The sequence below is a fragment of the Blastomyces gilchristii genome, assembly GCF_000003855.2.
Source record: "Blastomyces gilchristii SLH14081 genomic scaffold supercont1.10, whole genome shotgun sequence".
Lineage (NCBI taxonomy): Eukaryota > Fungi > Ascomycota > Eurotiomycetes > Onygenales > Ajellomycetaceae > Blastomyces > Blastomyces gilchristii.
In genome coordinates, this window is record NW_003101673.1 from 48997 (window position 1) to 188201 (window position 139205).

The 139205-nt window shown below is 36.2% G+C and overlaps 22 protein-coding genes and 1 pseudogene across 29 annotated transcripts in view; 13 read left to right on the forward strand and 10 right to left on the reverse strand.

The window, feature by feature from the left end:
• Window positions 1-28691: 28691 nt before the first annotated feature.
• On the reverse strand, window positions 28692-31649 carry BDBG_05059 (2-oxoglutarate dehydrogenase E2 component (dihydrolipoamide succinyltransferase)). The gene is made up of 11 exons (XM_002624244.2): window positions 31230-31649; window positions 31088-31146; window positions 30948-31019; window positions 30803-30858; window positions 30404-30721; window positions 29940-30332; window positions 29809-29868; window positions 29698-29752; window positions 29560-29627; window positions 29425-29496; window positions 28692-29374 (listed from the first exon to the last, which is right to left on the reverse strand). The coding sequence occupies exons 1-11, from the start codon at window positions 31409-31411 to the stop codon at window positions 29330-29332; spliced, it is 1380 nt and encodes a 459-aa protein (XP_002624290.1). The 5' UTR covers window positions 31412-31649; the 3' UTR covers window positions 28692-29329.
• BDBG_05060 (NADH dehydrogenase (ubiquinone) 1 beta subcomplex 9) lies at window positions 31640-33141 on the forward strand. Its single transcript, XM_031721965.1, has 5 exons — window positions 31640-31931; window positions 32023-32155; window positions 32250-32328; window positions 32466-32507; window positions 32600-33141. Exons 1-5 carry the CDS (start codon window positions 31909-31911, stop codon window positions 32740-32742), a joined length of 420 nt encoding a protein of 139 aa, XP_031578726.1. The 5' UTR covers window positions 31640-31908; the 3' UTR covers window positions 32743-33141.
• Window positions 32361-34686, reverse strand: BDBG_05061 (histone H2A). The gene is made up of 3 exons (XM_002624246.2): window positions 34173-34686; window positions 33972-34060; window positions 32361-33919 (listed from the first exon to the last, which is right to left on the reverse strand). The coding sequence occupies exons 1-3, from the start codon at window positions 34223-34225 to the stop codon at window positions 33654-33656; spliced, it is 408 nt and encodes a 135-aa protein (XP_002624292.1). The 5' UTR covers window positions 34226-34686; the 3' UTR covers window positions 32361-33653.
• On the forward strand, window positions 34194-38089 carry BDBG_05063 (histone H2B). The gene is made up of 4 exons (XM_002624247.2): window positions 34194-35093; window positions 35194-35265; window positions 35334-35421; window positions 35490-38089. The coding sequence occupies exons 1-4, from the start codon at window positions 34919-34921 to the stop codon at window positions 35578-35580; spliced, it is 426 nt and encodes a 141-aa protein (XP_002624293.1). The 5' UTR covers window positions 34194-34918; the 3' UTR covers window positions 35581-38089.
• BDBG_05064 (autophagy-like protein 4) lies at window positions 35032-38550 on the reverse strand. Its single transcript, XM_002624249.2, has 4 exons — window positions 37403-38550; window positions 37147-37315; window positions 36842-37081; window positions 35032-36725 (listed from the first exon to the last, which is right to left on the reverse strand). The coding sequence occupies exons 1-4, from the start codon at window positions 37983-37985 to the stop codon at window positions 36233-36235; spliced, it is 1485 nt and encodes a 494-aa protein (XP_002624295.1). The 5' UTR covers window positions 37986-38550; the 3' UTR covers window positions 35032-36232.
• A 42-nt stretch (window positions 38551-38592) lies between these two features.
• On the forward strand, window positions 38593-41647 carry BDBG_05065 (R3H and G-patch domain-containing protein). The gene is made up of 3 exons (XM_002624250.2): window positions 38593-38908; window positions 38986-40753; window positions 40827-41647. The coding sequence occupies exons 1-3, from the start codon at window positions 38752-38754 to the stop codon at window positions 41281-41283; spliced, it is 2382 nt and encodes a 793-aa protein (XP_002624296.2). The 5' UTR covers window positions 38593-38751; the 3' UTR covers window positions 41284-41647.
• Window positions 41648-41794: 147 nt separating this feature from the next.
• BDBG_05067 (RING-14 protein) lies at window positions 41795-46748 on the forward strand. Of its 3 annotated transcripts, none has more exons than XM_031721968.1 (4): window positions 41795-42521; window positions 42637-44931; window positions 45005-46036; window positions 46117-46748. In XM_031721968.1, the coding sequence occupies exons 2-4, from the start codon at window positions 44682-44684 to the stop codon at window positions 46251-46253; spliced, it is 1419 nt and encodes a 472-aa protein (XP_031578730.1). In that variant the 5' UTR covers window positions 41795-42521; window positions 42637-44681; the 3' UTR covers window positions 46254-46748. The 3 variants fall into 3 exon arrangements, with proteins under 3 accessions (XP_031578730.1, XP_031578729.1, XP_031578728.1); XM_031721969.1 differs by lacking the exon at window positions 41795-42521 and having other exon boundaries at window positions 44263-44931; window positions 46117-46221; window positions 46302-46748; XM_031721967.1 differs by having other exon boundaries at window positions 41795-44931.
• On the reverse strand, window positions 41927-43888 carry BDBG_05066 (DnaJ like subfamily A member 5; the record flags this gene model as incomplete). Its single annotated transcript, XM_031721966.1, has 2 exons — window positions 41927-43616; window positions 43773-43888. The coding sequence occupies 2 exons, from the start codon at window positions 43886-43888 to the stop codon at window positions 41975-41977; spliced, it is 1758 nt and encodes a 585-aa protein (XP_031578727.1). The 3' UTR covers window positions 41927-41974.
• Window positions 46748-50883, forward strand: BDBG_05068 (F-box domain-containing protein). The gene is made up of 5 exons (XM_031721970.1): window positions 46748-47446; window positions 47540-47693; window positions 47789-48837; window positions 48936-50255; window positions 50338-50883. The coding sequence occupies exons 1-4, from the start codon at window positions 47022-47024 to the stop codon at window positions 49108-49110; spliced, it is 1803 nt and encodes a 600-aa protein (XP_031578731.1). The 5' UTR covers window positions 46748-47021; the 3' UTR covers window positions 49111-50255; window positions 50338-50883.
• On the reverse strand, window positions 47973-50746 carry BDBG_05069 (uncharacterized protein). Its single transcript, XM_002624254.2, has 2 exons — window positions 50319-50746; window positions 47973-50215 (listed from the first exon to the last, which is right to left on the reverse strand). The coding sequence occupies exons 1-2, from the start codon at window positions 50497-50499 to the stop codon at window positions 49308-49310; spliced, it is 1089 nt and encodes a 362-aa protein (XP_002624300.1). The 5' UTR covers window positions 50500-50746; the 3' UTR covers window positions 47973-49307.
• BDBG_05070 (ubiquitin carboxyl-terminal hydrolase) lies at window positions 50818-52893 on the reverse strand. The gene is made up of 6 exons (XM_002624255.2): window positions 52447-52893; window positions 52280-52374; window positions 52084-52183; window positions 51821-52002; window positions 51569-51756; window positions 50818-51475 (listed from the first exon to the last, which is right to left on the reverse strand). The coding sequence occupies exons 1-6, from the start codon at window positions 52570-52572 to the stop codon at window positions 50919-50921; spliced, it is 1248 nt and encodes a 415-aa protein (XP_002624301.1). The 5' UTR covers window positions 52573-52893; the 3' UTR covers window positions 50818-50918.
• On the forward strand, window positions 52701-57843 carry BDBG_05071. 2 transcript variants are annotated; one of them, XM_031721971.1, is made up of 5 exons: window positions 52705-53170; window positions 53246-53781; window positions 53853-54001; window positions 54062-57049; window positions 57183-57763. In XM_031721971.1, exons 2-5 carry the CDS (start codon window positions 53332-53334, stop codon window positions 57376-57378), a joined length of 3783 nt encoding a protein of 1260 aa, XP_031578732.1. In that variant the 5' UTR covers window positions 52705-53170; window positions 53246-53331; the 3' UTR covers window positions 57379-57763. The 2 variants fall into 2 exon arrangements, with proteins under 2 accessions (XP_002624302.1, XP_031578732.1); XM_002624256.2 differs by having other exon boundaries at window positions 52701-53781; window positions 57183-57843.
• BDBG_05072 (pre-rRNA processing protein Utp22) lies at window positions 57468-61425 on the reverse strand. Its single transcript, XM_002624257.2, has one exon. The coding sequence runs from the start codon at window positions 61030-61032 to the stop codon at window positions 57700-57702; it is 3333 nt and encodes a 1110-aa protein (XP_002624303.1). The 5' UTR covers window positions 61033-61425; the 3' UTR covers window positions 57468-57699.
• Window positions 61426-61508: 83 nt separating this feature from the next.
• Window positions 61509-64948, forward strand: BDBG_05073 (cystathionine gamma-synthase). Its single transcript, XM_002624258.2, has 5 exons — window positions 61509-61844; window positions 62120-63557; window positions 63648-63831; window positions 63894-63936; window positions 64035-64948. The coding sequence occupies exons 1-5, from the start codon at window positions 61794-61796 to the stop codon at window positions 64158-64160; spliced, it is 1842 nt and encodes a 613-aa protein (XP_002624304.1). The 5' UTR covers window positions 61509-61793; the 3' UTR covers window positions 64161-64948.
• A 92-nt stretch (window positions 64949-65040) lies between these two features.
• Window positions 65041-67826, forward strand: BDBG_05074 (uncharacterized protein). Its single transcript, XM_031721972.1, has 4 exons — window positions 65041-65356; window positions 65423-65772; window positions 65864-66282; window positions 66366-67826. The coding sequence occupies exons 1-3, from the start codon at window positions 65116-65118 to the stop codon at window positions 65972-65974; spliced, it is 702 nt and encodes a 233-aa protein (XP_031578733.1). The 5' UTR covers window positions 65041-65115; the 3' UTR covers window positions 65975-66282; window positions 66366-67826.
• On the reverse strand, window positions 67791-70430 carry BDBG_05076 (uncharacterized protein). Its single transcript, XM_002624261.2, has one exon. The coding sequence runs from the start codon at window positions 69637-69639 to the stop codon at window positions 68434-68436; it is 1206 nt and encodes a 401-aa protein (XP_002624307.1). The 5' UTR covers window positions 69640-70430; the 3' UTR covers window positions 67791-68433.
• Window positions 70431-106461: 36031 nt separating this feature from the next.
• On the reverse strand, window positions 106462-106707 carry BDBG_05078 (uncharacterized protein; the record flags this gene model as incomplete). Its single annotated transcript, XM_031721973.1, has 1 exon — window positions 106462-106707. The coding sequence occupies one exon, from the start codon at window positions 106705-106707 to the stop codon at window positions 106462-106464; it is 246 nt and encodes an 81-aa protein (XP_031578734.1).
• Window positions 106708-107397: 690 nt separating this feature from the next.
• BDBG_17188 lies at window positions 107398-107486 on the forward strand (annotated as a pseudogene). Its single transcript has one exon. The product of its transcript is annotated as a tRNA-OTHER (tRNA).
• Window positions 107487-126805: 19319 nt separating this feature from the next.
• BDBG_05079 (mitochondrial 54S ribosomal protein YmL20) lies at window positions 126806-127435 on the forward strand (the record flags this gene model as incomplete). The annotated part of the gene is made up of 1 exon (XM_002624264.1): window positions 126806-127435. The coding sequence occupies one exon, from the start codon at window positions 126806-126808 to the stop codon at window positions 127433-127435; it is 630 nt and encodes a 209-aa protein (XP_002624310.1).
• A 576-nt stretch (window positions 127436-128011) lies between these two features.
• Window positions 128012-130465, forward strand: BDBG_05080 (cytosolic nonspecific dipeptidase). The gene is made up of 5 exons (XM_002624265.2): window positions 128012-128442; window positions 128558-128589; window positions 128682-128749; window positions 128833-129950; window positions 130032-130465. The coding sequence occupies exons 1-5, from the start codon at window positions 128144-128146 to the stop codon at window positions 130213-130215; spliced, it is 1701 nt and encodes a 566-aa protein (XP_002624311.2). The 5' UTR covers window positions 128012-128143; the 3' UTR covers window positions 130216-130465.
• Window positions 130466-130809: 344 nt separating this feature from the next.
• Window positions 130810-135254, forward strand: BDBG_05081 (DNA repair protein Rad18; the record flags this gene model as incomplete). Its single annotated transcript, XM_002624266.1, has 13 exons — window positions 130810-130890; window positions 130997-131508; window positions 131657-132176; window positions 132242-132469; window positions 132525-133087; window positions 133155-133251; window positions 133322-133587; window positions 133655-134311; window positions 134377-134476; window positions 134539-134840; window positions 134924-134972; window positions 135030-135127; window positions 135209-135254. The coding sequence occupies 13 exons, from the start codon at window positions 130810-130812 to the stop codon at window positions 135252-135254; spliced, it is 3519 nt and encodes a 1172-aa protein (XP_002624312.1).
• An 82-nt stretch (window positions 135255-135336) lies between these two features.
• BDBG_05083 overlaps window positions 135337-139205 on the reverse strand; it is a 6309-nt gene continuing 2440 nt past the window's right edge. The window contains exons 3-6 of one of the 4 annotated variants that reach the window (XM_031721975.1): window positions 138849-139205; window positions 138231-138703; window positions 137350-138148; window positions 135337-137252 (exon numbers count right to left, since the gene is read on the reverse strand). The exon at window positions 138849-139205 is cut by the window's right edge and continues 244 nt beyond it. In XM_031721975.1, coding sequence (XP_031578736.1) covers window positions 138564-138703; window positions 138849-139205 — 497 coding nt within the window. In that variant the 3' untranslated portion in view covers window positions 135337-137252; window positions 137350-138148; window positions 138231-138563. Of the gene's footprint in view, window positions 138704-138848 lie in introns of all 4 variants that reach the window. The other 3 variants (XM_031721977.1, XM_031721976.1, XM_002624268.2) reach the window with 3 other exon arrangements.
• BDBG_05082 (uncharacterized protein) lies at window positions 135941-137256 on the forward strand (the record flags this gene model as incomplete). Its single annotated transcript, XM_031721974.1, has 4 exons — window positions 135941-136119; window positions 136264-136393; window positions 136451-136640; window positions 136772-137256. The coding sequence occupies 4 exons, from the start codon at window positions 135941-135943 to the stop codon at window positions 137254-137256; spliced, it is 984 nt and encodes a 327-aa protein (XP_031578735.1).

Sequence of the window (139205 nt, forward strand, 5' to 3'; positions counted from 1 at the left end):
AATAAGTATCTGTTATATTGAAAGGCATATCTTACTCTTGTTATAAGAGAGCATCTATCATTGAGTTCTGACTGCTGAGACAGTAGTGTATTATAAAATGAAAGTAGTTTAAGAACTCAGATTATTGCATCTATCATTCAGTGAGTTTACAGATAGTTGTAAAGTACTTGAGATTCTTATAATCTGTGATTATCTCAAATTTAAAGACACTTCAGAGTTCAGAGTCTCATTCTTCTAGACAGTGTACAATTGTAAGAAGTTTCTTGTCATAGATCTTATAGTTACATTCAGTGAGACTAGACTGGCCGCCGGGACTATGAATTTCACATTTAGTCCCACTTGGTCTGGTCTCATACATTTCTTGGCGTGAATCCCGCTGGGACTGGCTATCAAAAAAACATGTAAAGTGACTATATATCAGATCTTAAAATGAAACCATGACTTGAAAAAAATAAGAAAGTGATTCTATTTGATTCCATTTAGTCCCATTCTTGGCATAAAGTTACTATTTTTAGACATTTTAAGGTTTTTTTAGACTATTTTTAATTTTTTAAAAAGTAACACTTTTTGGTAACACTCAAATGAGATTTAAAGTCATTTAAAGCAATAAAAATAATTTAAATTGAGAAGTGAAAATCATGGTCTCATTTGAAAAATGTGATAAGAGTAGACAGTAAGTCTCACTGAGACAGTATGAGACTACTATCTAATGTTAAAACCATGTAATGGGATCAGTTGAATTGGTAATGAAACTATCAAAAAATCTGGTCCTGGTCTCAGACACGGTCACACGGTCAGTTTAAGTAAGACTCAGTTTCTTAGATATGAAGGTGCATGATTGTAAGATATCTTTATCATTATATTACAATATAGCTTTCTCTATAACATAGTCAGAGAAGTCAGCTTCAACAACTGTTTTATAATCAGAGTTAAATATTATTAGTAGAGAGATATTAATGAATATCTTCTTTATCTGTGTAAATACAGCTTCAGTATCTGCTGATTACTGAAATACTGAGTTCTTTCTGATGAGTTCTATAAGTGATCTCATAATATCTGAGAAGTTTTATATAAATTGCTAATAGAAGTTAGCAAATTTGATGAAGCTTTATATATCTTTCACAGTATGTGAAGCTTCTCATTCAAGAATAGTAAAGACTTTCTCAGAATTTATTCAAATTCTCTTGTCAGCTTCTATAATAAAATCTAGATATTTAATACTCTTGACTTTGAAGTTATACTTGTCAATATCTATTGATAGTTCTGCTTCTTGTAATTATTATAATACTTTTCATATGTATTCTTGATATTCTTTTCTGAACTCATCAGTGAAGATGAGAATGTCATTGAGATATATAGATACAAATTCATCAAGAAAATTCTGAAGTGCTCAGTTGATATACTTCTGAAATATACTAGAAGTATTGATCAGTTTAAAGAGTGTAACTATTCATTCAAAGAGACTATAATATGTTTGAAATGCTGTGAGCTATTCATCTTCTTCAGTGATATGAATTTTATAAAATGCAGTGATAATATCTAGTTTTATAAATTATTGAGCTTGTTCAATATGAGCTAGAGTTTTATTGATAAGAGATAAAGAATAGTAGTTCTTCTTGATTAATCTGTTCAATTCTTGATAGTTTACACAGAATCAGAGTTCTTTATCTGATTTCTTTGCAAAGAGAATAGAAGCTGCAGTGAAAGAGTTACTAATATATATGAATTTCTTATTCAACAGATCATTGAGTGTCTTCTGAAGAAGAAGAAGTTCATCTTGAGACATGTTATAAAAAAGGCCTTATAATGACTTAGAATTCTTATCATTCTTCTTTTCTAACTTGATACTGTGATCTACTCCTGAGCCTTGTAAGAGGGGTATATTTATAGTGTTATCTTATTAAAAGATATCTAGATATTTGTGATATTATTGAGAGAGTTTTATATAAGAATCTGTTGTTGTAATGCAGAATAACTTTTCTAGAGCCTTTTTAATATCAGTCAGACTAGTGAAATAGATTGATATATGATTCTACTATTAATGATTGTTTTAATGACTTCTTTTTCTGAGTATTTTATAGGTGTTGACAGAGATCTGTGTCAGATTCATAGTCTTATGAATATTATTCTTATGAACTTCATTATTATTAGAGAATATTAAACTCCTGTTTTAAGTGTTCAATAAGATGTCTTATTCACATAGTCAGACAAGTTCTAATATAAGATTATAATCAAGATTATTAACTTTATATATATAGATGTCTTCATACTGATGTTCTCTGATATCTATGTTTAGTTTCATCATGTAACAGATGCAAATATCTTTTAGATCATTGAATTCTGCAAGAAGTCAGAATTTTAATAAGAGAATACACTGAAGATTATAATATCTTACAACTGAAGATTTAATCATTGTATAATAATATAGACTGCTGTCTATCATGACTTTCATATTATATATGTTATTAATCACAGTAGATACAAGAATTGCATTCATTGTTGTCTGATCTCTTCAAGCTTCTGTTTATGAATTTGAACAGAAGTTAATCTTTTCTCTGTTTCACTGAGACATTCTTATAGTTATCTTTTAAATCTTTCTTCACTGTAATGTGATTGATGTAAACAGATGCTGATTCATTCTTCAAATAAGAAGACACTGATCTTTCTCTTAATTGAGAAGACACATAGGTCAATTGACAGTTAAAAGTGATGTGTTCTGATCAGTTACAGTTGATGCATACTTCACATTGACATCAATCAGTGACTTCTTCAAGAGTGATCTTGGAAACTTGAAAGCCTGTTCAAATGATGGAAACTCTTGCTTATGTGTAGACATTTGAGTCTACTCAATTCATGGCATCTGCATCATTGTTATTCTTCAGCACAGATATGTGAGTGACTGAATTATTTCTCAGCATAGATATATGAGTGTAATGTCTTCTATCACTGTTCTGTATACTCTTGAGCTTGATAAGATGATTATTCAATGTCTGAAACTGTGTGCAGAAACTTTTATAAGTCTGATCTTTGTCTATGCTTATAAGAGTCTGTAAAAGTTTGAAAGTTAATGTCTTCTTGAGCATGCTAATCTTCATTTAATTCTCTTAAGATTAATTATCTACTTCTAGAATCTTGATGTTAAAGTCAGAGATTAATATTGTAAGAGAAGTATTTCTCTGTTAAATACTCTGTAATTAATCTAACACTTTTTATTATATAGCAGTGTCTTGAAACAGAATATCAAGATATTTGATGATGTTATCAGATGTTTATAATACTGATTCACATGCTTTTATTCATGAATAAAACTTCTGTTTCATGTGATCTTTCAATTGTTCATTGATATATCAATCTTGATTGATTAATGAACTGATGATATCTTCATCTATACTCAGTTTTGTAAGCATTTTCATTCTTCATGATGAATAGAGAGTGAGATCAGAAGTATTGAAATATGCAGAAGTATCTAAGCATTCTTTCAGTACTTTTATATTTGATTCTGTAGATGTTGAAATTGTATGAGTTCTTTGTTAAGTTAATTGTTAAATCTCTTTATATTGAAGTTATTGAGTTACATGTATATCAGCTATCTATTACTGTTATAATTTCAACATTACTTAAAGTTGCTGTGATATTACTTCTATGCTTGTGTTTGAGAGTTCTTTCATATTATTGTTAGACATGTCATTTATTGAGTGTATAATATCTGTGAAATCTTGAAGAAGTGTAATTGTATAAATATCTCATATATCTGAGTGTCAGAACTCTCAGATCTTTCACTAATATTCTCTTATAAGATCTTATTATAAGGCTAGAATGACTGATGAGCAAGCTTCTATCTGAGAACTTAATATTCACTTAACTGTGTTTCTCTTTCTTATACATTGTTATGTGTTTAAATATCTCTCAATGAATAATTGTTTCTAATGAGAAGATGATGTGTGAATAATCATTTCTAATAAGAAGATAATGAATGTTTTTCTAGTATAAGAGGCCTATGCTGAATAGATCGGTATAATATATAGATCTTATATAATAAAGAGAAAAATGTTAGAGAAGAAAAGAAAGAGAAAGTGTGAGAATTAATAATCAGAGTGAATATTTATATGTGTATATAATAATGTATATAGTGAAGCTTCAGAGCGGAAGAATCTATATATGTTTATAGTGACTGAGAATTGATGATTGAGAATGGCTGAGAATTGAAGTGTATATGTTTGAGAATGAAGTGATTGAAATCTGTGAAGTGTAACAGAATAGTCTATATCATTGATCAGGCGCAGCCCATCACACTGAGTCTGTGAGATTCATCCTTTTATCAGTTATTTATAATGACTTTGCTTTTTCACATAGAAACACAGCAGATTTTAAAACTTGTTGAAATTTCATTAACTGTCTATCTATAAGTTTATATTTAATCTGATAATATAATTATATCTGACTTAGTCAGCTGATTACAGCATCATTTTTTTAATCATTATTAAAGCTTAATAATTTCAGTAGATCTCTCAGCTTGATATATTTCATATTCAGATTCTCATTCTGTGCAGTGATCTCAGATAATATATACACTTCTGAAGAGATTGTAAATAATTATAATAAGATCTTCAGATTCAGTATAATTGTCTATCTGTGTAAATGTTCAATCTCTCACTGCAGATCTATGAGCTGATTTTTCCTATTCTAATTAATGATGATAATTATATTAATAAAGCTCTTTATAGTAAATGCTTGATTATTATTATTATTATTATTCTTCAATTATAGATGTATGCAGTCAGAGACTATGACATCTACCTGAGAATCTTTAGTTCTCAGGGTTTTTCCTATATCTATAGAGTCAACTATTATACATTTATCAATTTCAAATATGCAAAATCAGAAAATTCCAGCTCAGAATATAAAAACTGTTTACAAATTGCAGTATTTCAACACCTTCTGATAGTTTGAAACCATTTGAAAATATTATGACAAAAGAAAAGAGAACATAGTCTTAAAGATAGACACATTAAATAGATAGAGAAAAGAACAGAAGGAAACAAGTACAGTAAAGAGAGACTATAACAAAACAAAATTATTAAAAGATGATGTATAGCTGTTTTAACAGACTATATCTAGTCAATTTCCACTTCTTCATATTCAGATACTTCTGAATTCAGCCATTTTCTTGTAGCTGCTCTAGTTTCTGATAGAAAGTCTATTAAGTATTTAGTTCCTGTCTCAGTTGAGAATAAGAATCTCATATTTAATTGATTTAAATCATACTTTTTCTTTAATCTGACTCTGAGACTATTGTATAATGCACAATGCATTACAATATGCTCAGGATTTTCATTCACATTGCAGAATAAGCACTCTGTTGAATCAAATCTATCATCAAATCTTTGTATATAAGATTTGAAATAACCATGTCCTAGTTTCAGCTGAATTATAGATGAGAATATTTTCTTTTTACATTTAATTGAACAAGATTTCCACTTTGGTTTTGTCTCAAATCTTGAATAATGTATACTCTTCTTTTGTTTCTGCCAGCTTTCATTTCACTTATTTAAACAAGATTCTTTTATCTTTCTCTTTATGAAAGACCAGGACACTGTTTTTTGAATAGATCTGCTTAATTCTGAACTCTTTTTTGCAGCTGAATCAGCCAATTCATTGTCATGAATATTCATATGAGCAGGAACTCAATGCAGATGAATTATCAGTTTTAATGTTCTTCTCTTTTGAATTTTCAAAACAGAGTTTAAGATCAGTTCAAGATTCATTTGATCATTATGAATCTGACTATTTCTAAGTCTTTTTAAAGCAGCTTGACTATCAGAGAATATTCATGCCTCTTTCAAATCATTTCCTCTTTTATGAGATTTTATTTCAATGAGTTTGAAAGCTTTCACTATTGCAAATAGTTCAGCATCAAAGACTTCAGATTCACAGCCTAAATTCCAGAAATCTGAGATAAAATTAATATTATCTTCAGTATAAGCAATGCCTGCGCCTAATCTATTCAAATTCTCATTTTTTGAGCCATCTGAGTAGATCAGAATAGAGTCTTTTATATTAATTGTAGAGATCTTCTTCAAATGCTGTTCATATTCTCTCTCTTTAGATAGTTCACTTATTTGTAAGTCTATGAGAGATTTCAGCTTTTCTCTTCAGAGAGATATCTTCTCATGATCAATTTTCTCAACATTTAATGAAGAAAATTGATTCTTAATAAGTGAACATAGTCTATACAGTTGAGAGGGCATTTTCTTTAAAGTATTATTCTCATTTCAATCAAGAAATCTATTTCAATCCAGTTCATTTCCTGAGTTAACTGATGGAAATGAAGAAGAGACTCTTTCTCTGATTATATGATTTGAGCTCATCTTTATAACTCTCAGAGCATAGTTCATACAGGCCTTTTCAAATCAAATAGCAGGAGGTGGAATTGAAGCTTCAATTTTCATTGCTTTAATAGGAGATGACTTGAATGCTCCCAGGATTCTTCTCAAAGCTCTGTTTTATAGACTTTGAAAGAGTTCAGTGAAGTTTTCTTGATTATTCCATCAAACTTGAACTTCATAATCAGCTACTGAGATAATACAGGCTATGTATAACTGTCTCATAGCCTGAAAGAATAGACCTCCCTCAGTATTTGATAGTCTGATTATACTATTCAGTAGTCTCTCTGCCTTGATGATTCTTTGTTGAATATGATATTTAAAATTCAACTTGAAGTTTAATCATACTCCTAGCCATTTGACATTTAAACCGGGTTTAATCTCTTTATTCAAAAGAGTTAGACTTAGTTCTTTCTCATTAAATCTGGGAAAAAAGTGAATTAGCTCAGTTTTATTCATATCAAATTGAATTAGATTGATATCTGCTCTAACAAAGATTTCCTTTACTGCTTTCTCAATCACTTCTAAATTCTCTTTGATTGTCTTTGAACTGTAGAGTAGATCAATATTATCTACATAACTTGAAGATCTCACTATTTTCATCTCTCTATTCTTGAATAGATATGCAGTGTATATTGCAAAGAAAACAGGTGAAGTAAATGCTTGATCTGCAGTGAATATTAATTGTTATTTGACTTCTGTCTCAGTCTGTTACTGCATATACAAGGCCTTGATCTTATTTAGAATTCTTGTATATATACAGAGTTTCACTTTCAATTCAGTAGTCTCAGTTACTTTTCTTACTATTTTAAGTAAATTCTCTGAGAGATTCTGCATATCTTTCAGTTCAGATAGCAGAGAAGAGTGTTATTTATATTAATTAGAGAAGATATTTATTTCAGTGATTTCTCATTGATTGTACAATGTCTATTGTTATATCATTATATTATTATATGATTTTCAATTTCTGTTATTATTATATAATTTCAGTGATGATTATCTCTCTTTTATTCTTTTAAGTAGAGAGCAGTCTTCTTTGAATCTGATTCACTGCTCTTATCCTGCTTCTCACATCTAGACTGACCGTGTGACTGTGTCTGAAACCAGGATCAGAATTTTTAATAGTTTCATTATCAATTTAACTAATCTCATTACATGATTTTAACATTAGATAGTAGTTTTATACTGTCTCAGTGAGACTTACTGTCTACTCTTATTATATTTTTCAAATAAGATCATGATTTTCACTTCTCAATTTAAATTATTTTTATTGCTTTAAATGACTTTAAATCTCATTTAAGTGTTATCAAAAAGTGTTACTTTTTAAAAAATTAAAAATAGTCTAAAAAAAACCTTAAAATGTCTAAAAATAGTAACTTTATGCTAAGAATGAAACTAAATAGAATTAAATGAAATCACTTTTTTATTTTTTTCAAGTCATGATTTCATTTTAAGATCTGATATATAGTCACTTTACATGTTTTTTAAATGATTAGTCTCAGCAGGATTTATGTTAAGAAATGTATAAGATCAGATTAAATGAGATCAAATGTGAAATTCATAGTCTCAGCAGTCAGTCTACTCACACCTTATTTATTTACATATGTGACATTTATCTGAGTGTAAAGTTTTTCTTTAACAAGCAGAGTAGTATCAATCAGATACTCTTTCACTTATCACTTCTTTATACACTATCTTTTGAGACATTTTAGAATCACTCTGATATAATAACTATGAATCACTTCATAGACAGAATTATCACACTCTGAAGAAGTCTGCACTTCTTATCAGTTTTTAAACATGCTATCAGATGTGATTCAAAGGTTTCTTGAGTCAGTGTATGATTACAGGTGTACACCGGCTTCTTATATACATTATATTAAATTAATTAGTGGCCGCTATGACCTCTTTACATTTGTAAGCATGTGTGGTTCGGAAGAACGTACGACCGTCGGATAATAACGCGGCCGCTTCCAAACTTGCTTACAAGTGTAAAAGGGGGCCATAGCGGCCACTAATTAATTTAGTGTATGATATTACAATATATAAGAAGCCAGTGTATGTCTGTAATCATACACTAGCAAGCAACCTTTGAATCACAGCTGATAGCATGTCTAAAAACTGGTGAGAAGTGCAGGCTTCTTCAGAGTGTGATAATTTCATCTACAAAGCAATTCATAGTTATCATGTCAGTGTGGTCCTAGAATGTCTCAAAAGATAGTATACAAAGAGTGGTGAGTGAAAGAGTATTCAATTGATGCTGCTTTGCTTGTTGAGAGAAAACTTCACACTCAGATGAATGTCACATATGTGAACAGATGAGATGTGAGAAAGAAGATGAGAGTGATGAATGAGATTCAAAGAAGTCTGCTCTCTACTCAAAAGAAGAATAAAAGAGAGAATAATCACTACTGAAGTTGTATAATGATAACAGAAATCACATAATAATATAGTGATATAACAATAGACATTATACAATTAATGAGAAATCACTGAAATGAATATCTCTTCTAATTAATATGAATAACACTCTTCTCTGCTATCTGAACTGAAAGATATGCAGAATCTCTCAGAGAGTTTACTCAAAGTAGTAAGAAAAGCAGCTGAAACTGCTGAACTGAAATCAAAGCTCTGTACATATACAAGAATTCTAAATGAGATTGAGACCTTGTGTACACAGTGACAGACTGAGATGAAAGTCAAACAATAATTAGTATTCACTGCAGATCAAGTATTCACTATGAAGAGCTTTATCAATGTAATCACTATTATTAATAAGAATAGAGAAAACCAGATCTTAGATCTGCAGTAGAAGATTGAATATTTACACAGACAGATAACTATACTGAATCTGAAGATCTTATCACAATTGTTCACAATCTCTTCAGAAGTATATATATTATCAGAGACTGCTGTGCAGAATGAGAATCTGAGTATAAAATATATCAAGCTAGAAGATCTGCTGAAGTTATCAAGCTTTAATGACAACTGAAAAAATGATGCTGCAATCAGCTGACTAAGTCAGATGTAATTATATTATCAGATTGAATATAAACTCACAGACAGACAGTTAATAGAATTTTAACAAGTTTTAAGATCTGTCACATTTCTACACAGAAAAGCAAAGTCATTATAAATAACTAATGAAAAGATAAATCTCACAGACTCAGAGTGATATTTATTCTTATAAACATGAAATGAGTTTTTCAAATGAATCTTACACAACTTTAAGAAAGTGAATATATAAGATAAGTATTATAAATACTTCACTAAGTGTAGATAAGTGAGTAATCTTATATTATACTTTATATACTTCAGCTTACACTATCTTATATTGAATGAAGAGCTTTTAACATCTTTCTATTTATAGATCTTCATTCATGATCTTATATCTGAGTTAAGAGTGAAATGAAAATGCTTAATCTCACAGTCAGACACAGTGAAGAAAGCATATAATATTCTCATTATACAGAAATAAGTAAGTTAATTATGATAGAAAATACTGCAATCAAGTATATCTCAGTGAAGAACAGATAATCAGACTTCTACAACACAAGTTATATACTCAGATGTGATAAATCTAGATCTGAATACTATTGCTAAAGTACTGAATTCTCTGAAAAAGAAATTCTCTGAATGAAAATCTTAATATTGTAAGTATTAAGCTTACTTTAACTATGAATGCTAAAATCATGATACAAAAGATTGCACTCAGTATACACAGTCAAGAGAAGCAAGAGAGTTAAAAAACTAGCAGAATCAGTGAGCTTGAAGACACTCACTGATATTCTATGAAAAGTCTTCAAAGTGAAAGAGATGTCTGTGTTAGATGATTCTCTAAATTCTGTGAATATTAAGAGAAAGCAGGCTTCTGACTGAGATGCAGATGAGAATAAAGTGAATACTTATCTCAATATCTTGAGACCTGAAATGTTAATATATAAGAGACACTTGAATAAGAATTAAGAGATGACTGTAAAAGTATTAGCAGATATAGAAGCTTCTATACAATATATTGATAATTATATGATTTGAAGACTGAAAGAGGTTTATTAAGTGAAGAATCTCTGATACATAAGATTATCTGATAACTGATATTTGATATTATCTGTAAGAGTAAGAGTTCTCTTGCACTTTGAAGAATAATCTTACTATATTTGAGTGTAAGAGCTGCAGAACATGAAATATAATCTTATTCTCAGACTCAATTGATTTCAAAGATTCAATCTGCAGATTCAATGATGTATATATTATATACAGTTGACTGATAGAAAGAAAATAGTTCATACAATTCTATCAACTGATATGAGAAGAACATTTCATGTCCCTGATATAGAAGAGTTAAATCTGCTTATATATTAATAAGTAAAGAGAACAATTTGTAAGATCTCATCTAAAAGCATTCTGTATATCATACAGAACCTGAAAATGAAGAAAACCAAGATAAAGAATATACAGAAGAACAAGTGTATGAAGAAGCTTCTGAAGAAGTATGAAAAGATCTTCTGAACAGATCTTTCACTGAAATTATTATCAGAATAAGGATTTGTACATGAGATTGACACAGAGAATGCAAAATCAGTCAATCAGAATGTATATTCTCTGTTACAAATGCATCTTAAAGAACAGAAGTATCAGATCACTGACCTTCTAGAATATAATCTTATACAACTCTCATTAAGTATGTGAGACTTTTCAGTTCTATTCATGAAAAAGACAGATGAGAAGTGACAGATGTGTATTAATTATCAAGTACTTAATAAGCTTATAATCAAGAATGAATATTCACTGTTATAGATTCAATAACAGTTGAATACAGTTAAAAACATCTGATATCTATCAAAGATTGATCTTCTCTCAGAATACTGACAGATTCATGTAGATGAACTATCAGTTCTGTGAATCATGTTTAATATATAATAAGATAAGTTTGAATTTCTGATAATATCATTCAGTCTGATAAATATATCTATTATCTTTCAAATGATGATGAATACAATTCTTTATAAATAAAATGAAATCTTATATCTCATATATCTTAATAATATTCTAGTCTTTTCAAACTTATACAATAAATATCTGAAGTATCTCAAGAAAGTGCTTATAACTCTGACAGAGTATAAGCTCTATATTAAATTAACAAAGTGTGTATTTGAAACAGAAGAGTTGAAGTTTATAGAATATATAGTAAGTGATGACTGTATATACCTCATTTCAGAGAAATTGAATATCATAGTGAATTAATCACAGCTGAGAAATGTATATCATGTATAACAGTTTCTTGAATTAGTCTCATATTACTGCAGATTCATCAAGGATTTTATATAAATATCTGCATCACTCTCAGATCTCTTAAGAGAAATGAATACAAATCTGTAAAAGAAGAAGTTTTATTCAATCATCTGAAATACTGTGTATGAAGAGGCTTTTCTCACACTGAGAGAATATGTAATAACATTCTCAGTGCTTATTTAATCAGATTGTGATAAATCTTTCTACATTGAGATAGATGTATCTGAATGAGCTATCAGAGATGCTCTTCTGCAGATGAGTAAGAATGACAAGCTGCACTCAGTGATATATAATAGTAGAAAACTATCAGACACTGAGCTCAATTACTCAGTGTATGAAAAGAAATTGCTAGTGATTAAGCATATACTGATGTTATGAAATAGATATATTAACAATGAGTATACAACAATAATAATCATGAATCATGAAAGTCTTATCTATCTACAATCAATGATAAAATCTTTCAAACACTTAGTACATTGAATCTCAGAGTTTCAAGTGTATAATCTTTATATAAAATACTGAAAGAGATCAGACACTGTGATACCTGATATAATCAGTCACAGATCTGATTTTATGAGTGAGAGTTCTGTAAATCAGATATAAGAGAAGTTCACATTAAACATACTGAGAGAGTGCAAGGAATCAGAATGAGTAAATATCATAATCTCTTGCTTAAAGAATGACAAGATGTTGAATAATAAGTATCTTACAAGAGTAGTAGAAGAGATGCTTTTGAACTTCAAGCTGAGAAAATTGAAAAATAACATTGTACTTTATCATGATCTAGAATACATAGAAGCTCTCTATCTAGAATCTTTATTTAGATGCAACTTGATGACTCACATGCACAAGAAATTCAGTCACTTAGAAAGTCTCAGACTTATAAGTGTACTCAAATCAAGAGTATACTGATCAAGCATGACTGAGAATATTCAGATATATACTCACAAGTGCCTGAATTATCAGGTTGTGAAAGAATCTAAGAAAGAATTAGAATATAAGAAAGCATAATATCAGATGAAGTGTATAATACAACTGTTTAAATAATGAGAGATGAATCTCATAGACATATTACTATGAATATTAAATGAAAATCAATGAATAATCACTGCTATTGATTATACTACTGACTGATCAGTTGTAAAAGCAGTTTCAGAGATGATAGAGAAGATAATGATGAAGTTTCTATATAATGAGATTTATATTAACTATGAAATGTCACATGAGATTCTAACTGATAATGATACAAATCTTGTAGAAGAAGCAGTGAGGCATTTCATGAGTCAGTTATAAACAAGATATTGTAGAACAATGTCATATCATCTGTGAATAAATGAGAAGATGAAACACTTGAATGAAATCTTGAACAACATGCTGATGAAATATCTAGTGAGTAAGTCTATGAGATTATAAGATGAATATCTTAGTCAGATGCTATTAGTCACATGAATTCAGCAGTATGCAGTCTTCAAGTGTTTATCATTCTATCTGTTATATGAATTGCATCTGCACATCTCAGAGAATGCTTTGAAAAAGATGAAAGAGAAAACAGCAGTTGTGAACACAGCAGTTGCAGATATGAAACCAAGATTGAAAGAGATCAGCCACACACATGCAAAAGCTAATGAGTTACTTCTGAACTGAGTAATTCAATTGAAAAGAATATAAGACTCACTAGTTAAGAAATTGAGTCTTAAGATAAGAATATAAGTTCTTGTATACAATGAGAGTTCTGAGAAGTTTTAATCTAGATAATTTAAATTCTATAAAATACTCAAATCACATTCTCTGAGAACTTATGCATTGAAGAAATCAGAGAGATGAATCTTATATAACTTAATTAATGATTTATAACTTATGAAAGTAAAGATATAAGATCTGAGTGAATTATGATTATCTGCAGCACTATTATCAGTGTTGAAAAAGAAGAAGCTTATAATTAAAAAGTCTCATAAAGTAAGAGAAATCATAGACACTTATGAATCAGATGATCTCACTTATTTCAATCTTTTCACAATTATAAGAAAAGAATGAGAAGAAATGAAGAAATCAGATGAATATCACACTTTAATAAGTGATGAGACTGTAGCTGATTATATAATAATATGTCACAGACAGCAGATATAATACAGTAAAGAGTGATCTTAAAGCAGCAGACTTGCACATGAGTCAGATCACAGAAGAAAAAGAAATTCAGAGTTGAATTTAACTATTTACATCAGTTCAATCACAGAGATCACAGAGAATGAACTATCTGAAACATCTATAAACACATGAGATCAAGTCATCTCAATTCCTGAGAACACTCAGAGATTAAGTGAGATTAGTTTCAATGAGCTGTTTACTGTAGTGATCTGAGTAAGTGAAGAGAGACAGTATAATATGTAAGACAGAATTATAAAAGATGAAAGCTGCTGAATCTAGTCACTGAATGCTGTACTATATAGAGATCATGTAAGAGTAGTGACTAGCAGATAAAGAAAAAGTGTAAGAAAAGAAAAGAGATAATGAATTAATCATCAACTGTAAGAGTCAGCTGTAAAAGACAAATGTTATTATATATACTTCATTCATTTTCATATATCACATGTTTAATCTATTTCCAACATCATATTATCTGAAAAACATTAAAAACAAAAGAAATCTCAAAACTTGAGATTTATAAGAGATTTGAGAGTCACAAGCTGCTCTCACAATAACACTGCACATGTCTTTAATTTCTCTATCACTCTATATACAATATTAATGTCATTTATCACAAGATTGACTGAAATGTCAATATAGAAATGTGTACATGTATACATAGAAAAATTGAAGAAGAGCACAGAATCTGCAGAATCAGAAGTCAGAGTAGAGAGAACAGAGATGAAAGAAACAGAAGAGAGAGAAGATGCAGAACTGAATAAATAACAGCAGAAGTCACTCAGAGCTGAACACTTATAACTCAGTATATATACAACCTTCTTCACAGAAGAGAGAGAGAAAGTGATGAGAGAAGCTTGAGAGTAGAAGAGAGTAGTCTCAGCAGTATTATCATCTTTGATTAAAATGATCTCTGACACTGAAGTAACTAAGAACTATTATTAGTATATGAAACTACAAAAGCAGGGATAATAATTACTGAATGAACACTCACTGATCTTAGAATTGTATATACAATTACAACATGCACAAGACTTCTCAGAAAGAGAGAGAGAGACATGAGAAAATACAGAAAGTAGAACACAGTATATAAACAGCTCATTCTCACAATGATATCTCAGACAAGATGTATAAGCCTCACATCTGTGAGTGTAAAAGAGCATGATATCTGTGTTCTCATTTCTGAAAACATGAATATTCTTCATCTGCACCATGAAGTCAGATAACAAATATCAGAGAATAGACTGATATGAGTCAATTATACTGAAAATATTCATCAGAGCAGATGTATCTGCAATATTGAATTTAATAATCATAAAAAGTTTCTTAATATCTGTGAATATCATGACTTTGTGTATAATAAAACTCATAACAATTTCCTCTAAGAATAGAAAAATCAGTATTAGAAAGAAAAGATAAAAAGAAAAAGACTTACAATCTTAACACTGTTAAGAGAGAGAGTAATTCTTCAGAATAAATAAACAATTATCTTATCATAAATATTTAAAATAAATGTAATAATCAGTATCTGTAACTGAGCTTCAGATAGTTATATTATATATCATCTTTATATAATAAATTATTCTAGAGATTAGTAAGAAGAGTGAGAGTGTATACACTGAGAAATGTAGTTCACTGAGTTTATACAATATCTTCTTGAAATGAGAAGAGCTAGTAATAAAGGCAGCAGTGAGAGCAGAAGTAGCAGAAGTGAGAGTCATAAGAACAGAGATAGCAGAAGCAGAAGAATCAGACACAGAAACAAGTGTAGAAGATTGAGAGAAAGCAGCAGAGAAAGAAGTAGTTAAAGAGGCAGAAAGAGACATAGAAGACTCAGTTACATATAATATAAACAATTTCTTCATTATCACATTCTTCAAGTTCTTAATCAATAATTCAATATTGAGTTCACTATTATCAGTGAATGTGAATCTGTTAATATATGAAGATTCTATATAAATAAAAACAACATATCAGCATCTGTGTTTATACAAAATTATATCAGAAAACATAATCAGAAACTCACTGAGAAGAAAACAGTTGAAAATGTATAAGAAGATAAAGAAGATATATCATTTATAATAGTACATTCTGATGATTATTAGAAGATAAACAAGTTCTGGTCATATTTCACAACATATTATACTTACTGCTAATGAACTGCTCAGTATAAGCACTATAATAACACTTGTTATGAGAACAGAGAGTCATTGCCAGAAATATGTATAATGTGATAGATGAACAGATAGAAAGAGTTAAACAGAAGAGAAGAGTAGAAGAAATCTTAAATAAAGATGACATTTCATGATAATAATAATGAAGAAGATGATTGAAGAATGAGAAAAATTAGTGAATGAGAGATGTAATATAGTGAAAGTTTCTTTGTGAGAGTGTATATAAGATACTAGTCAAATCAGAGATAGGTCACAAGATTGTGAACACTAGTGATGCGCTAATCCGCATGAAGCTAGAACAAATGTCATGATCACATGAGTGTGATCAAATCTGATGAGAGAGAATGTGATTCGGAAGAATGTATGACTGTCAGATAATAACACAGCCACTTCTGAACTTGCTTATGAGTGTAAAATAAGGTCATAGCAGCCACTAATTAATTTAGTGTACGATATTACAATATATAAGAAGCCGGCGTACGCCTGTAATCGTACGCTGGCAAGCAACCTTTGAATCACACATGTTCAGAAGCGGCTGTGTTATTATTCAGTGATTATACATTCTTCTGAATTATATAGTTTCTCTTTACTTTTTCTTTTCTATTCTTTTCTATTTATTTATTTAATATATCTATCTTTAAGACTTTATTCTCTTTTTCTTTGTCATAATATTTTCAAATGATTTCAAAGTATTAGAAGATGTTAAAATACTGCAATTTGTAAAGAGTTTTTATATTCTGAGCTGGAATTTTCTGATTTTATATATCTAAAATTGATAAATGTATAATAATTAACTCTATAGATATTAGAAAACCTCTGAGAACTTTTAGTTCTCAGGTAGATATTATAGTCTATAACTGTATACATCTATAATTGAAGAATAATAATAATAATAATAATTATCACTTAGTAACTTATTCTCATTTCTCTTCTCTTCAAGAATTTGTGAAAGGTGTAAAGCTTGTGTGATTGAAAGGTTGCTAGCTTGTGAAAAGTTATATAGTGAAAGGATTAGTAAGCCAGATCATGTGACCTGACACTCTCACTCATCAGAGTAACTATACATGATGCTATATATAAAATTCACCTTCAAATCAAGTACAGGTATAAAAAATGACTGGAAAATGTAAAGTAATGAAAAACCAGTCATGATTAGACTGACCGTGTGACCGTGTCTGAGACCAGGATCAAACTTTACAGTTGTCATATTGTCTAAAAGCATTACTTCTGATCATGGTTTATATTCATCACATTAATCTCAAATCATGTTATTTTAAATATTAAAGATCTCAGATTTACTTTTCAAATAAAAATCTAGTCTCAGATAAAGAATATGTTTGAATTCTTAGTTACATTTTCATTCTGATCTCATTATGAGATAGTATTAAATGAGGACTATGAAATCACTTCTCACTTACATAATATCATAACCATAGTGCTCATTTGTTAAAAATTTAATAGAGAGTATTATCAAATATTATTACTTTTCTGAACATAGATCATAATTTATATAATTTTAATTTAAAAAAAATATAAAATATAAAAAAAAAACAAAAAACAAAAAATAAAAAAAAACAAGAAAAAATCAGAATGAACAAAAAAAAAAAAAAAAAAAAAAAAAAGAGAAAAAAAAAAAAAAAAAGAAAAGAAAAAGAAAAAAATAAAAAATAAAAATAAAAAAAATTAAGGTCATAGAGCTGCAGTATTCTCAAAATACTCACTTCTCAGAGTCTTTGCAATATTTATCACTAATTATATATCTCTTACAGTGAGAATAATATGACTGTAATGAGTTATTATCTTAATATTATTTAATAAATAATCAGTATATATCTGTATAAATGTGAATATTTAGAAAATATACACTTAAAAAGTGTGATCAGAGTGAACTCTACTATCACTTAAATAACATTAAGAGCAGAATACTGAAATTGATAATTTCTCTCATTGATTTCACAGACAAGGCAGGTGAAGATGATCTTGAAAAATATAAGATTCTCTGACTTCTGATAAAAACAAATCTCACAGAGAGACTCTATTTTCATGATATCAGAGACTAAGTGTTATTAAAAAGTATTACTTTCATGCAATATATATACACTTACTGTGATGATTCATTCTCTGTATATATGACTGAGAGTTACAGCTTTTTCACACTGCACAGCTCTCTCTGAAATGCTGATACTGGTTTACAACTCATACAGTCTCTCAGTTCAGCATGCACTGCATGTATACAGCTCTGTGTGCTGAGACTGTGTTGATCATTATGACCTGATATAATACTCACTTTTCACAGGCCATGTTTTGTTTAAGAAGGGGGAGAGAAAGACACAACTATGGTTTTATTAAGAGAGAATGAATAATTAGTAATATTGAATATAATTTAATTCTTCTGCATTTAAAATTTGATTAGTCTATACTCTTCAATTTGAGAGTTTCTAGAAGTGTTTTAATAGTTTTTATATCAGCTTGAATTTAGTGATGAGTTGAAGAAGAAGAGAAAAGAGAGAAGAAAGAAATGAGAATAACTTATCTTTATAATATGAAAATAGAGAATTACTGTAATCATTCTTTCTAGTAATAAAAATCTGTTTTCTGTATATATTTCTGATATAGATTATATGATAACTGTATACAAAGAATATTAACACTGCATGTATTAAATGAAGATAATATTGCTATGCAACACTGTAGCTGTTTTCATATATCTCTGAAAGCTGTTAATATTTTCTTTGTCTCTTTATATTTGATAAGTCAGTAATATATTTCAATACACTTCTTCTTTTATCATTATTATCATCATTATCATTATTATTATTATCATCATCATCACTATTATTATCATTATTAACATCATTACTATTATCATCACTATTATCATTATCATTATCATTATTATTATCATTATCATATTATTTCTGACTGTCTCTTCTGTCTTCATCTCTTTTCAATACTTACTGAAATTAATCATGTTATTCTTCTTCAAATATTCTGCAGTTCTGTGAATCACCAAGGTGCATGAGCACTGTCACAGATTGAAGAAAGAGAAGAAGAAGATGTTCAAGTGAGAGAAGACTGATTATAAGACATATTATAATATCTTGAAGAGACTTCATAAGAGAGCAGAATAATAATGATTTTAAGTAACACTTCTGATAGATTTAGACTGAACTAAGTATAGAAATAATGCAGATAGCACTGTCTGTGAGAGATTGAAGAAGAAGATAGTGAAGAGTCTCATACAGCAGCAGTGAGATCAGAAAAAGTTCTGAGAATAATTTGAGTTTAAGATAAAGAGAGAGAGAGAGAAGAAGAGTGTTACTGTAAATAAATAATAACAGAAGAAGATTGAGAGAGTGTTAAAGTAAGAGATAAAGAAGTTAAAACTGATAAGTTTTTTATTTATTAAGAGATAATGATTTTTAATAATACTTCTATTCTCTAATTAATTAGCAGGAGCTGATAGAGAAGAAGAGGATTGAGACCTTGTTCAGATCTTGAATACACTTCATAATTCAGAACATTGAGAAGATAGCTCTGCTCTCTGAGCATGTCAATCTGCTTACTACTGAAGTGAAACCCGAGACAGCAGATCAGGAAATGCGGGATTTTAAAGTACAGATTGACCTGGCTGAGAGAGAGCAGTGAGAACTCTTCTCTGAGAAGGCAGTAAAGAGAGATTTTGAGATGATTATTATCTCAGATGAGAAGAAGAAGAAGAAGAAGAAGAAGAAGAAGAAGAAGAAGAATAAGAAGTGAATTGTAAAGAATGATAAGAAGAATGAGAAAGAGAAGAAATAGATTTTTTTCTTTTTATATTAGTTAGTTATAAGTTTAAGTTTTTAATTATTAATAATTAAAATTGATTTTGAGTTTTCAAAAATTATTGTACAAGTTGTAATCAAGTCAGGAATGATATATATATATATATATATTTAACTATCATGATTCACAAATCACTATAATGTATAAGTATCAACATTTTTTCAACATTGATATTCATAATATTAATATATTTTTAATAATATTATCTGATAATGCAATTTGATAACACTCTCTTTCATAATATTAATATATTTCAAGAAATATAACAGAGATTAATCAAGATTATTTATTTACTTTTATATATCAATGATATTCAATCTGAGTTAGTACTAAAATTATAACTAAACTAAGAAACAAGATTATTTTCTCTTATATTAATTCTTCTTACACACATCAGTAATCAGTTATTAAAAATAAATTGTTATCTTTCTTAAATTATTATCATATCTTCTGAATTCACTTCTTTCACTTCTTTTACTTCTATTGAAGATTCATAAACTCTTTAAGAAATCACTATGAATCACAAAGTCTATATTATTTATAATTCAATACAGAATGCTCTCTTTCAATTATAATAAATAATCACTTCATTCTTCACATCTGATTTCAGGTCATGAAATTTATGAAAAACTTAACATAAACACTGAGATAATCTATGAAATAATTATCAACAGATTATATTACAGATTACTAAAGAGTCATCTCTCTGCTATAATTACTGTAACTTTATTCAGAAATATTTATTATAAACTGATCATAGCTCTGAAGAAATTTCCTGACATCTGAAGTCATCAGAATGCAGACAATAAAAGAAAAATAATTAGAAAATTACTACTGAGCTGATAAGTTACTCTATCAGATAATGATTTTTAATAATACTAACTTTCTAATTTGAAGAAAATCATGCAAAAATAATCATGTATTAGTACTCTGATTTCACAACTCTTATCTAATAACTTCTGTGAATAATTACTTTATATATGTATATCTCTGAATCTTTCTCTTTAATTAATTGAAAACCCTGAATTCTGAACACTTCTTCAAATGCTTAATTTAAATCTTCATATTTCACATTGATTCTGTCTTCAGTTCAATCTCAAGATATACTACAAAGTTAATATATAATATCTAGAATCAGAGTTGAAGAATCATTGAAGAGTGTCTCTCACAGTGAATGCATGAACTAGTACAAACAATCTTGCATTTATGAGAGTTACATGTTATTACATTGATGAGAACTGAACTTATTAAGAGACATTAATTGAATTTGAATTATTGATCAGTAGTCATACTGAGGATTATATAACAGAGATATTAATAACTGTGATTAAAAATGATTATTAAGATATTAGTCTCAGTCTTCTTACAATTATAACTGATAATGCTGTGAATAACTACACTATAATGAAGAGCTTGAAGTAAAAATTAACTTTGTATTTCTGAAATGATAAACAAGGTCATATTCTCTGCATTGCTTATATGATTCAACTTGTGATACAAACACTGATAAAGAATCTTAATATTGAGATGAAGAATAATGAGATGACTGATTCTTGAGATAAGAATGAGATAAAAGTGATTACTCAAGTAACTTTTGTATCTACTTTATAAAAGATAATATTTTTTAATAACACTTTTTAATATTGCTTTTTGATAATGCTTTTTAATAATACTACTATTAATTTTGAATAGATTGACTAATAATTTAAATATCACAGATTTGAAACATTGCTAATGTGATTTGTACCTCCTCTAAACAATAATAACAATTTCATGATATTTAACAAATAAACAAATCAGTCATATCACTGAATATGATACAGAATATTAGAATATAATGAAGTTCAATATATAAGATAACTGTTCAGACTCTTTGATTGTGTCAGATAATTGATTATTAAGTGCAACACTCTGATTAAGAAAAGATTCAGATATTAAAACTTTCTGATATGAAGTGAACTCAGTTGAAATATATAATTGATTTACTGTTTCAGTTTTATAAGATAATAAAGACAGTCTCAATCACTTGTACATCAATGCTGCAGTCAGTCTGATAAGTGTATAACAGTTTATTTACTTATCTTGAGAAGCAGTTGAATCACTTAAAAAGAAATTCAGTCTGAGATGATGCTATAACACAGACTATTATTACTGTAAGGAATAAACTGGCATATTATTACAGCAAAACTGAACAATCTTTTGCAGAGTACTATGCTGTAGCAGCTCTACTAGATTTCTTCTATTGAGTTAATATCTACACTTCTCAAGATTGAACAGAGAAGAAATGAGACTTATATATTAAATTAGTCTGAGACTACTATAATATCAACTATCAGAGATTTGAATAAGCAGATATTCAAGATATGAAGATAGTGGAATATAATTCCCTAGTAAGTAATGATCTTTGATAATACTTCATATCTCATAGAACTATAATACTAACTTTGAAACAGAACTTGTATACATTGATTATAACTGAAAATCAGGCAAAACTACATACTTGTAAAACTGAATTTAATCACTATCTTCAAGATAATCTGACAAATTTACATGCTAAATCAATTCTAGAGTTATGAAAAATTATTAAGAGTACATATTTAACTGTTATACTGATAATATATGATATTCTGATAATTTCATTGACAGGGGTGAGAATGAAGTGAAAGTTTAACTCAAGTTGAGATATTTATTACTATCATCAGAGACAATTACAAGGAGAAATAATCAAGAAACTCATGATTATAAAACATGGAATTATCAGACAGTTTAATACCTCTGATCACAGTATATCAGAGAAGTGTAGTTTTCATGAGAAAGTGAAGAATAAACTTACACAAGAATGTATTTAGTTGTTTCATGAGTGTTATCAATAATTGTTATCAAATTCTGATTATATAAGCAATCACTGAATGAACTGAATGAGACTGATTTTAATCTTCAGTCTCAGTCTCATTCTGATTTTAGAAGAATGATTATCTTTCACAGTTTATTCTGAGAAATTACTCTCATTTCACTGTTCTTGAATTAAATCTGGTCATTTTTCACATCATTTCTCTCAGAAATGGTTCATTTTCAGATTTTTTCAAGGCTTGATTCTGGTGAGACTCACGCCAAGAAATGTATGAGACCAGATCAAATGAGATCAAATGTGAAATTCATGATCCCGCCGGCCAGTCTAGTCATAATATACATTATTTTTTATTCCTCTATCTCTCTATCTTCTTTATATTCTCTTTTCAATGTGTATATTTCAATGTTTTAAGTGATTTAGTAAGCTCATTCACTGCATTCTTAACAGATGAAATATATCAGATAGATATCTTGTTCTTGCAGATAAGATTCTGAAGAATGTGAAAACAGATCTCTATATACTTTGAGCAGTGTGAAATTGCTTCGGAAGAGAATAGCTCTATGATGAACTTATTATCAGCATGGATTGTATAAGCCAGATCATTGACTGTGGTGGAAATGAGATGATCATTGGCATTCAGATTGTTAAGATGGAATGAGATGAATTCAGTGTCTTCTAGAAGCTCTCAGAGACAGACAAGCTCATATGCAGCCTTAGAGAATGCAATATATTCAGCCTCTGTTGATGACTTGAAGACCTCTGTTTGCCGGCAGCTCCGTCATGCAACGGGGCCACCTGTCATGTAGATGATATAACTGGTGGTTGAACAGAATCCTGGATCTCTACCGGCTCAATCAGTATCTGTGTATGCTACAGGTTCAATTTTAGCACCTCTGTGATAGATTATATTCTCATTGATTGAACTCTGTAGATATCTGAGTATACACTTGTATACAGCTCAGTTCTTTGATATAGGCTGAGAGCTGAATCATTCAAGGAATTCTGCAGTGAAGCTCATATCAGAACATGTATTGAATGCCAGATATTGCAGAGATTCAATACCAGATTGATAGAACTGTGGGATAAATTCTGCTGTGTATGCAATCAGTTTCTCATCATCATTCATGAAATTAACATTCTTCTTCATAGAAGTGAATGTAGAATGATAGTCATTTATTAAGAACTTCTTCAGAAGATTTCTTACAAAGAGAGATTAAGACAATATCAATGAAGTTGAATCTCTATCAATCTTTATTTCTAGATAGTGATTGAAATTCTCTACATTCTTAATCTCATAATTAGCAGTGATTTTAGCTTTGGCCCAGTTCAGATCTTTGATTTTTGAGCTGTAAAGATGAACATTATTCATATAGATGATTATATAGATCTGTCTTTCATCATGAATAAATAGTCTAGTATTATAGAGACTGATATGAAAGTCTGAGTGTAATAGCATCTTTCACAGCTTCTCATATTATAAGAGTGCTGCTTACTTAAGACTGTAGAGTCTCTGCATCAACTCACACACAAGATCATCACAGTCTTCACAGAATTCTGTGAGTTGATTTATATATATTCATTCATCAGCAGACAGTTGAGTATTTAAAAAAGCAGTTATTATATCAATCTGCAGAACATATCATCCCTGGGATGCTGAGATTGTCATGAGAGCTTGTGAGATAAATGCAGAGACAATGAGTGCAAAGATTCTTGAGTAATTGACTTTCTTCTATTGAAGATTTCTGCAGACAATTCAGTGAGTCTTATCACAGATAACATCACTCATATTATTGAACTTTTTATCAAATACTCATTGACTGTGAAGAACACTCATTTGTGATGTTCTCTTAATCAGTTATCAGGTCTCTATCTGTTTCAAACAGTTGATCTCTTTAATGCAGGCCTTGTAATAATACTTTCATTTCATGGAAGCTTTGATGCGTGTGAGGTTTTTTGAGATCAGAAGTACAGTGATCTCAGAATCAGTGAGTAGGTCTTTAAGACTGTTCCTCACTGAAGATTCCCTCACTGTTAATTCCTTCTCTATAGTGATATTCCTTGTAGATGTTGAAGAATTATCAGATTCAACTGTGAGTTCTGAGGAGTTCAGTGTATTCTGCACTAAAAGAGTAGGTATTCTCACGGAGATTTCATAGTCAATCCATCAATTATTAGTGGATATAAGAAATAATGAACACTCAGGTTGAATTTTCTCATCAATGAACAGATCAGGAATCACTGCAGTCTCTTGACAGGTCACAGTGAGTAGGTCTGATGTTGTCAAAGAAATCATCACAGCTGCTTTGCAGGCTGCATTGAGTAGAACCTTCGGGTTGTGCATTGTAGTTGATATTGATGAATCAGCAAGATGAAGGTCCTTCTGAAAGATGATGTCTTTTGATATGTATAAACACCTGTTGAAGGGGTTCATCAATCTATAATTGATAAAATCATCATATCTCACAAAAATCAACTCTTTGAAACAGGAAGCCATCTTATTGATGAGCTTGAAGACTATCTTCAAGAATGCTTTGCAACCTTATCAGTGAATGCCGCGTGCAGAGAGTAGAGCTTCAAGCCAGGCCTTATACAGTGTAATTGGCTTTGTATTTTCAGAGTTCTCATACAATATTGTTGAGATTGGCATAAGGTTAAGCAGCTCTGTGACTGTAATAACTGTCTCATCTCACATCTTTTCCAGAGTTGAAGAGTCTATTAAAAGTGATCAGAACTTCTCAATAATCAAACTGATTGATTATTTGAATACTTCATCTTACTGTGAAGTATGAGAAGAAGTCAGCTCTCATTTTATATCTTCACTGAGCATGTATGTCATGACTGCATTTGAATTCAATTCTTCACAATCTGAGTGAATGATTGTAATGTCACATCTCAGCAGATTCTTAATGAATTGATTGAAAATCTGTAGATATCTCAACATCTCATCCTTGTGTTTCAATAGAAATATTTATCTCATATAAGTGGCATTATCTGTTATCATCATTGCAAGCTTCTTATCAGTGTAAGATAATATATCATTCTCAGTTTCAAGAGTCTCATCATCACTGAATATATTCACTCAAATCTTCAAGATCTTGTGAGTGATATGATGTGGTGTGAAATTCTTATAGAAAGCATGTTTCTGTTTAAACTTAATATATGTAGCACAGAATGATAATTTCTTCAGACTGATAATAATAATATTAAATTGCAGATCTCTGATCATTTTTAATATACTATTTTCACTGATATAATCAAGTCAGTGATGTCACTCATCTATCAGAAGCTGTTTCAGAAGAACTGCAGATAATCAAGATAAAGATGAGATAATAAAGAAATCAGTATCTGAATTTCTAGAGTTGATTAACTATTTAACCTTCTCACAGCTGAAAGACCTTAAAGACTCAGTACTTGAATTGTAATCTGTTGAGATTGTCTTTGATTTCAGAACAGTCACATATATCACTACTTTATACATTGAGTTGTTCATTATCTTATGAAATGTCAGTGAGCTGTCAGATAGAATGTAAATATTATTGTAAGATAGATTAATATAGAAGATATCACTGTTAATAGATAATAGAAACTCAAAGTAGTTCTTAGTATTAATTTATATATTATAGTAAATATAGCTCTGATGTTTCATAAGCTCAGCAGAGATCAGATTTGTGAATAGTTCTGATACATAGTATATATAATTGAATTCTATCAATCTTTTATTCACTGAGATAAATACAGTGCTGATACTCTGAATCTTTATAATAATCTTATTGATCACTTGAACTGTTGAATCATTGATTACTATAAGTTCTGAAAATCATAATCTATCACTCACTATGTGACATTCAGTGTCACTATTTCATATAGTGAGAAAATCCTTGAGAGATTTCATAAAACAGACTGATATATTGATAATCTCTGTGAGATTTGTTATCTGATAGATCTCTAATTTATCTGTAATAAATAGTTAGATTCTACTCTTACTATTATTCTTTTTCTTCTTTTCTTTGAATTTCTTTATTCTCACAGTATTGTTTATTCTTCAATTATTCAGAGTACTATCTGAATTGACTTATTAACAGGTATTAAAGTGAGATCTCTCATATTCAGAATATGTAGATGAATTTTCTAATCTCTGATAGTTTCAGAAGCTCTTTTGTATACTATTATAATCACATTCAGTACAGTCTTCACAGGCTGAATTTAATGTATTATTGCTGATAGTCAGTGTGACTGTTATAGCTGTTATAGCTGTTATAGCTGTTATAGCTGAGTTAGCTGCAGAATCTATATTCTGCAGATTCTTTTTATCTTTTGAAGAATTAAGTCATGAACAGATTTTCTTCATGAGAAGATTAACATTCAATATCACAGCTGTGAATTTGAAATCCTGTATCTTTTCTATCTTCTTCTGAATATAATTTCTTCAATTATTGAGTAAAACTGAGTAGAAGATATTAAATATTTATATATCTGAGAGAGAAGCATTCAACATCTTCAATTTCATAATGACAGACTGAAACTTATTAAAGAATGTATGTAGATTGATGACCTGTGTGTCACTAAGAGACATGAATTTCAGAACTGTCTCACAGTATAACTATGTTTTGAGAACAGAGTATTTCTGTTTAATTGTATTTCATAGAGTATAAGTGATCTGACTTTCATTATATTTGAAGAAATATGATCTGACACCTGCATTCAAGAAGTTCAAGATGAATGTATAGAGTCACTGATTTCTGACATCTCAGAATAATACTTATTCATTATCTTTTTATAGAGAGTTCTGAGTCTGTTGTTTCTCTATTATATATTAACACTGTGTATCAATCAGTTTCAATTTCATGAAGATGCTTTATATAATGTAATTGAATGTATCAGTTAGACTGTTTAATCTCACAGTATTCTTAACATCTTTCTTAAATTAAGAGATTGTCTTGTTAACACAGCTATTCAGTTTATAAAGATTGAATTTCAATCTTTCACTGAGATTAGAATTTCATATGACTGTACAGACTGTTGATATAATAATAGAATAATTATTAACATTCTGTGATTAATCTGTAGAGAATCTCTATTGACAGAGTTTTTTCAGTTATAGTTTAAGTTCTAGAACTCTTTACTTCTTCTTATTCATCTTAAGTATTATCTTGAGATACTTTATCTGTTAATCTGATATTATCTTATCTGAATAGTAAATATCTGAGTGTTCATTATTCTCATCAAGAGAATCAGCTTTATCAAGCTGTTAAGTAGATTGAAGAGCTGACCTGACTGTGTCAGAAGCTATATTCAAACCAGCTTTGAATTAAGAGAGTGTTTTGAGACATTTATCAATGAAGCTTTCAAAGACTTCAGAAGAATATTCACTGACAGAGTATAAGTGTAAAGAATTATTATCATCAACTGTAACTGATTCAGTGAAAAGAATGCAAGATTACAAATGTGTATATAAGTAGAATCATGTTGAATTCATTATCTTAATATACATTTATTGAATTCTTGTCAATATCATTCTCTTTTCTTGCTTTTTTTCAAATGTGATGCATTTTCTGCAAGCCTCTTTTTTTTTTTTTAAGCAAGCAGTAGTATTATTGATCATCAAGATCTCAAATACATTAATACTGATAGAATAAGATAATTTTAACTTCTGATGAGTGTATCAAATGAAGCAGTAGTTTAAATAATGATTATATTAACAAGAAATCCTGAATTGACAGTGATTTTGTATAAAACAGGTCTCATAACCTGTGAAAGATGTAAAGCTTGTGTGATTGAAAGGTTGCTAGCTTGTGAAAAGTTATATAGTGGAAGGATTAGTAAGCCAGATCACGTGACCTGACAGAATTAGTATAGAAATTAACAAGACTTATACATTTCAAAATTAGCTTCACTCTGAAATTCTCATTCTGCTATTAATATAATACAACCTTCAACTATTCTACAGAATAAGACAGAATTTAACTTTCAATCTCAGTTTTATCTTGATTTTTGAAGAATGATTATCTTTCACTGTTTATTCTGAGAAATTACTTTCATTTCACTATTCTTAAATTAAATCTGGTCATTTTTCACACTATTTCTGAAAAAAATGATTCATTTTCACATTTTTTTGATGCTAGGTGGACTCACACCAAGAAATGTATGAGACCAGACCAAATGAGACCAAATGTGAAATTCATGGTCCCGCCGGCCAGTCTAAACTGGACACAACTTCCACAAGTGGGTAAATTCATCACATCCTGGCAGAAACGCGATATGTATTATATTCTGGAAGCATACAACAGATGCGGCCTATTGGAGTTTAAAAAAGGCGCAAAATTGAGTGCTACACAACATCGCAAAATCCCGGGAATCAATCCGGAAGCAAAAATAGAGGATATATGATGATTTTCATCAGCCAAACTGCCCGATGATTGTCTGTAGTACACAGCTTTATCTATATACAAATTATCGCCAGCACCAAAAAGATCACGAAACAACAAGTTTTAGTTAATCCCCCAAAAGTGGGGAAATAGAAAAAAATAAAATGACTAATCAAGCTATCCACGATCACCCCTTAATATGGCGCTAAAAAAGAGAAAGGGCCCTGATATACATGTTTGCCGGCTGCGGGTAGGGCTGCCATGGCAGGGGTCGAGAGGTGGCGGGTAGTGAATTTATGCCAACAGCATCCGTCTTGGATCTTCGATATACTCCTTAATCTACAGAAGGGGTCAGTAAACGAAGACAATTTCCAAGGGGGGAAACTGACCTTAACTAGGAAAGTAACGGCTTCCCGACCATCCAAGAGGCGGTGATCGTAGGTCAATGCAAGGTACATCATCTAAACGGTACTTTAGTCATATCCATATAGAGGAATACGAGTTAACACAGGGGGAAAACTTACAGGTCTGATCTCGATCTTTCCGTTAACGACGACTGGCTTGTCCTTGATAGCATGCAGGCCGAGCACAGCTATAAAAGCCCCGTAAGTATGATATGACCATATTATGTGTATTCTAACCGGATGAAAGAGGCTCCTTACCTGTTTGCGGAAGATTGATGATGGGTGTACCCATCAGAGATCCGAAAACGCCTCCCTGGAAATGGTGTTAGTGAAACGCAGCCGCTACAGGGTGGTTTGAGAGCAACTTACGTTGCTAATGGTGAAGGTGCCACCGGCCATATCCTCGATGGTCAATTTGTTATCACGCGCCTTTCAAAATGTCAATTAGCATGTCCGTCGCTCAAGCGGGGGTAGTATGGAACTACGTCACGCAAACACACCTTTTTACCCAAGTCTGCGATCGCCTTCTCAATACCAATTAGCTCCATGGACTCAGCGTTTCGAACAACAGGGGTGACCAATCCCTTTTCCGTCGCTACCGCAACGCTGATATCGACGTAGTCTCTATAGACAATTGTATCACCGCCATTAGGACCTTCAATAGACGCATTGACAGTTGGAATATCCCTCATAGCCAAGACACAGGCACGGGAGAACGCGCTCATGAAGCCCAATTTTACACCGGTTTTCTTCAAAATATCGTCCTTGTAGAGTTTACGGAATTCCATGAGAGATGACATGTCCACTTCGTTGAAGGTAGTGAGTGATGCCGCGGTATTTTGAGACTGCTTTAGGCGCTCCGCGATCCGTAGCCGCATGCGGTTCATTTTTACCTATATGATTGTCAGCTAAGATAGACCTTTGATAGCGATCTTGCGGGTGAAAGGACTAGGGGGAACTTTACTCTGCGCTCTTCTCGGTTTCCAGGGGCTGGCTGGGATGCCTGGGCGGGCTCCGGTTTGGACGTGGATGGCTTCTGGGCGGTGGGCTCTGGCTTTGGTGGAGGAGGAGGAGCTGCCTTTTCTTCTTGCTTCGGTGGTGATTGTGGTGGGGAGGGAGCAGCCTCTGATTTTGCTTCTGGCTTTTCTTCTTTGGGTTTCCCAGGAGCGGCTCCGCCGGTCTCCAGCTTCACGAGATCTTGACCAACAGTAACGGTGTCCTCCTCGCTGGCAAGGAACTCTTTGATCGTGCCAGCCTCTGGAGCGTTGACGGTGATATCGATCTGGAACAGGCGTGCGTGTGAGTAAGGAGTAAGTTCTATGTAAAAAGAATAAAACATGGATAAAATGGTAGCAATATTCACCTTGTCTGTTTCTATAGTTGCAAGTTCCTCGTCTCGTTCAACATACTCGCCGATCTCTACACTTATGTGTCAGCATGATTCCATCAATTGGCAAGACATACAGCGGAGAAAGCACCGACTAAGGTAATAATAATAGAGATCTCACTTTTTGAAAACTGTTTTAATGTTCCTTCCGATATCGACTCGGCCATCTGTGGTACCTTGACAATCGAATCCGCTGCTAGGCTCGTTAGAAACGTCGCGACGCAAAATAAAAATTTGACAGTGGGGGTCGGGTATAACAACCGTAAGTTCGTCGCTGAGTGCCCATAAACAGCGGCGTTTTCGAAAGCGCAATAGTTTGTCTACGCAAATAAATGGTTTATTTGAGTCATGAACTTGCGACACGGAATTGGAGTACAGAGCGCAGTAAAGTTGGGATATATACCTCAATGGAACGTGCGAGCTCATGACGGTGGTCTGTGTAGTTGTTCTCAGACAGCCATTGGATTGCGATACTCGGCTGAGAGAGGACGCAGCCCTGCAAGAGATTGAGCCGGGAAAAGCATTTCGAGAACCGAGTAGCATATTTCTCGACATCTGTCGCGGGAGTTGTAGTCGTGGAGCCATGGTGATTGCGCGCTATATAAGTGTAAATAAACTAGACTCAAGGCTGGGAATCAGAATAGAGAGGGTTACGATACAAAAACAGGGGGGAAATGACAGGACGATAAAACCGAAGAATAATATCAGCAACGAGTGCGTGGATGCACACGGGGAGAGATGTTAAGTATTCCCGAGGAGCGCGGGAATGAAGCTGGCTTCTTGTTCTTGTTTGTGGTAAGTTAAATATAATAGCTGAAACCGGAATCGAGGTGGATGGATGCGGAACAGGAACATCTTCTCTCCCGCCGTTGCCGGGCCCAGCCCAGCATCACAACCACCGCCTCGAACGCTGTCTACAGGCAAATATCGCCCAGTTTTCCACCACTTTACCCGGCTCCCAATTGGCGCAGCTCAAACAGGTATCCATACTGACGCTGTCTTGCCACTTAGCTGCGGATATTTTAAATACTCAATTAATTGTCGCCTGGGTTGGGGCCACACACAATTCTTCATCCGCCATCATGACGCCCAACCCAACAGCACTGTAAGCTGCTCGCAGAATTACCCCAGACTACAATTGCACTTCATGTTGATCCCGCATATACTAATCGCATTTATCTCCTCTTTCTGAACAGGTCTCTCTACCGACGATCCCTCAAGCTCGCCCTCGATTGGGCCGTCCATCGCCACCTATGGCGTGGCCAGGCTGTGTATATCCGTTCGCTCTTCGATGCAAATAGGGATGTGCGGGAACCTCGACAACAGAAGGTATGAGCTATACTGTTTAGCCAGAATTGATATATATAAGTATCTATCTATGTATACTATGTGGACTAAGAGCTATGGTTGACATATTCGTTAGATTTTATTCCGGGAGACCGAGAAGTTGCTCGATGAGTGGAAACACCCTGATCCCTACAGAGCCCCGAGTGCCCCAGGCGGTATGTTCCCCCCTCCCCCCCTCCCCCCATGTTTTTCTTTTCTTTTCTTTTTCTTTTCTTTTGATGAATGGATCAACCGCATTGCATGGTTCTATTTTTTTTATTTTCCAATGACTCGCTAACAATTTGGTGGGCAGGGAGCAAATACGAGCGAAATATGGAAACGCCTATCCTAGAGTGTACGTTGGAAAATTCTATAACTCCTCCCACCTTACACACGTGTCATATCTGGTATAGAGTTGAGCCATACTAACTAGTATCCGATATCTAGTGGGCAAAGCACAACACGAGGTAATGGAGGAAGAGGAACAGAGAAACCGCGAGACCGCAAGGATCAACCAGGCGAGAGCGCAAAGGCAGAAAGAGGACGAGCAAGAAGCGATCAGATTCGAGAATGCGCAGAACGGTCGGTGATTTCGTATGTGTGTTGCGTGTACGTGTGCAGCCCAGGGCTGCTGAGAGCTCTGCTATGTTCTATTATTTTATAGAGAGAAAGAAAGAAAAAGAAGAGACGTCTCAAAAAATAAGCCCTTTTTATGTATATAACTAAATATTTCCTTTGGGTTTGTCTTATTTAATCGCAAGTATTTCTCGGTTACTGGTTGTTTTCGTTTGAAATAGGCACATACCAATGAGTGCCAATTCAGAATGTGCCCTGTCGAATACCAAGAAAAAAAAACCATGCGCAGATCAGATCCTCCTTATTAATAGCATGTCCTTTCTCGCTCGTAGAGTTGCAACTTATCAATGGCTCTCTTTGTTCAATTCAAAATGTGAAACAGCATCACGGATCCCCCTTTAGTCAATGCTAGTAAGTTGGTAAAAACCGACTCGGTATTTTCCAGATATCGTGATTAGTTTCGTAGATCAACGAAAGGCTAGATTGGCTTCTCGACGCGCCTCAGCGGAAATTGAGGAGGCCAGAGCAGCGCGACTTTCCAAATCGTAATTGCAATAGAACATCAGGGTAAGGTTTTCCCCCATTATAGAGAGAAAAATTGAAAGAAAAGAATTAAAAAGAATTAAAAAGAATAATAGGCCTTCAATTTCGATGAATCAAGCTATAAAAAGCGCAAGATCACCAGCACACGTCGAAATATGCTTTCACGGGCGATACACCGATTTAAAGATCGCCCACCCGCACCGATTTGCCATCCGGGACGTAATGTACACCATTAAAGAAAAAGCAAAGCAAACAAAAACCATAAAAAAGAAACTTTGCCCAACCAGAATCCCATGATCACGTCAGAAAACCCAGACTGCGCCGAAGAATAAGAGCAAACAGAAAATTCGAGAGGCATAAGAAAACAAAAACAAAAAGCAGCTTAAAGTTCAACGCTGGAGGTGGGGTTCTTTGCGCCCTTGCCGGACTTCTTGGGGAGGAGGTTCAGGTGGATGTTGGGCAGGACACCACCCTGGGCGATGGTGACGTGACCGAGAAGCTTGTTCAATTCTTCATCGTTGCGGATGGCGAGCTGGAGGTGACGAGGGATGATACGGGTCTTTTTGTTGTCACGGGCAGCATTGCCAGCCAACTCTAGGATTTCAGCAGCCAGGTACTCAAGGACGGCAGCGAGATATACGGGAGCACCTATTAAACGCGTTAATATCGAAACCTCACATCAAAATAGGAGATGACTAACCAGCACCAACTCGCTGAGCATAGTTTCCTTTGCGCAACAGACGGTGGACACGACCGACTGGGAAAGCGAGACCGGCCTTGGAAGAGCGACTATTGAGAGAAAAAACGACAAGTTAGACGGAATTCAATCGAGGGATGTATATATAGTGTGTACATGTCGTGTCACATCACACACGATTAAAAGGGCTGGAATATCACGTACGATTGCGAGGTCTTGCCGCCGCTGGCCTTTCCTCCAGATTTGCCTCCAGTCATTTTGAATAAGGTTGTTTTGGTTTGGTTTGGAAGATAGAGATATAGTGGTTGATGGAGAGGGCAAGCGGTAGCAGTGGATATATAAGCACGAAGTAGAATGGAAGCTGGATGATGGAGCAAAACAAGAACAGAGGAGAGAGAGAACAGAAGCAGCGCAGAGAGGGACGGGACGCTGGTTTATAAGAAAACGCGGCAGCGGTTCTTGTTGGGCGGCGTCGCAGCCCAGATCACGCAGCGGGTCACGGGATCCTCGCTTAGCTGAGCTGGATCAGGCAGATCAGGCCAATCACAGGCTGCCGTTTGCTGTGTCAGCTTATTGTGGCCTGCTGCCCGATCCGGTAAGTCTGGTAAACCACGCTGTTACCGAACCGTACAGTCCAGTATTAGCCTATTCCCATACAAACACCACCCACCGCGCCCTCTAATCATACGGATCATACGGGTCTGTTACCGTATCGAAATTCTGCTTCCTTCACCCACCTCAGATCACGCTGCGTCGGCTGGCGCTGCTGGCTGCTGCTATAAGTACTCGCCCCCCCGCCTGCTCCTCGTCGCGACTCTTGTCTCTTCTCCATCTTCCACTGCTTCACGTCCGCATACCTTGCTCACACCACACCCGCCGCCACACGTCTATTACACACGACATCTACTTCTTTACCCTTTTTTAATTTTTAAAAAACTCTCAAATTCATAATGGCACCAAAGGCCGCCGAGAAGAAGCCCTCTACTGGAGGCAAGGCCCCCGCCGGAGGCAAAGCTCCTGTTGAGAAGAAGGAAGCTGGCAAGAAGACTGCCGCCACCGCTGGTGGTGAGAAGAAGAAGCGATCCAAGACCAGAAAAGAAACCTACTCCTCCTACATCTACAAAGGTATGTTGTTATTCTCTCCCTCTTCACTTTCCCCGTATATCCGTATATCCATCGAAAAATCGCTATGACAACACATTACTAACGCGTCTTTGTTTCTTAGTCCTCAAGCAAGTCCACCCTGATACTGGTATCTCGAACCGTGCCATGTCCATCCTTAACTCCTTCGTCAATGGTAAGTCGCGATAAATACCCCCGTTGATTATTCGCAGAGCATCCACTAATCAAATTCCTCAATGGTAGACATCTTCGAGCGCGTTGCCACCGAAGCCTCCAAGCTTGCTGCCTATAACAAGAAATCCACTATCTCTTCTCGAGAAATCCAGACTTCGTAAGCTTTGCCTGTTCCATCAATATGTCATCCAGTCGCGTCGCGTCACTAACATCTCGTTTTTAAAGCGTGAGACTCATCCTCCCAGGTGAACTTGCCAAGCACGCCGTCTCCGAAGGCACAAAGGCTGTCACCAAGTACTCTTCGTCTGCCAAATAAACGACTTTGTTTTTTTGTTTTCTTGCTTTCTCTTCTATTATATGGTTTTTCTTTTTTTTAATTCCTCATGGTCGAATGTCTTTTTTCTCTCTGCGGCTCAGTGAGGTGGCTACGGGTGTTAAGTGGGTTTTCTTGTTTCTCTAACGCTTCATGGGACGGTTTTGAATTTGTTATTTCCTTGTTTTCAATTATTTTTTATTTTTTATTCCACTTTGCAACATTCCACATGTCTATGGGTTGCAATTCGTATCGTTTTGATGGAATGTACAATAAATTACTGGAATATGGAAGGCAGTCCGGCATGGGTTCACTGGCCACTGGCCGCCTCCTTGATTAAGGCAAGAAAATTCAATTTGCTTTTATTGTGCAAAGTCTCTCCTGGTATTTGTCTCTTGCAATCAAGATCTCCGATGTGGAATGCGTGGAGCTTTTGCATCTTCATTTTCACGTGGGGAAGACGGTCGATGATTTTTGATGTCAAATAGATACGTGTTTCTATCCATAAGCCAAGAACAAAATCGATACTATATACAGCCCAGGCTTGTCATGTCATGAAAATGACTAGAAATCAGAAGAAATCCAGGACGACGAGAAAACTTGATTAAACCATGTAACCAACCAACCAGCCGAAACAAAAGAATTGACTTGCGCGTCATTTTGATATATGTAAAACACTGGGGCTATCCCCAACATCGTCGTCGCGGATGCTCCTCTCATCGCCGTCAACGCGTTCGTCGCAATCGTCACATTCATCATCATCGTCATCATATTCATCCAACGCCTCAACCTCATCAACAGCCCCTTCCCTCTCCGACCCATGCCCACCAAACGGTGACGTCTCCTTATCAAAAACATGAATGATCGCTTTCCCATTCCCAGTTACCGCACCACCGCGCAAGTTCCGCTTCCAGTTATCCCAGTCATCCTCGTCGCGGATCAGGAAGCCAATTAGCATACTAGGATCCATGTCCTTGATGTGCAGCCGCCGCAGCCGGCGCGTGTGGTAGGTGTTCAGCTCCTCGTCGGTGTACTGTTGGTCGACGGGGACGTGGTAGGGGAGGGCAGGGCGGGTGTGGTGCGGGTCCAGGTAGAAGAAGTGGGAGCCTTGCGCGCCGATGAAGTAGTGGGAGGAAGAGGGGCGGCCGCTATTGGTTTTTGTTAACAACGCCGCCGTGGCTTTTTTTGTTTTCAAAAAAAAAAAAAAAAAAAAAAAAAAAAAATATATTCCTTGGACAAGCTGGATAGACGTTTACAAACTTACCCTGCTATCCCTACGGCCTGTGGGTATTTCAACACGGCCTTGAGCGCTTCCCAGTATACGGGCGTGACGCGGTCGATGCCCAGTCTGATTCCGAGGAGGATTAAGGTGGGGCGGATATCTGTGCTTGTGCCTGTGCCGCCTCCGCTGGCTATTGCCCGGAATCGATCTTCGTAGACGTCTGAGCCATCACTTGTGACGTAGACGTTTAGACCGGCGTGTTTGCATTCGCTCGATAGTGCTCTGCGGGATATACTTTAATGAGTAGAATGACAAGGGAAGCGCTGGGAGGGGCGGGTGAAACCCACTGTATGCATCTTGCTGTGGCAGACGGGCCAAACCATTCCCCAGGATATTTTCCGCACGCAGAAGCTCCATGCTCCACGAATCTGTGAATTGAGAAGGGGGCCCTCGGATCATCGGCAAATAGCGAGAGTAAATTGCTTTCTTCCTTTACTTTGGTGCCCCGTCTCCACTCTACAGGATTTTGTTTCCCTTTAGCTTTTCGTTCATGTAGTAAACGGGGAATAAAGCGTAGTAAGGCTCTTTCCCGGTGTAACATACCTCGACCTAAAAATAATATCGCCAGCGCATTTGCAAGCAAGCTCTGTCCCGATCGAATCATACAACCCCATCCTGTATCTGTTGTAAATCCCTGCGGATCAACCAGTTGGCTTCTGAGGCGAACGCCCAGCGTCATGGCCGACGCAGCGTTGGGGTCGCTAGACTTTGGAATCAGCGGGAAGCTAGACCGATACGTGAGCCATATCTTCGACTCGAAGTCATCTAGGAAGGCCGCTGGCCAGTCCTGCTGCCCTTGTTGTCCTGATGGGTTTGCTGTGGTGGATCCATGGTGGTTTGCGAAAAGCGGCACCTGGCTATTTAGGCGGGGACCATTATCTGGTGGCCTCGTAGCTACTGCATTTGTTGTCTGATCTGAATCATTTCTATGTTCATCCCGCGTCTTGTTATCATCCTCCTGGGTCTGTGGTGATTGTGGTTGCGGTTGTGGTTGCGGGGGAGTCAGTGGCTGGTAAACTCGCCCCAGACACCAGATGGGGGAGCCGGGTTCATCGTCATTCTTAGGCTCAGGATCCCAGAAGTATTGCACGATTCTCTTGTACTTTCCGATATCAACGTTATTCATGACGGCTGACGGTTTAGACTATATTAATACCCCATGGATGTTGGCGGTAACCGACGGGGTAGGGTCGGTCAATATCAGTGGCGGTGTTTATGGAGGGTTGTACGTAGAACACCTGACGAGATATACATATATATATATATATATATATATCTGTACTCCGTAGTTATAGCTGGACTTGATGCGACAAAGACGTAATTTATGACCAAGACCTATAATTGCAAACAACGAAAGGCAACGGGAAAGTACAAACTTAATGTAAAATACAACTCATGCAAAACAAAAAGTAACTAACAATGATCCTTCGCATGGAGCCGGTGCAAGCAGAAATCGTTGATTTTTCGGACTCTTGCAGCCTGGCGGCAGAGTCATCCTCCATATACACATAACTAGCTGCAAGAAACCATATGCAGGGAACAACGAAGAGAAACAACACAATCATGACGATGAATGGAATTTAATCTATCTAAGCACCTATTCAGAATAAAGACATCCGTATCATATACATATGCTCTCTATAAAGTAGTTAATTAATTACATGCTGGCAAACAAAAAAATATATAACGTTAACTGTTTCGGGAGTGCTTATCTAAGAGACCTGTTTGCAGTGTTTGCTTGTTAGTGATGCCTGAGTCATTTATTTCGATCATCCCGCAGCAGTTGAGTATTTTGAGAGGGGGAAGCCAGGAACAACGGCTGCAGCGTCAACAACTCAGACAAGGACACTACCACCACTCCTTACCGTGGCCGTGCAGTACCCTCGTTTCCTATGACCCCCATGGCCAGGTCAAAAAAGACAAAGGGCAGAGGCGGAGGAGGCTACAGACCTGGCTCCCCGGCCTTTGTTATGGCAACACGCCGATCCCTCCCCGCGCATCAATGCGGATTCAATCGTGCCAACAATACCGTCCCCTACATTGGCTTCAGTAAGCTCTTTACTCCGTGTTACAACTGCCCGGCTACCTAACTATCCCGCTGACTGTTTTTGTTTCCCCATCGAAAGAACAGAATGAAGTACAGTTTACTATGGCCCAGGAGGCCCGCGATACTGAGCGCTACACTGCCCACAGAAGCAATCTCAAACTACGATACAATGAAATAAGATTTGTCAGTGCTGGCGATTTGGTGCAGGAGAGCCTCGAGGTCCCGAACGATGGGAATGCGAATAATGCCCCGAACGGCACTCCAGCCAATCCAGATCCATCGACCCTGGTGGACAAGAAGGATGTGGAGGAGAAGAAAGAAGAAGCAGAAGAAGAAGATGAAGAAGGAGGGGAAAAAGTTGAATCAATGCTGGACGATCAGGACATATTTTTCATAGATCGCAAGGGAGAGGATCCTCCAGAGAATATGCAAACTGAAAACCACACCATAGAGCTTAACCTGCACCTATCCTCCCAACCAGATTCCAGTGAAGACGAGGTAGTTTTCACAGGGAGGGGAAGACGATTACAACAGTCTCCAGCCCACCGGAACCAGAATCTTGGTCCCAACCGTAAGCTTGGGCCTTCGATCCGGGATGATTCATCCATACCGGCGGATTGTGGTGGTGATAGTGATGGCGCTCATGATAAGGACAGCATTATTCCACGTCCGGCGTCTGTGTCCGATAGCGAATCGGAGCCGGCAATAATCTATACGTCCGAGCCAGTCCTGGATGACCTAGCGAACCCCCCCGAATTTATTAGCCTCAAGGGGAAGGAGAAACGTCCTCGCACACGAAAACCCAGAAAGCCAAGATTGGGCTGGGATTCTGATGATTCGGAGATCCTGGCTGATTATATCGCAAATATGATGGACGATAGCACGAGTGACGAAGAAGAAGAGGAGGATGAAGATGCTGGGGTAGGTCGGGCTCAAATTCAGAATCGAAAACAAGTAGGCCATTCAAGCACAAAGTCATGGAGCTCTGCGGACATTGAAGACCTGAATGACCTTAGCTCATCCGATGAACTTCCCGAGGAGATAGGGCGCATCTTTTCCATGAGAGAAAGAGGCGAAAGTATTCAGTATTTGCTTACCGGCAAGGGTCAGAGCACCGACGAAGCCCGTTGGGTTCGAAAGGAGCGTCTTACAATGTCTAGTGCGTCCGAATTGATTCAACGGTTCGAGGAAAATGTCGCATTGATTGCATCACAGCGGGAGGCAGCATCTAAACTCTCTTCTTCAGACCTTGACGAGGAGGATGAAAATGAAGAGGATGAGATTGACCAAGATTTAGACGACGGCATGAAACAAGATTTGACGGATGAGCAGATGGCTCGGTTACTTCAAACTCAGGACTCTCTTGGGTTAGGCACCGATGACCTCCTACCTTTCAACGGAGATGGCGGATTTGATGGCCTCGAAAGCTTCTCCAGATCAAAGTTTCCATACAAGTCAACCCAGCCGAAAAAGCGACGAAACCGAAACGGGAATTTCCCTTCCGCCTCAGCTTTCGCAGATGCCTTAGATCAAGATCCATATGGTGGCTTCGATGTTATGGACTTCGACCGTCCAAGTCTAAGGAAGAAACCAAAAGGCCGCCGCCATGCACATCAGAATGACTTCGACTTGTCTGATAGTGATATGGCGTATGAGCTGCAGGTGTCCTGGGAGAACGACCGAAACAAGAAGAAAGCCAGGAAGCAGGAGCGCGAGGAATTAAGGGCACAGGGACTATTGGACACCAAGCCCGGAAAGGTAAATATGAAGGCGAAGTATACGGAAGGCATGAGTATTGATGATGTTAAACTGGAAATCCGGGCCTTCCTGGCATCGTCTTCCCAAAGGTACGATACGATACCCCTCTAGTTTCCAGTCGTTTTTCTAACTGAAAATTACTAACGGCTGAAAACCAAACAGCCTCTCGCTGCCCCCAATGGACAAGCGAAACCGCAAACTCGTGCACGAGATAGCAAACATCCTCTCTCTCAAATCACTGTCGCGCGGTAGCGGCACCTCGCGCTTCCCAATCCTCACCAAGACATCCCGCACACCCAGCTTGGAGGGCCAAGCAGCCGTCCACCAGGTCGATAGAGTCTTCTCCAGCAGCCGCTTTATGCGGAGGATGGATAAATCCCAACGAGGTGGGCCTAAGCCCGTTGCCAAGTCCCGGGGTGGCGGTGTGAAAGGCACCTCGTATATGGATGGCGATGTTGTCGGGGCGTCTGCGCCGGAGATTGGGGCGGAGAATAAAGGCCGTGCGATGCTGGAGAAGATGGGGTGGAGTAGTGGGACGGCGCTGGGGGCTGCTAATAACAAGGGGATTTTACACCCTGTTGTGCATGTGGTTAAGAATTCAAAGGCTGGGTTGGGCTGAAGGGGGCTGAAGGGGTCGTGATTTTTCATGTGGTCTTCCTTATTGGGCTTTCTTTGTTTTCTTTTTTCTTTTTCTTGTTTATGTTCGTATGTTTTGAGTACGGTGTTTAGGAGCCTATAGCATATTTATAGACGAGCTCTGCGATTATGACATTGGGCGAACTGGTGTATCGGAGCGAGAGCAAAACCGGTATGACTCGAGTAAATCGTTTATTTTCTAAGATGCCTATATACTTATTCATAGACTCAAAAAACCGAATAAAAAAACCCGCGTCAAGACGCGTCAAGACGCGTTTCTTGACGTGCTGATTTTGAAAATAACTTGTGTTACAACCATCCCAAGTCCTAGCACGAGAAGCCAAGAACAGTGGCAGTAATCGCTCAGTAGGAACGCTGTGAGGAAAAAGGTACAGTACGCAGGCGTTCCCCGCTGCCAGATGGCGAAGTATAAAACTATATATATGTACATGAAATATTCTATCTTGAAAAATGAAAACAGAACAGTCGTCTCTGTACTCCGTACATGAATCATAATGCTTTTTTGCAAAATAAAACGAAACGCCCCACGCTATGCACCGAATAAAACCGCAGTGAAACAATATAACCCACTACCAAATCAGTCAAAGGTCCTATAGAAAGCCGAAAATCTTAAAACAAACCAAAAAAAAGGCAGCCTCGGCTCCCCCAACAAATCAGCGCTTCGCGCCTTTCTTCTTCGCCTGTTTATTATTAGATTTAGTAGCAGGCACAGGCTGCGCGTGATTTAGCTCCTTGATATGGTTAAATAGTTTGGTTTTGGAAGTGAACGAGCTGTGACATTTTGCGCATGTAAACGTCTTGCCCTGCCTCCCTTCTTCTTCAGCTGCAGCCGCCGCCGCAGCGGCGCGTTTGGCGCGCTTTAACTTTGCTTTGCCTACTTTTGCTTGCTTCGGCTCGTCGTCGTTGTCATCATCATTATTACTAGTACCCATGGGCGTGGCTGAGATGGAGGTTTTCGATATGTCTTCTGTTAGCATGGTTAGGCTGGCGTTCTCACTAGTTGTATCTGTGGCGAAGCGGTTTTCGAGAACGGCTCGCGGCGCGTAATCTTCGTTTGTATCGCTGGTGTCGTTATCGTCATCTGCTTCCTCTGGTCCTTGAATTTGCGTTTCGGCTTCGGCTTGGTTTATGTTTGATTCTGATAAATCGCTGTGGTGGTCCGATATGGAATCTGGATCGTCTTCGTGAGTTGGTTTAGTAGTATGTTCTAGCTCATCTTCCGCGTCTGAGGGAATGGGCTCGTCATTTTCCTGGGTGGTAGTGGCGCCGGACGAGGATCTTTGGGTGGAATCCTGAACTGAACCAGAACTGCTAGTGCCCGTTCTCGTTTCCGTGCTTAGTTGCTGAATGTGTTTATCCTCCGCTCTCATCTCCCAACGAAGCTGCTTGACAGCTTTGATGTGCTTCTTACTCCGCTCATGCGCGTCGAACTGTTTCTCACTCTTAAAGTTTTTTCGACAGACGACACACTCGAAATAGTCTTGTTCAATCACAGATTCACTACTGCTGCTGAACATTTCTTCCTCTGTCTCTTCACTCCGTGCCCATTCTGGGATCTGTTGGTTGTGCAACTTCGCTTCATTTGCTGCTCGCGAGCGCGCCGCCTGCGCCGCCGCAGCATCCCGGAGAGATTTCTGCCGCTCCGCCTCATTCTGCACGGTGGCTTTGAAACGGGGATCTCGCTTCTTCACGAAGGCAACGAGAGACCGGACAGCGTCGTTGAATTCTCTAATACCCTCGTCTCTCAGTCGTTTGTTCTCTTTCTCCATCAGCCTCCGGACCCTTCTATCGGGTGCTTCCGAGTAGCGATAGACATCCTTCCACGAGAACGATTTCTTTGTCGCAAACCCGCTCCATATCGAGTAAAACGGGCGGATGCTGTCATAATCGTCATCTTTGTGGCCGAATGAGGGGTAGTCGACGGGTTCCAAGTCACCCCATTGGCACGCCAGTGCCTCTTCTTCCGCCAGTTGCTCAAAAGTTTCCCGCAGCCCGCCAAAGAAGCCAGACGGCGCATCTGAGAAATCCATACGGGGGTTGAATTTCATGATGAGCTGCGTTATATCGTCTGCGGTTGTCATTTTGATATTATGGGAATACTGCGCAGCCGCGGGGCCATTGTGGCCCGCCAAAATGGCGTCCCGATGGGAGTCATACCAGGCACGCTCCTGGGGGTCCGATAGGACTTCGTAGGCGGCCTGGATCTCAGCGAAGATGGCGGTGGAAGCCTCTACATTACCATAGTTTCTGTCTGGGTGGTGTTCTAGTGCCTTTTTCTTATAAGCCTTTTTGATCCTGTGCGGGGAGAAGGGGATAAAATCAAATTAGTCTCAGGTTTCACCACCGCATTTCCTAATACTCTCGTGCTACGCTGGGATCGGCTACCAGCATAGCACATAAGATAGGGCATTTAAAAATCAAATCAAAACCAAACTGGGGGATGAGGCGCACTCCTCTTCTGTAGCGGTTCTTCCCAAACCCAGCAGCTCGTAGTAATCCGTCTTCCTTTCCTCATTAGCTGGGGCGCCACTGTTCCCCCCCGCAGTGGAGGACTGGCTCTGGCCCATGGACTCCTCTTTGTCGATAGCAGCACAGACAATGTGCTGGAGAGAAGGAAAATGATTGGCGCGGTGATTTTGTGAAATCCCTTGGAGGTCCTGAGCTTAACAACGAGGACCGCCAAACGATCAAAATATTAAGCTTTTGTCCACAATGCGACGGCTTAGTCATCGATTGAATGCGGAGCGGGCCAAGACCCGACGTCATTGCGTACGGAGGGGTGGTATGGTATGGTATGGAACTGGTTCGAGATGGTAAGAAAAGCGCTTGTTAGTGGTATTTTTCGGTGTCATTCGGGTATTACGGTCGGAAGACAGCACGTGGCGCCCTCTGGGTTTGAATGCTTGGCAGGCTTGGCATCTGGCCACGGGGGATCCAAAAAAAACCCTGGAAGTTGCTGTCAAAAGTCATTCATCTGTCTGTGTACTGTGTATACATGCATGTATATATAACTTCCATCTATTTCGTCGATTTGCCCGCCATCTGCCCCTGGGACCCTCTACAAACCACCCTCCGAGGCTGCTATAAACGAAATATCCTCAAGCTACTGCAATGTATATTTGCTCTCGACCGGTTCTCTCCTACATCTCCAAGATATCGGGCCGCGCTCCTGTTCTCCACGCCTCTGAAATGCGACATCCTTGATGGTGGTGGTTATCCCTATACAAATAGGTTATTGCGAAAAAGATAAATACTTCTCTCTTTGCTTCATCATCATCATCATCTTCTTTTGCTGCGCATAGGAATACCCTGTTGGAGTTGGTTAAATAGTACCTACTATCCGTTTAAACGACTCCAGTAATGAAGTTTGCGCGTGACTACACACAGATCCTCAACGCTGAGGATTACCCTGCCCAGTGGGTTCAGTCTGCAATCTCCTATAAGCGCCTCAAGAAATGCATCAAAAAGGTGTGTACGGAGCTGCTATCCCTGGGATTACGCCCGGAAATCCTGAACCTGCTCTGGCATCAAAGCCAAGCGGCCAAGGCGCGAGGGTATGATGGTGCTGGCGATGATAGCCGGCCTTTTGGCTTCCAGTATTCCCTGAGCAGTAAGTTTTGGCCGGTTCGAGCTATGAATGATACCCCTTGTTTTTGGATAGGAGGCCTAACTATTTTTTGCAGAAAACCCTTTCACCTCGTTTTGGCTGCCGAAATTGACCTTCGTAATCGACCCCATGGATGGCTCCCCGATTGATGCTTTCGTCTCTCCTCGAACCCTCGAGTTTCTTCAGCAACTGAACAAAATTCCCCTTCCGATACCTGCGGCTACTTTGGCTAGACTGGACTCTGAGTTGGGATCTTTCACTGACGACGGCTGCCTGGAAGTGGTTGCCGATGGGGAATTAAGTCTTGCCAAACGGAGGATATCCCTCGAGAGCGTAGATGAAAACGCCGAAACAGCGCATTCCGTCGAGATACCGCTCTCCGCCGACTCCGAATTTTTCCAAATCCTGAACAAAGAGTTATCAGGCCTGGACAAGCTCCAAGAACGAGAACAGATCGTACTGAATGAACGGGCCAAAAACTTGCGCCAGCAAATTGTTAAGATAACGAAACCTCAATTCAGAAGATCGCAGTCCGCTCTATATACTTGGAGAGAGATATTTCGACTGTATATAGATATGCAAGTGTTTTTCTGTACCGATGAGCAAGGTTCGGGCCAGAGAGACTCCAAAGCCGCCAGCCAGCAGCTGGAAAAATTTCAAGCTACCTTGACGAAGGACCGGCGGATAAAAAAGCTTGGAAAGGAGGGTCGTGCTGCGCTTGAGACGTTCCTGTGCATCAACAACGCACTGCTGCAAAACCTGAAGTTCCAAGAGATCAATCGCACCGCGCTCTACAAGATCTTGAAAAAGTTTGACAAGCGCACCGCTCTCCCTGCCGGGACAATTTTTCCAGAACTCATGGTGGTTGAGGCGTTTTTGGCCGAAACAATGGCCAAAGCCGTCTGTTACACGATTTCCGAAGAAGTCCTTACTGTCATACCTCAGTTGGACGACTATCTGTGTCCTATCTGTTTTAATATTTCGTTTAAACCCGTGCGACTGCGGTGTAACCATGTTTTCTGCATCCGTTGCTTGGTTGTTATGCAAAGGGCTAAACAGGACAAATGTGCCCTTTGTCGAGAGGAGGTTGTATTGTCAGCTACAGGCGGTATGTTAACGTCTTGGTTTCACTCCTTTTGCCACGTGTGGGTAAGTCTGTGTGACATCGTAAGCTGACATGATGTATAGCAAATCTGGACATGGAACTTCTTGCATTCCTTGCGGCCAGTTTCCCAAAGGAGACGAAGGCCAAGCAAAAGGAAAACGAGAGAGCCGCGATGGTTGATCTTTATGGTAATTCTTACGATTCTTGCTCTGTGATGTAGCGTGCTATGTATTTCGATCTGCCTAGTTTTGTTAATTTTTTATTTTAGCGACGGTCTTTAATCACAATTAATACGACCTGACATGATAGCACGAGGAACGAGTTGTCCACTAACTTCCAGGATTATCTCCCTGTTCCCGGGGAAAAGGCAAGACCCCGTCGTGTCCATGAACTTGGGGGAGTCAAGCCTAGGGAACTTTTTCGCTTCGTTGCTTGCTGGGTATGACTTCTGTTGTGCTACCAGGACGAAGCCAGCTAGGAGGGCTGGCGGCTGTGATCACATTGCTCTGAACAGCGTTTACAACTTTGCTACAAGGGCAGTTGAACCCAAGTATATTCCTCTTCATCCGCAGATGATTTTTAAGTGGAATGGTGGATGGGATGGGAACTGTGAATGACGATATCATGTATATAATACCCCGATTGATGTCTATATTGTTTATAGCTGTATGTAACTTGCATAATTAATCATTTAAAAGCCAAACTTCAGCCTCAATTTGCAGCCATTTCTAAGGCCCCAGCTCCAGCATCACATTCCGGTACCTTGGTATGATGCAATTGTAACTCTATTGCCGCTCGGCTCAGCGTGCGGAGTTGGCCTGCTAATCCAAACACCAAAATCCATACCAAGCTTATCTCCGCGCACAACAATGTTTCCTCCATTCAATCCCCAGTTTCATTCCTTCTGCCGTTTTCTCTTGCTATGAAATTATTTCCATCACATTGTTATCGCTCTGCGAACCGCCTCCACTCCAACAATCCATAAAAAATGGCATGGGCAGTCCGCCCCACCCTCGACAGCCTCCCAGACGAAGTCTTGCACACCATTCTCTGCTACTCTCCCGCAAGCACAGCACTAACCCTAGAACGCACATCCCGCCGTTTCCAAAGCGCGACAAACGTTCCTCTCCTCTGGCGCCTGTACTGCCAGAAAGATTTCAAATTCTGGGACCACCGCCATGAGTTCCAACGACGATTGGCTGGGCCTGTCAGCGCGGTGGACTGGAAGGCGCTCTATGCGCTTCGGCGCCGCATTGATGTCACCACCACGCAGATGTTAGATAGTATTCTTATGAACCAGACGGGGAGGATTGAGAAAACGCATCGCATTGTGCAGTTTGGGTATGATGCGAAGGATACGTTGCTGCGCCATGCGACGGTTGGGGAGGAGTGGGAGGATCATTTGGCGAGACGGTGGGTTATTTATTTGTTTTTGATTGATTTAACCCTCTTTGAACCTGGTCATTTATGGCGACCGATACTAATCTAATTTGAATAAAAAAATAGGTATCATAGCATCGCCATCCTCGGCTGCCTTCATCGGACAATGGCTATACCTGTATGGAATAGATTGAAAAACAAGGAGGATATCCCGTTGGAACGCGCGCTGGGGGCATTTGACATGTTCGTTTTGGAAGCTGGGCCCGGGGATTTTAACGATGTAGGTGGGGATGATATCGTTACCATCTTAATGCCCCCATCTCATTTTCTTTTTTTCAACCCGGGTCAGGGATTCTAATTGACAATGCTCTGTAGATCTCAAATTACCTTGAGAGTATCGTAACACGATTGTCCAAAGATTGCGCAGTGATCATGGAGCTAAGCCCACGAAACAGAGCGAGAAGGATAGCTAGGTATCTACGGGAACATGATCTAACCGGTATCGACCCAAAAAGGGAGTATTACAATATTGAGCACAATTTTATAGGTCTCGCATTAAGGAATCACGGCCATAATTCACTTCCTCTCATTTCTTCATCTATATACTGTTATGTTGCACGGAGACTTGGCCTTGATGCCCATCCCTGCGGATTCCCCTTCCATGTTCATGTCATCATACACCCTGCCGAAGGCCGCGATATGGACGGAAACCCGCTCGAGGACCTCAGCAAACCCGGCGATCCCATGTACATGGACCCGTTCCGCTCAACAGAGGAAACGCGGGTAACTGAGCTGCAGGAACAGCTGAACTTTTTGGGAGCCCTGACGATGTCCCGGTCGACCTTTTTGCGCGAATCGCTCGTGCAGGAGATAGTTCTTCGCTGCAGCAAGAACATTCTGAACTCGGTCTTTCAGACCCCGCGCATCCGGGACACCTGCCTTGATCCCGTTAACGTGAAGTATGCCGCGCTTTGGTCTTCCATGCTCCTTGCGGAATATGCCAACCAGGACGGCCAGGTGCCGGGCGTCTTCCCACCACGGGACGTTGGTCATGGTCATGCTTCCCTGCGACGCCATCTGCCGGCGTTGATGGATAATCTTGCTTCCGATTTCCAATCGGATGTCTACCTCATCGAGGAGTACTTGATACCGCTATTTGAGAATCTGCCGGAATATGCCCCGCTACTGGAGAGTGTTCGCGTCCTGCGTGCGGGTGATGAGATCCCGAAACAGGTGCGGAGCCGCACGCCGGAACATAAGCATGTAAAATATAAGATCGGACAGGTGTTCCGACATCGTCGGTACGACTATGTTGCTGTCATTACTGGCTGGGACGCCGAGTGCGGAGCTGGGGAGCAGTGGATGCAGCGGATGGGGATTGATAGGTTACGGGGTGGCAGACATCAAAGTTTCTACCATGTTTTGTACGTGATTCCTTGTTTCCATATCACCCTCCTGTACCGATCTTTTATGCGGGTCGGGACCAGTTGCTAACATGTTGGGTTCTTCTTCTTTTTTTCAGGGTATCCGACAAAAGCGTACGATACGTGGCAGAGGAAAATATTGATCCAGTGTCGCCAGAAATTTCTCAGTTACCACCAGCATTTGTGAAGCTGGCTGGTAAGCATTTTAAGAGGTGGGACCCGGAGTCGCGGGTGTTCGTTAGCAATATTCGAGACGAGTATCCGGATGACTGACCTTGGTGATTGATCGTGGTTGACAAGCGGGGGTTGGGTCTCCTTTTGGGAAACCAATGGTTGGCGTTAGGATGGATCCCCCATATATCGAAATAGAGGCAATAATGCTTTGGCTTGGATATTTCTCTCGTTCCCCCGTCCCTTCCCACTTCTTTAAATATGAAAATAAAAAACCTTCTTGGGCTGCGCAAATAGCCTTATTGGATACCAACTCTATCCATCAATGCAGCGGTCTCTTGTAATGTCAGCCCTTCCAACTTCCCATCCTCTAGCTGCACAAGAATAGGCATATTTTGGAACTTGAGCAATGCAGCCAACCATTCCATGACATATTCCTCAAATCTTATGAAGGGACATTTCTCTAATATTTCCCCTATACGTGACTCCCACCCTTTGTCTCCATCAGCGCCAAGAAGGGATGCTTTCACTGATTCCCTCACAGACTCCCATTGGGCAACCTGAGCTTTATAATCTTGTGCAAAATTTTCATCATCATCATCACCCTCGAATTTGTAAGGATAATCCCACGCAAACGCCTCATTTGCTGCTTCCGTTATAGATTTGCCCTGTAACAGAATCTCCTCAATAGCAGCAAACAACATAAACCGAACCGGCAATTCCATCCAGCTGACGTCTGGTATGTCGTGGTGGTAGATCATCCCGCAGAGAGATATACACTCTGGTAAAATATCTAGGAGGGTGACGATGGGTGTATTGTCATCACCATCTTCGCAAGGGATGCCCATGTGCAAGTACATGTCCCGTCGATTCCGCTCTAGAAACGACCTGTCATCCATAACCCGCGTACTTCCATCCCCGCAGCTGATTTTGTGATCTTCATTTTGAAGTAGCCAGCGCTCTGCACGCTCCTTGTTCTGCTTTCTTTGGGCTTGGAGCGCGTCTTCTGACGGGAGAAAAGTGCGGGAGCTCCGAGTATACCGTCGGCACAAGAGATTTGTAACAGTGAGAATCTGAAGTTTGATTTTCACGTGTATGGGGAAGTTTGCATTATTATTATTAAGATCAGTGTTATTTCTATCATTCCTATCCTTGCTGTCGCTGCTGGTATTGTTGAGATGATTGTATCGAAATATTTGCATGAATCCTGCCCGCGAGTAATAATTAGTTTTATAGTTAAATACCAGGTACCTCAACCACCGCATTGATTTGAAATACAGCTAAACAAATTCAATTAAAAGAAAACTAACCGTCAAATATCCCCAGAAGATTATCTCCATTTTTAGTTCTATGCCTCGACTGTGCCTGCTCGCCATTCCGTTGAGCCACTCGGTCCTCAACCACCGCGATTATTGTCTTGTAAAGCAGGTAGTCGAGCGTCATTAGGTCCACTTCCAACTTCAGCTCTGTATCTTCTGGATCGGAGGTCATTCTTTTTTCTCTTTCGGATTGTGTAGACTATGTTTGAATCCTGACAATTCTCGAAAAAACCCGCCGTTGTTCCTGGGTGAAGGTTCTATCTATATTTAGAGAAAAGTCGCGTGTGCGGGGCTCGTGTTTGGCGGTTTTTATTGTGGCGCGAGACACAACCCACTCCTTTTCTTTCGTTGAAGATGAATGAATGAATAGTTATATATGTCAGTGTTGATTGAGGGCATTCACGGTCAATGAAGGCTTGTCCGTTTTTGGTTTGTACGCTCTACGGAAATTTTAAACAACCCCTTGAAACGAAGAGATACACGATGCTTCATCATGTGCTTCATAAAACGGTAAAATACTGGGTGCACAAATATCATTCCTTATATATAATACAAAATTAATATTTCAACGAACTGCCATACCCCAATAATTCAATACGCCAGTATTTCCTCAACTAACCCTTCAATGACCTTCTTGCGTGCAAGAAGACTCACCCAGGTGTGCACAGCAGGGCCGTAATCATGTCTTCTGGCCGCCGCGTAGTCCTCATCGGCTCGATGAGATTGTTCCTCTTCACTGATCATTATTCGTGTATCCTTTTGAGCAATGACGAGCTCCTCTCGATACGTTGCCAACTCATCTGGGGTTGCGGATATGTATTTGGCTCTGAGATCTTCCGGCACGTCAGCTCGCTCCACCTCTTCCCGCGCGATATTGAGGAACGGATCATGCCCAATACCGTTAACGTTTCCATCGACGGTCGTTGCTGGGTCATCCAGTTCCAATGGGGAAGCGCCAAGAGTAGATAGCTGCTCGTCTATAGTGGCGATGCACTTGATGTTTGTAGCAAGCCGTGCTTTCAAATCGATCAGAGGGTCTTTAACCAGTCCCAGGATCGAAAACTCAATCTGACCCTCCTCATATTCTGCCATCCTTGAAAGAATTTCAGGCTTCGCTAGATCCAACCACTTATCACCCGAGCAGTCGCCTTGAATGAAAGGGGGTTAGTTAAAGGAAACTGAAAGGGAAGGGAAAATTAAAGAAACTTGGCTTTGAGGCAGGGAATGAAGTGATAGCCTACCTAAATTTTGAGGCTGGCGCTCCAGCCCATCAAACTTCCATAGCTTCCCTTTTGCTGGGACGAAGCCGATGAAATGAAAGCCAGCTTCGCTATCATCATAATCCTGATTTTTCAATTTCTTCGCCTTGGACTTTCGGTTCATAGCTTCAGTCTTTAGCTGGAGGTCGGTGTTGAGGACGTCCATTTTTCTGTGGTTTGAGCTTGGAATAAGTTATCTGTTTTTCTATTGTGATTAGGCGATATTAGACCTACCTCGCAAACGAGTTGTGGACGCGTTTAACAAATTCGAAATTGCCGATTGCGTCCCCACGCAATGCTGGGGTAAACGACATCGTGAAGTCTTTGAAATGCTGCAGTTCTTCCCCTAGTTCAATCTCATCGACATTGTTGATAATGTTCAGCAGCGCAACACTTGCGCAAGCGTAGCTTGATGTCTAACAAGAAAAAAAAGGTGAATCTTTAGTAGATGTATTTTGCTTTGCATGCCCTCATTGTTGGGAGATACGGAAGCGAACCTGATTCGCAAACCAAATGCCCTCTGGGCAACTTGACTCCTGTTTATCTGGGTCATCTTCCTTCCACCGAAAGAGAAATATGAGCCCATAGACCGGTTTGCTGTTTCGATAAATTGGAATTAGTCAAAAATATCATAAATTATTATTGAATTATTGAATTGAGGGTGCTATCAAGAGATATAAGGATGTGGCATACTGGAGGAACTCTAGCATCTCATCATCTAGCGACACAACCTCCTGCACTTTAACCCCCTTAACACCAAAGTCCCGTAGCATAACATTAAAAAGAGCCTTTTCAATGTCATATTAGCTTTGAAGGAAGATATATTAACTATCAACGCGTAGGGCCTCCCGTAGACATACTGGCTCCGATTCGATCTCGCAGAAGCCGTTCCAGTGAGCTTTATCAGCTTTTGTTAACGGCTGCAGTGGCAAAGCCTCAAAGGTTTTTGGCGGATTGAGCCGTCGTCGTTTTGCCCGATCTGTCATCTTGTACTAATCTAGCGGGTGAACTTGAGTATCTGAAAGTTGAAGTGATGATCGTGGTGGTTTTTTTATATAAGGTATTTCTTCGAACAACAAGAAGGATGAAACACAGATAACGGACAAATAAAGAATAGAGATTCCTTCACTCCTCTACTGCATAGATATTCAATCTTCAAACGTTTCCACATCTCGCACTGGAGCTTCTGACGCTGATCGGTGGTTGTTGGGTTGGAGTATTTAAATAGTTATTAAATATTTGGCGATGTCTTGGCACCAACCTCACGCGTCGACAAGCATTTTTTTTTCTCGCGCAGAGCATACAACTACATACTTATCAACTTGATATCCGCAGCCACAGGTCGACAAACAGGCCCTATCAGCTAGGGAGAGGAAGATCCAGCATACGTCCACTCTTTTCTCTTTTGCTTATTTGCCTTTCTCTCCTTTGTATGTGGATTTCACCGGCTAGTTGCAGCTTGGGTTGAAGTAAATCCTTTGCGAGAGCGAGCTTTCGCCTTTGATTTGCCTGCTCTCCTAACATATCTGGAGAACAACCTCATTACGACGGGAATCGCAAGCTGGAGTGCATGGTACTGACAGGGTCAGTTAACCATCTTTTCGCGACTCGTTTAAATCTAACAACTCTGTCCATCCTGAACTTTCTCTTTTCCCGTAGGCTTGGATGGGACCTGGAATGAAAAGCCGGCTATCGTGTGTACCTTTACAACTCCCTTGCCGTAACCAAGCCCCCCCAAGCATGTCATGAACGGCACTCCTCGACTCCGATCTTCCTTCCCCCAAACCCCCCGCCATTCCCCACGTTACAGAACCCTCAGCGATGGACCGAGAGGGACTCCACTCGAAGCCCGGATGCGGAGCCTTCGAAACGAGAAACCCGCACCAGTGAGGCTGGAACAGGACGATACAAGCGCGCCGCTTATTCCCTTCAGTGTTATCGATGCCCCGTCTCAGAGACTATATGTGGTGGCTTTCTACATGGCCCTGAATGCGTGGCGCATGTACGAATTCTGGACCTCGTCAGATGATTTTGATTCAACCTGGCTCTTCTTAAAATGGGTCTCAATTGACGGCATCTTCTTGTTCGGTCTCCCTGCTCTGCGGATACCGTGGTTAGAATGGGCGTTTTCGACTACGTTGGCGGTATTCATGGTGCATGCTGTTGCCAATGCCTTTTTGATGTTCCGCATTCCTGTAAGTTTACGATGAATGAAGTCCCCTCCAATGCCAAAATACACCAAAGATGTATAATAATCTTAAAGCAGATACCTATAGAGTCGTGGATGGCTGCCCTGGTCAAGTTGGCTTATGACAGGGAGCTTTCCATATCAGAAAGAAGGGTTAGGCCGGCTGATATCCTCCGTAATTCGTCTTTGATTCTTGGCAAGCAAATTATTCATATCCTCCCTGAAGGGTGAGTTGTTTGTCCCCCAAATATTCCCGCTTAATATTGATGACTGACAAAAAGTTTTAGGTCCGCGGTACTGAACCCAGAGCAAACCTCGTTTTGTATCGATGGCCAGACAACCCAGGCGATGTTACCAATCCGTGTGAATCAGACTACGCCGATAATCATTGATCTATTACGAGTTGACCTCGAGTCTGGCCAGAATGAGACTATTTCAATTCTATCCAAACAACTGAAGCAGATGATGAAGTTAGCGAATAAGGGTCATCCGAGTTCGGATAAGTATAGCCCAAGAGATTTGCTATTTCCAGTTAGAAAAACAGGAATTTACCAGCTACAAAGAGTCGTGGACGATTCGAAGCTTGAAGTTAGGCGCAGCCCACTTGACACCCTGGTTGCTGCGTGCCCGAAAGCGGTTATTCGGACTTCGGCGGACAACCGATGCAAGGGCGAGCTGTCAGACTTGACGCTGGTAGTCGAGGGGACACCCCCTTTGAAGATCAAATACAGTCGTAAGGTTAATTGCATCGATCACGGCGTCTCGTTCCAGAGTATTCAGCCAGAAAATTTTAGATCACCTCTCACCAATCAGGTTCGAGTTGGCTCCCTGATAGATCCAAAGGACACAGAAATTAGCTGGGCGCAGTCTCAGAGAATTGAGGTCCCGCTTAACGAATCGCTGAGCATTGGGGGTGAATGGATCTATTCTATTGAAGAGGTCCACGATGCCTGTGGAAATGTCGCCAACTATTCTCTTATTCTTGACGATGGTGACCAACAGCCTGTAAAGACTTCGCCCCAAACTCAGAAATTCTTAGTTCATGAGCGACCTCGTGTTTCATTGACTGGATGCAACGCCCAATCCTACCTCCAAGTCGCGAAAGACTCTTCCATCGATCTCCCCGTTCATTTCCATTCCGTTGGACGCGACGAGCCAGCTGACGCTCCCTATACGTTGACGTACTCCTTCAGGAGCGAGGCTACTCAGGATGATACTTCCATTCCTCCCTCCGTGCAACAAGTCAACCTTCAAAGTGTCAACCACAAACCTCGAATCAAAGAGCCAGGATGGTATAGCCTTACTGCTATCTCCAGCCAATTTTGTTCAGGGGAGATCTTCGAACCTGCGTCTTGCTTCCTTCATAACCCTCCTGAGCCAAGTATTAACTTGCGCTACGAAAAGCTATATGACAAGTGTGCAAATAATTCGGTTGGCCTTCTTGTAGATCTCGACCTGATTGGTACACCTCCGTTTCAAATTCGGTATAATATCGAAACGACTACCGGAGTTCAGACGCGTCTCATATCCATCGACTCTCTGAGGAGCCAAATCGATTTTACTCCAGCAGAAGCAGGACATTATAAGTACGAATTCCTTGACATATCAGATCGCGTTTATCAGCCCCAATCATTGAAGGGCAAGGTTCCGACGCTGGAGCAAGATGTGAAGCCTCCTGCTTCCGCACAATTCTTGGGTCATGTGACCAGTCGCAAAGCCTGCTTTGGTGAACCTGTTTCGGTTGATGTCTTCTTCGTTGGAGAGGCTCCATGGGAACTACAGTACGAGCTCGTTCATAACGGGAAACGGATGAAACATACGCTTCGGAGCGAGCATGAAATAGCGACTGTTGTTACTGATGATCTTGTTGACGGCGGTGGATATACTCTAGGTTTGACAAGTGTGAAAGATAAGTCAAATTGCAAGAGGCTGTTAAAGGAGGAAATCAAGATTGATGTCCGACCTAAGAGACCTCAGGTTGCCTTCGGTCTACTCGACAAGAAACGCAGCATCCTTGCTCTGGAGGACAAGAAAGTGGAGGTACCACTACGGTTGGAAGGAGTGGCGCCGTGGACCGTCAGATTTCAAAACCTTGATGACCCTTCGATGCCTCTCATCGAAAGGACACTATATAATGAGAACAGTGTTGTCCAACTCACCCAACGTGGACGATATGAAATCATCGAAGTCAACGATTCTACGTGTCCCGGTTCTGTTGACAAAAAAGCAAGCATGTTCGAAATTGCTTGGATCCCTGGACCAAGAATTACAACTATCGATGGCATTTCCGTTGAAGATAAGGATGTTCTAGAAAAACGAGAGGTTTGCGAGGGTGATGAGGATCTCATGGAGGTGAAATTCGATGGCACACCTCCTTACACGGTTAGGTACGAGCAACAGCGTCGGCTAGTTACTGGCGGGATCTCTATGAGCCTCAAGACAATGACAGCGGCATTGGGTTCTGCATCTCTACGAATGGACACCTCAAAACCGGGCGTCTATTCCTATAAGATTATTGAACTGGGTGATAATCTCTATAGCTTCGATCATAAGAAACATGCGCCGCTCACCGTTACCCAACAAGTCAATCCTCGCCCTTCTGCTCGCTTTGAACAACCCAACCATATATACGGATTCTGTAAAGAAGAAGGCAATGCGGAGGAAGTAATCCCTATAATTCTGGAAGGGGTTCCGCCGTTCTCCCTAGAGATTGGGATCAAACATTCTTCAGTATCGAAGCCGGAGGTGCTATCCATACCACACGTAGACTCCAACCGGTACAACTTACCCATCCCGCGACGATACCTCGACCTAGGACAGCACGTCATCAGCATCCAGAAAGTCCGGGATGCGCGTGGCTGCCAACGCACCACAGAATACGAAGGCTCCTCCGTTCGAGTGGCTATTTCAGATGTCCCGACCATTCTACCGCTGGAAGCGCAGGTGGACTATTGCGTTGGAGAGCGCCTCTCCTTTTCGCTATCTGGTCACGCGCCGTTCGAGGTATATTATACTTTTAACGGCGTGGAGCGGAAAGCTACTGTGCCGAATACTAGCTTCCGCCGCATTGCGGAAAAACCAGGTGAATTTGTTATTACGGCCGTGAGCGACGGGGCAAGTGGGAAGTGCAAAGCGTACAAGAATATCACCAAGACTATCCATGAAATGCCTAGCGTGAGAGTCAGTCGTGGATCGGTTTCTGTTGTCGAGATACATGAGGGTGGAGAAGCTGAGATGGTATTTGAGTTTTGGGGAACTCCGCCGTTTGAGTTCACGTAAGTTACTCCCTTTCACTCCCTCCCTGCTGTTTGTTTTCTATTGTCGTATCCTACTCCTTCTGCGTCGTCTTATTTTTGGCGTCTTTGGTTGCTTTTGAGATGAAAGACTGACTTTGCTCTTCCTGCACAGATATACGCGCAGTTCAATAGACCGGAAGGGGAAGAAATCACAGGTTTTGGATACTAAACACGACATATCCTATGAACACACCAAAACTATCCGAACATCTGACGAAGGTAGCTACGAAGTTGTTGCGATCAAAGACAAGTACTGCTCGTTCTCTACCCAGGATGCAGCAGGATCGGGCGGGCGGAAAAGAGGCTAGTGACAGGCATGTCGCCTCATATACAGATTAGATGGCCCGCCCCCTTGTGTAATATAGATTTATTTGCGTCTATAGAGCCTTGATAGGCCGAGGGGTTGGGTTAATGTGTGGATCTCGTTTGTTTGTCCCTAATGATGAGAGAATGGGGGGGATTACATAGCATCGGCGTTATTTTAGGTCACCGTTTGTCAGTTTCCCTTATATTTTTTGTGTAGTTTATTGTTGCTCTTTTTATTGTAAAAAGGAGGAAATGTTAAAATCTATAACGTATTGATAAATGAAATTTTTCTACTTTGTTCTCCTATCTACCTATTCGTATTTTTACCGATTAACCTGAATCTTCTCGACAAGCTCGCCACCTATCGTGGCAATCTCATTCAAAATCGCTGTCCTGTTAGGCATGAGCTCCGCCCCATTTTCCTCCGCCCCTCCTTCAACATTCGATGGAACAGTCGAATAACCAATCTTCAACCCCCAGCCCCGTGGTTTCGTCGTCTGCTGATTCCAAACTCCGGCAATGATGCCGCCCCCGGACTCCCCATCCCCATGGAAAAATACAATAGCATGCCCGTACAAACAGGTCAACTCATCCACAAAGGCAGCAGCGGGCTTAAACCCCGTCATATCACCATCGAGTCCCCCCTGACCTAGTCCCTGAAGGTTCTTAAACACAACTTGATCCTTCTTCTTCTTCCGGCCGCCGGAAACGTACTTCGGATTCAACCGGAGCACAAAATCATAATCCGTCAGGGGTGATAGGAAGAGTTCTGGCGCGTGTAAATCTAACCTCTTCTCCGTCACGAGCCTCATAGCCGACTTGGATAAGGCAGATAGCCTCGCCGCGACAACTCGTGGCGGCTTCGAAAACTGGGTCCAGGTGACACCGTCGGGGTCAAGGTTAGACGCGGCAAAAAGGGTGACGGTGTTCATCATCGGGTCGATGTTTCGCCAGGCGTCGAAGCGCGTTTGGATCTCAGATAATTGCTGTGATGTCAGTTCCTGGTTTAGATCAACAATTAACGGCTCCAGTTGCCAGTCCCAGTGGGAGAGGAAGTGAAGGGTGCGAAGGAAACCGGTAATGACGCTAGAGGGGGCATCCCAGGGGTATGGGTGGACGAAGATGCGGCAGACGATCAGTTCTAAGAATTCGTCGCGGAGGTGAGGGGTTAGGAGGTGGGAGTTTGCCCATTTTTTCACTAGACGGATGGTTGGGGAGAGAAGGGGGAAACGGGTCGAGAGGGTTCGGATTGTTTGTGTGTGTCGGGGGGCTTGGATGAAAGCGCGCCTGTGTGTGGCGAGGGCAGAGGCTAATTCTTCCTTTTGGCGCGCTGCTAGGTCTTTCTTTTTCAATTGTTGTTCCAATAGAGTTTGTTCTCTGTCGTGGTAGATGCGAAGGCGGAATGTGATGGTATTTGGGAGAACGATGTCGAGGAACGAAGTGTTGAGGATCTTGCTGTTTTCATTCTCTAGGCCTACTTGGCAGGAGGCTACTTCCCCGGAGTCTTGTAGAAGTTCAGCAATCTTTAGTAAAAAGGCTAGTTTTGTCATTTGGATGGCGGTCAGGTCTTCTGGCCACCGTGTTGAGCCTTCAAACTGGAGGAGGATATCGGCAGGAGTGTTTTGCACTAAACCGCTGCTCGAAACCTGGGTTGCTGTATACCTCAATAGAGGGCTAGCTGCCGAGAGCTGATGTAATGTGAGCGGAAGGCCATCGATGCCCTGGAGCAATTTTTCAAGAGAACTGAAAGCATCCATATAAGGTTGAAAAGGAGCAGTGGGGTTCAATGCGCCGACGCCGTTGAAGTATTCTGCATCGAGGCCATAGCTTGCAAAAGTGATGCGGCTTTCATCAAGGCCAAAATGCAACTTCAAGATATGGGCCACAATTTGTTGCACAATTGGTGGGTCTGACTGGCGATCGGACCACACCAAACTTTCCACGATACTCCCATCCTTAAACCGCCTGAGTTCGGATTTGTCTCCCCAGAACTTTTGGAATGCAGCAGCGGCTTCTTTATCCTCAGCTGAAGGGCCGTGGTCAACTATCCGGTTACAATGTTCAGCATCAAGCAATAAACCTAAGGTGATTGATGGTCCATTTTCCTTGGTGGAAGGGCGGGCACCCAGCTCAACGGGCCAGGCAGGGGTGTCTGGAATGGAAAGATTGATGAGTTTAGCTCTGTCGCCCAAGGCCTTTAACAGGGTTTTGTAGATAGACGATTGGTATTTAACCATGCGAAGAGTTGACGAGAGAGCAGTTTGCGGAGATATAGAGATAAGATGGTCAAATCTGCAGAGAGGATCATCAACTTTGAGAATGAAAACTCCGTTAAAATTGTCGCAAAGAGAGTCGTTTAACATTTTCAGCGTCGTAAGAGATTCGTGGCGTAGTAGGGCGTAGGACCAGGAGGACATTTTATAAAGGATGTTCACGCCTCTTTTTCCATCAAAGAAAACGGGCACGTCAGATGGTGGGAGCTTCGAGATCCCAGCTGCATCCAACATGAATGGTTGGGTAAGATTCTTGCCAGAAAGGAACTGAATTGTTGCCCTGAAGATTTGATAGCTGCTGTAACTCGGGGAGAGAAGCGGTTTCCCATTAGGACCGCCTCCTTCAAGAAGCAAAGCCACGACAGTCGCCCACTCAAAATGGCCGAAACCACCTTGTGTAAAGGAGGTTCCAAAGCCTCTCTGCTGAAGCCAAATTCGTCCGAGGATACATGCGTCCGGATAGGCTGGACACTTGACACTTGCCGCATATTGAAGTCTCAAGAAGCCCGAAACAGATGCCTCAGATCGAATAGCAGCGTTGTATATTGGGGTAGGGGCATGGTCCACTGCCTGAGTAGAATCTTGTTGTTGAGCGTGATCCGCATTTTTCTTTCGAATGTTGTTGCTGGTGGGAACAGTGACGGAGGTCGGGAAAATATCCTCCTCGATGGCAGTGAGGATGCGGATGCGGGATTTGGAGCGGATGAAGGCTTCATCGGCACCCTCTGTGGGTTCCACCAGAATAACAGGACGCAGTGTATCCCCATCTTGGTAACTCCAGCTTATCTTAAAACCTGGCTCCGCGGCTTCTTTAATCCCTGCTGCAATGCATGCTATGTAGTATGCACGTTTATGGAAGTATCGATAATTGAGGTAATCCTTCTTTTGGAACAGGGAACGCGGGATAGTGACAGCGAGATCAATTGTTGTAAGCTTCGATTTTATTTCGGTCTTGACTGCAAAGCTCCCAACGACGTTGATATTCGCAGGTGCGGCATATTCCAGTGTATACTTTGTATCCTTCGCAGGACGTGGGTCTGGGAATGGAGCAATAACCCCCGATCGCTTTCGCAGCTCCTTCTCCGCCTCAGACACGGTTTTGGGAGGGATAGCTGGTATGTTTTCGATTATGCTTTTCAGCTTCCGCAACGGCTTTTCGACTCGGGAATGTAGCTTGCCATGGTCTGGCCGGAGTTGCGAGAGCAATTCATCCACCTGCAACTTGAAGACATTGGACTTGAACACTCCGCTGGCAACGGCAAGCTCAGCTGTAGGGGCATCCGATCGCGACCGGCTTTCCATCCATTTGGTTCCATTTCTGGTAGGTTGTTGAGCTCCATCCCCAATACTTAGCTTTCTTCGTTTTGCGCTGATTTCTGCCATTGCGAAGGCGCGAGACCGTGAATTGAGACTGGAATTAAAAGTAGAAAAGGGCCAATGGCAGGCAAATGGCGCTTGAACTGGAGTCTCAGCAAAAATGCCTTTGTGGCCTACCGTCGTTATGGCGGTTCCTGAAAAGCCTCAAATTTCGAAGCTTTTGCGGCCTGTTGTTGCTGGAGACGTTTTGAAGCTTCAACTTTTTTTCTTTTTTGCGGTTGGAGAATGAAGTAGTGTATTTTATTGGTGTATCGGTATTGTAATACGCAGGTCTAGCTGTTGTAAATATTGGCCGTATAGTGCGCATTTTTGCTAGATGAATATACCTAGTTATTTGAAGAAAATAGAAAATACAATAGCTGACCCTTGTTAAGCATGTAATTGATTTGGAAAAGACTTGCAAGACGCCGCTTGCTAAAAAATGTGTATAAATTGGCCATGGGATCGGATCCCCGGTGATTTGGCAGCGTAATAAATGTCGTCTCGCCAATACGGCCATGGTTGGCGCTGACTCTTATCAACAACCCTCTCTTGTTCTTTTTCTTGCCCCTCACTCTTCATGTATCTTTTTCTTTATTATTATTAACTCTGCAGCAACAGTTCTGTCAGGTGGCTTATACAACTTATACAGCATACACTCGCTCCTGTTGTACTGGCGACAATGCTCAGGATTTGCCTTTGAATCTCTTCTTGAATTGCGCTTTCCCAGTTTCAGCACGTCTATCATACAGCCTAATATATAAGTTATATATCTATTGTCCCGCAAGATGTTCAAGCAGCTACCAGTAGGAGGATCTGTCCCTCCAGAAACTGACCATGTATGTTTGTATAAAGAATACGTGAAGCTATATGATCCAATGGCCTGAATTTATCTATCTACTATTATTTCAGAAGACTTTCAGTCATGGATTCCCTCCTGTTCTGTGTTGTGTGCCTTCAGAATGAGTCATTTTTATATGTGCTCTAGTTGGTTGGGTGCAAACAAGAGGACAGTCAAATCACACTTGATAAATAGAAAAAATATGAAATCCCCATCTTCTACTCTGATTACCCAAAATGCAGTTCTAGTTCTATGCTAACATAACAAATCTAGGCTGTGAGTGTCTCGCTCCCAACATGGAGAGCAAACGTGGGGTACGAAGAAGGGGAAAAATGGGTAACTGATGCCATGGAAAGTGGCTACCCACGCTTCTTCATCCACAAGAGCATCCAGGCGTTAGTTGCGGAAGTCGTCCGTCGCTTTGGTACGCCGGGGGAGGATTCTGCTACGTTATTCCCGTCTCGTAAGACTGCAGAACGGTGTTACCAGTTCATGGCTTCACGGTTACCAGCTGAGGAGGCGCAGAAGGTTCACATTATTAGTCTTCAACCGTCAAAGCAGAGAGAACCCCGCGCAGATGAGGGCGGTGTTGCTAAAGTGGATCTGAATATCACATCACCGCTGTTTTGTGTATTATACCCGGCTGCACACAGGAGCGTTGCAAAGGAGGTATGGCAACACACTGGTGACGGGATATCGAGCCGGCGAAGTGAATTCTGTCTAAAGGCGCTTGAAGATGGATATTTGATTGAAGAGAGCCTGCAGGCGCAACGAGACGAACGTACTATTCAACGGCCCAAAAAGGGCCCTAAGCGCTATCAGCGGAACGGGTCCATGGGCAACATTAGCAAGGACTCGACGCCGTCGCAGCCGCAAACGAAACCGCAAAAAAGCGAAATCCCCTCTTCGAAGGAGTTTGACATGTTCATCGAAGAGCGATTTGGCCGTAACTTGAGCGCTGCACATGCCAATAATGCCAAGCTCGCTGTTCGAAGGCGGATTGCGGGCTCGCTGACTTGCGATGGTGAGCTCAGCGAAGCGCTGCAGTCCGCGTCGTCAGATGGACGAATTGCTGGGTTGACGGAGCAACACGTCTTCCTCTATCCTACGGGCATGAGTGCGATCTTCAACTCCCATCGTATGCTAATGGCTGCCCGGTCCCCGATGAAGAGCATTTGCTTCGGCTTCCCTTATGTCGATACGCTGAAGATATTACAGAAATGGGGCCCTGGTGTTCAATTTTACGGGCATGCGTCATCCGAGGAGCTAGATGATCTTCAGAAACGATTGGAATCAGGGGAGCGGTTCCTGGCGCTCTTCACCGAATTCCCTGGGAATCCGCTGCTGATGGCGCCTGATCTCGAGCGCATTCGAAATCTAGCGACGAAATATGACTTCGCGGTGGTTGTGGATGAGTCTGTGGGCAACTTCATCAACGTCAATGTTCTCCCCTATGCCGATGTGGTTGTGAGCAGCTTGACGAAGGTTTTCAGTGGAGACAGCAATGTCATGGGGGGCAGTGCTGTGTTTAATCCGCATGGACAATATTACCAGAAGTTGAAGACGGTGCTTGAGGCAGAGTACGAAGATAACTACTGGGGTGAAGACGCTATTTTCCTCGAGAGAAACAGCCGCGATTTCGTATCGAGGATTGAGCGCATTAATGCTGCTACAGAGGAAATCACTGCACAGTTAAAAGCGTCGCCTTTGAGTATGTACTGCTTCGAAGATACCTAGCGAGATTTCAACCTATGGAGAACAAAATGGAGCATATGCAGTTTACTAACAGCTATTTCAACAGTCAAGGATATATTCTACCCAAAATACAACCCAACTCGACCGTTCTACGACAAATGCAAGAACCCCAACGGAGGGTACGGGGGTTTGTTCTCCATAACATTCCATTCGAAAGAACAGGCGGTTGCCTTTTACGACTCCTTTGAAGTCATGAAAGGTCCTAGCTTGGGAACGAACTTTACCCTCAGGTATTTTCCATTCCGTACCTCTGGAAAAAGTACTATACTAACATGGAACCTCCTCCAAAAAGTTCCCCTTATGTTATCCTAGCCCATTACGGTGAATTGGAATGGGTGAGTCATTTTCATCTACCCCTTTTCACATTAGTTACCTCTTTACTTCTGGATCTCTTCAAGCAACCAAAAACAAGCCACTCACATACACCCTTCAGGCAAATTCACTAGGCGTCCCGACAGAGTTAATAAGAACGAGCATCGGGCTGGAGGACCCCACAGACTTGCGGGCTCGTGTCGAGCGTGCCCTTGCAGCGGCAGCGCAGGTGTCGAGGGAGTCATGAAATAATATAGTGGATTGCTACGTATGACCTCTCCTAGGATTTTCTTGCATTTATGAGTGGGAAAGTGGGAGGCCAGGGGAAGAGACAGGAGCTGAAGCATGTCAGGGGAAAGGAGTCCTACACGAAATGGAGTGATTTTCTCTTCTTCTTTTCCTATCGCCCTGAACTCCTCTCCTCCGAACACGACAGTTGTCGCTCGTCTGGGTAGGATCAGGCGCGGTTTCATGCAGTACATATCCTCGGTCAGATTTTGTTTTACTATCGTGGAAGGCGAATATGTCTAGGTATATATATATAGTCTAAGGGGCTTTCTTGGAAAGATGGGCAACTGAGGACGACTCAACTCGACTCGTATATTGGATAGAATCATGAGTGGTATATACATCACCAATTGTGAGTGTTTTCCGTTCCTTTAATTACCCCCCTTTTTCCCCTTCCACAAAAATCAACCAAGTAGGAGGGGGATTAAAGATGGGAAAGAGAATGGAAAGATAAAATACAATTTCCTAGGTTTAGAGGGATTACTAGGAAATAGGAGCACTAGGACATAATTTCAACAATATTTAAATGTTATGATGCATGGCATCGGATCCGCGATATTCTCGATAACCGCTTTGATTTCGATCTGTCGGATTTCATATTGTTCACGGTCAAGATGATAGCGTAATGATAGTAACCGTAACTGGTGATAATAATATGTGCTATACTATAGTTACTGAGATGGCGAGGGCTCCTAATGCCAGCCAATCAAACCATCGCTTGGTTGACGCGGTGTTTAGTTTCTCCGATCCTTACAAGGAAATTGACTTCTCCAACCTATTATGTATACAAGTCACGACATTCAACATACGCTCTTTATATGCAGCCTTGAAAGATCATTGTACGCTCTGCACAACAGAAAATTAATACCAAAATAGAGCAACTAACGATCAGAAAAAAAACATCCACAAATACAATGCCCATTGATCGAGCGTCATGGAGAAACGTTTGGCTATATGAGGCTTCTACTGGCAATTTACTGGGAGGGACTCATCAAAACGGCTCACTGATAGGAGCGAATCTCTTGTCGATTCTAGATGGAGTTCTTCTTGCCGTCATCGATGATCAGTGGAGTGTGAAGCATCGAAATTCTGGGATTACGATCAGCCAAACAAATGCAGCCCTTCAGCCTCACGAATACGACATTTACTGTCAAAGTAGATCGTCACTTTTTTCACACAAAGCAAACAAACACGGTTACTAAGTGTTGAGTCTCCGTTCAGGCACTGGTCGCTTGAACAATGAACCGTGGGTCGCTCGACTCATTAGTCATAGTGTATCCGGTGAAGTGGATGCATTTCGTGATGGTGTCCGCGCGCGCGATGGAAAGTGTGTGATTTCTGGGATTGTGAACGTTCGTGCTCCGTGGAATACGTGGTCTGGCTTTGAAGCAGCCCATATATTTCCACTGGCCTGTGAAAATGTCTGCATGGAGTTCAATTACGGGCGGTGGATTATAGACATGGACTGCACAACTGGAGTCTCAGGAATCAATTCCATTCAACATGGATTGTTGCTGCGGGCTGTTTTACACTTGGACGTTGATAATTATTTGTTTTCAATCAACCCGGATGTACGCAAGTACCTCTGCAGCAGGACTAAATTTAGCCGCTCACTAACAAACCTATGAGAGGACGGCTATAAAACCACCTATTTTGGTCCAGATCCGTTCGGACTGGATGGCAGGACCCTGGATCCTGTTTGCCGTAACCCACAAGACCCCCATTGTGTCTCTGGTGCACTGTTGCGTTGGCATTTCCGATAGGCAGTTCTAGCGAACATGCGAGGTGCGGGTGAATCAATATTCGAGCATGATTTCCCACCGGGCACGGATGTGTGGGCTGAGTTGCGAAATGAACCTGAACCCTATGGAAAGCGGCGTTCTGAGATGGAGCTGTCTTCCAGACTAAGGAATATTTCACCTAAATCAACCTGACAGAGTAAGAACAGCATACGCTAGCTACAGAAACGCCGAACATAACTTCCCGCATGTAACCACTAATATTTCCGAAGTCTATCATTCGCCTATGCCATGAGCTTTAAAAAAGAAGTAGAATGCAGACACACCGAAATACTGTAGTAGGTAGGTTTTTTCTACCTGCTATTATCGCGTTACAAATGATTGATTTGTCGTGCTGACTGTCCGATAACATATTTCGGACACAGTCCTGAACCCTCTTTTGAGGCGCCCCGTTACGTTATGGTTGCAGGGCTGGATAGGTCAGCAGAACGGTTTTATACCGGTATCGGTCGTCGTACTCGGTAGGTCTGGGTTCTAGCAAACCTTCGAGTTCGCTTGAAACCCCGTGCGTCTCCCGTCAGCCAATGCAGCCCATCGTCATCCGGACCGTCAAATGGGAGTGCTTCGATATGGGCAGGCTGATGATGCTCCTGAGGACAAAGCCGCGAGGTGACAGAGATATTACGCCTAGCCTGCTGGGAAGACGTTGCGTTGCCTGGAGAAGAGACCCTGGTGAAATCCCTTTTTCTGAAACCTCTCGCACGGGAGGCTGGTCAAGATTATGTATATTTCCTCTCAGAAAGAGTTCCATTCCCAGGCCTGGTCTGTTTCTTTCTATTCAGCGAGTGTCGGAGCCATAATGATTGCTGCTGTACATGGTAAATCAAACTTTCGTTCACCGTTGTTCCGTTCTGAACCAACAACATTTGACAAGATTCGCAAAATTTTGTACCGGATCTTTTCCCTTCACTTGGAGGATCACCGTTTTCATCGATGATCGAGCGAAGGATACCAGCCACGGGATTGCTGCATCTGAATAGGAATTGGAATTGAACCGTCCAACACAAAGAAAGTGCCGCTGCTCTGGCCAACAAGCTTTCAGCGGTCAAGAGAACTGGTGGAAGAGAAGAAGGTTAAACAAAGCTAAGGTAGTTATTGTAGGTACATTACATGTACATATATGAGGCGCATCGGGGCATCATGGCCTGGAAAAGCCATGATGTGGACCCACTAGTGCATGAGCTCCGAACTCCTATATCCCTTATTTCTATGGAATCCCGATAGGCCGATGGGAGTCGAGGATGGATTTACCTTACAAATATAGGGGATCTTTCCCCAGTTGAATCCTCCAAAAACCTGTCCATATATACCGTACGATACACGCGCTTTTGCCTGTTTACATACGCGTAATCACTCAGAACCTTCTTTAATCACGTTTAGAGCCTAGGGCAGAAGCTCTGCCCGCTACTACCCCGCTTCAGCTCCGAGCGACTGATCACTGCTATATTATTCGAGGTTAGGTAGCCTTCTAGAAACTATGATCTGGCATAAACCTCCAGATTCTAGTCAGAGGCTTCACACAATGGTGGCACCCCTTCTCCAAGCAGCGTTATTTTGATCTAGGTCAACACCTCAGCTTATAGACGGATCACTCCGTGGCTACTACTATTTTGCACTAACGCACTCCCTAATGTTTCCATGAAGCTCAAGCATGTTGCTATTCGCCAAATGGCTACTTCAGTGTATTCAAGAGTGTGCACTGGTGGCCCTGATGTCAACTTGAATCAGCACAAAAGATAGTCCAGCTGATGGACTAACCAAGCCCCTTGGACTGCAGAAATACCAGCGTTTTGTGGAGTTTCTCAAAGGATAAATAAAATAAATAAATAGATAGATAGATATATAGATAGATAGTAGAAAAAAGACGGCTGCTCAATTTAGCTAGCTAGCTTGAACATGATTCCTAAAAGATTTGGAATGCGAAATATATGGTCTTGGGTTAAATTCGAATTTGCAAGGATTTCTCCTGGGGGAATCAGAAAAAAAAAAAAAAAAAAGATAGAAAGCAAAATAGAAAATCGTAGATGCCAAAGCAAGACAAACAACAGAGATAGTTCGAAGGAACTACGCAAGAGAACTGGAACCAAAGAAGGGCAGAAAGACGTATGCCAAAATAAAAGGGAAAGAAAGAAAGAAAAAGAAACAAACGAAATAAACCTCCCAGAATGTTCTGCTTATCATGAAGAAAGGCTATGGGAAAATTACAGCAAAGTCAGTGTTACAAATTTCCCGAAAACCAATACGTCGGAAATGAAAAGGTAAGAGACAACTCCTATCTACCCACCTCTTGATTAAAATCGTTGAATAAAAAGAGAAGCAAAAGTAGTAAGAGATGAGACCAGAAAAATATGGGAAAAAGGACCAAAAAAATACAAACCAAATATACAAAGGAGCATCATCCCTCTTAACGTGTGGGTGGGTGAGAGGATATGACTACTTGAAGGGACGATCATATGTCCCATCGTCGTTCCCAACGGCACTCATGGGTTGACTGCGGAATCCACCAAAATCGCCGGAACCAGTCCGTCGGAGAGCCTGCCGCATGGTTTCAACATTCAACTCACCACCAAAAGTGCCAGGAGGGGGACTATGGCCGCAGAGCCGGGGGCTCCCGGCCACCCAACCCCCGCGATTAGGAGAGTTATCCAACCCCTTTGTAGAAGGCGATACGCTTGTTGGCGGCGATGTACCGAAACCGTGGGACGAGACCGGAGAGCGTACTGGAGATGGAGAGCGGTTCTGCGCAGCGAACAAGGCAGCGTTAGTCGAGAGACCCGCCATGTACATAGAATCGCGGTTTGAAGCATGGTCTGTTTCAGCATGTTCGCCGTTGACAACGTCAGCGAATGATACGAAGCTTAGGCGCCTGATGTCAGATGGGTCCAACCCGCCGTAATTTGAAACCGAATCTTCCGCGTCAGGGGGTAAATGTGGGTTGAGATCTTCATGCCAAGACGACGTCACTGCCTGTTCAGGTTGGCCGCCAGTCACGCTGAGCGAGGCAGGCTGGTGGAAGTTATGAGTGATGATTTCAACAGAGTCTGGATCGAGACGCTCGTCGGTCAAAGCAGCAGATGAGGCGCCAAGGATTGGGGGGATGTGGTTTTCTGTCATGATATGTGAGGGTATAGATGGGGAAGCTTGGGCTGGTGCGAAATCTTCCTGGACACTCCGTTCGAAAATTTGCGAGGAAGCAGGCGAGTGAAGGCGAGGAGAAGCAGAACGGAATCCGCGATTAGGAGATGATGGAGACATGTAGGGATTTCTCGCACGATGTGGAGATGCAGATGGTTGAGTAGAGCTGAGAGAATTTAGAGGGGAAACAGGTCGCATGGTGGTTATGGGATTTGGGATGTTGGATGGCCGCTGTTGCGATTCGCTTTTGTCAACTGCGCTGGATTCGACAGACTTCTTAGATTTGAGTCGCCATTCATTATTTTCTTCGCTATTCGTTGTGTCCGACTTCTTTGCCTCTGTCGAATGAATGCCTGGTTTGGTATGTTGATGTTGTTCCTCCTGCTGTAACTCTTGCTGCGGTTCAGATACAGATGGAGTTGCTGGGATCTCGTTGACAGGAGCGGTAACATGTGGTTTCGTGAAATCCGACGTCTTGTCGGCTGAAGAATTTACAGCTGCCATGACTGCTTGGTGGGTCGAAGGGAGGGAAGATTCGAGTTATAATATTATTATGAAGGAATCCGATCAAAAAATAGAGTCCACCTTAGACTTTGAGCAAAAGGGAAAATTCCGATAAAGAGTCTCGGGCTGGGCGAGTTAGAAGACAAAGTGCAGCTGAGTGTGATTAGGTTGGGAGAAAGTTCCCCACTCCAGCGGCAGACCAAGGGGGAAAATCGGTGCTTTATCCGAAGATACAAGATAAGGAGGGTAGTTGAAAAGGGACAGTGTGGAATATATATATATATATATATAAGGATGTTGTCTGTAGGCAGAGAGATATTTTAAGAAGAGGCAAAAAACGGGAGTTGGTGGCTTGGACGAGAGCCTTGGTGCCCTGTAAGCTGGGGGGTGTTGGAGTTGGTGAGACAGTTCGGAATAATAGAGGTGGTGGTCGGACTCAGCAACAAGAGCGTTGGGGGCTTGGTATCGAGTACATCAACGACGTCATGTTAGGTTAGGCGAGGTGGCAGGCAGGCTACATGGATGGGATGGGAGAGCGGGAATAAGGGAGGAAACTCGACGGACGATGTGGAGAAAGAGGATGAGACGGATACGTATGGGCATGAGAATGAAAGAGTGAGAAAGGAGATGGAGATGGAGATCGAAGTTGTGGAAGATGAAGATGAAGATGAAGATGAAGTTGAAGCTGAAGTTGGAGCTGGAAAAAGTTGAAGTTGAAGCGCGACAAGTTGCGGCTGACACAGTTACCGCTTGCCTGTAACGGGGCTGTACTGTACTGTACTGCGTTACGGTATATTACTAGTAACACAGCGACTCAAGGGCTGACAACGCAAGATACGGTATTGTAACATTAACAACTTTGCTCTAGGAACCAAAAAGTCCCCAACGAAGAGCGACAGAATGACAATGCTATTCTTACGTATGCAAACAAATATAAATTTTAATATGCTATTTTATTATTGCTTCTATGTATGTGCTCTCCGTACCTAATTCCGGGAAACCAAAAATAATTACAGTGTCAATGAGTGTTGGTTGGCGGGATTACTCGTCGGAATAACCACCATACGGGAAGAACATAGGGTTAATTTACGGTGATTACACTGTGGATCCACCATTCCACCCATGTCATGTGTCACTGATTGTAACACATGTTCCATTATTATATTCAGTGACACATCACTGAATATTAAATGTCAAGATGATATTAAGATGACATAGAACTTTTTAATATTATCATGATACTACTCAGTAACTGTATAATTAATAGATATTATTATCAGAATATTACTAAGATATTATAAGATACTGTATACTATTCTGTCAGTGAAATTAATATATTATTAAACTAATTATCTATTACTCAGCTACTATTTATTAACTATTTATTTAAAGAAATAAGATATCTTAATTATAATATAAATATCTTATTATCTAAAACTTATATACTAAATAATTATTATTTTTATTACTATTCTGTATTAGAATATTATATAATACTGTCTTATTATTATTATTATTATTATTCTTCAATTATAGATGTATGCAGTCAGAGACTATGACATCTACCTGAGAACTTTAGTTCTCAGGGTTTTTTCTATGTCTGTAAAGTTAACTATTATACATTCATCAATTTCAGATATACAAAATCAAAAAATTCCAGCTCAGAATACAAAAACTGTTTACAAATTGCAGTGTTTTAATATCTTTTGATACTTTGAAATCATTTGACAATATCATGATAAAAGAAAAGAGAAAAAGAACACAGTCTCAAAGATAGACATATTAAATAGATAGATAGAAAGAAATTGAAAGAAAAAGATAAAGAAAAAGATAAAGTAAAGAGAGACTATAATAAAATAAATTATTAAAAGAGAGTATATAGCTGTTTTAACAGACTATATCTGATTGATTTTCTCCTCTTTATATTCAGATAATTCTGAATTTAGTCATTTTCTTATAGCTGCTTGAGTTTCTGATAGAAAGTCTATTAAGTATTTAATTCCTGTCTCAGTTGAGAATAAGAATCTTATATTTAATTAATTTAGATCATACTTCTCTTTCAATCTGACTCTGAGACTATTGTATAATGCACAGTGCATTACAATATACTCAGAATTCTCATTTATATTACAGAATAAGCATTCTATTGAGTTAAATCTATCATCAAATCTTTATATATAAGATTTGAAATAGTCATATTCTAGTTTCAGCTATATTATAGATGAGAATATTTTCTTTTTATATTTAATTAAACAAGATTTTCACTTGGATTTTATTTTAAATCTTGAATAATGTATACTCTTCTTTTATTTCTATCAGCTTTTATTTCACTTATCTAAATAAGATTCTTTTATTTTTCTCTTTATAAAAGATCAGAACATAATTTTTTAAATAGATCTACTTAATTCTGCACTCTTTTTTACAGCTGAATCAGTCAATTTATTATCATGAATATTTATATAAGCAGAAACTTAGTATAGATGAATTATCAGCTTTAATATTCTTCTCTTTTGAATTTTCAAAACAGAGTTTAAGATCAGTTCAAGATTCATTTAATTATTATGAATCTGACTATTTCTAAGTCTTTTTAAAGCAGCTTAACTATTAGAGAATATTCATATCTCTTTTAAACAATTTCCTCTTTTATAAGATTTTATTTCAATAAGTTTGAAAGCTTTCACTATTATAAATAGTTCAGCATCAAAGACTTCACATTCAGAGCCTAGATTTCAGAAATCTGAGATAAAATTAATATTATCTTCAGTATAAGCAATGTCTGTGTCTAATCTATTCAAGTTCTCATTTTTTAAGTCATCTGAATAAATCAGAATAGAGTCTTTTATATTAATTGTAGAAATTCTCTTCAAATACTATTTATATTCTTTCTCTTTTGATAGTTCACTTATTTATAAGTCTATAAGAGATTCAAGCTTTTCTCTTCAGAGAGATAACTTCTCATGATCAACTTTTTCAATATTTAAAGAAGAAAATTGATTTTTAATCAGAGAGTATAGTCTGTACAGTTAAGAAGACATTTTCTTTAAAGAATTATTTTCATTTCAATCAAGAAATCTATTTCAATTCAGTTCATTTTCAGAGTTAATTAATGAAAATGAAGAAGAGACTCTTTCTCTGATTATATGATTTGAGCTCATCTTTACAACTCTCAGAGTATAGTTTATACAGACCTTTTCAAATCTAATAGCAGAAGAAGAAATTGAAGCTTTAATTTTCATTGCTTTAATAGAAGATGATTTGAATGCTCTCAGAATTCTTCTCAAGACTCTGTTTTACAGACTTTGAAAGAGTTCAGTGAAATTCTCTTGATTATTTCATTAAACTTGAACTTCATAATCAGCTACTGATGTAATACAGGCTATATATAACTGTCTCATAGTCTGAAAGAATAGATCTCTCTCTGTATTTGATAGTCTGATTATGTTGTTCAATAGTCTTTCTGTCTTAACAGTTCTTTGTTGAATGTGATATTTAAAATTCAACTTGAAGTTTAATCATACTTTTAATCATTTGATATTTACACTGGGTTTAATCTCTCTATTTAAAAGAGTTAGAGATAGTTCTTTCTCATTGAATCTAGAAAAGAAATGAATTAACTCAGTTTTATTCATATTAAATTGAATTTAATTAATATCTACTCTAACAAAGATTTTCTTTACAGCTTCTTCAATTACTTTCAAATTCTCTTTAATAGTTTTTGAGCTGTAGACTAGATCAATATCATCTATATAACTCAGAGATTGCACTATTCTCATATTTCTATTTTTGAATAGATATATAGTGTATATTACAAATAAAATGAGTGAGATTGAAGATCTCTGTGATACTTCTATTTTTATCTCAGTCTTGTCTTATTTCATTCCATTAAAGAAGAGTTATATAATTCTTTTAGATATAAAATAGTTAACTTATTTTATTAGAGAAAGTGACAGTTTTAATATCTTCAATGTCTGAATTAACTTTGACTTTGAAACATGATCAAATGCTTCTTTTATATTAATAAAAACTGCAGTTGAGACCAGACTCTCATGCTTTGTTATTTAAATATTATAAATAACTGAGAGAACAGTGTCAATTGCAGAACACTGTTTTCTATCTCTCATTTATTCACTGAATAAAAGAGAATCATCTATAGAGCTTATAAAAGATAGTTGAGTAGCTATTATCTTTTCTAAAATCTTTCCTAGACAGTTCAATAGAGATATTACTCTATATAACTTAGAAATTGAAGTTTTTCTATTAGGTTTTATAAGAATCACTTCAGTGACTTCTCTTCAGCATTCAGAATAATATTCATTTTTCAAGAGATTGAAAAAGAGCTCAAAATATTCATTCTTTAAGTAGGAATATGTATTTTAAATAATCAAGTGATTAATTGAATCAGAACCTGCAGCAGTTTTAACAGAACTTGAGAAGATAGCTGACTCTAATTCATCTTGTGTAAGATCAGACCATTCTCAGTCATTTTCATTAATATAGTTAAGAAGTGATATATTCTCTTTCTCTGAATCTGAATCTGAATCTGATGAGTTCTGAAAGAGAATTCTTATAAAAGCTTGACATTTTTTCTCAAAAGAGTTTACTGTATATGATTCATTCTGAAACTCATATTCTAAGACTGAAAGTTTTGCTACACTTCTTGTTTTAGTATAGTTAAAAGCTTTAAAAACTTTCTTTTCTTATGCTTCTTCAAGAAATTTATTCCAGTAGTCTGTTTTAGCTCTTTTAATATCTGAAAAATATTCATTTCTGACAGTTTTGAACTCTTTATCAGATATTATATCATTCTTTCAATCTCTTCTAGCAGTAGCTAATTCTTTTCTTTTAGATGAGATATTCTCATTTCATCAAGATTTTGAATACTCAGAAGATTTTCTTTTTGAAATATTATCTCTAACACTTGTTAGAATAATAGATGTAATAAACTTCACTCTATTCTCAAGTATTTCATTTGAGATATCTTAATCAGAATTTCAATATAGCTCATTCTGTCTTTCAGATTTTAATAGTTTTATGCTTTCTTCAACTGCTTTTCAATCAGCTTTTTCAAAGTTATATTGATTAGAGAGAAGAGAATTTTCACTTATTTATTTTTCACTCAGTTCAATATTAAATTGAATAATCTCATGATCTGATTCTAATGTCTCATTTAAATTAATAAATCAGTTTATAAGTCTTCTTTTCATTAAATTTTATAATATAAAGATTAGATCTATAATAGACTTCTATTTCATATCTTTTCTAAAGAATGTTTGTTGATCAGACTTATTAACTAAATCTATTGAATGCTCAAAAATTCATTTAATCAGATTATCAGCTCTCACTGCTCTCTTACATTCTGAATTTCATTAGAGATGATATGCATTAAAATCTTCTATAATTATAGAGTTTCTTGATAAAGTTATGTTCAGAAATTCTCTATCAATTGTTCAGATATTATTATTTTTCTTTAATGACTTTTCATTATAGATATTTATAAGCTGTATAGTATCAAACTCATTTTCTTTATCTATAATATCACTCATCAGAATATCAGGGTCAGATATGATATTAAATCTTAGATTAAATTGATATCTTGATCTCTTTCTTTCATAGATCACTACTCTTGACTTTATCTCAGACTTTTGAGATAAAAAGCAGTAGTAGCTTGAATGAGAAATGACATATTTTTACTCAGTATCAAAATTCAGCTTCTGAAGCAGTATAAAATCAACTTTTTATTCAAATACAATTTGAAGATAAGAATAAATATAATTTAAGTTTCTATTCACATTATTTTGAATAAATGTGATTTTTGAAGAGTTTTTAAACTTTTTTTTATTATTTTTATTATATATTCATACTAAAAGAGAGTAGAGTAGAATCTAATCACTATTATCAGATAGTAGATTATAACTGTTCTGAAAAGTAGAAATCTCAACTGCTTAAATTATATCTAGTTTATCATCAGAGTCATTTCTCAATTCTCTAATCTTAACAGAAGTTTGAGGATTCAAATTCTGTTTATATTTAGCTGAAGAATTGAAGTTTGAAGACTTAGATAGTTGAGAGTTTCTTCTTTTTAAGCTTGCAGTTGTAAGTCTACTGACTTGACTCTTCTCTTCAGTTCTAGATTAACTTTGAGCTTTATCTTTTCTCCAGTTCTTTTGAGTTCTAGAAGCAAATATACATTCTTTTAAGCTAGATACATGTTTTTCTTTATAATTAGAGCACTTAAGCAGAGTATGTTGACAAATTTCATCTCTTTTTAAGCATGTTTCATATTTATGCTCACTAGTTTTATGATCTCTGACACAGAATGCATATTTTGAGTCTCTAAAACATGAGATTGTAAAGTATTCATATCTTTGACAGTTTGAATACTGTGTTTGAGCTTTGAGATTTATTCTTGAGTCTTTGTATTCATGAACTCTCATTTTCAAATCTGCTACTCTTACTTCAGAGATCTTTAACTGTTCAAGTATTTTTATATATACTAGAACAGAGGCATTTCTCCTGCTTTGTCTGAACTCAATTGAATTTAGTTATACAGACTTCTTTCTCAGTTGAATAGAGTTGTATTCTTTCAATTCATTTTTAAGAAGTAGCATTTCTTCTTCACAGTCAAAAATTTCAACTGAAATATCATAAAGAATGAATTTATCTCACTTTTCATCTCTTTCAGATAGAATTATTGTGTTTAGTAAAGATTCTACTACTGACTTTCAGAGATTCTCATTCTGAATAAGGAATTCAGCACTGAATTCAGACATTGTAGTTAGAATAATGAAGTTTTCAAAGAATAATAACTCAATTGAAGCTATAACTGATTTTTAAACTTTAATATCAGTCATTAACTGAGAAAAGAACTGCTGATTAATTTCATTTCTGATTCTGAAAATAAGATTTGAGTTTAGCTTGTTTCTTTGTAGAATATTCTGATTTGAGACTTTGAGAATAAGTCTTTTATTTCTAGAGATTTGAAAGTTTTTCTCTTTTTGCATTTTCTTTTTCACTTTTCTATGAATAGAGACATGAGCAGTATTCTTCTCAGTTTTCTCAGGATTTTGAGCAGATTTTGAGATAGCAGATTTAGAGACAGCAGATTCAGCTGCTTAAGCATATGTTTTCTTCTGATTTAAAGAAGAAGAAGAAGTAGAAAAAAAGAAAGAAGAAGAGTAAGATGAAGAGTCAGTAATTGTACTAGGAATTTTCAAGATTTTTTAAACTGTGTTTGAGATTTCAAGTTTGAACTTGATCATCTTCTGTAGTTATCTAGTCTGAGTATAAAGAATTAACAGAACTTCTTCATTCATCTCACTCAGATACTGCTTTTCAAGAATCTTACTTACTTTTTTAAGTTTCTGTATTTCAAGAACTTGTTATTTCTCTATTTCTTCTTTCTTTCTTCTCTTCAGAATTTCAATCTCAGAAATAGCATTTGAGAAAGCATCTTTTTTCACATCAACTGAGTGTATTTTTGAACTTATTATTTTCACTCAATGAAAAGTTGATCAGACTGTTTCAATTGAGATATTTCTAAGTCTGTTTTTAATTGAAAAGTTAGTCAGACTGTTTCAAAAGAAGAATAAAAGACTTTTGTGTATAAAACACCTGATTTTTTTCACACTAGTTCAGTAACTAGATTAGATTTTTGAAGAGAATCTAATAAACTAAAATTGATTTTTAAGATAAATCAATAAAATCTTTATAATCTCTTTCTTAAAATACAGTGAGAAAAAGTATAATATCAATTAATAATAAATCAGATAATATGACAGTTTTTGAGAGAAAAACTGATAAAAAATAAATTAATTTTTTGCAGAGAAATTGATTAAAACTATTCAATTTTATTCTAAATCATTCAATTCTTCTCACACAACAAGTGTGCAACTCAAATCAGTTAATAAAGAGTGTAAAAAAGAATTAAGTATTAATGAAAGCTCTTCAGTCACTGAAAAAGTAATTCTTACTTAAAAGAATATGAAATTATGACAGAAAATAACTCTGTTTTTAATTCTTTATAAGAATATTATATAAAACTCAGAGAAAAACACCTTACTTTTTTAAGAGAAGTAAAAAACTATTTCTAAGATCTTTTTTTTTTATATTAACTGCTGCAGAAGAATGAGATAGAAACTGCTAAGATATACACTACTGTATACTCTCTATCAAGACTTTCTCTCTTCAGAGTCTTGATATTATAGAGAATATAAGTCTGTTTCTATATAATAATATAAATATTATCAGCAGGATGTAGAGGAACTGGTTATTTATATCTCAAAATAGAAGACTTTGTCAATAATTATATCAATATAGAGTTAATTCTCAAATTTAATAGAAATCTAGTGTTGCTGTTCTCAATCTCTTGCAGAATCTATTGAATATTGAGATATTAAAACTAGATTTAATATATCTCACTGTACAGGAATCAAAGGCTCAGTCAGATCTTGAGGTATACTGATTTTATAGTTATTGTGTCTGTCAATTATGTATCAAGTACAGTTGCTGAGGTATCTTTTTGTACTTTTCTGTTGAGGATGGGCCAGATTGAGAGGGGTGATACAAGGGTGAGACTTGGCATTGATGTCTAGATACACTGAAGACAGACCACAGAGGTTGCACTTCAGAAGTGGCTGTTGATTATGTGCTTGATATTATCATTGAGATATCTTTTTGTATTTTTCTGCCGGGGATGAGCCAGATTGGGAAGGGCGGTACGAGGGTGGGACTTGGCGTTGGTGTTTTGAAACATCAAAGATGGACAGGGTTTTCGCGGAGGTCGCTCCTCAGATATCTCCACAACTACAGATCGGGGATCTTCCAAAATTGAGAAGATTGATGCATATGGCTAGGTCTCTTCACCTTACAATTTGTATGGCAATTTGGCCCGGGGTTGTGGTGTGGTAGGGGAGAATGAGGGATAATCCCACGCAGGAGTTCTGAACGACGTCTGGTTCACATTTGGCTGGATAACTCCACCACCACACGGGGTATGCAGTCGGCGATGGGGTCAAAATGCTCATATGATCGAGGGCTTTTCAATGGATCTATCGGCGGGTTCTTATTCGAAAAATCGAGCGAGTTCATGATGGAGCGGTTGATTATTGATCATTAAGTGATTGATAGTATTATAAGTGATCTCATTATGATTAACTAATATCTTCAGGTTCAAGAGCTGATGTTCTCAATTCATTCAGTGTGTGTCTGTCATATCAGACAGTATATCTTATTCTCATTATAAGAGTGCATCTGTCATCAAGTTCTGACTGCTGAGATGATAGTGTATTGTAAAATAAAAGTAGCTTAGAAACTCAGATTATCATATCTATCATTCAGTGAGTTTACAGATAGTTATGAAGTATTTAAGATTCTTATGATCTGTGATTATCTCAAATTCAGAGACACTTTAAAGTTCAGAGTCTCATTCTTCTAGACAGTGTATAATTGTAAGAAGTTTGTTATCATAGATTTTATAATTGCATTTAGCAGAACTCAGTTTCTTAGATATAAAGGCATATAATTGTAAGACATCTTCATCATTATATTATAATATAGCTTCTTCTATGACATAGTCAGAGAAATCAGCTTTAATAGCTGTCTTGTAATCAGAATTAAATGTTATCAGTAGAGAGATATTAATGAATATCTTCTTTATCTGTATAAATACAGCTTCAGTGTCTGCTGACTATTGAAATACTGAGTTCTTCTTAGTGAGTTCTGTAAGTGATCTTATGATATCTGAGAAGTTTTATATAAATCACTAATAGAAGTTAGTGAATCTGATGAAGCTTTATACATCTTTCACAGTGCATGAAATCTCTCATTCAAGAATAGCAGAGATCTTCTCAGAATCTATTCAGATTCTCTTACCAGCTTTTATAATAAAGTCTAGATATTTTGTACTTTTAATCTCAAAATCATACTTATCTATGTCTATTGATAGTTCTGCTTTCTGTAGTCATTGTAATACTTTTTATACATGTTCTTGATATTCTTTCCTAAACTCATTAGTGAAGATGAGAATGTCATCAAGATATGTAGATATGAATTCATCAAGAAAATCTTGAAGTACTCAGTTAATATACTTCTGAAATGTACTGAGAATGTTAGTCAGTTCAAAGAGTATGACTACTCATTCAAAGAGATTATATTATGTTCAGAATGCTGTAAGTCACTTATCTTCTTCAGCAATGTGAATCTTATGAAACACAGCAATGACATCTAACTTATAAATCATTGAGCTTATTCAATACAAGCTAGAGTTTCATTGATAAGAGATAAAGAATAATAGTTCTTCTTTGTTAATCTATTCAATTCTTAATAATTCATGCAGAATCAGAGTTCTTCACCTGATTTCTTTATAAAGAGAATAGAGACTGTGATGAAAGAGTTGCTAACATGTATGAATTCTTTATTCAACAGATTGTTGAGTGTCTTTTGAAGAAGAAGAAGTTCATCTTAGAATATATTATAAAGAGAGTCTCATGATAATTCAGAGTTTTTACTATTCTTCTTTTTTCACTTAATACTGTAATTCACTTCTGAATCTTGTAAGAGAGATAGATTTGTAACATTATTATCTTATCAGAAGACATCTAGATATTCATGATATTATTAAGAGAGTTTTGTACAAGAATCTGTTATTATAATATGAGATAACTTTTCTAGAGCCTTTTTAATATTGACTAGACTGATGAAATAGATTGATACATGATTCTGCTGTTGATAATTTTGTCAGTATTTTTAATAATAACTTCTTTTTCAGAGTATTTTGTAAGTATTGGCAGAGATCTGTGTAAGATTCATAGTCTTGTGAATATCATCTTCATGAATTCTATTATTGTTAGAGAATATCAAGCTTCTGTTTCAAGCATTTAATAAGATACCTTGTTCAGATAGTCAGACAAGTTCTAACATAAGATTATAATTAAGATTATCAACTTTATATGTATAGACATCTTCATGTTGATATTTTTCAACATCTATGTTTAGTTTCATTATATAACAGGTGCAAACATCTTTTGAATTATCAAATTCTGCAAGAAGTCAGGGTTTTAATAAGAGAATACACTGAAGATTATAACATCTTACAACTGAAGATTTTATCATTATATAGTGACATAGATTACTGTCTATCATGACTTTCATATTATACATGTTATCAATCACAGTAGATATAAGAATCACATTCATTGTCATTTTCTCTTCAAATTATTATCATCTGATCTCTTCAAGCTTCTGTTTGTGAATTTGAACAGAAGCTAATCTTTTCCCTGTTTTATTGAAACATTCTTATAGTTATCTTCTGAATCTTTCTTCACTGCAATGTGATTGACATGAACAGGCACTGATTCATTCTTTGAATGAGAAGATACTGATCTTTCTCTTGAGTGAGAAGATGCTGATCTTTCTTTTAAGCGTGAAGATTCATAGATTAATCAGCAGTTGAAAGCAATGTGTTCTGATCAGTTATAGTTGATGCATACTTTATGTTGATGTTAATTAGTAACTTCTTCAGAAGTGATCTCAGAAACTTGAAAGCTTGTTTAAACAGCAGAGACTCTTGCTTAAGTATAGATATTTGAGTCTGTTCAGTTCATGACATCTGTGTCATTGTTATTATTCTTCAGTGCAGATGTTGATGTTAATATGTAAGTGACTGAGATGTAATATCTTCTGTCACTGTTCTGTATACTCTTAAGCTTGATAAGACAGCTATTCAATGTTCAGAGTTATGTATAGAAATCTTTATAAGTCTGATCTTTGTCTATGCTTACAAGAGTCTGTAAGAGTTTAAAAGTAAATGTCTTCTTAAGCATGCTAATCTTCATTTAATTCTCTCAAGATTGATCACCTGCTTCTAGAATCTTGATATTAAAGTCAGGAATAAATATTGTGACAGAAGTATTTCTCTGTCAGACACTCTGTAATTAATCTAATACTTTCTGTTGCATGACAGTGTCTCAGAACAGAATATCAAGATGTTTAATAATATTATCAAGTGTTTATAATGCTGATTCACATGCTTTTATTCATGAATAAAACTTCTATTTCATGTGATTCTTTAATTATTCATTGATATATCAATCTTGATTAATTAATGAACTGATGATATCTTTATCTACACTCAGTTTCATGAGCATTTTCATTCTTTATGATGAGTAGAGAGTGAGATTGAAAGTATTAAAATATATAAGAGTATCTAAGTATTCTTTCAGCACTTTTATATTTGATTCTGTAGATGTTGAAATTGCATGAATTCTTTGTTAAGTTAATCATTGAATCTCTTTATACTGAAGTTGTTAAGTTGTATACATGTCTGCTATCTATTGCTGTTATAATTTTAATATTGCTTAAAGTCACTGTGATATCACTTCTATACTTGTGTTTGAGAGTTCTTTTATATTATTGTTAGATATGTTATTTGTTGAATATGTAATATCTGTGAAATCTGAAGAAGTGTAATTATATAAATATCTTATATATCTGAGTGTTAGAACTCTCAGATCTTTTACTGATATTCTCTTATAAAATCTTATTACAGAGTCAGAGTGACTGATGAGTAAGCTTCTATCTGAGAACTCAGTGTCTGCTTAACTGTGTTTCTCTTTCTTATATATTGTTATATATTTGAATATCTTCTTAATGAATAATTGTTTCTAATAAGAAGATAATATATGAATAATCATTTCTAATAAGAAGATGATGAATATTTTCCAAGTGTAAGAGATCTACACTGAATAGATCAGTATAATATATAGATCTTATATAATAAAGTGAAAAACATTAAAGAAGAAAAAGAAAGAGAAAGTACAAGAATCAGTAATCAAAGTGAATATTTATACACATTTGTAGTGACTGAGAATTGGTAATTGAGAATGACTGAGAATTGAAGTATACATGTTTATACGCGTTTGTAGTGACTGAGAATTGATGATTGAGAATGACTGAGAATCGGAGTGGTAGAAATCTGTGAAGTGTAACAGAATAGTCTATATGAATGATCGGGCGCAGCTTGTCACAAGTCAAGCTCTATTCTCTGATATTAAATAATATTCTCTTTTATAAGAGAGATTCAGTGAATATGATTTCTGATTTATATATTAGTAAGTCAATAACTGATTGATTGATTAATTAATTAATTAAATAGATATATTAAACTGAGAATATTAACTTATTATAGAAAAGTATTGAATGATAATCTGATTTTAAAACTGAGAACTTATTTTAATCAGTGTCATAGAATTCTTATAGCTTATTAAGAAATGAATGAAATAATTCAAGTTTGAAGAGATTTATAAATTATATACTAACTTTCTCTGATATCTTATTTAATAATAGATAATTAAAAATCTTCAGAGTAATATAATCTTTTATTGACTTTAACTTAACAGAGTAGTTCAGTAAATTATTATTCTTATCTTCAGTTTCTTTATTTATTCTCAATAGATCATTGAACAGTGTTGAATAAACTATATATAAATCTTGAATCTTCTGTATCAGATGTATATTAGAGCTGTTAAAGAAATCTCTTAATATTAGTTATAAAGTTCTGTGAAAGCTTTTCTATAAGAGTAGTATCTTTTTTATATCTTAGTAATTTATTTACTGTACTAGATTCTTATAATTCTGATACTTATTCTCTTCTATCAGAATATTATAGTTATTAAATACTATATATTCTTTAATCTGCTTAATATAATGTAAATTAATATATATATATTCAGCTGTTTCTTCATATATTATATAAGCTTTATTTTTTTTGTATAATTACTAATATATATGATAACAGTACTCATAGTTGAAGCAGAGAATAACTGATAACTAATAACTGAACTAGCTTAAGATAATTAAAATATTATCACTACTCTGACTACTGTTTTAATAAGAAATTATAATTATTAACAGACTTTTAGTATGATTTAATAAGTCACTTCAGAATTATTTTCTCTCAAAAATTAAGATACTAATAGACTATTACTTTTTATAATAGCTGTATAAATCTGAATAATAAGATTAATAAGTAATTAATTTACTGCTGAAAATATTATAGAAATAATCTATTTAATTATTAAACTAAGTCATTTCTCTTTAAGCTTACACTGCAAGATAAGAGATATAATAATTAAGACTCAGATATACTTCTGAAGTTAATACTTTTTAAGATAAAGATCAGTGACTGTAAATAATTTTAATTATAAGAAAAAGAAAATATCTGTAATATTTAAAAGTATTTTAACTGATTATATAGTGATAAGACAGAGTAGATTAGTAATAAGTATAAAATTTCTAATATTTCAGTGAACTCACTATAGCATGAATCAGAAGAAAAAAAGAAGATTAAATTCAAACTTAAATATATTTGAAAAAGAGATACTGTCTATACTGTTATACTCTGCTTTTAATATATTTACTCTCTGTGTGTGAGATTCAGGAAATTATTCAGTTTAGACTGAAGATATTGTATATAATAATGAAATCAGTTATTATTATATAGATTATAGTTTAGATTTGACTGATTTTTATTATTAATAAAGCAGCTTCAGTATAATTTTCTTATAATTAATTCTTTGATCTCTGTATTACTATTTTACTGTAATATATCTTTAAGAAATGTAATATAAAATGCAATCACTCTCATCTTTTTTTTATTAATATTTATTATAATCTTCTCATAATTCAATATAGATAAGTCATGTGATAATACAGTAACTATATCAGAAAAATTAATACTATAAGAATTAAAAATTAGAGTAAAAACATTGTTTCACTTTAAGTACTTAATAATACTTAGTGTAGAAATTAAATAAAAACTTATTAAGTTTTAATATATATTCTGATATAAATCAAATTCATCAATAAATAATTGATATAATAGAGAAATAACTTATATATCAGAGTAAAATATGCTTTTCAAAAGATCTTATTCATATACTATAATTTTCAACTCAGTCTGAATTAGCAAAGATTTATAATATAATTATATCTTAATCACTTCAGTTTTAGTTCTCATGACTCAGTGAAGAAAATACTGATCTTGACTCTTATATACTGACAGATCAGAACTCAATTCAAATGTTATATTTATATAAATATTAAGTTGATTAAGAACTTAAATAATTGAGATATATTTCATCTCATTCTTTATTACAATTATTTTAAAGAGACTAAATAATGAATTCAAGAATAATAATCTTTGTACAGTCTGTAAAGTATAGTAAACAGCTTCTTGAACTTTCAGAACTATTATATGAGACTTCATATCTGAATGTTAGTAATTATATCTGATAAAATATACTCTCTTAATATAAGATATATTATTCAACTCTGATTTGCAGTAATATTCAAGATTCTTACACTGATATTAAATAAAATCAGAAGAAAAAATAGATTTATTTATTAATAAATATCAGATAAATTTATTAGAATAATATTTAATAGAGCTCTTTTAACTGTGAGATTATTATAACTCTGTAAGATTGTTGATAATTTCTGTTGTTTCTATATACATTTGTCACTAAAAAGTTGAGGATTTGAGAAGAGTAGATATCAAGAAAATTGAATTTTAAAAGTAGAGTAATCTTATAAAGAATTCAGTGAGATTTTTCTGAGTAGAACTCAGAGTTAGTATTTACATTATTAATACTATTAAAATTGAGATTTTCTTAACTGATAAAATCAGAAATTATGCTCTGTATTGCTTTTTCAGAGATAAGAGATCTTTTGAAAACAGACTTATCAGTAATATATTCTTCAATAAATGCAGAATTTATATTAATGATTTGTAGTTTTTTCAGAAAATACTTAACTCTTCAGTTCAGAGTTTCATTGTCAGAATAAATAAATTCATTTCAAAGTTACTGTATTTATAAGATATATCAATTACTGAATCAGAATTAATAAATTAATCAGTAATAGTAACAGTAATTATATCAGTAGTTAATATTTCAATATTATCAGTGACTGACTCATCAGAATTCTCTTAATTATTATTTTCAGAAATATTCTTCTCAGCAGCTGCTTTTAAAAGTTACTTAATATACTTAATATTATCAGCAGCATTCTCATTATATGACTCTGTCTTTAGAGAACATTAGTTTTTATAATAATAGAGATATTAAAAGTGATAAACTTACTGAGAATAGTAATACTTCTTTACTGAGAGTATTATTATCTGAATCACTGTCAGTAAAATCTTCATTTGCAGTTTCTAAAAAAGAAAGACTCTGATATTAAAATTTCAATTGATCATCTTCAGATTTTTATCTAGAGACAGATAGCAGATAGTGTTTCAGATTTTAATTAAATAGATACAATATTTTACTTTCTGATATAATTTGTAGAAAAAAGTTACATAGTTGAAAAAATATGAATGAAGTAAATGAGCAGTCTTAATAAAATAAAGAGATGAGATTAAATTACTGAAAAGAAATATATTAATAAGAGTCATAATCAGTGACAATCTACATTAATTTAATATTAAGAATCAAACTACTATATTTCTACAATTTGTTAAAATTCATATTACAAATTTATCAGAGTTTTATCAAGATTCTGAAAATAAATATTGCTATGAATTCTGTGCTACTAGATCTCTTCAAACTCTCTTATCTGATAGATTTAATAAGATAAATTACTGATTTCAAAAGAAATCTGATATTGATATATCTGAATATAGAATGAATATAATAGCAGCAATGATAAATATCAGCTAGATGAGAAGAAGTCAAACTCATCACTGATATTAAGCAGTCTGTTAAAAAGGCATCACTGAACCTGGCATCTGAATACAGAAATGTATGAGAAGAAAATTCAGCTGACAGAGCAGTGTCTATGTCTGAAGATAAAATGAATATATTTTCTTTCTTTCAACAAAGATAATTTGAATTAAATGATTATAAGTGTGATAAAAATAAAGAGTAAAACATTATACATCTTTTCATCTAGCAGAATAATAATGCTGAATGTAATTAAAACACGAAGGTTCTGAACTCTCAAAGAAATAAAGACAAGTAGTATTAGATTTTAGTAAATATATTAACTTTTTAACAGAATATCTTAGAAGAATTTGAAACTTTTCAGTGAGATATTAAATTTTTTTTAATTAACTTAGCTAATCATTTATTAATATAGAATCATGTTCAACAGAAGAAGACAAAGAGTAGAGAAAGTTTAACAGTAATTGAATTATATAACTGCTACAAAGAATCAATTATCTTTGAACACTTCTGTAATTCATTTACTGCTGAAAAGTTCTTTCTGATTTTTTACTGAGTATAGAGAATCATTGACTTTGATTGATTCTCTGAGTGAGAACAATGATATATGAAATGTAAGTTGAATATTCATTAGTTAAAGATATTGAATTGAAAACTTTGAATTGAAAAACTAGAAACTGATTCTGAAAAATAGAGATATATATTAATCTTATAACTCAGGTCAAAATATTTGATAATACTGATATAAATGAAAATTTCACTGCAGTTATATTACAATGATAAAATATTCTGACATTCTAAGATCTGATGAGTGATATTTCTGAATATCAGTAAATTATCAGAAATGACTTTACTGAGATAATTCAGAATACTCTGACAGTAAAAAAGAGATATCTGATGAAAGATATATGAGAGAAGATGCAGAAAAAGATTAAATTTTCAGAGACACTTTCAGTGAAAGACAGATCAGTGATGTAGAGATTTTCAATATAATCTATTTCTATTTCAATATATTTAGTTTTCTATGAGTTTTATATATAAATTAGTTAATATATACTTTAATATACATAATTAGAATATATCTGTCTTAATATTTACTGAAGAAAGTTATCATATTCTCTATCTTACAATTTATATAGTTATAACTGCAGAGAATTCATTGATTTCACTGTATTAGAAAATCTTTTTTATTTATCTTAAATTCTGTACATATATTTCTGATAGTATATTAAATATCTGTTTCTACTTAATAGAAATAAATTTCTATTTAAAATAGCTGTAATTCATTCAGTGATAGTCTGCATGAAAAGTATTTATTCTGAAAATAAAATATAAGTGAAATCTATCAGATGCACTGATTATACTCAGAAGTTTTCTGAAATATAAAAGTATTCAAATTTATTATATAATAATCTGCAAAGATAACTTAATAATATATATAAAGACTTATCTTTTTCTTTTTCTTCTTTTCTTCTTTCTTTCTTCTTCTTATTATAATAATACACTGTAAAGATTATTCTCAGCTCATTCTGTTCTTCTTTATTTCTCAGTATAATTAGTATTCTATCAGTTATAATAGAAAGCTTTTAATTAGAAAAGTGCTAATCAAGATATCTTGTCTGTATAGTATATTAAGAATATCAATAATTCATTACATCAGTATTAGTCATAGTAATAACAATAATAACAGCAGCAGTATTAAAATAATAAGTAACACTCTCAAGTGTATCTATACAGCTATTACAAAGACTTAAGAGAAGAAAGTAAGCAGCTGTCTGAATACTCTGATAAAGCAGTCTAGTAAACTGATAATATATGAGTACTATGTTAAATATATTTTTTTCTGTCATTTGAATGCTGCTTGTGATAAGATGAAGAGAAGCTCAAAGTCTTGTATAAATTATAATTATGAGAAAAAGAGATGCATGATTACTTCTGAAGAATTAAAAGAATAAGTTAATAGTCTGATTTAAATTCATGAATTTTATCTTTCTTCCTCAGATCAATTCAAGATAATAATAAAGAAAACTATGTTAAAATCAGTAAAGAATCTCTTAAAATGAATCAAGAAAGTCAAGACTCAGTGACAGAAAGTAGAAGCTTAATATATGAAAAGTATTAATATTGCTCTGAAAGTCTTAAATATCATAATCAGTGCTGCTGAAAAAGTAAAAATTGAGATTGAAAAGACAAAGCTGAATATTGAAAAGACAAAGCTTAAGCTTAAAAAGAAGAAAGTTACTGTTGAGAAGAAGAAAGTTATTATTAAGATGAAAAAAGTCATCACTGAGAAGATTAAATTGAAAATTAAGAGAAGAAGACTTACAGTGCAGTATAAGATTTTAATAATAGTAAATTACTATATTAAAGCTTAAAAATAAGCAATAATGAATCTCACAAATATTATAAATAATATCAATCACAATACATTGAATATTACTGTTAAGACGTGTGAAATATTAAAGTAATTCAAGAGATTCACTATTTACTGATAGAAGTGTGATAAGAAATCTAATAATAGTGATAATTCTCTTTCTATCTTCACTGCTGATGCTGATACTGATGCTGATACTGATATCTCTACTGCTGTTACTAGTCTTTCTGCAGCATACATCACCTATAGTGTATGCCGATCACGTATTGTACATGTAAAAAGGTAAATCTTGTCTTATTCTCTAAGATGGAGATGGGCGGACGCCTCTATATATATATATATATACATACTTGTTTGTTTATTGTGATTGACTTTTACAGAAGAAAGGAGCGGAAGCCTCAGAAAGAAAGAAGCAGAAGCTCTGAGAAGTAGTAAGAGTAAACATCACAGTTCCCCTGTCTAAAAAGAGATGAATGCCTGAAAATGAGATGACAGGATGAAAAAATGAAGTTGAAAGAAGGTGATAAAAATCACTAAATACTGCAGATACTAAACCTAATAAGAAATAAGAGAGTAAACACTAGGCATTTTTCAGATACAGATTAATATCCTTCTTATGTGAAGAGCGGGTAAAGAAAGGAATTGAAATAATGAGATAATAATAACATAATGATAAAGAGTCTGAGATAATAAGGTAATAGATATCATAGAGAATCTTTGTCTTTCACAGATATTATATGAATAAAGAAAGGAATTGAAACAATGAGACAATAATAAAATAATGACTATGAATGAGATAAAGAGTCTAAGATAACAAGATAATAGAAGTCATAAGAATGAATAAATAGATGAAAGATGAAGAACTGTAAAATTCAGAGTGAATACAGGCAAAAGAGAATAAGAAGATTAAGAATAATAAAGAAACAGATCTTCTGTTGAAAGACTGAGAATAATATAAGTGAATAATCTGTAAGTATATAATATGATCAGTCATCTCTCTCTTCTTATTTTTCTTTCCTTTTTCTTATTATCTTTTTGTCATCATTTTCATTATCATAAAAAATTCTTGTTGAAATTTAGAGAACTTGCAGCAATAAGTCTAAGAAAGATATTCAGAATATCAGATGCAGAAGAAGTAATTGATCAGATTAATCACCTCAACAGAAATAGTATAAGAAGAGTGTTAAAAAGATTATTTCAGTCATTGAGTCAGAAAGAGCATAATACTCTTCTTGAGACTGCAGAGAAGACAAATAAAATCAAAGAGTTAGAATCTCATTCTTCAATATCTAAGATAGTTTTAAGAAGTGATGAGGAAAAGGCAGTTACATCTTATTATCAGTCAGCTAGATTACATGATCAGAAAGCTGTGAATGAGTTAGTAAAGAAATCTAAGAGTGAAAGCTTAAAAGGTTCAGATGTGACTGTAGAGAGAATTAAACAGAAGTTTATTACATCATTCACTTAGCTGAAGAAGTCATGGCCTTCAAATACATATGAATTCTCTGACAGAGATACAGATGCAGAGGCAGTGACTGAAGATGAGATGAAGTCAGTAGCTCAGATAGAAGTGAAAATGAAGTCAGCAGTGAAAGATATTCATGAGAAGAAAGATAAAGAGAAATTGAAGCTGACTGAAGTAGATAAATAGTAATAAAGAGATAGTTGAAAGCAATGTAGCATATTAGAGAATAACATACTGAAAAGAATAGAACAGAAGAGAGTTATTAAAGATGATCAGATGTCTTGATTATAAGATGTGACTTGTATACACTGTCTGCATCATGATAACAAGATTAATCTATACTTTCAGAAGAATGAGAAGCCAGCCTAATTAAGTGTATTAATAATATAAGATCTGACTGTAGAAGAACTTGCAGATGCTATCTCAATTATTAAAAGGCTTACAGAATGCAGTGAGAAAATGTCATTCATGAACTATGAATTTTTTGTTCTACTCAGTCAGCAGTTAATCAAGCAGCTGAGACAAATGCCTATACAATGAAAGTTGCAGTGATGAATAACAAATGATAACTTGATTATCTTAAGAACAGTCAATCTCAAAGGTTCAGTCAATCAGAATGTTGTCATTCTTCAAACTTATAAAGAGATAGTTCTCACATCTTGTCAGTCTTATACAGCAGATTACAGATGATTTAAAGAGTGTGTAATTACTTCTTCAGATGATAATCAGACTTAGTAGAGATATAATACTTACATCAACTGTCAGTGAAGTAATAAAAATGCCTACTGTTCTTTAAATTGTTATAGCTAGTATGAGTTTGAAAAAAACACTGACAATCTGCTGTTTAAGAGAAGTATGCTGAGATTTGAGAAGACTGTGAGTGTGAACAGAGATAACACTATCAAAGATAGTGATGTGAATAAAAACAATTTGATCTTTATCTCTGCTGAGGAGACACTCACTTTCTTGAAATGAAAGACCTTGAATTCAGTTACTCTGAGACCTGTCAAGCATGTCTAAATTAGTGAGAGAAATGCTAGTTCAACTTCTGTCAGACTGGTTGAGAACATCAAAATAAACAGCAGACAGCAGTCATTAATTTTATCTTTCAGAGATGAGACTATTAACTGTATAACACAGAATCTGAAGATGTTGAAGCAGCTGTCTAATCTTGATAAATATAATCTGAATGCTGTTCAGACTGCTTGAAAGAAGTTAGACAAGATCAGGAAATTTACTAATATAGTCTCAGCTGTGAGTGACATCATTAATAACAATTGTTTCTTCAAGCTGTCTAGTGAGGCACACTTCAGCAATCTCATGAATAACAGTCTGTCAGCAGATGTTGCATTCTGAGATATACATCTCACTAAACAGGAGATGAAGCTGCAACATGAGCTTGAGAACAATTGATAAGAGACTTGAGATGAATATGATGAGTAGAAGATCTCTGATTTTACTTTTCTTTATTCTGTTTTCTTCTTTTTTTCTTTCTCTTCTACAGTCAGTAGTTAAAAATAGTAATAATGAATTTTCTTTTCTTTTCTTCTTTCTCTCTTTTTTCTTATTACTTTTACTCATGATATTCTCTTTCTTGCTTATCTCTCTTAGACTTAACATGGTCACCCGCGAGGTCTCTTAATCATGAAGACTTTGACAAGATCTGAAGTATTCTCTGCAATCATATCAAGAGGTTCTCAGATTGAGTCTTCATATTCTCTTTACTTGATCTGAAGATATGTTTTTCCCCTCTCTATGCATTTGCTGATAATCTTTTCAATTTCAAATTGAGACTGATTAGTTACAATGACTGACTCTGAAGATGAATGTTCAAGATCTGCAGAATATAAAAGCATTTTTTCCAAATAAATGACAGAAATGATAGAATGCATGCATCACTTGAAGAGAAGTAGTAGATGAAAGATAATATCAGAGACTTTTATAATAACTTCAAATGAGTCAGTCTGCAGAAATAAGATCTTTGAAGATTCTTGAATAGTATATTCTTTCTCATTCTTGCAGATCAGATTAAGAAAGACAAAGTTACTTATCTTGATAACTGATTGAGTGTGAGAGTGGTTGAAGAATTCTATCATTTTAATCTTTGTGAGAATGTATAAATCTAGAACATCTCACTGTACAGTGTCACAGACTGTAATAAATTTAGTCACATCTGCTGAGACTTCTTTATTTCTCAGTGACAGTTATCTCAGCTTGACTTCTGTAAGCAATTCAAATGAGAAGACTACTACTAAGTGAGTAGCTACTGAGTTCAGAACTCTTTTTATCTGATTAAGTAGAGTTCTTTAAGATAATTCATACTTGTCTATGAGAAGTACTTGTAAGATGATTTCAATAGTGAGATTGATTCACTCACTCTGATCATTTAAATAAGAATTATAGATGATTGTCATTCAGCTCTTGATTTTCATCTGTTGAAGAATACTCTTTCAGAATTGCAATGTGAATTTGAAATCCCTATCTGAGATAATGATCAGTGAGAGCTGTTAGTAGTAGACTACTTCTCTATAGAACTCTTTCACTCATCACAGAGCATCTTATTTCTCTTACTCAGTGATCAGAATGACAGCTTTTAAGAATTTATCTGTGACTGTCAGTATTGTGTTGCAGCTGTTACTTATCAGCAATTCAGTAATGAAATCAATTGATAGAATCTTAAATGATTCTTTCAGAGATGAGATGAGATGTGATTTCTCTCACTGAGAGTGATTTGATGACTTAGACAGTTGGCAATTGAGACAATGTGAGATGCAATCAAGAATCTGTTTATAAGTATAAGATAAGAAGAAAAATCAGTATACAATATCTTCTATTCAATAAAGATCAGAGTGTTCAGCAGTATCATAACTAGACTGGCCGCCGGGACCATGAATTTCACATTTGGTCTCATTTGGTCTGGTCTCATACATTTCTTGGTGTGAGTCCCACCAGGATCAAGCCTTAAAAAAATCTGAAAATGGACCATTTCTGAGAGAAATGGCGTGAAAAATGACCAGATTTAATTCAAGAACAGTGAAATGAGAGTAATCAGAATGAGACTGAGACTGAAGATCAAAATCAGTTTCATTCAGTTCATTCAGTGATTGCTTATATAATCAGAATTTGATAACAATTATTGATAATGCTCATGAAATAACTAAATACATTCTTGTACAAGTTTATTCTTCACTTTCTTATGAAAACTACACTTCTCTGATATACTGTGATCAGAGGTATTAAACTGTCTGATAATTTCATGTTTTACAATCATGAGTTTCTTGATTATTTCTCCTTGTAATTGTCTTCAGTGATAGTGATAAATATCTCAACTTGAGTTGAACTTTCACTTCATTCTCATCCCTGTCAATGAAATTGTCAGAATATCACACATCATCAGTGCAACAGTTGAATATATACTCTCAACAATTTTTTATAACTCTAGAATTGATTTAATGTGTAAATTCATCAGATCATCTTGAAGATAGCAGTCAAATTCAGTTTTATAAACATATAGTTTTACCTGATTTTCAGTTACAATCAATATATACAAGTTCTGTTTCAAAGTTAGTATTATAGTTCTATGTAATATGAAGTGTTATCAAAGATCATTACTTACTAGGGAATTGTATTCCACTGTCTTCACATCTTGAACATCTGCTTGTTCAAATCTCTGATAGTTGACATTGTAGTAGTCTCAGGCTAATTTAATATATGAGTCTTGTTTCTCCTCTGTTCAATCTTGAGAAGTGTAGATATTAACTCAACAGAAGAGATCTAGTAGAGCTGCTATAGTATAGTACTCTGTAAAAGATTGTTTCATTTTGCTGTAGTAATATGTCAGTTTATTTCTTGCAGTAACAATAGTCTGCACTATAGTATTATCTCAGACTGAATTTCTTTTTAAGTGATTCAACTGCTTCTCAAGATAAGTAAATAAACTGTTATACACTCATCAGACTGACTGCAGCATTGGTGTACAAGTGATTGAGACTGTCTTTATTATCTTATAAAACTGAAACAGTAAATCAATTACATATTTTAACTGAGTTTACTTCATATTAGAAAGTTTCAATATCTGAATCTTTTTCTGATCAGAGTGTTGCATTCAATGATTAATTATCTGACACAATTGAAGAGTCTGAATAGTTATCTCATATGTTGAACTTCACTGTATTCTAATATTCTGTATCATATTCAGTGATGTGACTGATTTGTTTGTTTATTGAATATCATGAAATCATTGTTATTATTTAGAAGAGGTACAAATCACATTAGCAATGTTTCAAATCTATGATATTTAAATTATTAGTCAATCTATTCAAAATTAACAGTAGCATTATCAAAAAGCATTATCAAAAAGCAATATTAAAAAGTGTTATTAAAAAACATTATCTTTTGTAAAGTGAATATAAAAGTTACTTGAGTAATCACTTTCATCTCATTCTCATTTCAAGAATCAGTCATCTTATTATTCTTCATCTCAATGTTAAGATTCTTTATCAGTGTTTGCATCACAAGTTAAATCACATGAACAATGTAGAAGATATAACCTTGTTTATCATTTCAGAAATGCAAAGTCAATTTTTGCTTTAAGCTCTTCATTATAGTGTAGTTATTTACAGCATTATCAGTTATAATTGTAAGAAGACTGAGACTAATATCTCAATAGTTATTTTTAATCACAGTCATTAATATCTCTGTCATATAATTCTCAGTATGACTACTAATCAATGATTCAAATTCAATTAATGTCTCTTGATAAGTTCAGTTCTCATCAATATAATAACATGTAACTCTTATAAATGTAAGATTGTTTGTACTAGTTCATGCATTCACTGTGAGAGACACTCTTTGATGATTCTTCAACTCTGATTCTAGATGTTATATATTGACTTTGTAGTGTGTCTCAAGATTGAACTGAAGACAGAATTGATATGAAATATGAAGATTTGAATTAAGCATTTAAAGAAGTGTTCAGAATTCAGGGTTTTCAATTGATTGAAGAGAAAGATTCAGAGATATACACATGCAAAGTAATTATTCACAGAAGTTATCAGATAAGAGTTGTGAAATCAGAGTACTAGTACAGGGTCATTTTCACATGATTTTCTTCAAATTAGAAAGTTAGTATTATCAAAAATCATTATCTGATAGAGTAACTTATCAGCTCAGTAGTAATTTTCTGATTATTTTTCTTTTATTGTCTGCATTCTGATAACTTCAGATGTTGAGAAATTTCTTCAGAGTCATGATCAGTTTATGATGAATATTTCTGAATGAAGTTGTAGTAATTATAGCAGAGAGATAACTCTTCAGTAATCTGCAATATAATCTGTTAATAATTATTTCATAGTTTATCTCAATATTTGTGTTGAGTTTTTCATAAATTTCATGACCTGGAATCAGATATGAAGAATAAAGTGATTATTTATTATAATTGAAAGAGAGCATTCTGTATTGAATTATAAATAATATAGACTTTGTAATTCACAGTGATTTCTTAAAGAGTTTATAAATCTTCAATAGAAGTAAAAGAAGTGAAAGAAGTGAATTCAGAAGATATAATAATAATTTAAGAAAGATGATAATTTATTTTCAATAACTGATCACTGATGTGTGTAAGAAGAATTAATATAAGAGAAAATAATCTTATTTCTTAGCTTAGTTATAATTTTAATACTAACTCAGATTGAATATCATTGATGTATAAAAGTAAATAAACAATCTTGATTAATCTCTGTCATATTTCTTAAAATATATTAATATTATGAAAGAGAGTATTACTAAATTATATTATCAGATAATATTATTAAAAATATATTAATATTGTAAATATCAATATTGAAAAAATATTAATACTTATACATTATAGTGATTTGTGAATCATGATAGTTAAATATATATATATATATATATATTGTTTCTGACTTGATTACAACTTGTACAATAATTTTTAAAAACTCAAAATTAATTTCAATTATTAATAATTATGAACTTATAACTAACTAATATAAAAAGAAAAAAACTTTTTCTACTCATTATCTTTCTTCTCTTTCTCATTCTTCTTATCATTCTTTATAATTCACTTTTTATTCTTCTTCTTCTTCTTCTTCTTATCTGAGATGATAATCATCTTAAAATCTCTCTTCACTATCTTCTCAGAGAAGGGTTCTCACTGCTCTCTCTCAGTCAGGTCAACCTGTATCTCAAAATCCTGCATTTTCTGATCTGCTGTCTCAGGTTTTATCTCAGCAGTAAGCAGATTGACACGCTCAGAGAGCAGAGCTGTCTTCTCAATATTCTGAATCATGAAGTGCATTTAAGACTTGAACAAGGCCTCAATTCTCTTCTCCTCTGTCAGCTTCTGCTAATTAATTAGAGAACAGAAGTGTTATCAAAAATCATTATCTCTTAATAAATAAAAAACTTATCAGTTTTGACTTCTTTATCTCTCACTTTAACACTCTTTTAATCTTCTTCTGTTATCACTTATTTACAGTAATACTCTTCTTCTCTCTCTCTCTCTTTATCTTGATCTTAAATCATTCTCAGAACTTCTTCTGGTTTCATCACTACTGTATGAGACTCTTCACTATCTTCTTCTTCAATCTCTCACAGATGATGTTATTCATATTATTTCTATACTTAGTTCAGTCTAAATCTATCAGAAGTGTTACTTAAAATTATTATTATTCTGCTCTCTTACAGAGTCTCTTCAAGACATCATAATATGTCTTATAATCTGTCTCTTCTCACTTGAACATCTTCTTCTTCTCTCTCTTCAATCTGTGACAGTGCTCACGCACCTTGGTGGTCCGCAGAATCACAGAATATTTGAAGAGAAATGACATGATTGATTTCAGTGAGTATTGAAGAAGAGTGAAGGCAGAAGAGATGACTAGAAATGATATAATAATGATGATGATGATAGTAATAATGATAATAATGATGGTAATAGTGATGATGATGATGATAATAATGATGATAATAATAATAATGAAAGAGAGAGTGCATTGAAATATATTACTAACTTATCAAATATAAAGAGACTTAAAGAAAATATTAACAGCTTTCAGCAATGTACAGAAACAGCTACAGTGTTGTATAGTAATATTATCTTCATTCAATGCATGCACTGTTGATATTCTTTGTATGCAGTTATCATATAATCTGTATCAGAGATACATACAGAAAACAGATCTTTATTGCTAGAATAAATGATTGCAGCAATTCTCTGTTTTCATATTATAAAGATAAGTTATTCTCATTTCTTTCTTCTCTCTTTTCTCTTCTTCAATTAACCACTAATTCCAAGCTGGTATGAAAACTATTAAAACACTCTCAGAAATCCTTAAATTGAAGAGTATAAACTAATCAAATTTTAAATGCAGAAGAAACTAAATTATCTTCTACAGATTCAATTATTCATCTTCTCTCAAATAAAACAGCAGTTGTGTCCCTCTCTTCTCTCAATCAAACAAAACATGACCTGTGAAAAGTGAGTATCATGCCAGATTATAATGATCAACACAGCCCCAGCACGCAGAGCTGTATATACACAGTGCATGCTGAACTGAGAGACTGCATGAATTACAAACCAGTGACAGTATCTCAGAGAGAGCTGTGTGACATGAAAAAGCTGCAACTCTTAATCACATGTGTAGAGAATGAATTACTGCAGTAAGTGCATGTGTATTGAAGTAATGCTTTTTAATAACACTCAGTCTCTGATATAATGAAAATAGAGTCTCTTCATAAGATCTGTTTCTATCAGAAGTCAGAGAATCTTATATTTCTCAAAACTATCTTCACATGCCTTGTCTGTGAAATCAATGAGAGAAATCATTAATTTCAGTATTCTGCTCTTGATGTTATTTAAGTAATAGCAGAGTTCACCCTGACCACACTTTTTAAATGTATATTTTCTAATTATTCATATTTATATAGATATATACTGATTATTTGTTAGATAATATTAAGATAATGACTTATCACAGCTATGTTATTCTCACTGTGAGAGATACACAGTTAATGATAAATATTGTGAAGACTCTGAAGAGTGAGTATTTTAGAGATGCTGCAGCTCTGTGATCTTGATTTTTTTTTATTTTTATTTTTTGTTTTTTTCTTTTTCTTTTCTTTTTTTTTTTTTTGTTTTTCTTTCTCTTTCTATCTCTTTTTTTCTTTCTCTTCTTTTTTTCTTTCTCTTTTTTTTTTTTTTTTTTTGTTGTGATTTTTTCTTGTTGTTTTATTTTTTGTTTTTTTGTTATTTTTTGTATTTTACATTTTTTTTTTTTAATTAAAATGATATTAATTATAATCTGTGTTTAGAAAAGTAATAATATTTGATAACACTCTCTGTTGAATTTTCAACAAATGAGCACTATGTCATGATATTATGTAAGTGAGAAATGATTTCATGATTCTATTTAATGTCATTTTCAATAATGAAATCAGAATGAAAATGTGACTAAGAATTCAAACATATTCTTTATCTGAGACTAGATTTTTATTTGAAAAGTGAATCTGAGACCTTTAATATTTGAAATAACAGGATTTGAAATCAATGTGATGAACACAAATCATGACCAGAAGTAATGCTTTTAGACAACGTGACAACTGTAAAGTTTGATTCTGGTCTCAGACACGGTTACACAGTCAGTCTAATCATGACACATGCAGATAAGGTCTTCTGCTAAGATCTGTATAATACAGAGACAGTCATTGACAAAGAACAGAAGATTATCTTGAAGTGTAAATAAATGATATTTTCTCTCTCACATCACTTTACAATAGACCATTTTCAAGGCTGAATCAGTTAGTAGATTCTTATGCAATTGATCTTTGATATTATTTGAGAGAATGATGTCTACATTGACTATAGTAGTGACAAACTTCTTCTTGATTCTGTTGACTTGCTGAGTGAGTGCTTGATATGTTTTTTCTTGATCATCTTGAGAAATCTCTTCAGAATCATCTGTGAGAGTGTGTAATTGAGAGAGAGCATTAACATTATCATATGAAGTGTCTTTATGATAGTGAATTTGCATGCACAGAATATACATGCTAAGAATCAGAGCTTAATTTATCAATTAATTGCTCTGATGATCTGTGACAAGTGATTGAAGAGTGAATATAAGTGCAATATAATCAGTCATAATGATGAATTTGCTGTCAAGATATTGAGAAAGCTTTTTCAGAGCTCATATCAATCTCAAACACTCTAATTCAGTTGCTCAATACTGTCTCTCTGCTGAGTTCAATTATTGTGATAGAAATAGAATAAGTCTCTCAATTTCATCAGTACTTATCTGATGCAGTGTGATTTCTATCTCACACTGTTTACTAGAATTCACATACACAATGAACAGTCACTTGAAGTCAGAGTATACTCTTGTGAGAGTGTTCATTAAAACCTGTTTGACAGTATTGAAGAAAAGTTAAGCCTCTGTGAGTAGAGCTTGAAATTGCAGAGATGCTTCAAACTTAATTAATTTGATTCTTGCTGTATATGATACTCTTTTCTAATCTGTTCAGAGACTGTTGTGTAGCATTCTGACTTTAAGTGTTTTCAATACTTTCATCTTATCTGTGTAGAAATTCATGAAGTTATAGTAGTAGTTAAAGAGGCTGATGACTCTCTTCAGCTCTCTGAGAGTTATAGAGAAGGTCAGGTTTATAATAGTGACTATCTTCTTCTTCTGAGTGAATATTCTCAGTCAGTTAATGTGATGACTCAGCAAATACACAGAGAAGTAGATGAAATAATACTTGAATAAGAACATCATCACTCTGAATATCTCAAGAGCAGTGAATACTGTCTGCATGTAATAAAGATAGTTATTTAGTGAATATAAGAAGATAATAATATTGTTAACATAGACTAAGATGAATTATTACAAGAATTGTGTCAGTATCTCTTTTATACATTGCTGAAAGAATCTGAGTGAGATTGTTAATTTCATTGTAGTAACTGTAAAGTGTTCAAGCTCTCAGTATAATGTGATAAAGATGATTTTAAAGTGATCAGAATCTTCTATGAGCTGTTGAAAGAAGTCTTGATAAATATTCATTAATAAGAACACTATGAAACTGCTCAATGACTGTAGAACATTCTGCTGCATTAATAAAGAGTATACATTTGAAAGTAATTGTAGATTGATCTTCTATAAGTTCACAATTATACATGATTTTTCTTTATATGAGACTATAAATGTGAGAGAAGTGATAGAATTCTTGATCTCAAGAGAAACTCTCTCAATTCTTTCATTTCAAATAAGTAAGTTCAAGATTTGATCAGCTGCTTCTCAATATCTCTGTGAGAGAGAATATAATTACTGCTTCAGTCTGAAAAAATCATCTTCATTAATGAATTATAGCAGCATCTTCACATTGTCTGAAAATAATCTCAGATTAAGATTAAAAAGTTTGTGATGTTGATTAATAATCTTCTGAATTGCTTTGTAATTACTCACTGCTCAGTGATCTGATATCTGTGCTTCAACTTGCTTAATGAGAGTGTTCACTGTGAGAATCTGAAGAGAATTGTCATGATCTTCTGTGTCTATCAATAGATTGAACTGTAGACTGAATAATTCTATGTGTAAGATAGAAAACAGAGATAACTTCTCAATTGAATTATTATTAACAACATTGATATCTGTGAAGCAGATGATGATTCATTTTTACTTTTATAATAAGAGAGAGTTTCTATTCATATGAATAGTGTCTCTGATGATCTTGGCATTTATAACATATTTCTCATGAAATATAATATACTCATTATAAACATTAATGATGACTCTTACTGATGATAATATATTATTCACTATAATCATATTGCATCTGAGATATTGCATCAGATGAAATTCACTCTTCAGATGAAAAAGAGCATTATCATTCATCTTTAGAGTGAGAGCTGTTAATATGAATAGGTTCAATTTATTTGTATCTGAATCAACTTCTTAAATATGCATATATCAGTCATGTGATAGAGCAGTTAGCTGATATTAAGAGAAGAATAAGCTTGCTATCACTGCATTAATAAGTGATATATTCATGTCTGTATCAATGCAAACTGAGAGATCATCTTGAGAAGTATTAATAAGAATAATAAGAAAGATGTAGAGTAAGTACTGCAGTCTACTAATATATTCTCAATTACTTATGAAAACATCACACACTGTGATAGTATATATATCAGTGTTAAACATACTCAGATAATTATCTGAGAGAGTATCTGTGAACAAGATAGATCTCTCAGTGTCTGACTTATTATCTATTTTTTCAACTCACTGTCAGAATCTAGACTGAGATCTAGTTGTAATAGATTATCATTCTCTTCTCTGTCACTCTCTCATTCAACTTGATTTACTAGATGATTGCTGATCTTCTCTTTTCTGAGATAGCAGTTGATGTAATGAGAGTCTCTGTATATATAGCACTCTGTCACAGGCACTGATGATTTGCTCTCTGCATATCTAATCAGCAGTCTGCTCACTGCAGAGACACTTGTAGAGAAAGTTATCACAGAGTCTGCAGCAGGCACAGATGACTTGATAGTTTTCATCTATTATCTAGTCAAGAGAGTCTGATAAGAGCAGCAGTCATTATTTTAATCAAATTGTCTGAAGCTTTGTATATATTCAGTGAATTGAGTTCTTTGATCAGTTCAAGCATATCAGACAGCTGACTCATTGTCTCTAATTCTTCTTTGAAAGTTATTCAGACACTTGATGAGAACAAGAGATGTGATCAGAGATAGATTTGACTTTAACTCTTCTCATAGAAGTCTCTTCATTATCACAGAGTTGAAGATTGAGACAGCTTGCAGTAAGTTAATCTTCTGTGAGATATACAGTGTCAATGACAGCTTGTTCAACTTCTTAAAGAAGAAATGCAGTTCTTGAGCTTTCACTCAGACTTCTCTCTCAGATAGCTGGAATTCTCATCTCAGCTTGCTGATTGTGATGAGAAGAGAAGTACTCATATTCTTTCTCATTTCAGTAGACAGATCATTGTGTCATTCTAATATCTGTCTCTTTAAGTATAATGAAAAGATCTGAAGTACTGCATCTTCTTTCTTCTATATAATGATAAACTCTAGATGACTGATGAACATTATTATATCTACTTCTGCTGAATTAAACAGTATAACATCACCTGCTCTCAGTCATATCAGACATTCTCATTTATCATCTTTAGTATAGCAGACTGCATCACTGATCTGTTATGAGAATGAACAGAATCTGTTATCTAGTAGAAAATCATTATAATCACAGATAAGATAGACCTTCTTCTTCAAGAGTACTGTGAATACTTACTCTCTGCAGACTCAATTCTCTTCTGTGTTATAGATAAAGCATGAAATATCTGTCTCTCATGTGAAATTGAATCTATCTCTCATCATGTTTGAGTGACAGATTCTGTCTCTGAATGCATCTCATCTAATATTATACAGTTCTCTTAGAATTACAGATATCTACAGGGCTCTAGAGAATGATTCAAAGCCTTTCTTAAATAAGACATTCAGTTGCTGAGTGAATTCAGTAAGAAAATCATTATCTTCAACTTGAGTCAGTTATTTCTGTTGCTGTTGATTTTCATACTGCTGCTCTTGTCTTTGAGCAGTAAGTACTACTTTCTCTATGTAAAAGTTACTTCATATCTCTATCAATCAGCTTCTTCTATCTGTTAAATACTGAAGATTGTTCTGAAGCTTGTTAACATGCTTATTAATAAGAGTGATACACTTATTCAGCTGTTTCTACTGCTGATTGAGCTGGTACTCACACTCATCTAGTTCACTTTCTCACTGAGTCAGCTGAGACTTCAGTTACTTTAACTTCTCAATTGTATCTAATACAGCAGCTTTATCAGAAGGGGCATGACTCTGGCTATTAAACTCAATATAACTTGAAGCTATTAATTCTCTTTCTTTTATATGCTTTGTGACCTCTGTATGAAAAGTCTGTAGTCAAGAATCAATAACATTCTTTCATTTTATAATAGAAACTGAGTTAAGAGTTATCTTAACATTGTTATAATACCTGATGAATACTCTCATAAGAATGTTCTCTGCTCTAACACAGTTATATAATATGACTTAATTCTTGACACTATTATATTATTCATTTGCATTCTGTCAGATCTCTGTGATCATGACAGTGTATTTCTTCACTACTGTCTGTGAGTAGACACGCTCAGTGTCAGATCTCTGAGCAGATTTGCAGAAAGCTTACTTCTCAGTGAACTTGTTCAGTCTGATAAAGTAAAGCAGCTGACAGAAGCTGCTTCTAGTGAGTTATTCATTCTACTTCATTGCAGTGTGTAACAGATGTGTATATTATTATTATTATTATTATTCTTCAATTATAGATGTATGCAGTCAGAGACTATGACATCTATCTGAGAACTTTTAGTTCTCAGAGTTTTTCCTATGTCTGTAAAGTTAACTATTATACATTCATCAACTTCAGATATACAAAATCAGAAAATTCCAGCTCAGAATACAAAAACTGTTTACAAATTGCAGTGTTTTAACATCTTTTGATACTTTGAAATCATTTGACAATATCATGACAAAGGAAAAGAGAAAAAGAACACAGTCTCAAAGATAGACACATTAAATAGATAGATAGAAAGAAATTGAAAGAAAAAGATAAAGACAAAGATAAAGTAAAGAGAGACTATAATAAAACAAATTCTACAGAACAAGACCTCTGCAGTTTACACCTTAAGCTATATACATATTTTAACACTCTATATAACCAACTGCTGCCTCTGTTCTCTCAGACCTGCTTCAGAGATTATCATTCCCTCTAAAGAATCACTGCTCAGCTAGCTTCTGTAACTAGCTTACTCATAAGTGAGATTCTCACTAAGAATAACATCAGAGCTACTCAATTCTAGTTAAGTCTCTAATCTTTCAGCTGTCAATCTCAGCATTTCAGTCTATCAATTGACTCGTCACAGTCTTGCTTGCACTAATCACCTATTAAGAGTGCCTAGGCCTTGTCTTATCTAGGTCCTTGCTAGACTCAGAGTGTTCTAATCAGATAGTTTTTAAATCTCATTCTCTGAAAGTGAGTGTCTAGAGTGAGAGGGATGAGACCTGGCCAGTTAAGCTTGATGATGATTCGCTATCCTGCGAGCATTCTAGATCTCAATCACTCTAGTACTGATCTAACTTGAAGCGCCTGAGGGGCTGTTAATCCTAAGATCAGTGAGAATTAGCACCTGGGAACCCCCGGGATGGACATCTTAAGCTTGATGATGATTCGCTATAGTGCACCCGGGGGCCCCCGGTACTGTTTTATGACTTAACAGTGGAAGCTGTGGTTAAGATGGCCCTCGCAGGGTTCAAACCTGCCCCCTCTTGGCATTCATTCCCCGGGGGGAAGGCCGCTAATTGGGGCTCCATGGTAGCGTAGTTAACCACTACGCCACCGGGCCAACAGATGTGTATAAAGTGAGTCTATTATAACTGAACTTATTATCAGCTACAGTGATGAAAAAAGTAGAGTAGTCAATCAGATTAATTATCAGTTGACTGAACTTCATCATCTGTAACTCAGATTAATTATCAGTGTTATATCTTCTTAAAGATAGAAAGAATGTAGAGATGCTAATCAGATTAATCATCAGTTAACTGAACTTTGTCATCTGCAATTCAGATTAATTATCAGTGTTATATCTTTTGAAAACAGAGCAGAATCTAAGAGAACTGAGAATCTTATTCTTAATAAGATATGCTATCAAATTGCAGCATACATCACCTGTAATGTATGCTGATCATGTATTATACATGTAAAAAGGTAAATCTTGTCTTATTCTCTAAGATGAAGATGGGCGGACACCTCTATATATATATATATATACATACTTGTTTGTTTATTGTGATTGACTTTTACAGAAGAAAGGAGCGGAAGTCTTAGAAAGAAAGAAGCAGAAGCTCTGAGAAGTAGTAAGAGTGAATATCACACTTTCTCTCTTCTTCTTCTCTGATATTCTGACTTCAGTTGATTCTCTGACTATGAACAGTTCTGAAACTCTTAACATTCTCAGTTAAAAAGTAAGTTAGAATCAGTGAAATGATTCTCAGATTTATGCAGAAGTTGATAATAATATAGAAAAGTAAATACACTGCTTCTAATTTCTTCTCTGAAATTCTCTCTTTTAAACAGTGAATGACTATTGATACTGATTCTTCAAAAACTTTAACATCAATTTACAAGTTCACAGAAATGAATGTTAATACTGATATGAATATAACAGAAAATGATGACAATGAGAGAGAGATAATTCAGAGAATCTGAGAGAAATTAGATAGAGATGTGACAGATTTTCAATAGAGAATGATTCTGATAAATGAGATGTTTTTTAGAATTAGTGATTATATAGATAGAAATTGATGACATTACTAATATAATGATGATTTTGTTCTGTTTATAACTCATTTACAGTGATTTCACAGCTTATTCATCATTATATTAAGATTTACAGTTCAGTGACAGTGTCAGCGAACCGTAAAACTTAATATAATAATGAATTAGCTGTGGAATCACTGTAAATGAGTTATAAACAGAACAAAATCATCATTATATTAGCAATGTCATCAATTTCTATCTATATAACCACTAATTCTAAAAAACATCTTATTTGCTGAAATTGTTCTCTATTGAAAATCTGTCACATTTCTCTGTAATTTCTCCCGGATTCTCTGAACCATCTCTATATTATTGTCATCATTTCCTGTCATATCTACATCAACATTTATTTCAGAGAACTTGTGAAGTGATGTTGAAATTTGTGAAGAGTCAGTGTCAATAATTATTCATCATTTGAGAGAGAGAGTTTCAGAGAGATTAGAAGCTATGCATTTGCTCATCTATATCATTGTCAACTTCTGTATAAATCTGGGAATCATTTCACTGATTCTAACTTACTTTTTTATCAAGAATGTCAAGAGTTTCAGTGCTGCTCATAGTCAGAGAATCAACTGAAGTCAGAAGATTGAAGAAGAAAGAGAGAAGAGAATCAACAGCAGTAGCAGAAGTGTCAGTGAGAAGAGTGAGAAGAGAATTATCATTATTATCAAATTTCTTATTGCTGCTGCTGCTGTCACTGACTGTGACTGAATTCTTATCAAGATAATCTACAAGTCTCTGAACATGCTTTATTGTTTCATACATCTCAATGATAATACAGCTAGCTTCAGTATTAATATTATTTATCAAATTTGTGAGATTCTTTATCACTGATTTTTATTCTTCAATATAGCTGACTATCATTCTTAAAAGCTTGTGATACACTTCAAGCTTCATAGTTTCAATATCAAGTTTTGTCTTTTTAATCATGATTTTCTTCTTTTCTGTGACAACTTTTTCCTTTTCAATTTCTAATTTCACTCTTTCAATATTCAACTTAGCCTTCTCAATCTCAATTTTAGCTTTTTCAGCAGCACTGATAATGATATTCAGAGCTTTTAAAGTAATAGTAACACTCTTCATACATTAAGCTTTCACTTTTTATCAGTGAGTTTTGACTTTCTTGATCTGTTTCAAAAGATTCTTCATTAATTTCAACATAGCCTTCTTTATTGTTTCCTTGAAATCATTCAATGTAGAAAGATAAAAGTCATGAATTCAGATCAGATTGTTAACTTATTCTTTTAATTCTTCAGAGATAATCACATGTCTCTTTTTCTCATAATTGTAATTTGTGTAAGACTTTGAGCTTCTCTTCATCTTATCATAAGCAGCATTCAAATGACAGGAAAAAATATACTTAATACAGTGCTCACACATTGTTCATTTGCCAGGCTGCTTTGTCAGAGTATTCAGACAGCTGCTTGTCTCTTTCTCCTGAGCTTTTATAGTGATAGCACAGGTACACTTGAGTATGTTATCAGTTATTTTTACTGTTACTGCTGCTGTTGTTGCTGATGTTACTGATGTTAATATAATGAATGAATTGCTGATGTTCTTGATATACTGTGAATAAGATATCTTTGAAATTAGAACTTTTCTTATTAAAAGCTTTGTATTACAACTGGCAGAATACTAACCTTGCTAGAGATGAGAGAGAGTAGAATGAGCTGGAAATAATCTTCACAGTGTGATATGATTGTAAGAAGAAGAAAGAAAGAAAGAAAGAAAAAGAAGATAGTAAGTTATTCTCTCTATATATGTTGTTAATTCGCCCCGGTGGCTGAATGGTTAATGCGGCCACCCGGTAGCGCCTTGGCGTGGGAAACCAAGGCGCGTGGGTTCGAAACCCGCAGGGGATACATTAAATCCGGAACTCAAGCACCTCAGGTTTCAAATAAATACAGAGGTGTACAAATTGCTTCAATGAATTACTCTATGTTTCTGAGCTGGGAAGTTATTATCACATGTATCTAATTGTCACTTCTTTGTATTTTTCTATGTTCTTGTTATCTTAATATGATCTCAACACCTGTATTTCCTCCTGTATAATCAACACTTGACCTGTATTTAACATCACGCAAGGACTCATCATAAGCTTTACTTGCATATGAGTATAATGAAAGAATAATAATAATAATAATATGTTGTTAATTCATCTTTGTAGATTATCATACAATGAATATGAATACTTTTATATTTCACTCTCATACAATCAGTGCATCTGACAGATTTCATCTATATCTTATTTTCAGAATAAATACTCTCTGCACAGGCTATCACTGAATAAATTACAGCTATTTTGAATACAAAATCATTTCTATTAACTAGAAACATGTGTTTAATACACTGTCAGAAATATATTTACAGAATTCAAGATTTATAAAAAGATTTCTTAGTACAGTGAAATTGATAAATTCTTTACAGTCATGACTATAGAAATTGAAAGATAGAGAATATAGCAACTTTTTTCAGTGAATATCAAGACAAGTATATTCTAATTATGTATATTAAGGTATATATTAATTATTATTATTATTATTCTTCAATTATAGATGTATACAGTCAGAGACTATGATATCTATCTGAGAACTAAAAGTTCTCAGGGTTTTTCCTATATCTATAAAGTTAACTATTATACATTCATCAATTTCAGATATGTAAAATCAGAAAATTTCAGCTCAGAATATAAAAACTGTTTATAAATTGCAGTATTTTAACATCTTCTGATACTTTGAAACTATTTGACATGATAAAAGAAAAGAGAACACAGTCTTAAAGATAGATATATTAAATAGTTACAGAATAAGATCTCTGCAGTTTACATCTTAAGCTATATATATATTTTAATACTCTATATAACTGATCACTGCCTCTGTTCTCTCAGACCTGCTTCAGAAATTATCATTCTCTCTAAAGAGTCATCACTCAGCTAGCTTCTGTAACTAGCTTATTCATAAGTGAAATTCTCACTAAGAATAATATCAGAGCTACTCAATTCTAGTTAAGTCTCTAATCTTTCAGCTGTTAATCTCAGTATTTCAGTCTATCAATTGACTGTCACAGTCTTGCTTACACTAATCACCTATTAAGAGTATCTAGGTCTTATCTCACCTAGGTTCTTACTAGGCTCAGAGTGTTCTAATCAGATAGTTTTTAAATCTTGATTTCTCAGAAGTGAGTGTCTAGAGTGAGAAGAATGAGACCTGGTCAGTTAAGCTTGATAATGATTCACTATTCTACAGATACTCTAGATCTCAATCACTCTAGTACTGATCTAACTTGAAGTGCCTGAGAAGCTGTTAATTCTAAGATCAGTGAGAATTAGCGCCTGAGAACTTCTGAGATGAACATCTTAAGCTTGACAATGATTCACTATAGTGCACCCGGGGGCCCCCGGTACTGTTTTATGACTTAACAGTGGAAGCTGTGGTTAAGATGGCCCTCGCAGAGTAGTATATATTAATTAATTTATACATAAAACTCATGAAAAATTAAATATATTGAATAGAAATAAATTATATTAAAAATCTCTACACTGATCTGTCTTTCACTGAAAGTGTCTCTAAAAATTTAATCTTTTTTCACATCTTCTTCTGCACATCTTTCATCAGACATCTCTTTTTCACTGTCAGAGTATTCTGAATTATCTCAGCAAAGTCATCTCTGATAAGTTACTGATATTCAGAAATGTCACTCATAAGATCTCAGAATGTCAGAATATTTTATTATTATAGTATAGCTGCAGTGAAATTTTCATTTATATCAGTATTATTAAATATTTTAACCTGAGTTGTAAGATTTGCATATATCTTTATTTTTCAGAATCAGTTTCTAGTTTTTCAATTCAAAGTTTTCAATTCAATGTCTTTAACTAATGAATATTCAACTTATATTTCATATATCATTGTTCTTACTCAGAGAATTGATCAAAGTCAATAACTTCTCACACTCAGTAAAAAATGAGAAAGAACTTTTCAGTGATAAATAAATCACAGAAGTATTCAAAGATGATTGATTCTTTATAGCAGTTATGCAATTCAATTACTACTGAACTTTCTCTGCTCTTTGTCTTTTCTCATTGAATATGATTCTATATTAATATATGATTAGCTAAGTTGGTCAGAAAAGTTAAGATTTCTCACTGAAAAGTTGATATTTTCTATCAGTGATTTATTATAACTCATCAGAGGTTTAAGATATTCTGCTGACAGCTCAAGATTTTCACTGACAGCTCAAGATTTCTCATCAGAGACTTGATATATCTCACTGAAAAGTTGAGAATTTTCATTAGAGATTTAAGATATCTCACTAAAAAGCTGCTATTTTTGCTAAAATCTAAATACTGAGTGAGAATACTACTTGTCTTCATTTCTTTTAGAGTTTGAGACTTTCATGTTTTAATCACATTCAGCATCATGATTCTGCTGAATGAAAATATATATGAAGTTTTATTCTTTATTTTTATCACACTTGCAATCATTCAATTCAAATTATCTTTGTTAAAAGAAAGAAAATACATTCACTTTGTCTTCAGATATAGACACTGCTCTGTCAGCTAAATTTCCTTCTTATACATTTCTGTATTCAGATGCTGAGTTCAGTGATACCTTTTTAACAGACTGCTTAATATCAGTGATGAGTTTGACTTCTTCTCATCTGACTGATATTCATCATTGCTATCATTATATTCATTCTATATTCAGATATATCAATATCAGATTTCTTTTGAAATCAGTGATTTGTCTCATTAAATCTATCAGATAAGAGAGTTCAGAGAGATCTAGTAGAGCAGAATTCATAATAATATTCATTTTCAGAATCTTGATAAAACTCTGATAAATTTGTGATATGAATTTTAACAAATTGCAGGAATATAATTTTGAAACAAAGAAAGTAGTTTGATTATTAATATTAAATTAATGTAGATTGTCACTGATTGCAGCTCTTATTAATATATCTCTTTTTAATAATTCAATCTCATCTCTTTATTTTATCAGGACTACTCATTTACTTCATTTATATCTTTTCAACTATGCAACTTTTTTCTATAAATTATATTAGAAAGTAAAATATCATATCTATTTAATCAAAATCTGAAACACTATCTGCTATCTGTCTCTAGATAAGAATTCAGAAATGATTAATCAGAATTTCAATCTCAGAGCCCTCTTTTCTCAGAAACTGCAAATAAAGATTTTATTAAAAGTAATTTTAATAATAATGCTTCTGATAAAGAAGCATTGCTATTTTCAGTAAGTTTATCACTTTTAATATCTCTATTATTATAAAAACTAACATTTTCTAAAGACAGAGTCATATAATGAGAATGCTGCTGATAATATTAAGTATATTAAGTGACTTTTGAAAGCAGCTACTGAGAAGAATATTTTCAAAAATGATGATTAAGAGAATTCTGATGAGTCAGTCACTGATGATATTAAAATATCAGCTGCTGATGTAATTGCTATTACTATTACTAATCAATTTATTGATTCTGATTCAGTAATTAATATATCTTATAAACATAGTAACTTTGAAATGAATTCATTTATTCTGATAATAAGACTCTGAGTCAAAGAGTCAAGTATTTCTCAAAAAAACTACAAATCATTAATACAAATTCTGTATTTATTAAAGAATATATCACTGATAAATCTGCTCTTAGAAGATCTCTCAACTCTGAAAAAGTAATGCAGAGCATAATTTCTGATTTTATCAGTTAAGAAAACCTCAATTTCAATAGTATTATCAATGTAAATACTAACTCTGAGTTCTGCTCAGAAAAATCTCACTGAATTCTTCATGAGATTACTCTACTTTTAAAATCTGATTTTCTTGATATCTGCTCTTCTTAAATCCCCAACTTTTCAGTGACAAATGTATATAGAAATGACAGAAATTGTCAACAATTTCACAGAGTTATGACAATTTCACAGTTGAGAAAGCTCAGTCAAATATTATTCTGATAACTTCATACAATATTTATCAAATAAATCTATTTTTTCTTTCAATTTTATTCAGTATCAGTCTGAAAATCTCAAATGCTTTTATAAACCAGAGTTAAATGATATATTTCATATTGAGAGAGTGTATTTTATCAGACATAATTATTAACATTCAGATATAAGATCTCATATAATAGTTCTGAAAGTTCAAGAAGCTGTTTACTATACTTCACAGACTGTATAAAGATTATTATTCTTGAATTCATTATTTAGTCTCTTTAAAATAATCACAATGAAGAATGAGATGAAATATATCTTAATTACTCAAGTTCTTAATTAACTTAATATTTATATGAATACAGCATTTGAATCAGGTTCTGATCTATCAGTATATAAGAGTCAAGATCAGTATTTTCTTCACTGAGTTATAAGAATTAAAACTGAAGTTATTAAGATATAGTTATATTGCAAATCTTTACTGATTCAGACTGAGTTGAAAATTATGACACATGAATAAGATCTTTTAAAAAGTATATTTTATTCTAATATACAAGTTATTTCTCTATCATATCAATTATTTATTGATGAATTTAATTTATATCAGAACATGTATTAAAGCTTGATGAATTTTTATTTAATTTCTGCACTAAATACTGTTAAGCACTTAAAGTAAAATAATACTTTTATTCTAATCTTTAATCTTTATAATACTAATTTTTCTAACACAGTTACTGCATTATCACATGACTTGTAAGAGGCCTACGCCGAATAGATTAGTATAATATTGATAGATCTTATATAACAAAGAGAAAAATATTAGAGAAGAAAAGAAAGAGAAAGTGTGAAAATCAGCAATCAGAGTAAATATTTATATGCATATGTGATAATGTATGCAGTGAAGCTTCAGAGTGAAAGAATCTATACACATTTGTAGCAGCTGAGGATCAGTGATTGAGAATGACTGAGAATTGAAGTATACATGTTTGAGAATGAAGTGATTAAAATCTGTGAAGTGTAATAAAATAGTCTATATTATTAATCAGGTACAGCTCATCACATTAGTCTCTTCTTTTCAGAAGCAGTTCTTATCAGTCAAGAGCTACTGTTTCAGATAATGCAGAACTCAGAGTTCAGATTGAGTGATTATACTCAACTCATTTCACAAGATATTGTCAGCTGCAGCTGCAGAATCTCTTATCAAGAATATTCTCAATCTCTCACTCAAGCTCATTATCTTCTTCTATGATGCCTGGTGACTGTCAGTCAGAAGTCAGTTGAGAAGAAAATAAGTCAGTGATAGTGCAGTGAAGCAAGCTTGTATAAAAGACATCATGAATCTCTGATAATGTGTCAAGATAATAGTTGTAACTATCTAGAACTTCTATCACTTTATACTTTGTATGACAGTAATTCAGTGTGTAGAATGAGTGTGTGATCTGTATATTCTTAAGATTTAATTATATCAGATCTTCTATCTTATATTGTTCAGTGAAATCTTAGTGAATATTGATTTGATCTTCTTAATTCTGTTTAGTGCTTGTCATGAAGACTTCTGCTCAATCACAGATATCTCAGAGTTTTATTACTATATTATTAATGATCTGAATTGAACTGCAGGAATTCAGTGTGAACTGTGTGATCTCTAGAAGATTTAACACTTTCATGTGATAATCATGTATAAGAAAGAACAGGCTTACATCTATTAAGACAGCATCTCAATCATTAATAGTGATCTCTGTGTGTAGAAGAAGATCATGTCAATCATCTTATAAGTAATTACAGAACTTATAAAGATAATTCTTTACAGTCTGAATTATCTATTCTAATACATTATCAGTCTCAGAGTGATAGATAGTTGACAAACAGTGTATAATCTTAAGAACTTGACAGATTCTTGTTCAGAGAGTACTTATGAATTAACAGCTCTAATCTGATACTATAGATCTTGACAATTCATGTATCTGATAGAATGAGCTTCTTAGAAAAGCTTTAATAACTTGTTCAGTATTCATCTTATTACAGAGTTTCAATATTACACTCTTACTCAATCAGTTTACAATGATCAGAATATTTCTACAGCTCTTACTCTCAGAAAGATTAATAGCAAAGTTAATTATCACATCTCACTAGATTCTATCAGAGATATCAAGTGATTTCAGCAGATCTTTTCTACAGTTCTTTCATAAGATGATAGAGAAATAATAGTTACAGTTTCAGATAAAATGTCTGATACTGTTTGATATCTCAGATCAGTAGAACTCTCAAGAGATTATTCAATACAGTTATTCATAACCTGAATAATTAGTTATATGCAAATCATGCATCTCTTGCATTATCTGAGTGTGTAAGAGTTCAAAGTGAGAGACTCAATATTGTTCACACAACTGTAGAGTGTTATTATCATTGATTGAGCATTCTGAGATGTTGATTCTTATATATGATTCTGAGAGGAATTGAGATGCTTCTTAACATACTGCTTCAGTGAGTGCTTGAAGAAGTTCATTAGTTTGAGCTGTTACATGTCATAATTCATTCAGTGTAGGTTTGAGAGAAGTTGAGATATCAGTGTCAGTAGCAGTTCAGAGAGAGAGTGTTCTAATCAGAGAAGTATGTATAGTATTATAAGTTGTTTCATCTTGATCAACTAATATCTTCAGATCTAGAAGCTAGTATTCTCAGTTCATTCAACAGATGTCTGTTACATCAGAAGGCATATCTTACTCTCATTATAAGAGAGTATCTATCATTAAGTTCTGGCTGCTGAAATGATAGTGTATTATAAAATAAAAGCAGCTTAAGAACTCAGATTATTATATCTGTTATTCAGTGAGTTTATAGATAGTTATAAAGTACTTAAGATTCTTATAATCTGTGATTATCTCAAATTTGAAGATACTTCAGAGTTCAGAGTCTCATTCTTCTAGACAGTGTATAATTATAAGAAGTTTCTTGTTATAGATCTCATAGTTGCATTTAATAAGACTCAGTTTCTTAGACATGAAGATGCATAATTATAAGATATCTTTATTATCATATTGCAATATAGCTCTCTCTATAACATAGTCAGAGAAGTCACCTTTAATAACTGTTTTATAATCAGAGATAAATATTATTAATAGAGAGGTGTTGATGAACATCTTCTTTATCTGTATGAATACAGCTTTAGTGTTTGCTAATCACTGAAATACTGAGTTCTTTCTGATAAGTTCTATAAGTGATCTCATAATATCTGAGAAGTTTTATATAAATCACTGATAGAAGTTAGTAAATCTAATGAAGCTCTATACATCTTTCACAGTATATGAAGCTTCTCATTCAAGAATAGTAAAGACTTTCTTGAGATTCATTTGAATTCTCTTATCAGCTTCTATGATAAAACCTAGATATTTAATACTCTTGACTTTGAAGTCATACTTATCAATATCTATTGATAGTTCTGCTTCTTGTAATCATTGTAATACTCTTTACATGTGTTCTTGATATTCTTTTCTAAACTCATCAGTGAAGATGAGAATATCATTAAGATATATAGATATAAATTTATCAAGGAAATCTCAGAGTACTCAGTTGATATACTTCTGAAATGTACTGAGAACATTGATTAGTTCAAAGAGTGTAACTATTCATTCAAAGAGATCATAATATATTCAGAATGCTGTAAGTCATTCATCTTCTTCAGTGATACAAATTTTATAAAATATGATGATGATATTTAATTTTGTAAATTATTGAGCTTGTCTGATACAAGCTAGAGTTTCATTGATAAGAGATAAAGAATAGTAGTTCTTCTTGATTAATCTATTCAATTCTTAATAGTTCACACAGAATTGAAGTTCTTCATCTGATTTCTTTACAAAGAGAATAGAAGCTGCAGTGAAAGAGTTACTAATATGTATAAATCTCTTATTCAATAGATTATTAAGTGTCTTCTAAAGAAGAAAAAGTTCATCTCAAGACATGTTATAAAGAAGATCTTATAATGACTCAGAGTTCTTATCATTCTTCTTTTCTAACTTAATACTGTGATCTACTTCTGAGCCTTGTAAGAGAGATATATTTATAGTATTGTCTTATTGAAAGACATCTCAGTATTTGTAATATTATTGAGAGAGTTTTATTCAAGAATCTATTGTTGTAATGCAGAATAACTTTTCTAGAGCCTTTTTAATATCAGTCAGACTGATGAAATAGATTGATATATAATTCTGCTATCAGTGATTCTTTCAGCAACTTCTTTTTCTGAGCATTTCATAGATATTGACAGAGATCTGTATCAGATTCATAGTCTTGTGAATGTTATTCTCATGAACTCTATTATTGTTAGAGAATATTAAACTCCTGTTTTAAGCATTTAATAAGATGCCTTGTTCAGATAGCCAGGCAAGTTCTAACATAAGATTATAATCAAGATTATCAACTTCATATACATAGATGTCTTCACACTGATGTTCTCTGATATCTATGTTTAGTTTCATTATATAATAAGTGCAAACATCTTTTGAATCATTGAATTCTGCAAGAAGTCAGAGTTTTAATAAGAGAATACACTGAAGATTATAATATCTTACAACTGAAAATTTAATCATTGCATATTGACATAGACTGCTGTCTATCATAGCTTTCATATTATACATGTTATTAATCACAGTATATACAAGAATTGCATTCATTATCATTTTCTCTTTAAATTGTTGTTATTTGATCTCTTCAAGCTTCTGTTTATAAATTTGAACAGAAGATAATCTTTTCTCTGTTTTATTAAGACATTCTCATAGTTATCTTCTGAATCTTTCTTCACTGTAATATGATTGATGTGAATAGATGCTGATTCATTCTTTGAATAAGAAGACACTGATCTTTCTCTTGATTAAGAAAATACTGATCTTTTTCTTGAGTGTGAAGACACATAGATTAATTAGCAGTTGAAAGTGATGTATTCTAATTGATTACAGTTGATGTATACTTCATATTAATATTGATCAGTGACTTTCTCAGAAGTGATTTCAGAAACTTAAAAGTCTATTTGAATAGTGAAAACTCTTGCTTATATATAGACATTTAAATCTATTCAGTTCATAGCATCTGCATCATTGCTGTTCTTTAGTGCAGATGTATAAGTGACTGAAGTGTAACATCTTCTATCACTGTTCTGTATACTCTTGAGCTTGATAAGACAGTCATTCAATATCTGAAGCTGTGTGTAGAAATCTTCATAAGTCTGATCTTCATCTATGCTTACAAGAGTCTGTAAGAGTTCAAAAGTTAATATCTTCTTAAGTATACTAATCTTTATTCAATTCTTTCAAGATTGATCACCTACTTCTAGAACCTTGATGTTAAAGTCAGAGATGAATGTTGTAAGAGAAGTATTTCTCTATCAGATACTCTGTAATCAATCTAATACTTTCTGTTGTATAGCAGTGTCTCAGAACAGAATATCAAGATATTTAATAATATTATCAGATGTTTACAATGCTGGTTTACATACTTTTATTCATAAATGAAACTTTTGTTTTGTGCAATTCTTCAATTATTCATTGATATATCAATCTTGATTAATTAATGAACTGATAACATCTTCATCTATACTCAGTTTCACAAGCATTTTCATTCTTTATAATAAGTAGAGAGTGAGATTGAAAGTATTAAAATATACAGAAGTATCTAAGTGTTCTTTTAACACTTTTGTATTTGATTCTGTAGGTATTGAAATTGTCTGTACAGAGGTTTCTTATTAAGATAATTATTAGATTTCTTCATATTAGTGTTATTAAGTTGCATGCATATCAGCTATTTATTGTTATTATAATTTTAACATTGTCTGAAGTTACTGTAATATCACTTCTATACTCATATTCAAGAGTTCTTTCATATTGTTGTTAGACATGTCATTCATTGAGTGTATAATATCTGTGAAATCTTGAAGAAGTGTAATTATATAAATATCTTATATATCTGAGTATCAGAACTCACAGATCTTTCACTGATATTCTCTTATAAGATCTTATTACAGAGTCAGAGTAACTGATAAGTAAGCTTTTATTTAAGAACTCAGTGTCTGCTTAACTGTGTTTCTCTTTTTTATGTGTTATTACATGTTCAGATATCTCTCAATAAATAATCATTTCTAATGAGAAGACAGTGCATGAATAATTATTTCTAATAAGAAGATAATGAATGTTTTTCTAGTGTAAGAGATCTACACTGAATAGATTAATATAATATTGATAGATTTTATATAACAAAGAGAAAAACATTAGAGAAGAAAAGAAAGAGAAAGTATGAAAATCAGTGATCAGAGTGAATATTTATACACATATGTAATAATATACACAGTGAAGCTTCAGAGCGGAAGAATCTATACGCGTTTATAGTGACTGAGAATCAGTGATCAAGAATGGCTGAAAATCAGAGTGTACATGTTCAAGAATGAAGTGATTGAAATCTGTAAAGTGTAACAGAATAGTCTATATCATTGATTGAGTGCAGCCTGTTACATGACTTATCTATATTGAATTATAAGAGAGTTATGATGAATATTAATGAAAAAAAGATAAGAGTGATTACATCTTATATTATATTTCTTAAAGATATATCACAGTAAAATAGTAATATAGAGATTAAAGAATTAATAGTAAGAAGATTATACTGAAGCTGCTTTATTAATAATAAGAATTAATCAAATCTGAACTATAATCTATATAATAATAGTTAATTTCACTATTATATATAACATCTTCAGACTAAACTGAATGACCTGTTAAATCTCACATATAGAGATTGAATATATCAAGAGTAAGAAATAATATCACAGATTATATCTCTTTTTCAGATATATTTAAGTTTGAATTTAATCTCTTTTTTCTCATCTGATTCATATCATAGTGAGTTCACTGATATATCAGAGATTTCATACTTATTACTAATCAGTACTGTCTTATTACTGTATAATTAGCTAGAATACTTTTAAATATTACAGATATTTTCTTTTTCTCACAGTTAAAATTATCTACAGTCACTGATTACTCATCTCAAGAAGTATTAACTTTAAGAATATACTCAAGCTTCAATCATTATATCTCTTATCTTGCAGTGTAAGCTTAAAGAGAAATGACTTATTATTATTATTATTATTATTATTCTTCCATTATACTCATATGCAAGCGGAGCTTATGATGAGTCCTTGCGTGATGTTAAATACAGGTCAAGTGTTGGTTATACAGGAGGAAATACAGGTGTTGAGACCACGCCAAGATAACAAGAACATAGGAAAATACAAAGAAGTGACAATTAGATACATGCGATAATAACTTCTCAGCTCAGGAACATAGAGTGATTCATTGAAGTGATTTGTACACCTCTGTATTTATTAGAAACCTGAGGTGCTTGAGTTCTGGATTTAATGTATCCCCTGCGGGTTTCGAACTCACGCGCCTTGGTTTCCCACGCCAAGGCGCTACCGGGTGGCCGCATTAACCATTCGGCCACTGGGGAAGAGAAATGACTTAATTTAGTAATTAAGCAGATTATTTCTGTAGTATTTTCAGCATTAAATCAATCATCTATTGATCTTATTATTCAGATATATATAGTTATTATAAGAAATAATAGTCTATTAATATCTCAATTATTAAGAGAAAATGATTCTGAAGTAACTTATTAAATTATACTAAGAGTTTACTAATAACTATAATTTCTTATTGAAGCAGCAGTCAGAGTAGTGATAATATTTAAGTTATCTCAAGCTGATTTAGTTATTAATTATCAGTCATTCTCTGCTTTAACTATAAGTACTGTCATCACACATATCAGTAATTATACAAAAAAAGTAAAGTTTATATAATATATGAAGAAACAGCTGAATATATATATTAATTTATACTATATTAAGCAGATTAAAGAATATACAGTATTCAATAACTATAATATTCTAATAGAAAAGAATAAGTATCAGAACTATAAGAATTTAGTGCAGTAAATAAATTATTAAGATATAAAAAAAACACTACTCTTATAAAAGAGCTTTCACTGAACTTTATAACTAGTATTAAGAGATTTCTTTGACAGCTCTGATATACATCTAATACAGAAGATTTAAGATTTATATACAGTTTATTCAGCACTGTTTAATAATCTACTGAGAATAAATAAAGAAGCTGAAGATAAGAATGATGATTTATTAAACTACTCTATTAAATTAAAGTTAATAAAAGATTATATTACTTTGAAGATTTTTAATTATCTATTATTAAATAAGATATCAGAGAAAGTTAGTATATAATTTATAAATCTCTTCAAGCTTGAATTACTTTATTCATTTCTTAATAAGCTATAAGAATTCTATAACACTGATTGAAATAAGCTCTTAGTTTTGAAATCAGATTATCATTTAATACTTTTCTATAATAAGTTAACATTCTCAGTTCAGTATATCTATTCAATTAATTAATTAATTAATCAGTTATTAACTTATTAATGTGAAAGGTGTAAAGCTTGTGTGATTGAAAGGTTGCTAGCTTGTGAAAAGTTATATGATGGAAGGATTAGTAAGCCAGATCACATGACCTGACACTCTCACTTACCAGAGTAACTATATATAATGCTATATACAAAATTCGCCTTCAAATCAGGTACAGGTACAAAAAATGACTGGAAAATGTGAAGTAATGAAAAATCAGTTATAATATACATCATTTTTTATTCCTCTATCTTTCTATCTTCTTTATATTCTCTTTTCAACATGTATATTTTAATGTTTCAAGTGATTTAGTAAGCTCATTCACTGTGTTCTCAGTAGATGAAACATATTGAATAGATATCTCATTCTTGCAGACAAGATTCTGAAGAATGTGAAAATAAACCTCTATATGCTTCAAGTGGCATGAAATTGCTTCAGAAGAGAATAGCTCTATGACAGACTTATTATCAGCATGAATTGTATAAGTCAGATCATTGACTGTGATGAGAATAAAGTGATCATCAGTATTCAGATTGTTGAGATGAAATGAAATGAATTCAGTGTCTTCTAGAAGCTCTCAGAGACAGATAAGCTCATATACGGCCTTGAAGAATGCAATATATTCGGCCTCTGTTGATGACTTGAAGACCTCTGTTTATCAGTAGCTCTGTCATGCAACGGGACCACCTGCCATGTAGATGATATAACCAGTGGTTGAATGAGATTCTGAATTTCTACCAGCTCAATCAGCATCTGCATATACTACAGATTCAATTTCAGCACCTCTGTGATAGATTATACTCTCATTGATTGAACTCTGTAGATATCAGAGTGTACACTTATATACAGCTCAGTTCTTTGATGTAGGCTGAGAGCTGAATTATTCAAGAAATTCTGCAGTGAAACTCATATCAGAATGTGTATTGAATGCCAGATATTGCAGAGATCTGATATCAGATTGATAGAACTGTAGAATAAATTCTGCTGTGTATGCAATCAGTTTCTTATCATCATTCATAAAATCAATATTCTTCTTCATAGAAGTGAATGTAGAATGACAGTCATTCATTGAGAACTTCTTCAGAAGATTTCTTATAAAGAGAGATTGAAATAATATCAATGAAGTTAAATCTCTATCAATCTTCATTTCTAGATAGTGATTGAAATTCTCTATATTCTTGATCTTGTAATTAGCAGTGATTTCAGCTTTGACCCAGTTCAGATCTTTGATTTTCAGGCTGTAGAGAAGAACATTATTCACATAGATAATTATATAGACCTATCTTTTATCATGAATAAATAGTTCAGCATTATAGAGACTGACATGAAAGCCTGAGTGTAATAGCATCTTTTGCAGCTTCTCATATCATAAGAGTACTGCTTGCTTAAGACTGTAGAGTCTCTGTATCAACTCATATACAAGATTATCACAGTCTTCATGAAATCCTGTGAGTTAATTCATATATATCTGTTTATCAGCAGGCAGTTGAGCATTTAAAAAGACAGTCATCATATCAATCTACAGAACATATCATTCCCAGGATGCTGAGATCATCATAAGAGCTTGTGAGATGAATGCAGAGATGATGAGTGCAAAGATTCTTGAGTAATTGACTTTCTTCTATTGAAAATTTCTGCAGATAACTCAGCAGGCCTTATAGCAGATAACATTACTTATATTATTGAACTTTTTATCAAATACTCATTGACTGCAGAGAACACTCATTTATAATATTCTCTCAATCAGTTGTCAGATCTCTATCTGTTTCAAACAGTTAATCTCTTTAACACAGGTCTTATAATAATACTTTCATTTCATAAAAGCTTTAATGTATGTGAGGTTTTTCAGAATTGAAAGTGCAGCAATCTCAGAATTGATGAATAGATCTTTAAGACTGTTTCTCACTGAATCTTCCCTCACTGTAGTAATATTTCTTATAGATGTTGAAGAATCATCTGATTCAACTGTGAATTCTGAGAAGTTCAGTGTATTCTGCACTAAAAAGATAGATATTCTTGCAGAGATATCATGATCAATTCATCAATTATTAGTGAGTATAAGAAATAATGAACACTCAGATCAGATTTTCTCATTAATGAACAGATTATCTATTGATTAATCAGAAATCACTGCAATCTCTTAACAGACTGCAGTGAGTAGACCTGATGTCACTGAAGAAATCACTGCAGCTGCTTTACAGACTGTATTGAGTAGAATCTTCAGATTGTGTATTATCAGTATCAATGAATTAGCAAGATGAAGGTTCTTCTGAAAGATGATATCTTTTGATATGTATAAACACCTGTTGAAGGGGTTTATCAATCTATAATTGATAAAATCATCATAATTCACAAAAATCAACTCTTTGAAATGAGAAGTCATCTTATTGATGAGCTTGAGAACTATCTTCAAGAATGCTTTACAACCTCATCAGTGAATGCCATGTGCAGAGAGTAGAGCTTCAAGTCAGACCTTATACAGTATAATCAGCTTTGTATTTTCAGAGCTCTTATACAATATTGTTGAGATTGATATAAGATTAAGCAGCTCTGTGACTGTAATAACTATCTCATCTCACATCTTTTTCAGAGCTGAAGAGTCTATTAATAGTGATTAGAACTTCTCAATAATAAAACTGATTGATTGTTCAGATACTTCATCTTACTATAAAGTATAAGAGAAAGTTGACTCTTATTTTATATCTTCACTGAGCATATATGTCATGACTGCATTTGAATTCAATTCTTCACAATCTGAGTGAATGATTGTAATGCTACATCTTAGCAGATTCTTGATGAATTAATTAAAGATCTGTAGATATCTCAATGTCTCATTCTTGCATTTCAATAGAAATATTCATCTTATATAAGTGATATCATCTGTTATCATCATTGCAAGCTTCTTGCCAGTGTAAGATGATATATCATTCTCAGTTTCAAGAGTCTCATCATCACTGAAGATATTCACTCAAACCTTCAAGGCCTTGCAGATGACATGATATGGTGTGAAATTCTTGTAGAAAGTATGTTTCTGTTTAGACTTAATATATATAACACAGAACAATAATTTCTTCAGACTGATAATGATAATATCAAATTGTAGATCTCTGATCATTTTTAATATACTATTTTTACTAATATGATCAAGTCAACAATACTACTCATCTATCAAAAGCTGTTTCAGAAGAACTGCAGATAATTAAGATGAAGATAAGATAATAAAGAAATCAGTATCTGAATTCTTAGAGTTGATTAACTATTCAATCTTCTCATGACTGAAAGATCTCAAAGATTCTGTATTTGAATTATAATCTGTTGAGATTGTCTTTGATTTCAGAACAGTCACATATGTCACTACTTTATACATTGAGTCATTTATTATCTCATGAAATGTCAGTGAGCTGTTGAATAGAATATAAATATTATTGTGAGACAGATTGATGTAGAAGATATCACTGTTAATAGATAATAGAAACTCAAAGTAGTTCTCAGTATTAACTTATATATTACAGTAAATATAGCTCTGACATTTCATAAGCTCAGCAGAGATCAGATTTGTGAATAGTTCTGATACATAGTATATATGATTGAATTCTATCAATCTTTCACTTACTAAGATGAATACAGTGCTGACACTCTGAATCTTTATAATGATCTTATTAATCACTTAAACTATTGAATTATTGATTATTATAAGTTCTGAAAATCATGATCTATCACTCACTATATGACATTCAGCATCACTATCTCATATAGTGAGAGAATTCTTGTGAGATTTCACAAAACAGACTGATATATTGATAATCTCTGTGAGATTTGTCATCTGATAGATCTCTGATTCATTTATAATAAATAGTTGAGTTCTACTCTTACTATTATTCTTTTTCTTCTTTTCTTTTAATTTCTTTATTCTTGCAGTATTATTTATTCTTCAATTATTCAGAGCACTGTCTGAATTGATCAATTAACAGATATTAAAGTGAGATCTCTCACATTCAGAATATGTAGATGAATTTCTCAATTCTTGATGATTTTAAGAGTCTTCTTATGTACTGTCACAATCATATTCAGTACAGTCTTCATAGATCAGATTCAATGTATTGTTACTAATAGTCAGTATGACTGTTATAGTCATTATAACTGTTGTAGCTGTTGTAACTGAGTTAACTGCAGAATCTATATTCTACAGATTCTTTTTATCTTTTAAAGAATCAAGCTATAAACAGATTTTCTTCATAAGAAGATTAACATTCAATATCACAGCTGTGAATTTGAAATTCTGTATCTTCTCTATCTTCTTCTGAATGTAATTTCTTCAATTATTGAGTAGAACTTAGTAGAAGATATTAAATATTTATGCATCTAAGAGAGAAGTATTCAATATCTTCAATTTCATAATAATGAACTGAAACTTATCAAAGAATGTGTGTAGATTGATGACCTGTATATTACTAAGAGACATGAATTTCAGAACTATCTCACAGTGTAACTGTGTTTTAAGAACAGAGTATTTCTATTTAATTACATTTCATAGAGTATAAGTAATTCAATTTTCATCATACTTGAAGAAACATGGTCTGATATCTGCATTTAAGAAGTTCAAGATGAATGTATAAAGTCATCAGTTTCTGATGTCTTAGAATGATGCTCATTCATCATCTCTTTATAGAGAGTTCTGAATCTGTTATTTCTCTATCATATATTAACACTGTGCATCAACCAGTTTCAATTTCATGAAGATACTTTATATAATGTAATTGAATGTATCAGTTAGACTGTTTAATCTCACAGTATTCTTGACATCTTTCTTGAATTGAGAGATTATCTTATTAACACAGCTATTCAGTTTATAAAGATTGAATTTCAATCTTTCACTGAGATTAGAATTTCATATAACTGTACAGACTGTAAATATAATGATAGAATAATTATTAACATTCTGTGATTAATCTGTAGAGAATCTCTGTTGATGAAGTTTTTTCAGTTATAGTTTAAGTTCTAAAACTCTTTACTTTCTCTTATTCATCTCAAGTATTATCTTAAGATACTTCATCTGTTGATCTGATATTATCTCACTTAAACAGTAGATATCTGAGTATTCATTATTCTTAATAAGAGAATCAGCTTCATCAAGCTGTTGAGTAGATCAGAGAGTCAGCCTGACTGTGTCAGAAGCTGTATTTAAATCAGCTTTGAATCAAGAGAGTGTTTCAGAGTATTTATTAATAAAGCTTTCAAAAGCTTCAGAAGAATGTTCACTGACAGAGTATAAGTATAAAGAATTATCATCATCAACTGCAACTGATTCAGTGAAAAGAATGCAAGATTGTAAACATGTATATAAGTGAAATTATGTTGAATCTATTATCTTGATATTCATTTATTGAATTCTTATCAATATCATTCTCTTTTCTTACTTTTTTGCAAATGTAATGTGTTTTCTGCAAGTCTCTTTTTTTAAGCAAGCAGTAGTATTATTAATCATCAAGATCTCAAACACATCAATACTTATAGAATAAGATGATTTTAACTTCTGATGAGTGTATTGAATGAAGCAGTAGTTCAAATAATAAGTATATTGACAAGAAATCTCAAATTGACAGTGATTTTGCACAAAACAGGTCTCATAACCTGTGAAAGATGTAAAGCTTGTGTGATTGAAAGATTACTAGCTTGTGAAAAGTTGTATGATGAAAGGATTAGTAAGCCAGATCACGTGACCTGATAATTAATATATAAATTAGAAATTATATTCACTGAATCTCTCTTATGAAAGAAAATATCATTCAATATTAAAGAATAAAGCTTGATTAAATTATAATTATATTTATTTATAAAATAAGAGAAATTAAGTGAATTTTCTTTATACTTATTTCTCTATATTATATTATATATAACTATCTACTGAATCTACTAATTTTATAAGAGAATTCTAATAATTACACTATTATCAGACTATTAATAATTTAAAAGACAGTATTATATAATATTTTAATATAGAATAGTGATAAAAATAATAATTATTTAATATATAAGTCTTAAGTAATAAGATATTTATATTATAATTAAAATATCTTATTTCTTTAAATAGATAGTTAATAAATAGCAGCTGAGTAATAGATAACTAGCTTAATAGTATATTAATTTCACTAATAGAATAGTATATAGTATCTTATAATATCTTAGTAGTATTCTGATAATAATATCTATTAATTATATAATTACTGAGTAGTATTATAATGATGTTAGAAAGTTCTGTACTATCTCAACATTATCTTGACATTTAATATTCAGTGATGTATCACTGAATATAATGATGGAACATGTGTTATGATCAGTGACATGTGACACAGGTGGAATGGTGGATCCACGGTGTAATCACCGTAAATTAACCCTACGTTCTTCCCGTATGGCATGCTCGGGTCCCCACGTGATCTATCGCCCAATGTAACTTAGCGGCCCGACAATTTCTTCCAAGCTGCCAATTTCTCTTCCGCCGTTCAATTGAATCAATTGAATGAATATTTTGGTGTCTCCGTGCCCGTCTTCATCGCCCTTTCGTACCTCAAACCTATATATAATTTCCCTCTCTCCTCGCCTCTCCCCGGCTCAATCCCTCACTGCATCGGATTCTGCCATGTCTCCTGGCTGTTGATCGTTGTTCTCGCGTGGATCTCCCTTAACCGTGAGGACCCAATCCAAGAACACCCTGGGTCTTCTCCAATTCTTTTCTGCCAACATATATCCTCTATATCTTTTCCGTTTTTCTCTCACAATGGCTTGTCCTGTCACATATTCCCGGCGCAATGTCTTGATGCTACCGTTCTTGCTCCCATCGTGGTCGGAATCAGCCACCTCCGCCCTGGTATGCCGGAGATATCAGTCAACTTTCCGTCGACTGAAGCAACGCCTACGCGTGAAACCTGACGCTTCATTCAGCCCTCTCCCTCCCAATTCTCCCGAACGCATCATCTACAATCCTCCCTCCAGTGCTCCCTCAGTCTACCACACTCCTACCAAATTCCTACCACCAAATGATGTCCGCCGGAAACTGCGAGCTGCTTCATTCCCCGGAGACCCACTGCAACAACAGCAGCAACAGCACTCACGACTCCCGCTGGTTTTGCGACATAAGAGTCAAACCAAAAACATCCTGGGCGAACAGGAGATCGCGGAAATGCGCCAACTACGGCTAGAAGACCCCATGAAGTGGAGCAGATATGCGCTGGCTCAGAGATTCGGATGCAGCTCCCATTTTGTCATGCAGGTGTGCGATGCCGGCCCGCAGAAGAAGGCCATCCAGCAACAGGTCCTCGAGGCTATCAAGTCGCGCTGGGGCAAGAAGCGAACAATTGCTAGGGAGGACAGACAATTGCGAAAAGAGCTATGGGCTAGGGATCAATAATCTATTTATTCATATCTTTTTATACCTCAACTTGATCGGCATCATCGGCATTATCTTTCGTGGAGGACCTGATTACTTCTAGGGGTGGGGTGGAGATGAGATGTAATGCTAACGGCGGGCCGGGAAAACACACCCCTGCTCTTCCGACTGCGCTGGTTTGCGGCCCAATCCCTCTCTGACCGGGTGGTTGCGGGTGACGAAGAAGAAAGGAAGAGGAGGACAAGGAGGACAAGGACTGGCCTCAATTGTAGAAACTATCACTGTACTATTTTTCCATTTCCATTTCCATTTCCTATTGTTGCTGTTAGATTACCTGTATTTTCTTATGCTCTGTACAGTATATACCTATATTCTACTATCAATGCATAAAAATAGAACCTTTTGACAAAAGTGTTAATCCATTGCTCTAAAAACGCGACATGCTTGGTAATATCCATATAAAGATTCGGGAGATCGAAAAAAGGAAAAAGAAGGAAAGAAAAAAAGGAAAAAAAAGAAAAGAAAAACAGATAAAACCCATCTTGACGCTACTCGCCCGACGCAAACATTTCATAAGAGGAAACTAAAATAACTCCCGAGAGAAAGAAAGAAAGAAAGAAAGAAAAATTCAAAATCAAGACCCACGGATGTTTTTTTCTCCCCGTCCGCAATTCGCAGCAATCCGTCGCCCAGCCTTGCCGTATCTACCCAGCTTCTCCTCCACGCCAAATGCTCCCCGCCTCGCTTCCCCTCAGTCGCATCGCAGCATTGCTCCCCCCCGTCAGACACTGTACCGCGCAATTGTCCCGGAGATATTTCAGTCTTAATCGATCCCTCTCGTCCCCGTCCTCGTCCTCCTCCTTTACTTCATCCTCGTCTTCATTCCCCGCCGCACCGCGCTCCTACAGTCGTCGTTCCATCATCCAACAGCAACCTGCCCCGCTCACTGCAAGAATATACAAGAGAACATTCTACGCAAATATCGACGATCCCAAGATGGCGCCTCAGCTGGAACCGTTTTTCAAGGAGTGAGTTGTGGAAATAGACCATTTTTATATTTGTCACCGAATTCATAGACGCATGGAGGGTATATATATATATATGGTTTGCTGATATCAAGGCGTCTATTGTCGTTATGCGTAGGGTCGATAACCTCCAGGACCACTTCATTGATCGTATGTGTCATACTCCAATTCCTAGAAATGATTTGCTACGCAGTAGCCCTAGCTTTGGATAATTGCTAAATTGTCCCTATTATGATATATAGGCCTGAGGAAAGCAGTTGCTATCCCATCAATTTCTGCCCAGGATGAGAACAGAGGGGATGTGGTCAAAGTACGTTCATAAACCAACCATTATCAATACATCCCGGCGTAATCCTCAAAAGAACTACATTTCTGATTACCTTATTACCTTAGATGGGAGACTTCCTTGTCGACGAACTGAAGCGCCTTGGAGCTGAAGTTGAGAAGCGTCCACTAGGAAAGGAGCCTGGACGGGAACATCTGGACCTGCCCCCAGTCATCCTTGCCCGCTACGGCAACGACAAGAACAAGCGGACCATTCTTGTCTATGGTCATTACGACGTGCAGCCTGCCCTGCTCGAGGATGGCTGGAACTCGGAACCATTCACGCTCACAATCGATGAGAAGGGCAGGATGTTCGGCCGCGGCAGCACGGATGACAAAGGCCCCGTCCTGGGCTGGCTAAACGTCATTGAAGCGCACCAGAAGGCCGGTGTTGATTTCCCCGTCAACCTGCTCTGCTGTTTTGAGGGCATGGAGGAGTACGGCTCCCTGGGGCTCGAGGAGTTCGTGAAAGCTGAGAGCAAGGCGTATTTCAAAGATACTGATGCCGTATGCATTTCGGACAACTACTGGCTGGGTACTGAGAAGCCATGCCTTACCTACGGACTGCGCGGCTGCAATTACTACTCTCTCACCATCTCCGGCCCGGGACAGGACTTGCACAGCGGCGTCTTTGGCGGCACGGCCCATGAGCCCATGACGGATCTGGTCAATCTCCTTTCCAAGCTGGTGGACGCTCAAGGCAACATCCTGATCCCAGGCATAAACGAGCTCGTCGCCCCAGTCTCCGAGGATGAGAAGAGTCTGTACACCAACATCAGTTTCTCCATGGATAACCTGCACGAGTCTCTTGGCAGCACCACCTCCATCTTCTCAGACAAGGAACCCACCCTGATGAGACGATGGCGGTACCCATCTCTCTCCATCCACGGCGTGGAAGGCGCCTATTCCGCCCCCGGCGCCAAGACAGTCATCCCCGCGAAAGTTATTGGAAAGTTCTCCATCCGCACCGTGCCCAATATGGAGAGCGAGGATGTGAACCGGTTGGTGTTTGATTATATCAAGGCCGAGTTTGCCAAGTTGAACAGCAAGAATACGATGGATTGCTCGCTGCAGCATGACGGGAAATGGTGGGTCGCTAGCCCCAAGCATTGGAACTTCCAGGCTGCGAGTAAGGCGGTTAAGCAGGTGTTTGGTGTTGAGCCGGATATGACGAGGGAGGGTGGAAGGTATGTTATTTATTCTTCTCGTTTCCTTTATTTTCTTATTTTTGCGCGGGAATAAATTTCTAACCAACGGTAAACCAATAGCATCCCCATCACCCTGACCTTTGAAGAAGCCACGGGCAAGAACGTTCTTTTGTTGCCCATGGGCAGCTCCACGGATGCCGCACATTCCACCAACGAGAAGCTGGACACGCGCAACTATATTGAGGGTACCAAACTGATGGGTGCCTATTTACACTATGTTGCTGAGGAGCCTGCTACGGCGTAAACAGACAGACAATCCTTTTGGTTTATCTTATTGTCCTGATACACTGTGTTTTCGTGGATGCGAGGGATGTGGGGGTGGCTTTTATTGTCCAGGTAGTTTTAATTTTGAACTTCAGCATTGTAGATGTTTGTATAGCTACATAAGTTAGTTAAGATGTTATCTATTAACATGATCCGAGTTACATAACATGACCGCCTGGTTAATTATCTTATTACATTCTACCCTCACGACAGAGGATGGAGTGCCAGTCTTCGATTGTCCAAACCTTGTAGTTACAGGGGCTCCTGTTTCCCCAAAAATATGTGGTTGGGAACGCAAGCGGTTATTCTCTCTTGGGATCCTGTTGTCGTCGTCTCTCAATATCTCGATCGGGCAATATTGACTTTGATATCACGTGACTTCCCGATGCATATCGTTTTGCACGCGACGCGACATTGCGACAACTAAATATCTCAACAACAGCTCAACGATGAAGGCATCCCATCAGGTTTCTAAATAGCTGCACGAGGACCTGGAGCGTTGGGATTGCTCTGACTCTACAAAAAGCTCCCTCATGACCTGCGATTCGACCGTTGTTTATTCCTTTTCTCCCCCATGGCTCCGATCAAGCGGACTCGAGTCGATCCGCACCATGTCCCCGCCTCGAGTGCGCCTTCAGGTTCACAGCCTGGCCCGGTAAGAAACAATATTGAGATATATAATCAAGCAGCCCTTCCTCTTCGATTCTATAGAAAAAAAATTGTTAGGCATGGTTGGACTAATATACAATCCAATTATATAGAGAAAGAAGGTGCGCACTTCGGATGTCCTAGCAGTCCGAGGCGACAGTGACAGTGACAGCGACAATGACTCTACCAATTCCTCCCCTGCCTCGACTCCGTACGACTCCGCCCCCGCCTCCGAGCGCGGCGGCACAAACCCAGACCACAACCCCAGCGAACCTGAAGCCGAGCCCGAGTTTGAATCCGAATCCCCAACCGAACTCCCATCCGAACCCGACCTCGACGAGGAAACCATCGAGCACCGAGCGAGCCAATACGTCCAGAATAAATTCTCGCAAAACGTAGAAAACGTGCCCGCAGAGCATGGCATCATCGAGCGAGTAGACTGCTACAATTTCATGTGCCATGAACATTTCTCCGTCGACCTAGGCCCGCTGATAAATTTCATTGTGGGCAAGAATGGGAGTGGGAAGAGTGCTATTCTTACGGCTCTCACTCTCTGTTTGGGCGGGAAGGCGTCCGTGACGAACCGGGGTCAGAGTTTGAAGAGCTTTATTAAGGAGGGGAAGGAGTATGTATCCCCCCCCCCCTTTTTTTTTTTTTTTTTTTTTTTTTTTTTTGTCCTCTTGCTTTGCTATTCTTTTACAAGCCTTCCTGTGAGAAGCATCTTATGGATGACCGCGCACACATTTAACTAAATTATTTCTCTTTCTTTGCAGCTCTGCAACTATTGTGGTTCGCATTAAGAACCAGGGAGATAGCGCATATAATCCCAACGAATTCGGAAACTCGATCATTATTGAGCGACATTTCTCCAGAAGCGGCGCGAGCGGTTTCAAAATTAAAAGTTCCTCCGGTCGAATTGTGTCCACGAAGAAATCGGAACTTGACTCTATCACAGACTACTTCGCCCTTCAGATTGACAATCCCATGAACGTCCTCTCCCAAGACATGGCCCGCCAGTTTCTAAGTAGTTCCAGCCCATCGGAAAAATATAAATTTTTCGTCAAGGGAGTCCAGCTTGAGCAGCTGGACCAGGACTATCGCTTGCTTGAAGAGTCGATTGACCAGACTGAAGCGAAATTGTCGATTCATTTGGACCAGATAAAGGATTTGGAGGTCAATAGGAATAACGCCAGGGCGAAGCTCGCGCTATCGGATAAGAATGAGACTATGCGGGCTAGAATAAGAAATTTGAGAGCTCAGATGGCGTGGGTACAGGTTGAAGAACAGGAAAAGGTTCGTAAATATATATGTTCAATACATATTGGGGTAGGTATGTTTCGGGCTAACCTGTGGAATAGAATCGAGATTCGTGCGATGCACAACTTGCGGAGGCAACTCGGAAGATTGCAGATCTCGAGGCTGAACTGGTGAAAGCCGATGAAGTTTATCAAGAAGCTGATCGTGAACACAATGTAGCTTTTGAGGCAGTTCGAGCAGCAAGATCTGAACTTGAATCTCACGAGGATCGAGGAAAGGTTGCAAAGGAAAGTATGACTGAGGTTCTAAAAGAGCGCCGTGAGCTCCAGGTACGTCGAATATTATCTGGTTAAATGTCATTTTGATAATTAATTTCGAGACAAGGCAACACAACGCACGATCCGCGAATATTTGAAGGCGGCCGAGTCTGCCATCGCAGAAACGCAACGAAAAATAGACGAAGAAAAACGGCGACTTGAGGATTTAGATGGTGGGAACCATGCTAGGAGGTTGGCGGAACTCGAGGAGAGGAAGTCTCAAGCCGAAGAAGCGCACAATAGATTCAATGCGCACAGAAAAGACGTTGATCGCTTACAAGAGGATCTGAACAGAGCGGAACGAGAATTCCAAGGGAAGCGTGAACCGGTCATCAAGCAGCGGTCTGATGTAGAGCAAGCTGAAAATCGACTTCGCAGCCTCGTGCGGGACAGAGGACAACAGCAAAACGGTTTCCACGAAAAGATGCCTATGTTGTTAAGGGCTATTGAGCAGGAGCAGTACAAGTTTTCGAGGAAACCTGTCGGGCCTTTGGGGAGCCATATACGGCTGCTGAAGCCGAAATGGTCTGGAGTCCTTGAAAGCGCGCTGGGTGCAAACCTGGCTGGGTTTGTGGTGACGACGAAGAGTGATTCGAACACTCTATCGGCTATCATGAAGCGGGTTGGATGGTAAGTTTCAATGACATTACTGAGTTTGCGGCGCACCACGCTCTGTATGTTAATTCATTCCCATTAGTGAATGCCCGATTTTCATCGGGAATGATAATGGGACCATGGATACGTCCCCCAACGAACCTGACCCCCAATTCGACACAGTGTTGCGCGTTTTAGAGGTAGGAAACTGCCAACGATTATATCAACAAACGATAGCTTCTTTACTAAAAAAGTACATATATCATTTAGATCGATAACGATTTGGTTCGAAGACAGCTGGTTATCACCAATGGCATTGAGCAGGTTCTACTCATTGAGGACTTGGAAGAAGCTTCCGCGGTGATGTTTGATGGCCCTCGGCCGAGAAATGCGAAGCGATGTTTCTGCATCGACCGGCGAGATCGGCGAAGAGGGATTCATTTATCTTTTAGCCGGACGGGGGAGCCCACACAATCTCCAGTCCAAGCGTATACAGGACGACCCCGGATGAAAACTGACATAGAGTCACAAATTAGGTTTGTAGCCATTTACATCGTAATAAAACCCAGGCTCCCCATTACTGACCAGTTGTGTGCCGTATAGGATACAACAAGATGCTGTCAATAGCTTGAAACAGGATCTCCTCGAGCTTGAAACCCAAGAACGATTAGCGCGCACCCATTTTGAAAAATGCAAACAGGCACTCTACAGACATAAAAAACAGGTGGAAGATCTAAGGACCGCCTCGCAAAAAGCGGAGGACAGCGTTGAGGAGCTTCAGAGTGCAATTGACGGAGATACAACTGAAGATGGCCGGCTAGAAGGTCTGCACACATCTCTACAAGAAAGCGAAGGAGAGAAACGCACTTACGAGAGCTCTTTCGAAGACAGCGTCAACAAAATGGACAGCATAGTTGAAATCGTCAAAGAGAAGAAACAAGAAGTGGCGCAAATTGGACTGGAGATAGCTAAATATCGGAAAAAGCTCGAAGAGCTTGAAGGGGAAGAGTCCAGGATGCTAGAGAAACGGAGAAAAGCTCTCACTGATAAAAACGTCGTTGTTCATAGGCTTGAGTCTGTGAAGGGGGACAAGGAATACATAGCGAGGAAGCGCCAGGAACTCGTTGATATCATCTTGGATTTTAGTGCTAAAGCAAGTTCCATTTCTCCGCGTGTGACCGTTCCTCAGGGTGAGACGGCGAATAGCCTTGATAAGAAACTCATGAGATTAAAAAGGGACCTTGATCGGTTTGATAAGGAGTATGTATATTTTCGTTCTTTTTTTGGTCGAAGGAAGAGGAAAAGACTTTGCTAACAACGTCTAGTTTGGGAGATCGGGAGAAGATTGCCACCGAAGCAGCCGAATCAGAGGAGAAGTATGAAAGTGCTAGGCGGCAGGTTGCTGAGCTTGAAGAGCTTGCGCAGGTAATAACTTCTACTCTACTACAAAAATTTTCTCTCGTTCTTAATAACTAACAATTCCGCAGAGGTTCAAAATCACATTGACAAACCGGCGAAAACGATGGGAGAATTTCCGCTCTCTCATCACTGCCCAAGCAAAACTCCAATTTACATATCTGCTGAGCGAGCGAAGTTTCCGCGGCCAGATTCTATCAGATCACACGAAGAAATTGCTTGATATCCAGATCGAGCCGGACATCACCAAGGACAGTGCCAGAGGGAGAAATGCTAAAACTCTATCCGGAGGGGAGAAGTCGTTCTCGCAAATATGCCTTTTGCTATCGCTCTGGGAGGCTATGGGGTCACCGATCCGCTGCTTGGATGAATTGTACGTGGACGTGGTTGACCGGTACCTCTCCCACTATACTATATTTTCGTTTTATATTAATTTTTTATTTCCCCTCCTAATAGTGACGTATACATGGACCATATTAACCGGCGAATGAGTATTGAAATGCTGGTAAGTTTCCCGCCCATGCTCCACGGTCCTCACGGGACTTACTATTTATCGTAATAGATGATCGCCGCAAGACGGTCCGTTGGGCGGCAGTTTATTTTCATTACGCCCGGCGCACGGCATGAAATCCAGCCCGCGCCAGACGTTAGAGTCAAAGAGTACGTTATTTCTTACCCCGTGTTTTCGGCACTACGACACTACGATGTAGGAGCTAACTCCAGATCTCTTTTCTTATCTAGGCTCGCTGAACCGGAACGAGGCCAAACGACACTGTCGTTTGCATGAGATTTATCTAGAACTCCATTCCGTAATATAATTTTTTTTTTCTTATATTATTATTGCATTGGGGCGGGAGGTTTGATTGATAGCGACCCTCAATTTTAACTTCAATTTTATTTTCTGATACATGTTTTGTTTACCTTTGCACTCTACCCATTTTCATTCCATTTTTATTACTCTCGCGGAATTTCTCTGCATATACTCCGGATGTATCGACTAGTTTTAAATTTCTTGATTACTACTCCGTACTCTTCGGATGCCTTGTGGTAGCTTGATCCCTCCCCAATCTACACCAAACGAATCAGTTGCATGGTGATGCACGGCACCTCAGAGCCTCTTGGGGACCGGATTCCTGGCTGCTTCTACGATTGATTATTAGCCTACCGCCCTGGCTCACCTGTCTTCAAGTACCTTCACCCCATCTTCACCCGGAGCTCACCCTGCTCCAGTAAGCATGCAACCGCCGCACCATTCTTTGCTGGCCCCTCCAGTATTTGATGGCCACCATTTCCCTGGCCGCCAGAATGAGTTTGCAATGCCTGATCCTCAAACTGTCCACTCACCTCTCCTTCACTTCCCCCCATTGAACTCGACAGGGGCGCCCATTTTGGCTCCCACTTTCCCACTTTCCCACCTGATATTCGAGCAGTGTGGCCTTCTCAGCTCACAACTGTCTACATTAATCTTGCACCATGACCACTGAGAGGGTGAGAGTGCAACACCTGTATAATTGCTGCCAGAACTTCAAGGCCAAGCTAATCAGTGTCTACAAGATACTTCTACAACAGCATGAAGCCACCGGCCGGACGCCTCCAGATGACTCAGACAATTACAAGAGGAGCAAAGCAACAGTGCAGCAGCAGCTTGACGGGTTTGGCTCTACTCTCTGATAAAATCATACTTGCGCATGCTGACTAGCGGCAGGCTGTGTGCTTCGAGCTTGAGACCACGCAGGATAAATTCCTTGAGGCCTTGACCTCCTCTAGTGTCAAGGTGTATTTTGACTATTCGAAAGAACCCACAATGAGAGTATCAAGCCCGCATCTTCTCTTAATAATTACTGGCGAGTCTTCAAGTCCCTCTACACCAAGAAGACCGACAAGACGCTGGACGAGTCGGAGTCGACTGCACGGGACTGCCGGCGGGTATGCTCAACTCCTGCAAGCGAAGATTCAACAAAGCTAACCACGGTCATTGGACAGTACAAGAATGTCGTCATCAAGCGATGGGGCCTTCGGAGACTCCCAAAGCATAAGCCCTCGGGCACAAAAGATGACGTGTATCGTGTCCTCCGGTTCCACTGGGAGCGCTCTCTACAAAGATCTATGCTGATGAGAAGCAGCGTGTCTATGTCGCGGCTGGTATACTCATGTCCTTTATCTCCGGATCTCGGTTGGTGTCGCTTTTGACACGCGAGTGAAGAACAAAGAGGATGTACCGGAGAAGTTGACCAGCAAAGCATCGGGAAGCTTGCTTTCCGTCAATCAAGCTTTCTCTGAATCAGCGCCCTAAACAGCATATAGGACCTGGGAAACGGAAGCGGCTTCCTTTGAATGACGATAGGGGGCTCCTGGTGTCAAAGCGAGCTAAGTCAGCTACCAGCCGAAGAGCATCGGCTGCTGTTCAGGAGACATCCTCGCCCGATCAAACTAATCTTTCAGATGTGAACATGAGCGACTCTTCCCATGATGGCCTAGAAGATGCTTCTGAACATTCTCCCTTGACAAAGGAGAGTGACATTGACAATGATACTGGCGACGAAGATGATGAAGATGAAGATGAAGACGATATTAGCTTCGCAGACAGTGGATATGACAGTGTTAGCCCCACAAACAAGCCCGATGGGGATTTCATCGAGGATGTGACAGATGATGAGTATGATGCGGGCCCTGAAGAGACAGGGGCCCTGCTCTGGAGGCATATTTCGTTTCACATCATCCGCTATTCACAGCCGGGGCGGCCAAACTTGCTCCTTGCCCAAATCACGCTTCTTCACACGAAAGGCTAGCACAAAAAGCCAAGAGTATAGGTCAACTTCCAATACTTTGCCGCCTAGGTCCGAAAACTGATGTCTGCTTGGAAAACCTTTGTCATTACTCACAGTCGAGAGCCAATCCTTGACCTCCTTGGACATCTTCTCTCCATGACTATTGATGAACGAATCTTCACTGCCGGATTCTAGCGGCTGGCGGATATCTATCCCACCGCACCGAGTTGGCAGGCAACTGAAAATCAAGAGAGAGCATTTGGACCAGCCGGTCTTTCGCCAACCCGCACATGACAAGGACGGACATGGAACATCTAAGGCGGTGCTACTCAAATCAGGTACATGGAATTGGTACCTCAGCGGACTAGGCAAGGCGATAGGCTTGAAGTACCCGCTGACGCAATATGTTTGGCGGCGGTCCCTGATCAACGCAATCAACAGTAAGTCGTCACTCCTGATCATCTAAAGCTCCTAGCATATTGTGTTCCCTGTCCTTCGGGTATTTTGCGCGAAGGAGTTTTGGCTGAGTGTGATGCATGACACAGATAAGGCGCCGTCATCTGCTTGCCACATCTCCAACAATGATAATTATAAAAATAATTGGTAGTTCCCTCAACTTAAATGCTGAACACTTCCTTTGTTTTTTAAGAGGTAGGGTAGGGTAGGGGGGTCCCCCAGAGCTGGTTAATCTAGCATTATCAGAAATGAAAAAGTGCCAGGCCGGCAAACCTTCATTAGATGCGCGTCCTCCAACTTCCATATATATCAACGGTCTCTTCAGTCACAAGCTTACAAAAAATCTGAACCATATAACACTATGCCAGCCATAATTCATTGTTATCAGTTGCGCTGGTGTTCAGGTGATCTGATAGGAATACCTGCCTAGACCATGTTTCAAGAGAAAACTCATCCACTGTTTGACTAGTTCAGTACTCCGTACTCTGTAGTTAGACAAAGAAATCGAAAAAGCGGCAGGAAAGAGTTGTTTCAAATACCTTTTGGGGATGATATTTGTAAAACCATCTAGATCCCACGCATGAATCCAATGACAAATAATGATGAGCTTATATACGAAAAATGGAGTAAATAAATAAGTTGGTAAGTTGGTACATAAACAAAAAAGAAATTGCAAAGAAATTGAGAGGATGAGAAAAGTGATAGGTAGGAGAAAAAATGAAATCGGGAAAGGCAGACAAGCAGGCAGTGAAATGCCTCGCCCATGACATATATTAAAGTTAGGGGGTAGAAAATGGTGTCTGTAAGAAGAAAAATGGCATGATATGATTATATATATATAGATGTTTATGATACCCTCTGCGCGGTTACCGCTAGTTTGGCTTATTTCGTGGTTTACATATGTATTCGTGCGCGTACTCGTTATACCTAGAGAGTAAATCCGTCGATGGGACTCCGCCTTGGTGCATGAAATTGAAGTGAGCGGCGAGAGCTCTGCCTTCGATAAGTACGTCTGTGAATATGGTAGCAAATGTGATGCGTCAGTAGTTTCTCATCAATATTTCAATTTGCAAAGAGTGGAATAAAAGGGCGCTTGTCATAAAAAACTGACTACGAATCCCAAACGTGGCGCGGTGGGGATATAAAATGGTACTCACGTCTCTGTAACTTCTTCGGCAAATCCAAAACAATCATATCCTCATCCCCCCTATTGTCCGGCCAATGCTCTACATCGGTATCTAGAATATCATCTCCCAGAATCACGAGACAATTAATCCGAATCCGCTCCCCTTGCATATTCCACGGTGGTTGGAATTTATATAGATCTGTGGTATTTTTCTCTAGGTTCTCCAGTAGTGAGTAGTGTTGCTGCGCCGCAATCGCCCAGCTCTCATAAGTGGGACCCCAGAAGTCATAAGTCAACTTCGCGACTGGGGTGCGGTGGAGGGCCTTGTCGTCGTCGACACGGAGCCAGCGATGTGTACCCCCGGGCGGCGGGTCTTTATCCAGCGGCC

What these genes read in the sequence shown, in the direction of transcription:
- BDBG_05059 (XM_002624244.2), bottom strand. Translation starts at nt 31,411, where the DNA reads ATGGCTCCACGACTACAACTCCCGCGACAGATGTCGAGAAATATGCTA. An exon ending in ATTAAAACAGTTTTCAAAAA is followed by an intron (nt 30,859 to 30,947) that starts GTGAGATCTCTA and finishes ACATAAGTGTAG; the next exon opens with AGATCGGCGAGTATGTTGAA. An exon ending in CCGTTACTTTCCTAGTTAAG is followed by an intron (nt 29,375 to 29,424) that starts GTCAGTTTCCCC and finishes CCCCTTCTGTAG; the next exon opens with ATTAAGGAGTATATCGAAGA.
- BDBG_05074 (XM_031721972.1), top strand. Translation starts at nt 65,116, where the DNA reads ATGCCCATTGATCGAGCGTCATGGAGAAACGTTTGGCTATATGAGGCT. An exon ending in ATACGACATTTACTGTCAAA is followed by an intron (nt 65,357 to 65,422) that starts GTAGATCGTCAC and finishes GTCTCCGTTCAG; the next exon opens with GCACTGGTCGCTTGAACAAT. An exon ending in TGTTTTCAATCAACCCGGAT is followed by an intron (nt 65,773 to 65,863) that starts GTACGCAAGTAC and finishes ATTTTGGTCCAG; the next exon opens with ATCCGTTCGGACTGGATGGC.
- BDBG_05073 (XM_002624258.2), top strand. Translation starts at nt 61,794, where the DNA reads ATGTTCAAGCAGCTACCAGTAGGAGGATCTGTCCCTCCAGAAACTGAC. An exon ending in GGAACGAACTTTACCCTCAG is followed by an intron (nt 63,832 to 63,893) that starts GTATTTTCCATT and finishes TCCTCCAAAAAG; the next exon opens with TTCCCCTTATGTTATCCTAG. An exon ending in ATTACGGTGAATTGGAATGG is followed by an intron (nt 63,937 to 64,034) that starts GTGAGTCATTTT and finishes TACACCCTTCAG; the next exon opens with GCAAATTCACTAGGCGTCCC.
- BDBG_05076 (XM_002624261.2), bottom strand. Translation starts at nt 69,639, where the DNA reads ATGGCAGCTGTAAATTCTTCAGCCGACAAGACGTCGGATTTCACGAAA.
- BDBG_05071 (XM_002624256.2), top strand. Translation starts at nt 53,332, where the DNA reads ATGAACGGCACTCCTCGACTCCGATCTTCCTTCCCCCAAACCCCCCGC. An exon ending in TTTTGATGTTCCGCATTCCT is followed by an intron (nt 53,782 to 53,852) that starts GTAAGTTTACGA and finishes ATCTTAAAGCAG; the next exon opens with ATACCTATAGAGTCGTGGAT. An exon ending in ACTCCGCCGTTTGAGTTCAC is followed by an intron (nt 57,050 to 57,182) that starts GTAAGTTACTCC and finishes CTTCCTGCACAG; the next exon opens with ATATACGCGCAGTTCAATAG.
- BDBG_05070 (XM_002624255.2), bottom strand. Translation starts at nt 52,572, where the DNA reads ATGACAGATCGGGCAAAACGACGACGGCTCAATCCGCCAAAAACCTTT. An exon ending in GTCCACAACTCGTTTGCGAG is followed by an intron (nt 51,757 to 51,820) that starts GTAGGTCTAATA and finishes CTCAAACCACAG; the next exon opens with AAAAATGGACGTCCTCAACA. An exon ending in GCGCCAGCCTCAAAATTTAG is followed by an intron (nt 51,476 to 51,568) that starts GTAGGCTATCAC and finishes CTTTCATTCAAG; the next exon opens with GCGACTGCTCGGGTGATAAG.
- BDBG_05063 (XM_002624247.2), top strand. Translation starts at nt 34,919, where the DNA reads ATGGCACCAAAGGCCGCCGAGAAGAAGCCCTCTACTGGAGGCAAGGCC. An exon ending in CCTTAACTCCTTCGTCAATG is followed by an intron (nt 35,266 to 35,333) that starts GTAAGTCGCGAT and finishes CCTCAATGGTAG; the next exon opens with ACATCTTCGAGCGCGTTGCC. An exon ending in TCTCGAGAAATCCAGACTTC is followed by an intron (nt 35,422 to 35,489) that starts GTAAGCTTTGCC and finishes TCGTTTTTAAAG; the next exon opens with CGTGAGACTCATCCTCCCAG.
- BDBG_05061 (XM_002624246.2), bottom strand. Translation starts at nt 34,225, where the DNA reads ATGACTGGAGGCAAATCTGGAGGAAAGGCCAGCGGCGGCAAGACCTCG. An exon ending in GGCGGCAAGACCTCGCAATC is followed by an intron (nt 34,061 to 34,172) that starts GTACGTGATATT and finishes TTCTCTCAATAG; the next exon opens with TCGCTCTTCCAAGGCCGGTC. An exon ending in TGCTCAGCGAGTTGGTGCTG is followed by an intron (nt 33,920 to 33,971) that starts GTTAGTCATCTC and finishes CGCGTTTAATAG; the next exon opens with GTGCTCCCGTATATCTCGCT.
- BDBG_05080 (XM_002624265.2), top strand. Translation starts at nt 128,144, where the DNA reads ATGCTCCCCGCCTCGCTTCCCCTCAGTCGCATCGCAGCATTGCTCCCC. An exon ending in ACAGAGGGGATGTGGTCAAA is followed by an intron (nt 128,750 to 128,832) that starts GTACGTTCATAA and finishes TTATTACCTTAG; the next exon opens with ATGGGAGACTTCCTTGTCGA. An exon ending in ATGACGAGGGAGGGTGGAAG is followed by an intron (nt 129,951 to 130,031) that starts GTATGTTATTTA and finishes GTAAACCAATAG; the next exon opens with CATCCCCATCACCCTGACCT.
- BDBG_05068 (XM_031721970.1), top strand. Translation starts at nt 47,022, where the DNA reads ATGGCATGGGCAGTCCGCCCCACCCTCGACAGCCTCCCAGACGAAGTC. An exon ending in GGCCCGGGGATTTTAACGAT is followed by an intron (nt 47,694 to 47,788) that starts GTAGGTGGGGAT and finishes AATGCTCTGTAG; the next exon opens with ATCTCAAATTACCTTGAGAG. An exon ending in CAAAGTTTCTACCATGTTTT is followed by an intron (nt 48,838 to 48,935) that starts GTACGTGATTCC and finishes TCTTTTTTTCAG; the next exon opens with GGTATCCGACAAAAGCGTAC.
- BDBG_05067 (XM_031721967.1), top strand. Translation starts at nt 44,682, where the DNA reads ATGAAGTTTGCGCGTGACTACACACAGATCCTCAACGCTGAGGATTAC. An exon ending in CTTCCAGTATTCCCTGAGCA is followed by an intron (nt 44,932 to 45,004) that starts GTAAGTTTTGGC and finishes TATTTTTTGCAG; the next exon opens with AAAACCCTTTCACCTCGTTT. An exon ending in TGTATTGTCAGCTACAGGCG is followed by an intron (nt 46,037 to 46,116) that starts GTATGTTAACGT and finishes CATGATGTATAG; the next exon opens with CAAATCTGGACATGGAACTT.
- BDBG_05069 (XM_002624254.2), bottom strand. Translation starts at nt 50,499, where the DNA reads ATGACCTCCGATCCAGAAGATACAGAGCTGAAGTTGGAAGTGGACCTA. An exon ending in TCTTCTGGGGATATTTGACG is followed by an intron (nt 50,216 to 50,318) that starts GTTAGTTTTCTT and finishes ACTCGCGGGCAG; the next exon opens with GATTCATGCAAATATTTCGA.
- BDBG_05060 (XM_031721965.1), top strand. Translation starts at nt 31,909, where the DNA reads ATGACGCCCAACCCAACAGCACT. An exon ending in AGCCCCGAGTGCCCCAGGCG is followed by an intron (nt 32,329 to 32,465) that starts GTATGTTCCCCC and finishes TTTGGTGGGCAG; the next exon opens with GGAGCAAATACGAGCGAAAT. An exon ending in GGAAACGCCTATCCTAGAGT is followed by an intron (nt 32,508 to 32,599) that starts GTACGTTGGAAA and finishes TCCGATATCTAG; the next exon opens with TGGGCAAAGCACAACACGAG.
- BDBG_05064 (XM_002624249.2), bottom strand. Translation starts at nt 37,985, where the DNA reads ATGAATAACGTTGATATCGGAAAGTACAAGAGAATCGTGCAATACTTC. An exon ending in GATATTATTTTTAGGTCGAG is followed by an intron (nt 37,316 to 37,402) that starts GTATGTTACACC and finishes AAAATCCTGTAG; the next exon opens with AGTGGAGACGGGGCACCAAA. An exon ending in CAGGCCGTAGGGATAGCAGG is followed by an intron (nt 36,726 to 36,841) that starts GTAAGTTTGTAA and finishes AAAAACCAATAG; the next exon opens with CGGCCGCCCCTCTTCCTCCC.
- BDBG_05072 (XM_002624257.2), bottom strand. Translation starts at nt 61,032, where the DNA reads ATGGCAGAAATCAGCGCAAAACGAAGAAAGCTAAGTATTGGGGATGGA.
- BDBG_05065 (XM_002624250.2), top strand. Translation starts at nt 38,752, where the DNA reads ATGACCCCCATGGCCAGGTCAAAAAAGACAAAGGGCAGAGGCGGAGGA. An exon ending in CGTCCCCTACATTGGCTTCA is followed by an intron (nt 38,909 to 38,985) that starts GTAAGCTCTTTA and finishes CCCCATCGAAAG; the next exon opens with AACAGAATGAAGTACAGTTT. An exon ending in CTGGCATCGTCTTCCCAAAG is followed by an intron (nt 40,754 to 40,826) that starts GTACGATACGAT and finishes AAAACCAAACAG; the next exon opens with CCTCTCGCTGCCCCCAATGG.